The 141,995-nt window shown below is 38.0% G+C and overlaps 6 protein-coding genes across 11 annotated transcripts; 5 read left to right on the top strand and 1 right to left on the bottom strand.

The window, feature by feature from the left end:
- The first annotated feature begins 46,826 nt into the window (after positions 1-46,826).
- Positions 46,827-49,033, top strand: LOC141366206 (uncharacterized). 3 transcript variants are annotated; one of them, XM_073871691.1, is made up of 6 exons: positions 46,827-46,915; positions 47,018-47,569; positions 47,660-47,812; positions 47,918-48,249; positions 48,338-48,475; positions 48,575-49,033. In XM_073871691.1, exons 2-5 carry the CDS (start codon positions 47,462-47,464, stop codon positions 48,444-48,446), a joined length of 702 nt encoding a protein of 233 aa, XP_073727792.1. In that variant the 5' UTR covers positions 46,827-46,915; positions 47,018-47,461; the 3' UTR covers positions 48,447-48,475; positions 48,575-49,033. The 3 variants fall into 3 exon arrangements, with proteins under 3 accessions (XP_073727792.1, XP_073727791.1, XP_073727793.1); XM_073871690.1 differs by having other exon boundaries at positions 46,833-47,569; XM_073871692.1 differs by lacking the exon at positions 48,338-48,475 and having other exon boundaries at positions 46,833-47,569; positions 48,627-49,033.
- A 24,885-nt stretch (positions 49,034-73,918) lies between these two features.
- irs4a (insulin receptor substrate 4a) lies at positions 73,919-82,449 on the top strand. Its single transcript, XM_073871068.1, has one exon. It carries the CDS (start codon positions 74,220-74,222, stop codon positions 77,442-77,444), a length of 3,225 nt encoding a protein of 1,074 aa, XP_073727169.1. The 5' UTR covers positions 73,919-74,219; the 3' UTR covers positions 77,445-82,449.
- A 1,456-nt stretch (positions 82,450-83,905) lies between these two features.
- On the bottom strand, positions 83,906-93,242 carry atg4a (autophagy related 4A, cysteine peptidase). 2 transcript variants are annotated; one of them, XM_055181183.2, is made up of 13 exons: positions 93,090-93,242; positions 92,254-92,358; positions 91,939-92,010; positions 91,760-91,858; positions 91,497-91,598; positions 90,050-90,122; positions 89,310-89,389; positions 88,986-89,197; positions 88,744-88,822; positions 87,509-87,654; positions 87,172-87,228; positions 85,313-85,424; positions 83,906-84,834 (listed from the first exon to the last, which is right to left on the bottom strand). In XM_055181183.2, the coding sequence occupies exons 1-13, from the start codon at positions 93,097-93,099 to the stop codon at positions 84,770-84,772; spliced, it is 1,212 nt and encodes a 403-aa protein (XP_055037158.1). In that variant the 5' UTR covers positions 93,100-93,242; the 3' UTR covers positions 83,906-84,769. The 2 variants fall into 2 exon arrangements, with proteins under 2 accessions (XP_055037158.1, XP_055037157.2); XM_055181182.2 differs by lacking the exon at positions 93,090-93,242 and having other exon boundaries at positions 92,254-92,383.
- ankrd46a (ankyrin repeat domain 46a) lies at positions 93,226-96,253 on the top strand. 3 transcript variants are annotated; one of them, XM_055181185.2, is made up of 4 exons: positions 93,226-93,386; positions 94,128-94,452; positions 95,111-95,269; positions 95,634-96,253. In XM_055181185.2, the coding sequence occupies exons 2-4, from the start codon at positions 94,142-94,144 to the stop codon at positions 95,848-95,850; spliced, it is 687 nt and encodes a 228-aa protein (XP_055037160.1). In that variant the 5' UTR covers positions 93,226-93,386; positions 94,128-94,141; the 3' UTR covers positions 95,851-96,253. The 3 variants fall into 3 exon arrangements, with proteins under 3 accessions (XP_055037160.1, XP_055037161.1, XP_055037162.1); XM_055181186.2 differs by having other exon boundaries at positions 93,229-93,386; positions 94,132-94,452; XM_055181187.2 differs by lacking the exon at positions 93,226-93,386 and adding an exon at positions 93,425-93,591.
- Positions 96,254-97,909: 1,656 nt separating this feature from the next.
- On the top strand, positions 97,910-103,401 carry tmem185 (transmembrane protein 185). The gene is made up of 7 exons (XM_055181184.2): positions 97,910-98,076; positions 98,504-98,680; positions 100,127-100,334; positions 100,422-100,505; positions 100,612-100,788; positions 101,686-101,809; positions 101,945-103,401. Exons 1-7 carry the CDS (start codon positions 98,039-98,041, stop codon positions 102,187-102,189), a joined length of 1,053 nt encoding a protein of 350 aa, XP_055037159.1. The 5' UTR covers positions 97,910-98,038; the 3' UTR covers positions 102,190-103,401.
- A 1,111-nt stretch (positions 103,402-104,512) lies between these two features.
- stk26 (serine/threonine protein kinase 26) lies at positions 104,513-141,326 on the top strand. Its single transcript, XM_073871067.1, has 11 exons — positions 104,513-104,975; positions 115,448-115,678; positions 123,801-123,857; positions 124,926-125,037; positions 129,168-129,322; positions 130,820-131,005; positions 131,120-131,270; positions 135,236-135,321; positions 135,417-135,479; positions 135,991-136,130; positions 139,677-141,326. The coding sequence occupies exons 1-11, from the start codon at positions 104,934-104,936 to the stop codon at positions 139,690-139,692; spliced, it is 1,239 nt and encodes a 412-aa protein (XP_073727168.1). The 5' UTR covers positions 104,513-104,933; the 3' UTR covers positions 139,693-141,326.
- Positions 141,327-141,995: the final 669 nt, after the last annotated feature.

Below are 141,995 nucleotides of genomic sequence, written 5' to 3'. Positions count from 1 at the left end.
ATAGGCCGTATATTAATATTTTGGGAGAACGCTGTTATATGTGAAATCAGATAATGTCTGTGACGATTCTACTGTGAAATTGGTAGTCGAATCAGGCTTCTCATATCGATGCAACAAATCTTTGACTAAAGGGGATCGCACACCGGCCGCGCAGCTCAGCGCCGCGCAGCGCCGCGTCGCGCCGCGTCGCGCCTAGGAGAACTCGGAGGTTTTGTAAACCGGAAGTGCACATTAAATAGCGCGAGCTTCGTCAGATAGCGTCTACTTCAAAATGTAAAATATAGGTTAGCAGCCAATGTTAATCATTAATGATGTGGGACACTTATGGTGTTATTTAATGTTAAACTATGTGAGTGGCGCTCTGTGGCGCGACAGGGATTAGAACAATTTCCTGAGTCACAGCTGGACGGCGCGGACAGGCGCCACCTGGCGGCGCCGGTGTGCGTACACTCATAGAAAACAATGTGTTAAATTTTTTTAGAACGGGGCGGCGCTGAGCTGCGCGGCCGGTGTGCGATCCCCTTAATTCAGGGTCACCCCTAGACTGCATTTAGATCCCTGCCTTGCCTGCCTCATCAATACACAAATGGACACATAAGAGTATATTCTCATCTGTGAAGCTATTACTCATCACTTATTAACTACTGAAGCCATTGCCTTTAATAGCTTTAAAGAACTTCATGAAACAGAGTTCATGTCAAGATTTAGTTTAGGCATTATTTATCCAGGCAACAAACTAAACACATAATTCACAGACCTACCTAGAACAACAAGCATGAGGGAAGTGTTTGCCTATTTGTTCACTGGTTGTCTAATCCCACTCAATTACAATCATATCTTAATTGGTAAAAAATAAATCTCAGAAAGCCAATTATTAAGGAAAAGAAACGTCACAGTACTCACCAAATCATGATTTGTTGAGTTGAAATTATCTTCACGAAAGCGAACGTACAGCAAGTGTAAACAGCTAAGGCCACACAGTTGGCAAAAATAGACAGCAGTATTAAGGCATCAAAAGGTCTGGACATGTTTAAGAAGCGGTAACTGTGATCCATGTGTCAATTTGATTATAACATGCTGCCTGTCTAATAAAAGGCGTTGTCAAAATTAACTAAACTATAAAAGCTATTAGGAAGTCAAACAGAACTTACCACAGCAATATTCAACATTAGTTTATAGACGTTTCATCAGACGCAAACAACAAATGTTTTGGTTTCCTAGGTAATCTGTGTGTTTTATGCTTGTTATATAAATAAACTACGCTCAAAGAACTTTGTTATTTATACTTTAGCGGAGTTTAACGGAAGTTACGTGGGGACCACGACAGCCGCTTATTTATGTTGTTACTGCTGAAAACGCCTATAATCAGTTGTCTTATGTTAGCAGGATCTTATATGTGATGTCTTTTTGCATCACCAAACTACAAAATCAGCAAAATTAGTGAGATGTTTCTTAAACACTTCCCTGTCTTCCATTAGTTAAACAAACAAAAAACAACAGCTTGCGGGCAATAGCTTACCAAAATCATGCTGGCAGTGGATCCAAAGGTTGTCATGGCACAAGGTCAGAGTCAATTAACATTACAAAAAACCCAATGAAGAAAGAGGCATACTGTACAATGGTTTCATACAGAACCCGCCCCCCCCAAAAAACTGTTCTGAATCTACTTACCTACAGCCCCCTAAACAACTCCCTGAAGCCCTCATTATTGTTAATAAAGCCTTTGAAGGGAACAGGGCAAAAACCCACTGAACACGCCATATGTTTATACACCGCAGGTCCACCATCCAAAAGCTAAAGCTGAGTGTGCATATGAAAAAATATTTACAAACAGCAGCTTTAAATGGATTTTCTTGCTTTTAAATAATTAATCTTCTTCCAGATCAGTAAGGTCAAAGTAAAATGTGCTCTAAGATGTTATAACACAGCTGATAAGAGAATACCTCCAACTCCACCAGGTTAATGCATGATCGGTGTACAGGGTGGGTCAGGCAGAAATGTGCTCTTGGTACTCCTCTGCTTTTTGTTTTTGGCATACTGCTGTCGTTTCCTCTGGGCCACCGAGCCAACGGGTGCGGCTCACGGTCTTGGATGTGCCCTGAAATTGTCTGGCCGCATTAATAAGGAGCATGCCAGAACAGTGCAGCGGACTAAGCTGGTGAATGATGGTTGATGATGTGGGCATCCCTAGAGGTCAGGGTCCTTGTGCCACTGTCAACATTTGACCCTGCAAATACGCACACACACACACACACACACACACACACACACACACACACACAAGAGAAAGACAAAAAGATATTATATCAGAACAAAACAGGTACAGTACTACTTTTTTAGATGAAAGGAGTAGTCCACTTTAAACATGGGATCCATTGTCTTTCATAGTAGGAAAAATATACTATGGTAAGTCAATGGTCCCCATCTATAAAGTGGACTACTCCTTTAAGTACTCACTTACTTTGTATGAGGTACCGTTGTACAGTATGGGTCACTTCAAAACAAGTTATGTATATCAAATAAAATATGCCTGGTTATTGTTTGAACACATGTAACCTTTATAAATGTCTGCTAACTCATAAATGTCAAATACTGTTAAAGACAAGTAAATGGTCAGAAATAAAAAATAATAATTATGAGCAATAGCACAAATAAATACAACAGACAAAACGTACAAATGAAATAAACAGCATTGTTCATGTTTATGCTTTCAGGCTGGTCTGTAATTCTTAGGTAGAGTACAGAAACTAAATGCAGTAATCAGATAATACTGCATAGTCTTTACTGTGTATATTGGATTAACTCTTATTAAAATTGACAAGTGTTTAGTCAAGACAAGGAAATTATGATTTTCTTTGTCTGTGGTTTGATTACTATTAAAACAGCATCAGGTTTATCCTCTAAAAATGGGTGAACTGTCACTTATATATGGATCAGGGCAAACTCCGGGTCAATGTCAAAATGTTCCGGCCAACTCGCGCGAGGACGCTTCTCGGCGGCCGGCTCGCGCGAGGACGCTTCTTGTTCAAACGTTGATGTGCATATTAACAATATCTCCCAGCCTTGCTCACTCTTCTCCCAAACGTGAAAGGGAATAATTCAGTAAACACGTTGTAAATGAAACAGTCTGATACCCGCGGAAGCGCGCGAGCCGGCCGCCGAGAAGCGTCCTCGCGCGAGCCGGCCGCCGAGAAGCGTCCTCGCTTCACCATTGTGAACTGAGTTTTCAGAAAGCTTAATAAAGTTTGACTTTATCTGACATTCCCATTAGCACAGCTCCATCTAGTGGAGGCATAACGCAAACCCAGTCAAACGTTTATCTATGCGCCTTATAACCCGGTGCGCCCTATATATTAAAAAAAATTCTAAAATAGAAGGTGCGCCTTATAATCCGGTGCGCCTTATAGTGCGGAAAATACGGTATAAAGTCTTTCACCGTCAAGCTTTATTATATTAAACATGAATTTATGTATTTGTGTGTGTATTTATATTCCTCTGTTTATCAAACCAGAGCGGTAATGATGTGGAGGGCAGACCAGAGGGATACATGGCGAGACTGTCTCCTCATGTACGGGCGGAAGATGGGCCTGCAGATGTTCTGACTGACTTTGGAGTGCCTTTTGGACTGTTTTATGGCTTCTATTTAGAGAAGACTTAATTGTATGTTCAGTCTGTATGATAAGTGAATAAAGCTTTTGTTTTTATGTGACTGAAGTTAATTATTTGTTAACAAAACCAGCATAAATTATTTGATAAATAATTTTAAAAGTTTATTAAAAATCCCCAAATAATAAATATTAATTGAAGTAACACATAAAACATTGAGTAAATACTTAAATTTTAATTGACAGAGTCTTTGCTGTAAGTTTTTAAAGATTCAACTGATTAAAACATTTTAGTTGAATGAACTATAAAGCTAATTGAGCAAACATACTTTTTTATATTTGAGTCAAGTTTGGGCCAACTAAAAAACATCAATCCAGGTAACACTTTGGAGTCAGAAATTGAGTGAACGTAAAATTTCTGTGGAACTAGTTACTAAAAAATAATTCATTGAGCCAACAATTTATTTTTTACAGTGTATGCCATTTTTGGCTTTTGTGCGTACGTAGACTTTTGTAAGGATCCTACGCACACGTTTTATAAATGAGACCCCGGGTCTGTAGAGGTTTCTTTTGATAGATTGACACTCACCAAATCAAAGTTAAGCTGAAAAAAACAGTCTGGAGCAATCTTTGATATTATAATAATTAATAAAACAAAAAACAATGACTTAAAATTATATTTCAACAGTTCAGAAATTTCTCGCGATTTAGTAAATTTGATCTTTTTTCACTTTTTCTTAAAGTTTGTATTCTGTAGACTTGTACTTCAAGTCAGTATTCGGTACGCTTGTTCACTTTTTTGCCCTCTGTATTGTGTACACTGGTTCTCTACTTGTTTGAGGTGCCTTGTGTAAAGGTAGGTGAAATATTTAATCAAAATAGTTATTAAAATATCTAAAAAATTTAAATTTATCTCCATGTTGTTATCTCAAAGGGTGTGCAAAGGTCTTGTTACAGTACAATATCTGATAGTTTCAGGTGTTCTTAATAGCTACAATGACCTAGTTTGTAAAATGAGTTTTTGTTGCTGTATTGTCTTTAGAAACTAAATACAATGTTCAATATCTTGTTTTTCTTTTGTTTGAATTATGCTTCTTCCTCTGGTGAATGAAGAGTATGACAATGAAAGTTAATAGTCATGGAGAGCACAAAGAGAGAAAGGACAAGAAAAAGGGAAAGCTCTGCCGTACTTTCAAAAAACTCTTCGGTTGTTTTTCCTTGTGTCCCCTCCTCACAAGTGTCTCTGGAGATTGAGACTGAGAAGGTCTCTGGATCTTTTGCCAGTGTGACTCCATCCAGTGACACTTATGCACTGTTTTTGTGACCTGACATCAAGACTCAGAAGGTCTTCAAGTCTCCAGCCACAGACGCTCCAAAGGTTTCCATTTAAATTTTCTGGCCTCTTATTGCTACCTGTCCCAACTTTTTTTGGAATGTGTAGCTCTCATGAAATCCAAAATGAGCCAATATTGGCATGACATTTCAAAATATCTTACTTTCAACATTTGATATGGTATCTATATTCTACTGTGAATAAAATATACGTTTATGAGATTTGTAAATTGATGTCACCTGTGACGATCTTTCCAGGGGCGGAACCGAAATTAGGAGAGTTTGGTTCCGCCCGGAAGTGTTTCCGCCCGGACGGGAAAAGACGAACACCGGAACTTCCGGTAGCGCCGTGAGACGGAAAATCAGCGAATTGAATGCACGTGTGTCTAGTTAACAGGAGCGGCTGATGATTGGAGTATCACGCTGAGCAGGGCAGTATAAAGGATCATCCAAAACCACAGTTTGTGTTCAGTTTGTGTGCAGTTGTTGGGCTCGTTTGGTGCACTTGTTGTTGGGCTGTTTTTCCTCTCAGGCTGAAGCTGGCATGGCTGTGTGGGACGTAGTAAACCTTAGTGGTTGGAAGACGATCGGAGACTACTGTAAACTGAAACGAAAACAAAAAGAGAAACGGAGTTAGCGTGAGTGTCTGCTATATTGAGGATATTGTGACAAAGTGAAATCGCTGTGCAACCCTGTTGGGGGAAGAAACGCCTCGTTCTGTGTGGCTGGAGTGATCGCCTGTGTGTAAAAAAGAGGAGAACAGTAGAAGTGATCTTACAGCGATTGTGAGTATGAAACATTGAGTTTGAAGACACACTTTACACTAACCTGTTTCGTAGCAAACGACTCCAGGAAGAGGAGGACGGCCCTACCCCTAACTAGTGTGGTGGGTGAGCCGAAGAAGGGTAAACTGGGGCTATCACAGCGACGTAAAAGCGGACTGGGCTGTGCTAAACATCGCCAAACAGACTCCGGCGAAGTGGAGGAAGACGGGCGTCCTGAGTGTTCACTTTGAGTGCGGTGGTTGAGTCTTTGTTGTTGTGGAAATTTTACTTTGACGTGGTGCTGTGTACTGCTGTGTGTGTATTGTCAGAAAAACCCCCGCCTCCGCTAACCTCGCCGTGGGAGAACGAAGAGGCTGCCGGTGTCAGTTGATATTACCTGGCATATGCTGTGAGCACGCTCTGGATGCCCGGTATTACTGTGGTGTTGCTAGCAGTCGTTCTGTGTATCCGGGTTGTTCTGAAGGGTGGTGGTGAAGAGTTGGACCGCTCAAGGCTGCGTGAGTACAACTGAGGATTAATGCTACTTGTACATTCATCTTTATAACGCATATTGTTGCAGAGTGTGGTGTAGTAGATCCCGTCTGTCCCGAGGCCTCTTCAAAGGGGCGCCCCTGTCCGGTGTTCTACCGTCTAGCAAGTGGCGAGGAGAGGGCAGCGCTCGGCTCGGTGAGACAGCGTGGCATTCTTCCCTCTGCAACTGCAGCAACCGTCGAGAGGGTTTGTCCCAGACGTTTCATCACTAACAGTCTCGAAACATCTGGTAAATTGAAAGAACCCGGTCACTGTAAGTCCACCACATTTAATCTAAAGACTGTGTCTATATGGATTGACTGCCATTTGTTTTGGAGTGTCACCGTGTGAAGTAGAACAGGAGAAAGAGAGCGAGAAACCTACCTGCACCGTACTTACTGTCAGCGTTCCAAGTGGAAAGGTGAAGAGAAACCAGCAGTCTGAATAACCGATCTTTGTGTCCCAGCCCGCAGCCTGTAGAGAGAGAGAGAACGAGAAACCTACCTGTACCTTACTTACTGTACATCGTCCCAAGTGGAGAGGTGAGAGAAACCAGCAGTCTGAATAACCGATCTTTGTGTTCCAGCCCGCAGCCAACAAGGTGCTGAAAGCATTCTTTAGCAATGTTCTTTAGCCCATATTGATAGGAAAGCATCTTGCAGTTGATAGAGATTTGTGGGATGCACTTTCAGGGCACGAAGCTCCCGTTCCACCGCATCCCAAAGATGCTCTATTGGGTTGAGATCTGGTGACTGTGGGGTCCAGTACAGTGAACTCATTATCATGTTCAAGAAACCAATTTGAAATGATTCAAGCTTTGTGCCATGGTGCATTATCCTGCTGGAAGTAGCCATCAGAGGATGGGTATATGGTGGTCATAAAGGGATGGACATTGTCAGAAACAATGCTCAGGTACGCCGTGGCATTTAAATGATGCCCAGTTGGCACTAAGGGGCCTAAAATGTGCCAAGAAAACATCCCCCACATCATTACACCACCAGCCTGCACAGTGGTAACAAGGCATGATGGATCCATGTTCTCATTTTGTTAACGCCAAATTCTGGCTCTACCATCTGAATGACTCAACAGAAATCGAGACTCATCAGACCAGGCAACATTTTTTCCAGTCTTCAACGGTCCAATTTTGGTGAGCTTGTGCAAATTGTAGCCTCTTTTTCCTATTTGTAGTGGAGATAAGTGGTACCCAGTAGGTTCTTCTGCTGTTGTAGCCCATCCGCCTCAAGGTTGTGCGTGTTGTGGCTTCACAAATGCTTTGCTGCATACCTCGGTTGTAACGAGTGGTTATTTCAGTTAAAGTTGCTCTTCCATCAGCTTGAATCAGTCGGCCCATTCTCCTCTGACCGCTAGCATCAACGAGGCATTTTCGCCCACAGGACTGCCGCATACTGGATGTTTTTCCCTTTTCACACCATTCTTTGTAAACCCTAGAAATGGTTGTGCGTGAAAATCCCAATAACTAAGCAGATTGTGAAATACTCAGACCGGCCCGTCTGACACCAACAACCATGCCACGCTCAAAATTGCTTAAATCACCTTTCTTTCCAATTCTAACATTCAGTTTGGAGTTCAGGAGATTGTCTTGACCAGGACCACACCCCTAAATGCATTGAAGCAACTGCCATGTGATTGGTTGAATAGATAATTGCTTTAATGAGAAATTAAACAGGTGTTTCTAATAAACCTTTAGGTGAGTATAATTTTTATTAAACATGTAATGTGTTAGAATGTGCTGCCCTACAACATCTAAGTGCAGTAACTACGCAAACACTAAAACTCAGAAAAATGGCTTTAAAGTTTTTACACCGGCCAGTCAAACGTTGTGGGTAGATTAGTGGTAATGCATTCATGTAATGCCACCTTAGGAAGAATTTTTTTATAGAACATGACCATGCAAATACTGCACTCGGATGACCTTAAACAACGGAAACACTATTGCAGAAGCAAAGTGCAGTATCTACAAACTAAATGTGTTCATCCAACTTTTTTCATGCCTCTTAATACATGTTTATTGTTTTCAATAACTGTAATAGTTTTATTGATGTTTGCATGTTATGAATGCTAAAAATGCTCCTTTTACCACAGAGTATTTTTTTTCTAATTTTAAATGTACTTTAAAAATTACATTAGACCAAGTTTGCTTTAAAAACAGTAGTTAAAATTGAACACAATTTAAAAATAGAAAAACATGTTTTCCCCAAACCAACCAAGTTTCTGAATCTCTCCTTGAGATTTAAAATTTTTCCGTTCCGAGTTCGACAACAAAGACCGAACCATATCAACCACAAGTTCTGTGTTTCTAGCCTGTGCGTCAAAAGACTAAGCGGATCACACCACGTTCTGAGCTTCTTGTCCAGAAAGGCAATAACCTACGTCTGCAACAAGGAGAAGCTCAAGAGAGCAAACCTTCACTTCAAGGGACCTTCATCTGCGTGTTCCAGATTTGTTAAAGACCTTCAACATCGACTTCCAGATCACTAGAATCCTCTCGGTGCTTCTCGGAGATCAGCTTTTTCACAGCACTTCGTCTTCAAGACTGTTGAACTAAACCTGCTCATTCATTTTTCATCAATGTTAGTTAATACATTTATATGATAAACAAATTTTAAATGATGCATTTGTTGGGGAGAATAATCCTGTTTTTTTTTAATCGTCTGTTCTGTTAAAACGAGTTGACTATAAAGTAGTGAGTAAACACGATGCAGTCACACCTTGAGTTTAATCCAACCAGCTGTTCCTTTAACTCTGCTGAAATCCTGATATGTAAACTCGATTTATAATTGTCTGACAAAATAACCATACATTTACATTGAAGCCTTACTGCTGTTTTCTCATCATGTCTTCTTGTGTTATGAGCTTTTTTATTTCAAATGTGAGTTTTATTGTATGTTGCGTACAGGGCTTGACAATAACTTTTTTGCTCACCAGCCAAAGTGGCTAGTTGTTTTCCAAAGTTACTACCCACTCAGCATTTTCACTGGCCACAATTTTGTTGCTGGTAAATACATTTTGTATGATTAAACTTGACTATGGCTTCCTAAAATGACTTTGAGTAATTGTACTCGATTTAGCTAGATTAGATGCAGATTGACTTTCAAATGCAGATCACCCAAGTTAAGACTACATTATTTAGCTGTTAATATCAGTATAGATCATTTCATATATTTAGGTGCATGAAAAACATGCTAGAAAGGCATAAATAGATTAACTTTAAATTAATATAATTAACAGTGGAGCGCGGTGTAGAAGATTAACTAAAAAGATAAACACAAAAACTCTAGACAAACACTTGAAATATTTATTACAGCAGTAAAATGTATATGCTTTATCATGGTTTCTGTTAAAAGTTATTTAAGACTTTAAATGGCAAAGGTCAAGAGGGTATTATTTTTGCACAAAGTAGCCTACATTAAAATGATGCGCGAACCTCTCCTCTTGTGGGTTTCCTTTGATTTCGGACAAAACTGGGACGTGTGCATTCAGGTATGCGCTGAATTTCTCTCCGCTCTTGCCCAGAGAGTGTGCACGCACTTGAAATCTCTTCAGTCACTTCCATGCAATTGTTTTATCCTTCCCAAAGTGTGCGTGTATGCGCTCAGACTGCGTCCCGTGCATTCGCAAATCCATCAGCTTTTGCGCTCTCTCTGGTAAAACGTCGGCGCTTGGAAGGCGAGCCTCCGCTGCATCGTGCGCGCGTCTCAGTACGTTGCGCTGGGTGCAGGGAGTGCTCATGGGAGTTGTAGTTTCCCAGTGTCATTGCGCATTGTTTATAATTTCGCATAACTTTTAAGAAAACTACAATTAAAAAAAATATTCAACCAGCCAAAGTGGCTAAGGGGTTTGGCTGTCTTACCCGCCACAGCCGAAATCTACCTGCATTTGGCGGGTGTTAAATTCAGAAATATGACAGCATACACTGTTACTGTTACACAGAGTTATAGCATATAGCTACTGTACAGCATGATAGAGAGGGAGAGAACGCGCGCGTGTGTTTGGGAAAACACACGTCACCTTTTCAGTTATGAGGCGTGCGCTGCACGCAACATAACAGAGCGCGCATTCAGTGAATTAAGCCGAACAGTAAAATATAAATGTGCGCACTCAATTGGATAATTTTAAACGCGCAAACACAGACAAAAAGACATGCCATCGTAGAAATAAGATAAATAACATATTACTTGAGGGCTATTTAGTTTGTTTAATAAAATAACAAATTGTTATCTGGCGCTATAAAGAAAATACAATAAAATATACTTGACCTTCAAGGGGGGCGCGTCAAGCTGTTAGGAGGGCGGGGCGCCCCCCTTATATAATGGTAGGGGAAACACTGGAACAGATGACACAAACCTCATTTCAAGAACTCAATTTCGACAAAATATGTAGTTACTGCACTTTGCCTTTGGACGGCAGTGTGGGTATCAAAGCTATTCTATAACTGAGCACTGTCTGGTTCTCTGACAGTTTTTCGAACATCGGGAAGACATGTTTCATGTACTCCAGTGCCTCCTTAACATGTCACCGATAGTGCAGGACATAGCCTTCCAGCAGAAACACTGGAAGAACGAGCCTGGATCGGAATTGTTTACTTTAATTATTATAATATAAAACATTTCCTCATGTAAACTGATGAGTAAGGGCTCGATCACACCAAAAGCGTTTATGGCAGTTGCAGGCACCTTTTTTGAATGATATTCTATGGGTAGTGAGCGTCACGTGCGACGAACGACTTGTATTTTTTGCCGCCAAAAAAAGCAGTTCGATGTGCCTTGCGTTTCCAAGCGTTTATAGCGCATTTGGTGTGATTAGCCCCTTAGATGCTAGTTTCATACAAATTGAATATATTTATTTCACTCTAGGGCGTTATATGACCTGCATAACGTCAGAATGGACAAGACGACCGCCAAGCAGAAAGCTCAGCTTCTGGCAACCATCAAACGTTGCATTGTCAAAAGGAATTCAGATTTTAGTGCCGATGATGAGCAGGTAGGGGAGCCTCAGTCCTGTCAACATATTACATTGAAAATCTGTGATACCCACAAATCAACAGGGAACTACACTGCGACCATTTTGGTCGCATATGCAACCTTTTGAAATGCCATTGCGACCCTAATTTTTAATGGGTCGCAAATGTATCACTGATTATTTTTGTACCTACTTTATGTTTTAGGCAATATGCTATGATTTACTATGAGCATTTATTAAAACAGAAATGTGTATTTTAAGAATACGTTTTATAACATGCTCTGAGCCTTCAACGCGGTGAGCGTTCGCATGCTTTCTGTTTCTCAATGAATTGGGTCGGTGCGACGCGAAGCATGTGTCACATTGTATCCTTCCATGTTTCTGAACTTTAGCAGAGGTTTACCATTAGAGGTCTTTGCGAAATACTCGAGACCCGTGCGGTTCCGGGTTTATATTCTAAATGATCAGTCGCGTCGGGGTTGGTCCTAGTTTAATTACTTCGAGTCCCAAGTCTGATTAATAATTTTTTTTGTGTAAAACCCGAGTCGATCGGAGAACGGCCGTGAGCGCTACAGCGCTAAAGCTCGAGTGAAGTTTCAGCGTGCCTCCGGTTTCTATGGCGATAACAACTAGCTCTGTTACGACCACGTGCTGCATTTTCTTTCTCCCATTTTTTAATAATCTTATTATTAATAAACCATATATTTTCTAAAAAGTTTGCACAGATATGGTAGAAAAAAGCAATTGCTAATGTCAAGCATTGCACTGAACGAGCAAAGCTCAAGCTGAATCAGAATATAAAAACGCAAAGCTGTAATGTAAAGTCACTCGCCACCGTGACAGCAAGTGGACTTTTAAATCGGAAATAATGAGTGGATTAAGCTTTTTTAATCAGCAAGAGAGAAATAGAGAGTTGACCACTTTTACTGCTTCTGCTTTATCTAATAGAAAGTATAACCATTATAACATCAGTCACATGTATAATCTATAGACCTGCACTGTCTATTAATATAGGTATACATAGTCTTGTATTGAGTTTATTTATAAAGAGGTCATCTAATTGCTTCATATATTAGTGCAAATACAGTAGTGTTTTTGTGGTGCTTTGAGAAACAGTGTCAGCTTTGTTCAAAGAAAGTTTGGGGTGGTTGGATTAACAAACTATAATGTGAAATTAATATTAATGTTCAATAAATCAAACTATTGTGTTGTGTCACACATTATTAGTTATTTGTCACATGTATAGTAGACCATTTTTTTGTCGGTAGGTAATGATTGCCCTTTTCACAGCTACCACCACAAGTAAATTTCACATCTGTGGGAAACACTGCAACGTTAAAAAAAAAAACAAGGCGGCATGTGGTTTAAAAAATGGCAAGTAAAATTAAAAGCACATCTGTATGCAATACAGTTTCATTATTGTTTGTTATTATCCATAATATAATATAACTAATTTGTGCGACCAAATCATGTTTTGCGCCAGTAACTGAAAAAGTTAGTAGCGCAAGCGCCACCAGTGGAAAAGGTTAGTGTAGTTCCCTGTTTAAATACAATTTTAGTTGTTTTAAGATCACTTGCTCTCTTCTCTTTTCTTCTCTAAAATGCTTATGAATTCCTTATGACCTGCTTGGCTTAACTAAAAGAGTAGGCTGAGATGTGGAGTACATGAACGATTTCCATAACCCTGCAGCGCACATGGAATTTAAGATTGTCTGCCTGCGCACATGCAAGGCGTAATGACATCACTCAAACTCACCTGCTCACATTCATTTAAATAATAAATAATACTTTCCTTGAAATATACTTTTTGTATATCTAACATTAGAAACTATTATTTTCATTCTGTTGTTTGTGTGTTAGCTGTGGTAATCAAAGGCGCTCTCTGGAGGAACTAAATTGCCAGTTTTTGGCTATTGGTCCTCAGGGCTCATTAATGAAGAGCCTACAGCTTTACTTTGCAGTAAGTGTCACTTCTGGAATAATTATTATAAGTATTATTAAATATTATAATGTTATTGATAGCCAGTGATTTGATTGATATTATTTGCATCTTTATTTGATTGCTGCTGTAGTGAGTGTGGAGGTGATCAAGCCTTGGAAACTGTGCAAGTTCAGACCCTACCAAGGTACCCTGTCCATCAGAGTGCATCAATAATTACTCTATACACAACTTCTGTTCATTTTTATTTCTCTACAGGATTCTGGTTCTTCTTGTTACGAGGTTTGACATGTACACACTCAAAAAAATCAAGGGGTGTCTAGCAGTTCACATGTACAGTTTATTAAAGTCTTACAAAACACTAGAGTGTTTTTATAGACAATGAGTAAACAGCCAAATCTTACATGCTTTATATTATTAGAAGTCTAGAGAGTTAACACAAAAATAGGGATGTCAATAAATTGTCTTTTTGTCTGGGATCTCATAACTCTTGGTTGAAACAATAGAAGTTGACCAATTGAAATTGAAAATGATTACTTAGACGGAGTGTGCCCTTTTTGACGTAGACGTCAGACAGCATTAAGCAGGTTTCAGATTTGTACAGCGAGCAACCTAAGGACAACCAGCAGGCAAAAAACAGCAAAGCAAATATAGGGAGAGACAATGACCAGCAACAGGTTTCAAAATTAGATAATGACATTATCCAACTGCTCACCTGCATGTATTATACGTTCATCAAATACTTTCGTGTCTTATCTGCTTCATCCCAGCCTCAGGCCATTCAGAAATGCCGGGTTTGTTGGCAGAATTTGAGTCTGATAAAAAAAATGCTCCTTTGCAAAAATATGTCAGACAGTTTTGCATATGAGCTCTTTAATTATTATTTTAGAAACATTTCTTAAAACATGTCTGCATTGAATTATAATATCTTTGTTTCTTTAACAGTGGCAAATCGCAATGGGGAACGCAGCCTACAGTATAAGCTCACTTGTGTTGTGTCTCATTTGGGGTTAAGTATGCAGTGTGACCTTACGGAACATACCTGAGAGGCTGAATAGGCTAAATTAACACGACAAGCCAAATCAAGTTCAAAAAGGTCCCGCAGACATTCCACATCACTGAATCCATTGAATTACATAAATACAGGAGCAGCATAGAGTGGACTCTCGCGGCTGTAGACGGTAATGGTTTCTCTTGGTTCATATGAATTAATTTTGACGTACAAGTCGCACCTGAAAAAGTGTGACTTATAGTCTGGAAAGTATGGTACATAAATGTGCATCGATTTGTACAAACGGAGACAAATCTACAAAACATTATTTGTCATTTGATCAGTAATTTGTATTAGAACCAGTAATTTGATCTAGGAGCTTAATTAAAATGTTTTCCTTGTCATTGAGTTATCTTTTCAATTTAAGATAAAGGAAGTCCGGAGCGGAAGCAGAGCAATGACAGAAAATCACATGATTTGCATGACAACTGACAGTGGGGGCTAATGTTATCAGTCCACTGCAAAGAAATTAACTACTGGAAGAGGCTCCCCTGTTTTGGACACAGGCTTCATTGCCATTGGTAAGCAATTTTAGTGTTTCTATTATAAGTAAACTAGACCTTGTGTTTGTTGAGATGTTTAAAAATCCAAAACAGAACAATGACATTAAGAAAAGCTGTTATCTATATAGTGTAATTAAATACCGTATTTTTCGGTCTATAAACCGCGCTTTTTTTCAGAACTTGGCTGGTGCTGTGTCAGTATGAATTAATTTTTACATTTATGAGGCAAGAGACAACATTACCGTGTACAGCCGTGAGAGTCCGCTATATGCTATATGCGTACTTAATGCTGGTTGGCTTGTTCGGTTAATTTAGCCTATTCAACCTTCCAGGTAAGTTCTGTATGCTATGGTTTATCGTTTAAATAACTGATAATATTTACAGACATCTATTTAGCCTGCTGTTCTTTCTGCTTTTGTGTAGTTGAATAACTTGCCTTTCCAGATTAAATGTTTGTTCTTCGGCTTGGATTTTGTGAAATAATTTTCTAAATAAGCGCGACGTATAGTCCACTGTGACTTATATATGTTATTTTGTCTTAATGACGCATTTTTTAATGATGCGGCTTATACTCCGGTGCGACTTATAGTCCGGAAAGTACAGTGATAGTAATATCATAAATGTTACATCAATAGTAAATTTAAATGTAATATATTCACATTCAATTATAATATACAATACATTTTTAAACATGATAATGGCCTGGTTTCACAGACAAGGCTTAGCTAAAACCAGGATTAGGCCTTGGTTACATAAAGGGGCGGTTTCCCGGACAGGGATTAAACTAGTCCTAGACTAAAATAAAATGTAAGGGCTGTCCAAACTGAAAACAACATCCATTGACATTTTAAGATCTGTCAGTGCAAGGACATGTGTCCTAGTCTAAAACTGGCCTAACGCCTTGTCTGTGAAACTAGGGTTATATATCATAATGTCATACTTGCACACTTTAAAAAACATCTTCAGTCAATTTAAACATTTAATGTTTGTGTATTTTAAAGGTGTAATGTGTAACTTTTAGAAAGATTTCTTGACAGAAATGCAGTATAATCTACATAACTATATTGTTAGTGGTGTATAAGACCTTACACTAAAAAAATGATTCATTGAATTTAATCAATTTTTTAAGGTAAGTGGTTGCAATCAATTTATTTAAGCTACATTTAAACAAAAAAAGATTAGTAAAGTAAAAAAAAATAAAACTTGTGTTTAAATGTAGCTTAAATAAATTGATTGCAACCACTTACCTTAAAAAAATTGATTAAATTCAATGAATCATTTTTTTCAGTGTACATTATAACCTGTATTGTTTTTATGATATCAGAAGGAGCCGTTTTTATCTACATACACCATGGGTCCTCTTACATTGAAGTCGCTTTTATGTTTCTACAGTTGCCCTTAATGTACAAACTGATCTACAGAGCGCGTTTCGTCCCTACGTTGTCTCAGACGGCAGAGGTGGGGACAAGTCACACATGGTCAAGTCCGAGTCAAGTCTCAAGTCACAGTTCAGATAAATCAAGCAAGTCAAGTCAAGGGTTCACCCTAAGCAAGTCAAGTCGAGTCCTGATAAGTTTCATGTCAAGTCACAGTACTAAAATAAACAGGGTTAAATTTTTTCGATTGGTCTAAAATTTGCATTAGGTACAGAAATCGAATCAAATGAATAATAACACTGTCTTTATTGTATGAATTTAATATATATATTTTTAGAGCTACAGAATTGATTTGATTTTGTTTGATTAACATTAATGACACAGACTTGAGTAGGTTAATTGAGGTTACTGTCTCTTTAGCACAGACTGGTTTCTGCCTCTAATCTATATATATCCCAGATAGCACAGGTACGTCTGTAAGATGTCTGGTGAAGATCTGGAATACATCTGGTGTGTAAAAACATCTTATAAAGGTCTTAGAAAGAGCTGCTTTACATACATTCTAAATCAAAAACGTCTTGCAGATGTCTTCAATATGTCTATATGACATCTTTTAGGAAACGTCTCAAAGACGTATTGTAGAAGAGCAAACAATCTAAATAATACATCTTGCAGATGTAAATGCAGACATTAAATAGACGTCTTTGAGATGTATGTGTGCTATCAGGGTACATTTAAAAAATAAACAAATGTTTTTATTAGAAAAAGTAGATTTTTCTAATAAGAAACAAGTAGAATACTGTAGATATCATTTTGTCATTTTTGCCCTGTCAAGAATAGAAAGATTTTATATTCGCTTGTTTTTTTAAACATGTGTCTCTTGTGTGTGCACTAGAGGGCACTTAAACGTGCATGCACACACAAATGGAGGACGAATTGCAAATGGCGCAGCATAACAGTCGCTCCACATAAAAACTTTGTTTTTCAGTGCTCTGTTCGCCATATGTATTTTAATGGACTACAGTGTGAAAGACAGTAGCACAACTCTCTCTATAGTCTACATATCAAGAGTTCTGATCTAGGGATGATCACGAGCTGGACCAGACACATTCAACCCCACGTGCGTCTGCGCTTAGTTACAGAAAGCTACTCACTTTAGCGCCTTTTTGCGGTTAAAATCGCTTGAATGTTAACATTTGCAAGGCTTTAAAACATGTGCAATGATAAACTTTTCCTGTTTAAATTTGCAAATCAATCTGCGAATCGAATTACATGCGAGCCGAACCGTGGGTCGTGACAACTGCAAGCGCATTTTCCACACGCAATCCACAGAAACATTTAATACAGACATTATCCTACATGTAATATAGAGCTACTGTTATAGCCACATTCCCCAATACATATTTACAAGACGTAATGATAATGGTCACATTTCTAATAAGAAAAGTCATTATATTCAACCAAGGCCAAATTATGACAAACAGGAAAGATTAACGTTAATTTATTGCCTTAGTAATCGTTATAGAGTAAAATTGACTATAAAGAGATGACTTTCTTACCTTATGGTTCTTGACGTTTTGGTTGTCCGGTCAGATATTCTTGCGTTGCATATTTTGCATCTGGCAAATCTTTTTTTATTGGTACAGTCCAGTTCAAAGTCTTTATAGCCAAACGAGACTATTTGTGGAGCTCGACTAACTGCTATGTTTGGCGTGGTTTGATTTGTGCAGCGTTAAAGGCACAGCCGCTGATTAGTTGTGCTGACGTCACAATAATTTTTTTTATTTTAATGAATTTTATTGCTGTTTGTATATTATTTATCAGTTCAAGCCATTGTCAAGTCTTCCTCTTCAAGTCAAGTCTCAAGTAGGCATGCACCGATCCGGTATCGGGGCCAATCCGGCCTTTTTTGCTTGATCGGATATCGGACTAACAGGACCGATCCAATTCCGATACTGCGCGTTACCCATGGTTGTTACTGACAAGCAATTAAAATGACAAAGTATTTTAAAAGCACCATAAACGTTTTTATGCATTATAATCAAAGTCATCTTACACTCAATAGCTTCATGTGAAGGAACAAACGCACATTTAAAGATATTTAAGTTCACAGAAACACTGCAACTTACTTGCAAACTGGGTTAATTCACTATGATTTAGGCACACTCAATATGATTTAGTCGCATCAATTCTGCACCCGGAATGTTTTTGCGCAATTAAGGAAAATATATTTAGCATACTTGTTTGATCAAACGTGCCTATTTTATTTTTTCCTAAACATTGCCATGGTTAATAATTACTAATGTTCTTGTAACTTGTAAATCATTTTAAATTATTGTTTTTTACATTTAAAATTATACTAGATGTAGCAGAAAGCACTATACACATTTAACTAGAGCCAGACACTACTTGAGTACTTTGAGTAAATTTTCCAAGCATCTGTGCTTTATCAAAGTGTTTACCTTGGGAAAAAATTTACTTTACTTTAATAAAAATGTTTCACTACATTCTAAAGCAAAGACTCATACTGTGTATACCTTTTATATTGCATATTAAAATTGAAAAAAATAGTAGATGTTTAATATACTTAAATATTAAATATAAACCAAAAACTTAATATTATGAAATTTAGTGGAGTAAAAATTATGATATTATGCTTTGGAATGTATGTTTTCCAGAGAAAAACACTGATAAAATACAAATACTTAAAAATGTACTTTTATGTAGAAAGTAAAAATACTTAAGTAGTGTCCGCCTCTGCATTTAATTGTGTGCGTGATTTTAAATTGTTCAAGTATCGGATCGGCAGGTATTGATATCGGCCGATACTCAGAATTCCTGTATCGGAACCGTATCAGAGATGGAAAAAAGTTGTCTTAATTTGGCCACAATTTTCTTTCACAACTTTTTTTCAGCAAATTGAAGGATTTTTGGTGACAAATCTTACATTGACACACATTTTGAGAAAATGCTTTGAAATTTTTAAAAACTCAATACACTGTGGGCAAATTTACTACGGTTTCATGTTGTTCGTGGATGAAAACATCCACTAAATTAAACGATTGTAAAAATATCAGATGAATATATTTTTTTGCATAAATCTGTTGATCAACCTCTGTACTGATCAAAACTAACAACTGTTTACAGGATTTTAACTCTTTAATTATCAAGTTAATTAGTGATGTCACAGATTTGGGAAAAACACAAAATGACAGATTTTCAATATAAAAATTGATTGTGGACCGGATTTCTTTTTACCTTTTTCACAGTCTTGGGCATGTCATAGATTAGTAACAACATTGGCTTTGATGGATTTTTAGTTTTTGTGCAACATCAGATTTTCCCCCCTCATTTGCTGTTCGTGGCTGTTTTTGTCCCGTTGACTTCCATTATAACAACATTTTTTTAATCGCAAAGCCATGACACCATATAATCATGCATTCTTAATTGTTGTTGATTTTTCCTTTTGCAAAGAGGTAAAATGTGTCATTTTTACTGTTCATCACTATGTGCACAGCAAAATCAGCAGTGTTAAATCAACACTGCTGGTGTTTATGTTTAACACCAGTCCTGGTGGTCCCCACATATACACCACCAGCAGTGTTGATTTAACACTAGTGATTTTGCTGTGTGGCACCATTAACCCTTTAGTAGGCCTGTGCAAAAAATAAAGTTTAATTTCTGGCTTGTACATTGAGTTATATGGAGTATAACAGCATATTAGAGTGTATGTGTTTAGTCTTTCCAGCAGGGCTTACAGCATATCACTTGGTGCTCTCTGCAAGTGCTGAATGTTCTTCTTTTTTTGTTCTGTGCACCACTTTCTTGTTCCCCTTTTCACTTCTTAGCTGTTGGTGTTTGTGGATTTGTGCCTGGAGGGACAGCTACAGGAGACTGATTTTCTCTCACCAGTGTAGCAGCAACTGGTGCATGAGGGATGTGCTGTCTCTTTAATACTAACACTAACCCTACACACACACACACACACACACACACACACACACACACACACACACACACAGACACACACACACACACACACACACACACACACACACACACACATACACACGCACAAACACACAATAATATGCTGTTATACTCCATATAACTCAATATACAAACCAGAAATTAAGCTCTGTTTTTGCACAGGCCTACTAAAGGGTTAATGGTGTCATATGGTGATCAAGAGTGAAAATTACAAATGTTACCTTTTTGCAAAAGGAAAAACCACCAACAATGAAGACTGCATGATTATATGGTGTCATGGCTCTGCAGTCCAAAAATGTGGTTATAATATAAGTCAATGGGGCAAAAACAGTAAATGAAAGAGAAAATCTAATGCTACACATAAACTAAAAATGCATCAAAGACAATGTTTTTAATAATCTGCCCAAGATTGTAAAAAAAGTTTTTAAATTAAAAAAAAAAATACAGTCCACAATCACTGTTATATTGAAAATGAGTGGTTTTGTGTTTTTTCCCCCAAATCAGTGACATCACTTATAAACTTGGCAATAAAGAGTTAAAATTATGGAATTTTTGTAAACATTTGTTAGTTTTGATCAGTATAAAGGTTGATTAACAGATTTATGCAAAAATGTGAAAAAAATATTCGAAAAATTTGAAAAAATTTGTCTGATATATTTTTACAGCCGTTTAACTTAGTGGATGTTTTCATCGACGCACAACACCAAAGGGTAGTGAATTTGAACAACGCACAAGAGTTTAGACATTTGACAGGTTAGGTGTGCATTTTACAGAAAAATATCCAACACCCATGAAACATTTCTCAATCAGAATAAAGCATTCAACAGCCCTGTAGTATAAGCAATATTAGTTAGTGCTATTAAAGGTAAATGATTTGCATGAGAAATAGAATAAAGTAATCGTTATCGTCCGCTGTTGTGGACGCAAATAAAGTTATTGTTACAGTCAGGTCCATAAATATTGGGACAGAGGCACATTTTGTGTTCTTTTAGCTGTTTACCAAAATGTATTCCAGTTACAGTCATATAATAAATATTGGCTTAAAGTGCACACTCTCAGCTTTATTTTGAGGGTGTTCACATCCAAATTGGCTGAAGGATTTAGGAATTACAGCCGTTTAATATGGAGCTCCCCCTTTTTAAAGGGGTCAAAAGTAATGGGAGAGTTGACTTAAAACCTGTTTTATGGACATGTATTGTTTATTTGTTTATACCACTTTTATCCTATATAGACATACAGGATTTTTATGTTGCTGAACTCACCAGTGTGTTGTTTTTTTTAATCAGGATGCACCAAATTGTTGATCTGGTCACTCTTAATGTTCCTGCTAAATCTCTCTGATGGATTTGTTGTGTTTTTGAAACCTAAATATGGTCTGTATCACTTGCATGGAGATGTCCCTGAATCAAATGATTTGGGTTCACAGCCACAGCTTTCAAATGCAAATACCACACTTAAAATCAACTCCAGACCTTTAACATCTGTCATTCATTAAGAAATTATTTAACAAATAGACAATACCTGTCCATAAAACAGCTTTAAAGTCAACTGTTCCATTACTTTTGACCCCTTTAAAAAGGGGGAGCTACAGTATTGTTCAAAATAATATCAGTACAATGTGACTAACCAGAATAATCAAGGTTTTTAGTATATTTTTTATTGCTACGTGGCAAACAAGCCACCAGCAGGTTCAGCAGATTCCCAGAACACCAACACGACCCAGCACCCCTGACATGCACGCTCCCAAGGCTGCGCAAGTGGGCAACCAGTTGAAAGGGGTGTGTTCAAAAAAATACCAGTGTCTACCATTGACTGTACAAACTCAAAACTATTTTGTACAAACATTTTTTTTCTGGGATTTAGCAATCCTGTGAATCACTAAACTAATATTTAGTTGTATGACCACAGTTTTTTAAAACTGCTTGACATCTGTGTGGCATGGAGTCAACCAACTTGTGGCACCTCTCAGCTGTTATTCCACTCCATGATTCTTTAACAACATTCCACAATTCATTCACATTTCTTGGTTTTGCTTCAGAAACAGCATTTTTGATATCACCCCACAAGTTCTCAATTGGATTAAGGTCTGGAGATTGGGCTGGCCACTCCATAACATTAATTTTGTTGGTTTGGAACCAAGACTTTGCCCGTTTACTAGTGTGTTTTGTGTCATTGTCTTGTTGAAACAACCATTTCAAGGGCATGTCCTCTTCAGCATAGGGACATGCTCGGGGCGGCAGTGGTTGAGTGGTTCATGTAGGTTGTCTACAAATCGAAAGGTTGTCGGTTCAATCCCCGGCTCCACCTGGCCAAGTGTCAAGGTGTCCTTGAGCAAGACACCTAACTCCAGCTGCTCCGGACGAGCTGGATGGCACCTTGCATGGCTGACACCGCTGTCTGTCTATGAAGGAGTGACTGAATGGGTGAATATGAGGCAAATTGTAAAGCGCTTTGGATGGCCATTGGTCTATGAAAGCGCTATATAAATGCAGTCCATTTTTACCATAGGGCAACATGACCTCTTCAAGTATTTTAACATATGCAAACTGATCCATGATCCCTGGTATGCGATAAATAGGCCCAACACCATAGTAGGAGAAACATGCCCATATCATGATGCTTGCACCTCCATGCTTCACTGTCTTCACTGTGTACTGTGGTTTGAATTCAGCGTTTGGGGGTCGTCTCACAAACTGCCTGTGGCCCTTGGACCCAAAAAGAACAATTTTACTCTCATCAGTCCACAAAATGTTCCTCCATTTCTCTTTAGGCCAGTTGATGTGTTCTTTGGCAAATTGTAACCTCTTCTGCACATGCCTTTTTTTTAACAGAGGGACTTTTGCGGGGGATTCTTGAAAATAGATTAGCTTGACACAGACGTCTTCTAACTGTCAGAGTACTTACAGGGAACTTCAGACTGTCTTTGATCATCCTGGAGGTGATCATTGGCTGAGCCTTTGCCATTCTGGTTATTCTTCTATCCATTTTGATGGTTGTCTTCCATTTTCTTCCACGTCTCTCTGGTTTTGCTCTCCATTTTAAGGCATTGGAGATCATTTTAGCGGAACAGCCTATCATTTTTTGCACCTCTTTATAGGTTTTCCCCTCTCCAATCAACTTTTTAATCAAAGTACGCTGTTCTTCTGAACAATGTCTTGAACGACCCATTTTCCTCAGCTTTCAAATGCATGTTCAACAAGTGTTGGCTTCATCCTTAAATAGGGGCCACCTGATTCACACCTGTTTCTTCACAAAATTGATGACCTCAGTCATTGAATGCCATACTGCTATTTTTTTTAACACACCCCTTTCAACTAATTCAACTAATTGCCCAATTGCACAGCCTTAAGAGCGTGCATATCATGAATGCTGGGTCTTGTTTGTTTTCTGAGAATCTACTGAACCTACTGGTAACTTGTTTGCCACGTAGCAATAAAAAAATATACTAAAACCTTGATTATTCTGGTTAGTCACATTGTACTGCTATTATTTTGAACAAGACTGTACATATAAAACAGCTGTAATTCCTAAATCCTTCAGGCAATTTGGATGTGAATACCTTCAAAATAAAGCTGAGAGTGTGCACTTTAAGCCAATATTTATTATAGACCAGTTCAACGGCTATTCGTACATGTAAGGAAGTGACGTCATTGGTCCTTGGACGTTTCCGGTTAGTTATCCACTCATTCAAAACAACGGCGGGAGGTGCTTTTATACACAGTGATATTGAGCTAATTTATGTGTTTGAACGATTGAAAATGTCCAAACTAAAATTTGGACCATGTTGTTCGGTGGTTGGGTGCTCTCTTAGGCCCGGAACCAACTTACTTTCAGAAATTCGCGTGTTTAGGTTTCCAAAAAACAAGTGTCAACGTGACGCCTGGATCGCAGCCGTGAAGCGAGAATGTTGGATGCCAACTTCCAACTCAAGGATATGTAGCACACATTTTATTTCTGGTAAGTAAATTATATTTACATCACTGAATTATGTGTATTTCTATACGTTTACGTTACGTAGTTAAGTGTAATTAATCATACTTTGCGCTAGCCTTGTGGCTCATTGTTTTCATTTGTAGATAGCTTGCGTTTTACTTGCGTTTAATTTCTAAATCTTCTATGGGATCTAATTAGGAAAGTAGCAGTTTACATTAGCTGTCTAGCCATCTTTTCAGCTGACAGACGCAATAAGTAACTTAACACTTTGCAATAGTGTTTTTATTATTTTACATTAGCTAACTGCATTTGATCTCAAACGTAAAATCACTTAATAAGCTTGATTAATGGTCATTCCAACATTAAATAATGCATTAAACAATAACAGTATTTAGTTTTGAACATTGCTCCGTAAACTAGTTCATTTTAATATTAATACAATAAATACAGTTAAATTCTTTATAATATTCTTGAATTACTGTGTGGTTTAATGTTTAACCTGATTTTGCCATAAGGTGGAATGTTGGTAAAGCACAAACAAGCAGCACTGTGCTTTATGAAGTTGTGAACCATTGTATATTTATAAATTAACATTAATAAACATTCTAAAGTGTTATTTGTTTGTTTATGATACCTAAAATATTGACACTTTCTACTTTTGTCTTTAGGCAAGCCATCAGATGATCCCCTCAGTCCAGACTACATCCCATCAAAGCTTCCTCACAGACCTGACTCCTCCAAAAATATGGACAGATATCAGAGGCCTCTGAGACAAGCATCTGAGGTCTCTGAGATGAGCATTAGTTTTCAGGAACCAGAGGACATTGACATGGATGTACTAGAAGTTAAGTCCTACAATGATATGTGTGTTGGAACAGATCTCACTATGGGGGATATTGAAGACATGCATAAACTTAACACCATTTACAAAGAGCAAGTGAGAAGCCTACAGTCGAATGTACAAACACTCACCTGTCAGAGAGAACAACTTAAATCTGATGTGGATTTAAAGGATGATAAAATCATTCACTTCTACACTGGCCTTCGCTCATCCAAGGTGTTCTTTGCACTTCTGACGTATCTCACCACTGCGTGGCGTCCAAGAGTACAGAGTTTTCCACCAGCTCTCCAGTTTTACTTGGTCTTAATGAAACTCAGACTAGGCCTCACTCATAAAGATCTTGCTTTTAGGTTTCATTGCAGTTCTGCAACAATTTCTACAGTATTTCATGACTGGTTAAATGTAATGGCACAACGTTTCAGCTCTCTAATTCATTGGCCTTCAGGGGAAGAGATTAAAGAGAATCTTCCTGCCCTGTTTAGAACCCCCCCATTCAATTCAGTGAGGTGTATCATAGACTGCAGCGAGGTTTTTATTGACAGACCATCATCACTCAGTGCAAGAGCAATGACCTACTCCAACTACAAGTCCCACAACACCATCAAATTCCTGGTTGGCATCAGTCCAACAGGGTCAATCACATTCATTTCCAAATCTTGGGGTGGGAGAGCCAGTGATAAAACAATAACCAAATCATCTGGTTTAATTGATCTTTTGGAAGCGGGAGACATTGTCATGGCAGACAGAGGGTTCAACTTTCATGGCAGACAGAGAGTATTTTGCTGCTAAAGGTGTTCAGTTACTTATACCAGCTTCAACCCGTGGAAAAACACAGCTTTCAGGTCGGGAAGTTTCTATGTCACGTCACATGTCAAGGCTGAGGATTCACGTGGAAAGAGCTATAGGTCGCATTAAAAATTACAGCATTTTGCGACAGACCCTTCCCATAAACTTAGTGAAACGAAGTCCCAAAGACACAGTGGCAACTGTTGATAAAATATTACTGGTATGTGCTGCATTATCTAATTTGGACAAGTCATTAATTCAATAGAAAAACTTATAGTGGACACTGACAAGTGTTTAGAAACATTTTATTTTGTTATTTTGTTTGTGTTTGCTATTCGTATTGGTGGTATATTTAGCACAGGAAATGTTGCCTTGTACATATTCTTTGTGTTTAGTTTTTTCTTGACTGTTTGATCTGTAATTTATTTTATATTCAAACTATCTACAATTGTAAACATGTCTTTGCTAATATGAACAATTCCTGTCCTTCAATTTATTGAATGTATTTCACAATGAACATAAAATTTTAACAGATTACTTAGAAGGCTGAGTATGATTTCGCATTTCTTTGGATTATTGTGAACACACTGAACATAACCATTCCTCACCAGGATGTCTTTTCAAGCCTACACATTTCAGATGAAACACCTTGTGACAATCAGAACACTGTGTGACAGATGTTTTAGACATACTTTTATGTCACGGCCAGGGGCTGGCTGTTCTAGGCTAAAGCCACGCCCCTTCTCAACTTCCACCTCGAGGAGGTCCCCAAAGCCAACCCAATGACCAAACAACACGAGAACAGGTAAGTATAAAACAATCTTTATTGAATTTAAATATTTAAAATGTCTTGGGGAATGGGGGATTAAAACTAAATCTAGCTCTGCCCCCCAGGTGGGCCTCAGCCGGGGGATAACGGGAAGCAAGGGGCCAACGGGGGTCCGGGACGTGGGACTCAGGCTCCGGCCTGGCCTTAGTAATCCGTGGCGCGCTCCTTCTTCCTCCTGGAGGCAGAATCAGAACCAGTATGAGTGTGGGGGATTATTATCTTGGTCGCGTACCTGAATCTTCCTCGTGGAGGCTCTCCCTTGTAGTTACACAATTTTGGTCAGGTGACTCACTACTCCTCTCCTATCTCTCCCTAGGTATCGACTTGGACACAGCAGCACCGTTAGTTTGCTTTAAGATAGCTCTCACCTTTCGACTGGACTAGCATACCGTAAGTACAGGTTTGGCTCGGCTTCTCCTCTGAATATTCACTCTCTCTCCTCTTCTCTCCACAGGTATCGGCTTGGACACAGAAGCACAGTTAGTTTGCTTTAAGATGGCTCTCACCTCTCGACTGGACTCAGCGTACCGTAAGTACAGGTTGTTTGCTCGGTTTCTCCTCAGAATATTCACTCTCTCTCCTCTTCTCTCCACAGGTATCGACTTGGACACAGAAGCACAGTTAGTTTGCTTTAAGATGGCTCTCACCTCTCGACTGGACTCAGCGTACCGTAAGTACAGGTTTTTGCTCGGTTTTTCCTCGGAATATTCACTCTCTCTCCTCTTCTCTCCACAGGTATCGGCTTGGACACAGAAGCACAGTTAGTTTGCTTTAAGATGGCTCTCACCTTTCGACTGGACTCAGCGTACCGTAAGTACAGGTTTTGCTCGGTTTCTCCTCAGGTTCTTCCCCACAAGTCTACCGGATACAGTGCATGCTCCGTCTCTATGGATCGACAGCTTAAGAGATTTAATAGGCACACAGGCAGCAGTGGCGGACTTGCAGCAGTCGGCGCGGCGTGCGATGGGGTAGGTAGTTCCTAGGTGGCGTCGGGGGCGAACCCTCACGACTAGGGATGGGCATAATTAATCGACGATCGATAATTGATTGTTAAGAATTTCGTCGATAACGTTAATTTGTTATTAATTAATCGAATGCATTTTTTTTATCTAACTCCTGTTTCACAAATACTCAGTATGCAGTGCGTTTGCGTATGTGTGCGGCGAATCCGTCAAGCACCCGTTGCAGTGCGCTGCTGACCGCTTATTCTGCATATAAAACGTGCATGTGATTGACACTTTCTGTGAACACTTTTCCGCATAAACAATAGAACAAAGCATCATCTTTTTTCACAAAACAATATATTTTAGATATTATTTGACAGACTAGTAAGTGTGGATTAAGGATGTTTAAAATCTCTAGCCTGGTGGTCAGGATCTGAATGGATCAAATCAGCAGTTTTGCAATGCTTTATTTATCTCCACATATATCATAAATAAAAATAAGCAGAGTAACTTTGCAAGTCTACCCTTCCACATTATATATTTCGTACTATGTATGTATATGATTTCCAAATAATAAACGAGAGTATTCAACGACAAAAAGCGTCTCATATGGAAATAAATCCTCACAATATTATTATTTCTCAAAACTTTGACAAAAATAAGCAACTGTATTCCTACAGTTATTCAAAGATGCAGACATTATTCCGAATATAATTTGAATATTATATAAAAGTATTCATTTAACGGCACGTTTCATATGGCAAATAAATATCCTCACATTAACATAACAGCATAATGAAATGAATAAACAGACAATAAAACACGATTGAAATATAAATTGTATTATTATTACCGGAAAAAAGCAATATTGCTAAAATAATCTCTGAGGTAAATGCGTCAAAAACGCTGTTACCCGCACAATAAGTCTAAATGAGCAATAACAGTGAAAAAAGCATTATTAGGCCATGTCTCAAAACTTTATATGACAAAATATATTTAAAAGAAATGTATACTTACAGTTATTCAAAGATGCACACATTATTCCATATTACTCCCGTTTATGAGCACGTTTGTCTCTGGCCTCGCTCTGTTATGTAATAGATTGACAGGTGCGCATCTCCGTCTTTCAAACATATATAATTTTGTATTTACTACCTTAGGAAAATTAGCCATGATTTTATCATTGTGAAATTGTTTTTTTTTTTTGCAGATAAAAAACGATTTGTATTTCCGCAATTTTACTACAAATAACATGGTTATGGTAGGCTATATTGTGGAGTTGGAGACCATAGTAAATTTGTGTCTACTGTTGTTTTACAACAAATAAAAACTAAAAGACTATGTTATAATTAAACAATGGTGAAAGGGGCTCACAAAACGCACGCTGTTTCACACATACTCTGTATGCGGAATAAGCCAAGTTAGCGCTGAGGTACCTGTGCATCCCGGTCAGTCTAATTCGGAGCAGCTGTTTTCGGCGGCGGCTGGACTGACGGTCACCATGGGTTGCGGTCGCGTCTGACCCCAAAACATGCTTTTATTTCTCAAAAAAAAAATCAGTAGACTGGTGCAGAAGTTTTATGCGAGTTACTAAAGTTAGTTATTTTTCACAAGGCTTTAATGCCTAATTTGTTATAGCCTAATGTTAGGAAGGCTAATATCTTGCACTTTCTTCTGGCTTGAATAATTTTGAGTTACATTTTGACAAAACCTTTCAGATCTAAGTATTATGTTTTTTGTTTAATTTAATGTTAAACATGAATCTGTTTTTTTTTTTTTTGGAACTAATGAGGTCTCTTTTTAAGAACGCTGGCTCGCAGCTGCAGGTTCCGCTGCTTTAGAGCACCGCACATGCACGCACATATATGTTTCAAACATAGTTTAACTGTCTGCCAAAGGTTGATCTTGTAATAAAGGTCTCATCGAGGAAAAACACGCTGTATATTTGTATTCATTGCATTTTTTAAGTATAAAAGTTAAATAACAAATTTTATTATAAAAATATTAATGATTAATCGATAGTCGATCGTTAATTCTCCCGACGATCGACAAAGAAAACTTAATCGAATGCCCATCCCTACTCACGACCGCTAGATAGTGGCAGAGGGGTGGAATATCCCAACGTCTCACCGGGCCGAGCGCTGCCCTTTCCTCGTTACCGTCAGGCGTTCGAACTCTGGACAGGGGCGCCCCTTTGTAGAGGCCACGGGACGATGGAATTACGTCAACTCTCTCTCTGCAACAACAATGTTTATGCAATCGAAAACGTCAATAATAATAGCCCCAAATCGTACTCGCACCTCTGCTGTTTCCTCGGCTCTTCACCGCCACTCTTCACATACGCCCGAGGTCTAGACGGGGGAAAAATCGTTTCTGGGCACCGTACTATTTCTGGAGGCCCGAAGCACGCTCACAACGTATGCTGTTCTGAACTGCGCTAAAGCCAGCAGCCTCTTTGTCTTCTCTCGACGAAGTGCGTGAAGGGGGGGGGTTAATCTGGCAAGACACACAGCAATACACCGCAACCCACAGCAATATACAGCACCACGTCAAAAATAAAGGTTTCCGCAGCACAAAGACTCACCCACCACTCCAAGTGTACGAAAAGACGCCCGTCTTCCTTCACTTCGCTTAGTTCAGATTTGGCGATGGAAATATGCGGCCCAGCTAGTGGTGTCGTTGTTGTGTCTGCTTCGGTAAGTATTTCCTCGGCTCACCCACCATGCTCTGTTAGGGGTAGGGCCGTCCTCCTTCTCCTGGAGGGAGTTAACATAAGCCAGGTCAATACACAAGATACTTTCAGCTAGATCTAGGTACTCACAGCGATGCCGTTTTAAATCCCCTATTTCACTTCGTCTCAATCCGTCATGTGTTCGTTCTCCTCACAACCTTTAAGGTTCGCGATGACTTCCCAATCAACAGTTCCAGCCTGAGAGAGAGAGAGAGAGTTAGACAGCCAAAAACAGCGCACCTGCGGCCAAAACACAGGGCTTCCACACACACCCAAAAGGTCTCCAGACTGTGAATAAACTTGGCCTTAAGTACTGCCTTGTTCAGCGTATCTTCCAATCACTAACCGCTGTTCCCAACTAGGCACAGGTGCATTGAATTCGCCGATTTTCCCGCTCGCGGCGCTTACCGGAAGTCCGGTGTTCGTCTTTTCCGGTCCGGGCGGAAACACTTCCGGGCGGAACCAAACTTCCATAATTTTGGTTCCGCCCCAAAGAAAAAAAGATCGTCACCTTGTGACATTTACAAAAACAGGAAGTCTCTGCGATTAAAACTTGTTTCCTTAGTTTGTGTGTGCAGATTTCTGCCAGAATGTGCTGTCTGTAGAAGAGTTCCAGTTTTGGTCTGATCTGAGCCCAGTACTCTTCAGAAAACTCAACTTTCTGCGTGTGACAGTCCTCCATTGTCCAAACTACAAAGTATGATGTTTTGAGTTGACACACTGCCATTTGGCCCTGAACCTGTGCATAGTATCCATGGTTCTTTTTAAGCTCAAAGTTTTTCCCAAGACAGAAATCCTTGCTCTTGACAGCATCACTAATAGACATACTTGCATACTTTAAGGGGCATTTTATTTCAAGTGTAGCAGGTGGGCAGCACTTGCAATGGACTACTCCATCTGGGCTGGCTCCTAAATGAGGAAACTTTGGATTTACTACCAGCCCAACTTCTTCCACTGTAAAGCTGTCATGACAAGTCATCTGGTTTGAAGTAAAAGCTTCTCTAGCTATTTTTTCATTGTTCTTACCCCAAGCTAAGGCTGGTACAGTTCTACTGGATGTGTATCCCATGACTTTAGATGTCACGCTAGTTTGACTTGTCTTGCATCTTAACACTTCGTTAAAGTGACTTGCAGTGATTCGGCCCCGTCTTTGCTCAAACCACTGTTCACAAGAGGATTGACCCAGTGTACTCGCTTGGAGGTGGTTACAGTTTATTTCACTAAAGTAAGCAGGGATGGTTTCCATGATTTTGTCCAGCTCATTTTGTAGTTCATCTTGTGACAATAAACTGTATTTCTCATCAAACAGATGTGTTAGGGGTTTTGGCAAGAATGTTGACACTGCAGTGCTGTCAGTACAATGTGTGTCACAAATAACTACTTGTGATTCCTTATTGTAATCTGCCTCAGCTGTAGTCATAATATCAACCCTGTCTGTGCTGTCCTGCTTTCCCTCAGATGCAGTGTCTGTGTCACTACCAAAGGTTGTAGTGGTAAACAGTGCACAGTCTGGGATCTCATTCTGAAAGTATAATCACATTTAAGTTAAATTTATTGTGTAGCACGTCACACAATACAGATCATTTCTAGAAACCTTTGCATGCGTGAATGTGCATATGCTTATAAAAACAGATATTAACAATATAAAATCAACTACTACCTGTCTTTATCCTGCTCCTCCCTTACAAAGTTCTTATTCACAATTCAAGCCATACTTACAAACACACGTGTACATTTGTGTATGTATGTATATATTACAATATATACAAAACGCATGAAGTATGTGACTATATGGTTGGCATGGATATATTCACACACAACAATACAGTCACACATATGCGTGTGATTATATGCATGCATGTATGTGACTATATCCATGAAATTAATCTAGGAACATATTTCATGTGTTATGCATATATGGTCATATAAACCTTATATTTTCTTTCTTACCTTCAAGGACCTAAAAAGCTTGCTGGGTGACACTGGTGTGACTACAGTGGATGTGATAGTATGCTCCCTACTCTGAACTGCTCTTTGCCTGACTGGCTCTTTTGCTAGACTTAAAAAATACGTGCTAGTCATTTTGTTTTGACAGCTTTGTTATTTAAAAATGGCGCTACCGGAAATGCTTTAGGACCAGACATGCACAGTAGCACTTCAGCGCGTTTGTTATTGTTTACTTCCTTGAACTGGTCTATATGACTGTAACTGGAATACATTTTGGTAAACAGCTAAAATAACACAAAATGTGCCTCTGTTCCAATACTTATGAAGGGCACTGTATTTAAGAGACGTATCAGTAATGACAATGGTCACATTTAAAGCATAATATGCCAAATTATGACAAACAGGAAAGATTAACGTTAATTTCGTTATATCGTTATAGAGTAAAACTGACTATAAAGAGATGACTTTCTTACCTTATGGTTCTTGACGTTGTGGTTGCCCTGTCGGATATTCTTGCGTTGCATCCAGAGGTGGAAAGTAACGAATTACATTTACTCACGTTACTGTAATTGAGTAGGTTTTTTGTGTATTTTTACTTTTTTGAGTAGTTTTCAAAATCTGTACTTTTACTTTTACTCAAGTATGTTTTATTTAAAGTATTGTACTTCGCTACATTTTAAATCATATGCGTTACTGAGTAAAAAATATTTTAAAAAGCAAGGTGATAAAGACGCGCAACGGATGTAAATGGGCGCGGCCCGGGGGAACGCGCAAAAAGAACCATGGAGACGGACGAGACAGGCGCGCGCTAATGCAGACCCGCCTCAGTTCAAATCTTATGAAAGAAACCCATGGTCATATTTAAGCGACCACTTTCCACTGACGCAAAGCGAGTGTTTTATTTCTATGAAAGGTAGGATTCATGCTCTTAAGTACGAAATTGCACGACACGTTTTTAATACCATGCGCATTATTTTCCGAGGTCTAGCAGCTTCGCGTCAAGTCAAACACAACTTCAAAACGTCCTTGAGAATGCGCAGGTCATTAGACATTGCAGAGAGAGAGAGAGAGAGAGAGAGAGAGAGAGAGAGAGTGAGAGAGAGAGAGAAGAATAAAGGTCATCAGGTACCCAGGTCAGGGAAGTAGGAAGATAATAAACGTGTCAAATGTATATAGACATGGCACTCATCTCATTATATGCTCATTTAAACTATATTTAATAAAACAATGTATGTTACCAGCAATACATCAATTACAACCTTACTATAGTGATTGTATTTACAAGCTGCTGACCACCTTCAAAAGTGCATAACTTACATGTAAAAATTATTAAACAATTCCATAAATGTTTCTTACTTTAAAAAAAACTTTTTATTTTATTAACTTTTTGTTATTGCACTTTCATTGTAAAGATGTTCCTACAATTAAAAACAACTAGTTTGAGATGTATATTCCCTTGTCGTTTTTGAACTATACTAGAATCCTCCACCTCTTCCCGCTGTAAAAAAAGTAACTTTTACTCTGAGTAAAGTTAAAATGACTTACTTTTTACTTTTACTTGAGTAGATTTTTAGACAAGTAACTTTACTTTTACTTAAGTAAAATATTATTAAAGTAACTTTACTTTTACTTGAGTACAATATTTTATTACTTTTTCCACCTCTGATTTTGCATCTGGCAAATCTATTTTATTGGCACGGTCCAGTTGAAGGTCTTTATAGCCAAACGAGACTATTTGTGGAGCTCGACTAACGTTACTGTCTACCATGTTTGGCGCGGTTTGATTTGTGCAACGTTAAAGGCACAGACGCTGATTAGTGGTGCTGACGTCACAGTAATATTTTTTATTTTAATGAATTTTATTGCTGTTTCTTTATTATTTATAAGTTCAAGTCATTGTCGAGTCTTCCTCTTCAAGTCAAGTCTCAAGTAACTTGTTCTCAAGTCAAAGTCCAGTTAAGTCATTTTCATACTTTAATCAAGCAAGTCGCAAGTTCTGAAAATTGTGACTCAAGTCAGAAGACTCGTGAACAGTTTCATGGCTCATTACAAACCAGAAGCCTTTAAACAAATCTACAAAACATAGAAACCATCGTTGATTGTACAGGTGATATCAATCAGTATTTAAAAATCAGGTATGAAAACTTTTGAACTGACTTGTACACACACACACACACACACACACACACACGACAAATGAAAAGCTTGTCAGGTAAAAAAGTAGCCTATGTAATAGAATTCAGAACCCCTCCACACAAAAAATGGCTCAAAAAACACTGTTACACAAAAATGAATGGATTTAAATCCCTCAATAAAATAGAATAGGGGCTTAAATGCCACACATTCACAGGTTTTAGGATTTAGGTCAAAAATATAAATATTTTAAGAAAACTTACACAAAAGTCAATTTTCACACAAAAGTCAATGTATTTTTCTTCATTTCCTCACATAACAAATAACAAAAACATTTCATGAAAACAAACAGGGAGATTGCTGGTTTAGTTTAGTTTAAGTTTTCACCCAACAAAAACGTCAAGGGAGTCCTTAATTCACAAATTTTTATAGTTCGTTTTCCAACTTAGTTTTCGTAATCAATTTCAACAAAGTGAAAGAAACATAAAAACAACAACAAACAAAAATAAATAATCAAAACAATGGTTTGGTGTCTGGGTGTGTGTGTGCGTATTGAGCAATGAGCTTGTATGAGTGTGTGTTGACTGCATGAAGCAGTCTGTGTAGCGGAAAGAGTTTTGAGTCTTGGCGTGAGTTTAAAAGATGATGAACATCAAGACTAGTATCTGAGTCAGGTGAACCAGGCTGGATTGTAGAACGCTCTGTTTTTAAATGCAAAGTCTCCCTTTCTCCCTGTGTTCTTGTCCTTACTCTTTCAGCCAGCTTGTCTTTATAATCCTCTGAGAGGAAAAACGGATTCAAACTTCTCCCACGTGGTTACAGAGGATCGTGCAACTTCCCACCAGTCCCTGGCAGTCCCATAAAGGACAGTGGCCAGGATGTCAGCATCAGCAAGAAATCCTGAAACTGGGTTAGATAGAGCAATGGGTCCACATCATCTGACTCTCTCCCAAAAGTATGAAATGTAAGTTTAAGATGATTGCTCCTTACACGGGGGAGCAGGAAGTAATGGAGCCAGTGTCGGCGCCAGAGAATACAGAATGAGGGGGCCTCCTATTTTACTGGTGGGGCACCTGGTTCATCTTATTATTTTATTATTATTATTATTACTACATGGCACTGTAAAATGCTTGGTACTGATTGGCCAGTCGCAACATTCAAAGGTATTTTATTCCTTGAACAACCGCCTGAAACACAGCCTCACCCGGGTACTGCGAGTGCGAGCGAGTCACGTTAACAGGGACAGTTTAATACCTACGAATTAATACAGAATAAATATGCATAATTAATAACGTATATGAGATTGTATTTACAATGATTAAACCGAATGTTCCTCTTTTGACTTTTAACTTGTTTTAACGCGTCTGGAAACGTTTTGCCAGAAGGTTTGCATTTCTTAAAAATAAGCTAATAAAAGACATCAAATCAAAATGTTATGTTTATTTACTCATATAGCAACTAGCCGTGAAATTAGCAGGATTGATACAGCCAGCCAAGTTGTTGTCGCCAATAAATCCCTCACTATAGTAAAACCATAACTTATAATGACGTTAAAGTGCAAGACTGGATAACTCACGCAAATAATAAAGACCAGTACATAACCAAATAACAGCAAAAGAAAACAATGTTACTGACATATCTAAACACCAGAATGAACTATGCGTTTACCTTCAGAAGAGCTGCAGGCGACGAGAAGACTTTTTAAAACTTTTTAAGAAGGTCCTTTTATTTGTCGCGAAATTTCTTCGTCTTGCTCAAATGCCAAGACTTACAAGTATACATTATTTAGACAGAAAATGAGTTGGCGATTGAGCCCCCGAACGTGACAGTAACTTTCAGTGCAGACAAAACACTGGGGATACCTTTAAGAATTTGTGTTGTTCAAATGTAGTGGCTGCCTGTATGTAACTGGCTGACTATGTGAGCATTTGTTACCTTTTTATCATCCGCCTCGGCTATCGTGACGGTAGTTGTAAAAGTTCACTCGGGTTTGTTTACACGCAGTGATGAGCAGACAATGTGGTTCCGAAGCACATTTTTTTATTTCCAACGAAACAGTCTCCATCGCTTTCTTATCAGGTTTACATCATCTGAACACCCGGGGGGCAGGGCAAAACTTGCAAATAAACTTGAGATAAACATGAAAACAGCTCGTATTTCCTTCTGTTTATCACTATTAACAACGCACATGCGAACACAGCGCTCCTCGACTACATTACCCAGAGTTCAGCACGGTCTGCACTACAAGCCCCACATTCTTAAACATTGTGGGTTAGTATTTTAATTATTATTTTTTATTAATTATACTCCGAATTTTATTCAGTATTCATTGTATAACCAAATGTATTTGCAGCACATTTTTTTAAATTATTAAGTTCATTGTTATTTTGAGAAGTAAGGGGGCACAGTGACTCAAGTGGCCGGGCCATGCCCCCTAGGGCCCGCTCGTGGCGCCGACACTGAATGGAGCAGTCACTGGTGTGCTCGAGTTTACCAGCAAGGTTAGAAATCAGGCTCACATGATGTGTAGACATGGTTTTAAGTTCTTTGGCGAGATCACCAATAGTTTTCTCATGGGTTTGCATATGTTTCCTTTTCCCAGTTTCCTTTAACTTGAGTGAGTTAATGCATTTCCTTTCCAGGAGTTGATAGGATGTCAGGCAAGTCCTGCTGTGCCACTGAAGATAGAGATGAAGGCTCGGTGATGTACATATCTGCATGACGTCGCCATTCGGTTCCTGTTCCCAGGTGAAGGGTTGATCTAGCGTGCTGCCAGTTAATGATGAAGTTGCAAACCGCACATGTGTTCCTGGAAGTCAGTGGTGCTGGTTTGAGTGGAAGAGAAGTGCAGAGGAGCACAGAGAGGTCCAGGTGAAGAAAGTGGAGAACGGAGTGCTGGAGGCCAGACTGGGGTAGCAACGTCTGGTGCCAGTGGTTCAATTTCCACAAAAAGGATTGAGAGAGGGGAGTGGGCGCTATGTTTGATTTGTCAGTGTATGTTGTAGCCATTGTAAAAATGTAGTGAAAGGTAAGTTGAAAAGCAATGTATAAATGATTGAAAAATAAATTACAACAGAATATAGTAACAGTACAATGTGAAATGTCTGTCCCACAAATTTACACTACAATTCACTTAATTTCACAAATCAATAATCAGATTACAATAACACAAATGATTGTTTCAACATCAGTTTGGCAGCATTTAAACTAAGGGGTATCACAACTATAAATATTTAACAACATACAAGTTCACAAAAAAAATCCACAAAACCTTTCAAGTAAAAAAAATATTTCAGTATATATGCCAAAATTTCACAAAGACAAAAATAGGCAGTTTAATGTGACAATGACCAACTTCCAATAATCATTTAGAGAAACTAAAATTCAAGGTTTAAGTGTTTTTAAGTCAGTTCAAGTCCCTGTTCGGACGCCACTTATTAACGGTGTCTGTGCCAAATCAAATGGAATTATAGACCCCTTCACGGTTCACGTCACAGGCGGTTCCCACTGCGCATGTCGGGGTCAGAAAAGTAATTACAGCAGATTGAGTTGCATATTATTTGGTATCGTCAAAAATGCCTACTTAACGTCGTGGGCTGTGAAAATCGCACCAGGTCTTCCGTTAAGTTTTCGCGATTCATGCAGAATCTCAAAAACAAAAAAATACAACATCTGCGTCTGCAAGCAATTAACGTACAGACTGGGACAATGCAAATATCAAAGAGGCTTGTGTTTGTAGTGCTCACTTCATTTGAGGTAAGTCATCATTTTTTAGCCCTGTTAGATTAAATTATAAAGCCTAAATGGTATAAACAGTTCAACCCCATGCTGCGCACGCACCTGATAGTCATTCAAAGTTTACAAACCTTGAAGGGGTCTATAGGCCTGCCATAAGCAATGTTTTCAAAACTGTGTTTTGTAGTGTGATTGCACTGCATATGAAGTACATCAGTAAAGTTAAGTGTTACAAGTACACTGTGGTATGTTAATGTAAATTTATTTAGTGGTATGTATACCAATAATATGCATTAACATATTAATATAGATGGTACATGTACGTCTTTAAGATGCCTAAAAATCTAGACATCTGGAAAACATCTGGTATGTAAAACAACTGATAAAGGTCTTAGAAAAAGCTGTTTTGTTTTATATACATTCTAAATCAAAGACATCTTGCAGAAGTAAATGCAGGCAACAAATAGCTGTCTCCGAAATGTATGTGTGCTATTAATATTTGAAGATTGTGTGCTGCTTTCATCATGACCAACAACTCATTTATATGGGTTATAGATGGCAGATTGTTCTATTTTTGCTACAAAGGCACCCAAAGAGAAGTCAAAACCAAAGTTGTGACTGGGACAGAAGAAGCCAGCAATATTTTTGATTAGTTTCATACCAGTAGCATTGGAGCCCATACAGGACAAAAAGGAGATGCAATTTCAAGATGCTTTTATTGGCCAGGCATGGGTAATGGGTAATAAAACATTTTTGTTAACATATTTTTTAATTAGATTTGTTTTGTGCATTTACCTCTGCTGTAAAAGTAATATTTTTATTTATAATTATTTACAAAAGCTTAAAATGTGTATATGTTTTTAGTTGGACAGTGTGCCCAATGCCAAGCCAATAGATCCTCTTTAAAACAGGGGACAAACTACAAGCCTATTGTGGTATGTATACATTTCTGTTTTCTCTCTCTCTCTCTCTCTCTCTCTCTCACATACACACACACACGTTCGAATATGTGTAGACTATTTCCATAGATGCAATGTATTTTATACAGTACAAACTATATATTCTATTCCCCTAACCTACCCCAGTCCCTAACCCCAACCGTCACAAAAACCAGTCGGCAGTCTTTATGAAAAGATTATGAAAAATTAGCATTTGGTATGTTTTTTAAGCTGTTCAGTTTATGGGGACACTTCCATTATACACTATTCATGTCCCCGTAAACCATATATACCCCCCCACACACACACTTAATATTATTTTAGTACAGATTAGGTGACATCATATGTCTTATCTAATTTGTTTTAAATTTACTCTAGGTTAAAAAACAGCCCTTTGTTTGAACTGTTAGGAATGGACCTCTTTGGGAAACTTACCTTAACTGATGACGGAAACCAATACATTTGTGTCATCATTGATTACCTCACAAAGTTGCCACAAGCCTATCCTTTTTAAAAACAAAGTCTGCCAAAGAAGTTATAGACTGTTTGTGCATCAGTTTGAAGCAACCAAAGGAGTACTAACTGACCAGGGAAAAGAGTTTGTGAATAAGGCAAGTTTTAATGTAAACATGACATGGCCATACAATATGTTAGCTTTTTCTGGTTAATATTGATTAAGCATAATTACAAAGCGCATCTCCCTATTAATGTCAAAACATACTTTTCTAGCTGAACCGACATGTGTGCAAACTCCTCAACATCAAGCGTTCTTTATGTGCACCCTATCACCCACAAACAAATGGATTTGTGGAAAGGATGAATTTTACTATACAGAGGTATCACTGAACGTTTAAATTAATTTATTTATTTATGCATGATGACTAAGACAATGCGATTCTCATGCGTGTTCTAATCAAGGAACCGGCTTTACTGATGAAACACGCATGAGAATCGTAGGCGTTTTCTTTGCACAGCCCTAATGATGACTACTAAACAAGTTTAAAGGTATGTTGTTGCTGTTGTTGTTGGTATGGCTTTTGCCTATTAGCAAATTACCAAGATTTTTTTTACATTTATATTTAATTCATCAATTCCCTGTGAATTGTTGCTAGTAGCATGCCCTGCTATCAGAACTACAATGACACAATTAACTATAGGGCTGTCAAAATGGCTGAACAAGTACATTCGAAATTCGTCCTTGAAAAATAATAAAATTCGAATTATATTCGAATTATAAAGAGCTACTTTATCTTGGAGAAAATACTCCTAAAAGCCCACAAGAGGGCGCAGCACAAAGCCCCAATAATATAAACAAATCATGCACAGCATATTTTTGGTTAAAACGAATGTTATAAACACTAATAAATTAAAGATAATTTCTTAAATTCATATGCAAAGGAACAAAAGTGCACATAGATATCTGGAAGTGCAAAATGCCTCAACAGCCAGCGTGTGTAGGCTATTAAAGGAACACGCCCACATTTTGGGAATTTAGCTTATTCACCGTATCCCCCAGAGTTAGATAAGTCCATACATACCTCTCTCATCTCCGTGCGTGCTGTAACTCTGTCTGACGCAGCCCCCGCTAGCTTAGCTTAGCACAAAGACTGGAAATGCATGGCTCCAGCTAGTATACTGCTCCCAATAAGTGACAAAATAACGCGATCATTTTCCTATTTATGTGTTGTGATTTGTATAGTCAAACCGTGTACAAATAACAAGGTGATATGAGACACAGCGATCTTTTAACAGTATACATACTGAGAACTATATTCTCTGAAGACGAAGCACTGCCGCATGGGCGGAGTGATCTGCTCGCAGCACACGAGAAGCCCCTGGTGAGGAGCAAAGAGTTCGGTCAGAGTTGTGCAAATCACTCCGCCCATGCGGCAGTGCTTCGTCTTCAGAGAATATAGTTCTCAGTATGTATACTGTTAAAAGATCGCTGTGTCTCATATCACCTTGTTATTTGTACACGGTTTGACTATACAAATCACAACACATAAATAGGAAAATGATCGCGTTATTTTGTCACTTATTGGGAGCAGTATACTAGCTGGAGCCATGCATTTCCAGTCTTTGTGCTAAGCTAAGCTAGCGGGGGCTGCGTCAGACAGAGTTACAGCACGCACGGAGATGAGAGAGGTATGTATGGACTTATCTAACTCTGGGGGATACGGTGAATAAGCTAAATTCCCAAAATGTGGGCGTGTTCCTTTAACACAAACATAGTCAAGAAACTATCCATGTATACATTTACAAATTATTTTATGTACCGTACATTAATTAAATTAAAAAAAAAAATTACAGAGCCTCTGTTAATACAGAACACAACAGTGTCTTAATGAAATCAAAATTAACCAGTATATTTGTGCACCTGTAAATGTACAAAACGAATGCCATACATAGACAATGCATATATATTATATAAAATGCCCTATATTAATAAGTAGATAAATGTACGTGTTTCTAATAAAGTATGAAAACGAATGAATCTTTATTTAAGCCAAAATAAGTGGGAAAGATCATTAGTCATTTAAATTTTGTCAAGCTTAAACGCGATTCACAGCAACTTATATTATATTTTGTGTGTTCCTTGGTTGAAAATATGTAGAAATATAAGCGAGTAATAAAGTACAGAACAGAAATGTTTAACTTACGTGCAGAGCGAAGCCGTTAATAAAGCAGACTCTCCGTAATTAATAGAAACGTACTGAAACAGTCGAGTTGGCGGATGATCATCACGTTTATATTTCACGCAGATAATGTTGATGAAAAACTTGCATATCAAATGTCCAGGTGAAAGTCAAGTTTCCAGTCAGTCATAAAAATAAAGCCACCGCGGCGCTACATTGCAACTCTCTCATATGCGTTGTGGACTCTGTAGATGCACACATGGTTTTAATGTTGCTAAACAAGCAGCTGTATTAATGGCACTTTCGTGTTGATCAGTTATTTTAAACTTTAAAACTGCATTTAGAACCAGACGACACGAATTCTGTCATCTCAGCTAGTTTCACTTTGCGGTTGAATTCCAGTTGATGCTCCAGAAACCAAAGAAGCATCACACAGCCCTTTTAATACGTATTCTGTCCGACTCGTAATCCCCACTGTCTTTTCTTGCTATTTTTCAAATGAATAACGCTGGCTTGCTCCGCATAGTTGGCTGAGCCGCTAACGCTCTGTATAACAATCCGCGTCAGTTACGTCATCATAACGTTGCGTGAGCTTCCTGACACAGGTAAAATTCGAATGCAAAGTTTTACGTTCGAATATGCATATTTTTTTTACATTCGACGAATATTCGAAATTCGAATAAAAATTTGACAGCCCTACAATTAACTATTGTTATTGGTTGCGAAGACAGTATATTGTACCATGTTCAATGTTTTGTTTTTAGAGCTCTTTGTAAGCTTGTCAAAGACAAGGCAAAGGACTGGGATAAGCATCTTGATGCTGTCATGTTTGGTATACGTACAAAAGACAAATGACAACAAAGTTCTCCCCTTACTTTTTAATGGGAGTGAGACCCGTTATCCTTGTGAGATTCCAGAGGATTACAGGGTAAAGTAAATTCAAAACTAATTAAATTATTTTTATTAAGGTAATAATGTCAATGTTAAATATCTCATTACTATATAGCCTGTTTTAATATATGCGCCAACAACTTTTTTATATCAACCAAAGCGGGGAAGAAATGGTGTCTGTGGAGCAAGTAACAGAATCTGCAGTAAGACTCAGTGAAGCTTTGCTTGAGGTTGAGGAAAACATTAAAACCTCCTAAAGAAAATTTTTAAAATGTAAAATCATCCACCAAACATTTTAAAGAGTGAGACAAAGTGTGGAGACTGAATGTGACAAGCCAACAGCGGAAAGGCAGAAAACTTGAGGCAAACTACCTTGGTCCATTCACAATATCTGCATTGGATGGAAAGAGTGCTGAACTGGAGAATGTGAGGGTTGTCAAAAAAACTAAAAATAAACATTGACCATTTAAAGCCTTATTTTGAAGACATTCCTAAAGTCAAGAAATTATATCAAAAAATGCAATTGCCTGTACTCCGGCCCATATTCCTGCCTCTTCAGTCAGCTCTACGCCACAGGGTACTGGTCAAATCCCTCCTGCATCTCCGGTCAGCTCTGCACAACAGACTTCAATTCATATACAAACTTCCACACCAGACTCCAGTACAAAGTCCTCCTGCCTTACCAGTCAGCTCCTCTCCACAGGCTCCAGAACCAATTCCTCCAGCCCGCCAGTCAGCTCCTCTCCACGTACTCCAATGCAAATTCCTCCTGCCTCGCCAGTTAGCTCCTTTCCACACACCCCAGTGCAAATTCCTCCTGTCCCGCTAGTCTGCTCCTCTCCATATACTCCAGTACAAATTCCTTCTGTCTCGCCAGTCAACTCCTCTCCTCTATGAGGAGATGATTAATTCCAAAAGAGAGAGCAGATATATCAATGTTCTTAATGTTTCAAAATGAAATGGAGCGAGGTGTATTTGTTTAGATGGTGGTAAATTAAAAGAAATTAACTTATGGTCAGAGATGGGCAAATCAGATGTAGTAATCTTGTAACCAGAAAACTGGCTGAATGTATTAAAAGTCTACAAAATGTATTGAATATACTTAGTTTTGTCACTAACATATAGCAGGAAATCAGCATACAGTGAGATCCCATGGGAGCTATTTTTAAAAGTAATAGGGCTGATCAAAGAATGTTGGCAGATTTTCTGAGCAAGAGGTTCAAGAGAGAGAGCAAACAAAAGTGGTGAGAGCGGGCATCCTTGAAGGGGGGCCACGTGGGTACAGAAAACTTCAGAGACATAATGCCCCAGGTTTTAACCATGGCGGAAGGTTTGGAATATAAAACTTCAACTCTTTCACCGCCAGCGTTTTTAAAAAAAAAGTTGCCAGCGCCAGCCCTTTACAATGATTTTCACAAAAGTTTAATGTCTTCCAGAAAATGTTTTTCTTTAAATATATAAAAACATCCCATACAGTATACCAAATGAAAGAAAAGACCCTCTGCTTTAAAAAAAAACTTTCATCCTACCTTCAGTAGTTCTTTTGTAATCAGCTTTTGAATATGGGTAGGTTTCTGCAAAAACACCACATTTTGAGCAAAAGGCAGAGATAATTAAATTTTTGTGACAGACTTTTCATAGAGATCCAATTCAGAGCGATCTTTAAAACAGACACGGACATGCAGCCGCTTGCCATAGGGCAATACTTCTGGGTTTAAAAAGTTGTGGAAGGTGGATAATAGCGGTATTGCAGAAAGCCGGAAATACTCGTCATTAACAGGGAAGCGTTTTCTATTGATTGACGAGATATCTGGCGGCGAAAGAGTTAATCATATTAAAAGCAGGGTCCATGATCTCTGAAAGCCAATGTTGACATTTGAAATCTCCTAAACAAACACGCCCCCCTACCCCAATAAAATCTGGACCTTCTGCTGATAGACTCGCCCCACACATACGCAACCCAGGCAATGATGTCGTTTAATAGACACACCCCTTACTGCTGATTGGCTACAAGTGTGTTTTGATAGTCTGCCCAACTCTTTATTCCAAAGCGTTTTTCAGATATCATACACTGATCTAATGTAATCATAGTCTAAACCAAAACCGTCCAATTCTAACCAGAGATACTGCCACTCAAGCCTATTAAAGGCTTTCTCCGCGTCTAACGATAAAGTAGCGCATGGTATATCTATTCCAGTAGCCCAGAGCTCTAGAGTGCGACCTAATTTTTCAATGGTGCAACCGGAAAAAATTCTGGGTTGCACCGGTGCGACCAGCCATTGGAGGGAAAACAGCCCCCGACTGAAAGTATCTGTGGATTAATAACAGATGCAGATTAGGTCCATGTCGTAGTCTAAACCAATCAGAGATTGTGAAGGGCGGACCCCCTTCCTTTGAATGGCCGTGGTCCAGATATTCCTGTACATGAGTGTATATTTGAAATGCGTGTTCTGCGGTCAGACAGAGAGAGGTGAGTAGCTTAGGCACGTCAGATAAACATAGTGGAAATCCGCGATTGATGAGAGATGAAAAGAACAATTGACCACTTTTTCATTAAGGATGTTAAATTAAGGCCTGATCCATCGGAAAACCATAGCCAATGTTCTGACACGGAGCTGTCCACCTCCGAGGTTACGTCAAGCTCTGGTCCGGAGACAGCATTTGATAATGAGCCACACACGATCGAGTCCGAGACAGAGCCCACTGAAATTAAAAGACGGAAAGTATATTCGTTTCGAAGAGAGTGGCTTGAGCAGTTTCCCTGTCTAAGATACAGTTAAGACGATAATATAATGCACTGCATTTACTGTAAAGAGTGTGGGAAGATCATGGCCGGAAATAGTGCATTTGTGACTGGTTCTAATACATTTAGAATCGAAACGCTGAAAAAGCACAATGCATCTTTAAAACGTATTACATGTCGCGATAAATGCACTGCCCAAGTGTCCCCTCTCCCCGCTGCCTTTGAGCGGCAGGCAGCAGCAAACAGATCATCAGACGAGGCCGAAATGATAATTAAGTTTAACGTTGCCTACAGTATTGCAAAAGAGGAACTTCCCTTTACTAAGTTCAAGTCAGAAATAATTCTCATGAAGAAAAATGGCTTGAGCGTAAACCCGACGTACATTAATGATGTCGCGTGCGCCCAATTTATAGGAGTAATCACAGATACATTGAAAGAAAAGACGTCTGTGCAAATTGCGAACAGTGCGTACATGGCATTTCTGATCGACGGAGACACACATATCTCCACAAAGGAATGCGTTATTGTGTACGGTCGTATCTTGCGGAGAGGAAGACCGGTGAATGTACTGATTGGACACATTGAGGTCGAGCATGCCCATGCCCAAGGTAAGCCATGTTATGTACTGTAAATAATATGGTTACTGTCTTGTTACTTCATTAACCATATGTAATATTCTTATCATTAAAAAAATAAAAAGATTTAGGGCTGTCGCAGTAACCACAATGCATATTACCACGCTATTGACAAGCCTTATTATACAAGCCTGATAGTTTTGTTAACTGACTGAACACTTTCACCTGTCCTGGGCATTTATGCAAGTTTTTAATCAACAAAATCTGTGTGAAACATTATAAACATAATGATCATCTGCCGACTCAACTATTTCAGCACGTCCTCTGTTATTACGAAGAGTGCTGCTTTATTAACGGCTTTTCGTTCGCTCCGCGTAAGCTAAACTTTTCATTCTGTACTTTTATTTCTTCATATTTTTAACCAAGGAACAAAAATTATATAATGTAAGTTCTTATGGATAGCAGTTAAGCTTGTTCTAAAATGATGACAAAATCTAAATGACTAAAATTATCTGTCCATTTAGCTTAAATAATGATTCATTTGTTTTTATAGATCCACATTAATTTATCTACTATTTTATTGAAAATGCCCTATATTAATATGCATTGCCTTTTGTATTGCAAAATCTGTACTGGCTAATTTTAATTTCAATGAGACACTGTGTTCTGTATTGGCCGAGGCTCTGTAATTTGCACTTACAAGCCTAAACGATTTCATACGATTATATATATATATAGCTGTAGTAGACTATAGCTTGTGTTAATCTTTTTCTCATAATGGGAAAGACATAGCACCCTGCATTACACTTCTGTGCACCTCGTTGTTCTAGATTTAAACAATCACTTTATTTTTATTTTAATAAATAAAGGAGGTAAAACAGCATACCGTGTTAGTAAGCCAGGCAAAATTACAGCAAGGGAAATTCCTTCACTGCGACAGCCCTATCATATTGCATTATAAACTCTTGATCTGGGAAGTAAATGGTATTATCATTTTTAATTGTTTAATTAGGAATTTATGCTGCCTCAAAGAAAGCATTTGCTGCTCTTGGGGACCAGTGCAGTAACTGGCTGGAGAAAATCATTGCTCTGGGTTAATTTGGGAAGCAAAGGGGGTGTCATAGCCCTTCTGAAGCAAGAGGCAGGTGACCACATGGTGCCTTTTCACTGTATGCCTCACAGGTAAGACTAGAAGATAAGGCATGCCTGACACATTAAAGTCACTGTGTTATTTGCTTTTATAGAGCAGATGTATCTACATTTAAAATTTGACTATCTTTTCAGATTGGAATTGGCAATGTTGTCAGTGCAGAGGGACAATCCAATGATGGGGCAATTGTAGGACCTTCTAAATTTAATTTGGAAGACATACCATTTCAGCCCAAAATCAATGAGAGAACTCAGGGTCATTGGGTCTGACTTGGGGGTAAATGTGCTGATGCCCAGTGGGGTGAATGGGACAAGGTGGCTCCCACATGTTTCAAGGGCCCTAGAGACCTTTCTTAAACCAGGACAGTTCATTGCTGTGTACTATCATATGGACCATTTGGCAGGCTCCTCTGCCAATGCAGACATTGCAGGCCGAGCTACAAAGGCCAGTGCACTCTTTCAAAATAATCCTTTAATTAGAGACACTTATGCCATTGTTATTGATTTTTTATGAATTTAGTTCATCAGTGTTCTATGTGACTAATTTCTACTGTTGTATGATACAGGTTAAAAAAATCAATGGAAGATGCCACTTTCGTGGCCTTTTGCCATTTTATTGCAGATGTGTTCAGTGACATTAGTAAGTTTAGCCTCCTACTTCAGAGGAATGAGATCATCCTACCACAGGTAAGGAAGATGAAATGGGATGTCTTAATTTGAGTTGTTTGTGGTCATCCTCAGCTGTGTTAATAATACTCCACTGTTATATCCAAACAGGCAGTTTGCGGCCTTGAAAAACTGCTGTTGACCATAGAGGCCATTTTTGTGAGACCCAAGCCTAATTTAAGACTGTCAGAGTTCCTGGCTGACATGAGGTTGCAGAGAAGGCAGCAGCAGGAAGAGGGTGAAATGGCAATCTACAAATTCCAGGTATATGTATGGTTCTGTCTCCCATTTAAACAGGGAACAGTTTATTTTAACAAATATTTCTAATATCTAACTCACAATCTCTATTAATGGTTATGTAACACGCAGACAATAACACTTAAAGGAGAGGCATCAAAGCTGGCAGGAGATGGTGTTGCTGCCACTAAACCTAAAAAAGTAATGGATGCAACAATCAAATCCACTGTAAAACATCTGAAAGCAAGATTCAGTAGCCTCCTAGGCAAGTGTAGTATAACCTGTCTTATAAACACGTGTACTGTAGATGAGAAATATTGTTACTTTCTTACTAAAATGTATTTGTTCTTACAACAGGGGAGAGTGCTAGCTGATAGCTGGCCAGAGAACCAAGATGACTTGGTGGACCATGGTGCTGATGACCTTGGATTTCTCTTGGATCACTTCTCCACAGTCCTTAAGAGGTAGCTGGTGGATTTCTACAATATTATGTGTGCTTGTGGTATATATTTTCTTTATGTGAACACTGACTTGCTGTGTAATAATTTTCAGAAATGGTGTAAACACTGAGCTTGCTAAACAAGAGTTTGTAGACTTAAAGCTGTTAATTGGTAGGATGTTCAAAGACAAGACCTACATCAGCCTTTGGAGCTCATGTTGACCAGAGAGCCCTACTGCTCAGAGTACAAGGTCAGTTTTTGTTCATGCTATTTCTTAAGATAGTGTCGGTTTTGCTACCTACTGTAACACACATTGCTTAAATAAATATCTTAAATGTATTTTCCACAGAACATTCTGCACCTTGTACACATTATGCTGGTCCTCCCTGTCTCCTCTGCAGTTTGTGAGAGAGGGTTCTCTGCACAGAAGAGGATCAAATCAGACACTAGAGCATCCCTTTATTCAGACACAGTGGAAGATCTGAAAAGAATTAGTGTAGAGGGGACAAGTCTGGAAGATTTGGATGCTAAAGAAAATGTGGGCAAGTGGTTTAGCCAAGGCCAAAGATCTAGAAGGCCAAACTTCAAGAGTTGGCCATCTGAGGGGCATGTGACTGCAATGGAGGATAGGCCATAAGACATGGAGCCATGAGATGTTCAGTTTAATTTATTGTTTTATTTCATGTATCTTGAGATGTTATAAGTTTATCTTTCAGCTCAATGAAGCACTTTAAGCACCAACACTTTTTCTGTAGGTTACCTATATTTAGAAATGTGCTTTAAATAAAGAACTTGTTGTTTACCAGATTGTTAGTTAATCATTTACTAGTCAATATTGCCTATAAAAAAAGTGAACTTGTAAAACTGCGGCGTTAAATGCGATGCGATCAAAAATTTGGGTGCACATAACTTTTGTGCTGGTGCACCTAAGAAAAAAGTTAGTTTAGAGCCCTGCAGTAGCCGCCTGAATGATATGCAGCATTTGGGGCACACTGTCAGTCGCGAGGCAAGATTTTATAAAAACCATTCTGGTCATTATGCACTAATTTAGTCATAAATATCTCTTAAACGGGAGGCCAAAACTTTAACATACGTTTTTACATCACTGTTAAAGAGTGATAAGGGCCTATAATTTCCCTACTGAGTCAAGTCTATGTTAGGTTTAGGTAGTACAGTGATAATGGCCATATTAACACTATTATTGAATGAACCCTCCTGTACCGAATAATGAATCATATTCAACAAGGGCTGCCATAACTGATCCCAGAAAGCGAAATATAGCTCAGGGGGATGCCGTCACACACAGGATTCTTACCTTTTTTCATGATCATAAGCGTATCCCTTAGCTCCTCCAATGTAATTGCAGGATTTAGGGATGTGGCCTCTGCCTCGGACAGACGTGTCAGGTCTTTAGTAAAGTAATCATATAAAGTCTTACTACAGACCATGTCCGACCTATATAAATTCTGGTAAGTGTTTAAATTCTGTATTTATTACTTTGGGTTCACTTGTCAAGCCCTGAGAAAATTTAATTTTTTAATATTTTCATCATTCTTTAAGCTGAGGGCAAGGAGGTGGCTGGGTTTAGCACTATTACAATAGTATGTTCTTTTGGCTTTATACATTAAAAATTCAGCTCTGTGCCGTAACAGCGAGTTTAGATCTGAAAACATAGCGTTCATTTCTTTCTGAGCATCCTCTGAATATAATGATTGTTGTTGAGACTCTAATCCAGGGGTGCCCAGACTTTTTTGTGTGGTGATCTACTTTTAAAATGATAAAACCGACCAGATCTACTTGCTAAAAACACAGTTTTATTTTAAATAACACTTTAAGGGGCGGTTTCCCGGACAGGGATTAGCTTAATCCAGGATTAGGCTTCAGTTTAATTAGGAAATACTACTAGTTTTAACAAACATGGCTTACTAAAAACATTACCTGTGTGCGCATTTTGAGGCAAAACAAAGGGCACTGGTGTGAAGATATGTCAGTTTCAGTTTGGACAGCTCTTAAAAATGTTTTAGTCTAGGAGTAGCCTAATCCCTGTCCGGGAAACCGCCCCTTAATGCATGTTAGGACTATACTGCATATACAGTATCTCTAAATTGAATTTAGAGCTGTCACCATTACTCTATTCTTTTTGAGGAGTTTAAAAAAATCCTTGAGTAGGGGAGAACAGGGGCGAAAGTACCATTTTTCAAAAAAAACAATTTTAAAAGATAATATTTGAGACAGAGATATATTATTGCTGTGGTCAGTAACTCACAAGTGTGGTCTATCAATACCAGGTGGAATTTTGAACAAATGTAAATGGGCTTCAGTATAATTTCACTTTGAACATAGGGAGCACATTGTTACTTTTGACACTGTCAGCTGGGACGAAAGTAGCACACACGTGGGTAAAAAATAACACCATTTAAATCGCCATTTAATGTTGATGATAACGTTATTTTTATTTAAAATATGCAAATGATTACATATGATACCTTATTTCTGCTTCTTTCCCTGTGTTTTGGTCAGGAGATTCTGTACTCTTAGTTTCAGCCAGTTCTTAGTGTCTGTTCCCGAATTGCTCTCGTGGTACTGTGACATACTTCCTGTTGCACCACTACGATTGCCACTCAATATAATATGGTGAATATGAATATGACAGCTGCTTTGTTTTCTCCCAAACATGAATTTACTGTCCATTTAGGTGTTATTTGGAATTTGGTTATGACTGAATGATGTTACAAATAATTTTTTAGCATTTTTTATCATCAAAATATATCATATGTTAGACAGCTGGAAATTTTAAATAAAATAACGAGACATACAGTATTGTTCAAAATAATAGCAGTACAATGTGACTAACCAGAATAATCAAGGTTTTTAGTATATTTTTTTATTGCTACGTGGCAAACAAGTTACCAGTAGGTTCAGTAGATTCTCAGAAAACAAATGAGACCCAGCATTCATGATATGCACGCTCTTAAGGCTGTGCAATTGGGCAATTAGTTGAATTAGTTGAAAGGGGTGTGTTCAAAAAAATAGCAGTGTGGCATTCAATAAATGAGGTCATCAATTTTGTGAAGAAACAGGTGTGAATCAGGTGGCCCCTATTTAAGGATGAAGCCAACACTTGTTGAACATGCATTTGAAAGCTGAGGAAAATGGGTCGTTCAAGACATTGTTCAGAAGAACAGCGTACTTTGATTAAAAAGTTGATTGGAGAGGGGAAAACCTATAAAGAGGTGCAAAAAATGATAGTCTGTTCAGCTAAAATGATCTCCAATGCCTTAAAATGGAGAGCAAAACCAGAGAGATGTGGAAGAAAACGGAAGACAACCATCAAAATGGATAGAAGAATAACCAGAATGGCAAAGGCTCAGCCAATGATCACCTCCAGGATGATCAAAGACAGTCTGGAGTTACCTGTAAGTACTGTGACAGTTAGAAGACGTCTGTGTGAAGCTAATCTATTTTCAAGAATCCCCCGCAAAGTCCCTCTGTTAAAAAAAAGGCATGTGCAGAAGAGGTTACAATTTGCCAAAGAACACATCAACTGGCCTAAAGAGAAATGGAGGAACATTTTGTGGACTGATGAGAGTAAAATTGTTCTTTTTGGGTCCAAGGGCCACAGGCAGTTTGTGAGACGACCCCCAAACTCTGAATTCAAGCCACAGTACACAGTGAAGACAGTGAAGCATGGAGGTGCAAGCATCATGATATGGGCATGTTTCTCCTACTATGGTGTTGGGCCTATTTATCGCATACCAGGGATCATGTATCAGTTTGCATATGTTAAAAAACTTGAAGAGGTCATGTTGCCCTATGCTGAAGAGGACATGCCCTTGAAATGGTTGTTTCAACAAGACAATGACCCAAAACACACTAGTAAACAGGCAAAGTCTTGGTTCCAAACCAACAAAATTAATGTTATGGAGTGGCCAGCCCAATCTCCAGACCTTAATCCAATTGAGAACTTGTGGGGTGATATCAAAAATGCTGTTTCTGAAGCAAAACCAAGAAATGTGAATGAATTGTGGAATGTTGTTAAAGAATCATGGAGTGGAATAACAGCTGAGAGGTGCCACAAGTTGGTTGACTCCATGCCACACAGATGTCAAGCAGTTTTAAAAAACTGTGGTCATACAACTAAATATTAGTTTAGTGATTCACAGGATTGCTAAATCCCCCCCAAAAAATGTTTGTACAAAATAGTTTTGAGTTTGTACAGTCAAAGGTAGACACTGCTGTTTTTTTGAACACACCCCTTTCAGCTAGTTGCCCAATTGCACAGCCTTAAGAGCGTGCATATCATGAATGCTGGGTCTTGTTTGTTTTCTGAGAATCTACTGAACCTACTGGTAACTTGTTTGCCACGTAGCAATAAAAAATATACTAAAAACCTTGATTATTCTGGTTAGTCACATTGTACTGCTATTATTTTGAACAATACTGTACCTATTCACGTCTGCTCCCGTTTATTGTAATGACGGGGGTCCCAGTCCAAAGTGTGCACACCTGGAGAAATACTTACACATTTTACTTCTTATTTTCTGAGACAGAGTAATTATTTCTTTTTAATTCCAAAGTATGCGACCTGATCTAATCGTGGTGTGTGTGTTATTCCTTGTTTGCTGGCATGCATTGCTTTGCTTGCTTGTTGCGTTTAAATGCACATTCGATTTCTTTACCAGCATTGGATTTACATTATTCAAAGAGAAGAGTAAACAGCGTTTATTATGAATGATAAGCACTTAACGGAGAATGAAGTCTGCATACATTAATAGCCTTGTCTTATTTTATCGTGTGCCTTCCAAAATTTATGCAAAGCAACTTAAATCGCAAAATATGAATGGTAACGAGAAGTGCATGTTGTGTACAGACAGTATATTATTTGTAAACTGTTGCTAAATAAAAATGGTTTATTTCTGTCTTATTTTTTTACCTGGGTAGATTCGCAGGCGGAACATTTTTAATCCATAGTGTATGAAGTTATTTGGTAAAAAATTACATGCTGTTTTTTAGGTAGAATGTTGTGTGAACTAAAAGTAATGCCAAGACTTTTATATATTTCACAGCTATATACTTAATTATAATAATGCACTTTTTGTTTATAGACATATTGAAATGTATTAACACAGAACAATGCAGCCGGGAGATTTAACGGTGTCTGTAGTGCAAGTTGAGCACAAACAAATCAAATGTGCATTTAAATGCAGCAAAGCAAGCAATTAAAGCAATGCATGCAAGCAAACAAGGAATAAAACACACACCGCGATTAGATCATCAGATCGCATACTTTGTAATTGAAAATAAATAATTATTTAGTCTAAAGAAATAAGAAGTAAAATGTTTAAGTATTCCTCCAAATGTGCTTTGGACTTAGACCCCCGTCATCACAACAAACGGGAACAGACGCGAATAGGTATGTCTCGTTATTTTATTTAAAATTTCCAGCCATCTAACATATATTTTGATAAATGCTAAAAAATAATTTAACATTATTCCATTCAAGTGTTCCAAATAACACATTAATGGCCAATATCTGCTATTGTTATTTTTGACAAGCTTGTATTCATGTTTGGGAGAAAACAAAGCAGTTGTCAGCCCATATTATATTGAGTGGCGATCACAGTGTTGCATAAGAAAGCATGTTTTTCCTACTTCAGGTCAAAGCTGCCATATTGTGAAATAGGCTTATGAAATTAAATATCAAACTGTCATTTTGTGTGCTTTTGGGGGCCCCTGGTGGCTATGGGGCCCTAAGCAATTGCTTAGTTCGCTTATCATCTGTATCATCTCTTGCAACCTGCAATATCCAAGAATTTGTCCGTCATTGTGAATTAATGAGTGTTGCTGTGTACTTTCTGTTTGCATTCTGAATGATGCTGCAGGGGACAGAGTCATGCAACGGGTCGGGTACCCGCATAAGTGTCTAAAACGGGTGGATTGTGACATTCCAAAAATTCTCAGGCGGGGATGCGGGCGGATAATTAACTCCGTGCAGGCAGGTAGTAGCACGAATGAAAATATGTGCAATATTTATATGCCAAATTACCATTACACGCGCAACATATGACATTTGACTCATCATGTCACCACCACTGCGACAGTGCAACCTTTGTTGATGCTTCTCAAAGCATAGTTGGAGCGAGCATTGCAGGAGTTGCATAAAGTTTTGCCGTTGATAGCCGGAAGCTGGGAACGTCTTTTCTTAGAAAGCATTTCAAGACTTCTATGAGCACAGCAGGGGTTGTGTAGGTAAGTTGTATTTTTTCTTGTTTTTTTTTTCATTAATAAATTTGTGTATAGCTATCAGGTTCCATAGCCTTTTACATGCTTTTATTACCGTCAGACGAGATTGTGAGACTATACCCCAATAAGTCATGTTTAAATGCTGTTTTCATAACTCTTAAAGTCGCCACGAAACAGAAGTAGCGATTGCCTTATTTTCCCCGTGGTGACATATCCGAATGAAACGGCTTCTGAAATGAAATAAGGCAGGGCTGGATTTTAATTTGTCCATCGAGATCTGATTGGATCATTTGAAGTTGGGTTGTGTTGGTAATTGCTAATAGCTGCGATCTTCTCCCGGACCCCGCCCACCTGCCATAACATATGACCGGAAGTGAAGAGAGATCGTTTTGAGAAGGGGAGGAGATTTGCATTTTTGATTAAAGATTATGAGAACACCCAAATTTTGTCATTTGTTAATAATACCACAATATTAAAAAAATATATATGCAGTTTTTCATTTCAATTTCATTGCAACTTTAAGCAACTGAAATAAGCCGGTAGGCGCTTGCTGTTTTTTGTTTCGCATGTAAATAGCAGCTCGTGTGGTGGCTCCTGCATTGGCCATGCTATCTTTAACTGGCTGTAACTAGCGAAGTTAGAGGAGGTTGACTCACAGCACTCAACATGTGTTTTTTTTCTGCATGGCAAGCAGACCGGACGTGACATGGGGGCGTGTGGAAGCATCAACATCTATTTTTTAATTCAAAGTTCGAGGTTGTGACTTAATTTCAATCGATTTAAAATCGAAATCGTGACACCCTTAATGCCAAGACAAGCAGGAGGTGGAGTACTAATTAATCTGTTCAGATGGATTTAATGTTAGATTATTGATGTAAATAATGTACATTTGCATCTAAAGACTGCTTTTGTTTTAGTTCTCTGTTGTTTAATTTCAAGTTATTTCTTTCTTTAGCAAGTTTCCTTCTACGTCACTCATCCTAGGGATTCCCCAGGTCAAAAACATCACTTTAATTCGGTTTACAAACTATTTAAAATATTTAGATTGACTGATATAGAATGCATTGCATGTTGCTTGTTTATTTTTTGTAAAAACTTCATACCAACTATGGGGTATTGTGAAGAGGAAGATGTGATATGCCAGACCCAACAATGCAGAAGAGCTGAAGGCCACTATCAGAGCAACCTGGGCTCTCATAACACCTGAGCAGTGTCACAGACTGATCCGAGTCCACGCCACGCCACATTGCTGCAGTAATTCAGGCAAAAGGAGCACCAACTAAGTATTGATTGCTGTACATGCTCATACTTTTCATGTTCATACTTTTCAATTGGCCAAATTTTCTAAAAATCCTTTTTTGTATTGGTCTTAAAGGATTAGTCGATTATCCAGATAATTTTCTCACCACCATGTCATCCCAAATGTTGATATCTTTCTTTGTTCAGTCGAGAAGAAATTTTAATTGACAGTGCAACACATATGATACAGGTATTTTGAAATAATGCATTTGCTTTGTTCTGTGTATCAATGTAATTTCAGGACAGATCAAACTTGAGCATTGCTGACTCTGTTCAGACACTTTGAATGCGTGTGAGCATCACGTGGGGAGCTGACTATCAAAATGGTCAAGTTAAAAAAAGTTTGTATTTAAAGTCAAACAGCAACACAACTGCCTTTACCTAAAGTAAACTGTCTGCATCTTGTAAGTCCTCTACACTTTTTTTTAGTTTTCAAATCATTAAACATGAGGCATATTTATTGAAAAAAAAAAAATGTTTATTATTCTGCTTAGTAGTTTGTCTGTTTGTGATTTGTATTGATATTTAAGGTAGCCTCTAAAAAGGTATTGCAGTACATATGAATATATCTAGATAACTTTTGTACTGTATATTGGTTCAGTAAAAGGGGAATTTCTCTTAATACAGCTAAAATAAAAAACAATAGATAACAGATGAACACCTCTTAGAATTGTTTGCTATTTATGGTTAGGGTTTTTGGAGTGTGTTGTCTTTTTAATTTTACTCGTTGGAGAAAGCAAAACTGTTATATTGTGTTATCCCAAAAAGGTGGTGCTTTAAATAAGTTACCACATCCACAACAACAACAAATTTGGCCTGCCTTAAAATGTTTAACACATGTGATTTTTGCATAATTTCTAATCAAATTTTAACATAAATTTAATTAATTTGTTAACTTGATAAAAAGAAAAGTAATGGGGAAAACATGTTTAATAACTGTAGTGCTTAAATGATTTCTAACAGGGTAGAAAAAACACCTTCTCACATTATTGATAATTAGAGGGGTGTGAGGGGCCTCCAAATATCTAGAACTGGCCCTGATTCCACATACAACAACGGCAAAACGGTCCTCTTTCTCCACACTTGTAAACACTGGGGCGTAGTTTCGATACATAATCCGTGACCTCTTGACGTGATGACGTATTACGTGAGGACGAGAAGTTGTGGTTTAAAAGTGCATATTTTTTATTTTTCTTGCCAAAAATGACAATTGTTTCGCTAGATAAGACCCTTATGCCTTGTTTGAGATTTACAGCCCTTTGAAACTGCAATTTTAAACTGCATTAAAACTATTAAGTGTTGGGGTCCATTAAAGTCCATTTAAATGAGAAAAACCATGTAATGTTTTTATCAAAAAACATAATTTCTTCTCTACTGAACAAAGAAAGATGTAAATGATTCTTTAAGCCCTTTTATATTTAAAAGAAACCCGCAAGTTAAAAGGAAATGACGCAATTTACAGGTATATTTATAGCTGGTCTATTCGCACTGGATTAGTATTACCTAAGGTAATTTCTCCGGACCTTTTTACAGAAGGTGAAAGTCACCGTAATCTTTACTGACATTGTCCGTAATGATTACTGACATGCAGCATTCGGACAGGACTAAAATCACTGAGAAGCTCTGATAAAAATTGCTTTACCTCGCCTCCCTTTGTAAAACGAATATGTCCGAATAGTACTAAAGTTGCACAGCAAAATTCAGCAATGACTTCTGTAAAAACTCGGCATCTAAGAAAGAAACCTTTCTACACAACAGTGGTTCAATAAACATGCTGAAATATTTTCCCACAGTACACATTAGCAGAGCTTTTATGATATTTCAAAGCATGCTGAGCTCTGAACATTGTCCTGTAACATTATTTACATCAGCAAAGCCATCCAGTATCCTTATCTTGTTTGTTAGCTATATTGTTTTTCTCGTTTTCAGCTGATGTGTCCAAAGAGCTCCTTCATCAGCTGGGCAAACCAATTTGTGTAAGTCCAAACTTCTTAGTAGACAGGGATCTAGACTAAAATTTGAGAGGGGTGGCACTGGGGCTTTCAACTACATCCAAACGTGTTTAATGCATAAATATAATTATTACAAATGAATGCAGATAACTTCTTATTTCATCTCTTTCAGCATCTTTACAGTACTCCTAGTAATTACATGTCTCTCTGTTTTAAACAGTAAAACTTACTGTATGCTTCTTTTTAGTCATTATTTTCCTTTTTACATCCATTAAGTTAACATTTTATTCTCATTATGTCAAGTACAATAACATGTTATTATATACACTAATGTCTTTGTTTTAAGAAGTTGAGTTGAGTGCTGCTAGACCTCAGTATCCCAAATTAACATGCAAAGATAATGTGGCACTCCTTCATTGTCTTTATCGATCATTAAAGCAATTTAAAGGAACAGTATGTATGATTGTGGCCAAAACTGGTATTGCAATAACAACAACTTGTGGCTAAAACTGGTACTGCAATCACACAACTGGTGGCCAATACGCAAAATGACAACATAAACATAAGTTGAGGGCTGTAACTCCACTTTTTAAATGACAATATCCTGGCCAGACCACTATTGTCAGTGATATAAGTATTTGAAATGAAAATTATTTCTTAATGTCAAGTGACATATCAGGGCCATTTTATGATTAATTGATATATATTTCTTACATACTGTTCCTTTAAATATTGTGCTGCAGATGTTTGACCTGCTTATCTTTTGCATGTTAACATGCACATTTCAGGCAGTACTGAACTGAAGAAACTGTAGCGAACCATGTTTGTTAGGGTGGACAAACTGGAGCAAAAACTGTCAGCCATTGAAACTCTTAAGAAGTGTTATCCAACCAAGCGACACTTTTTGTGAGTTTCTGGTGAATCCTTGCCAGAGCTCTCAAGAATTGGATGATTTGTGTCTAAAGCTGCAAGACAATGACTTCTGGAAAAAAACTAAGTAAATTTCATCTTCTGTATTTTCCGAAATACAAGTTGGTGATTTTTCATCATCTGAATTGTGCTGTGATGTATATAATGCAGTTATCTTCAAGCAAGCAAAGCATGCTCAAAGCACACAATTCACATGTATTGCTTTTAGTGGAATGTCCACTAAAGGCATTTCGTTTCCGTTCATTTTGACAGGGATTTGTAAAAGTTACAAAGCAGACAGAAATGAACATCCGCTCGTCTTTGTTAAGTAGATTTGTGCTGTTTGGTACCCGTTTATAATCATATGCATGCAAATACAATAGATGCATTGCAACTTATGCTGTCATTGCAGTTTAATTTTAATGAAACACAGCTGACTAAAACATACACATGCATTTAAAACATTCAATACTATGATCCTGTACGCCTCTATTGGACATTGAAAAGAAAGCTTCAATGATTTGTACCAGGAGTTATGTATTTCAGGTTAGAGTTCTCAACGGGTCGGGTCGGCCCGACCGGACCCGTGGGTTCGGGTCAAAAATATAAGCAAATGTCTCAGACCTTAGGCTTAATCTTTTAGCTCATTAAAAGAAAACATTAATCATCACTGCTGTTCAAGAAAGTCCGGCTGCTGCGTGCACTGTGCATCATGGAGAGGGGTGGGGCAAACCTGACGCCACTGCATGCACACCTTTAGCCTGGAGAAGATGGAGTTGGTCAAAAGTAAACTTGCCGCAGGTGAATTCACCGTCGCTACTGCAGGAGTGGGAAAATCAGAGGTTTATCTATTTAAAGTTTATTGTTTCAGTTGTTTGTATTGTTAAAAGGTCTGAACATTAAAGGTTGATTTAAATTCCTGTCTGCTGGTCATGATAATACGTGTATGAGAGGGAAAAAAAGGAAGGGGGGCTGCGGCATCAGGACGGGTTCGGGCAGATAATTCATGTTGATATGCTGGGTTACATTGGGTCGGGGCTTTAAAAGCCATGGGCCGGGTCGGGTTGTAATTTTCAGGCCCATTGAGAACTCTATTTCAGGTTATGCATAAATGTGGTACGTATCACGAGTGAGCCTGGGTTGCACTAAGCATCACCTATTCTGCATTTCATTGCCCTGTTCATTACATGTGCATGCAATCACAATAAAGTTGAATCTAATCTATTCTTTTAAAGAATGTTTTTTTTAAAGGGGTCAACATAATTTTTGCCCGAAAATTTTAGTTTCCACTAGTTTTCACAAAATAATGAGATTGTAAAGAAATGCTAGGTTTTTTATGCTTGTTACTTAAACGTTAATTATCTTATGCAAAACTTTTTAGAAGCCTGCCAAAAGATCCAACTAAAAGTGCCAGTTAAGGTGTTAGAGGACTGCATTGCATACACCTTAAAGTACGCTCCCCTCCAGAATTATGACAGATAAAAAATAGTTCTACACAAAATGTTTTGCATAATAACTGAGGGGCAACCTTCCGATCTCTCTGATGAAGCCAATACAGAAGTGACTCAAACTGCAATTAATCGACTGGCCGCTAGAGGCTGAATCCAAAAGGGAGTCAATTCTCATAGACCTCCATGTTAAAATGCCCAAATTTACAGTAGGAAATATGTTTACAGTCTGGTACAAAAAGTGTTTTTGGTCTATTTAACTAGTTTTGCCCTTCATGACAACTGTGAGGAGGTGAATTTTTTTTATAATTCATCCATTTATTTTGACAAGACGCATGATGCACATGGTTCACATGACGCACATGTTTTAAAACGACAAACCACACACAACGGGCTAAATACATGTTGTGACGCATCGTGCACCCTCGAAAAATAAGTCACCGCCCGCGACTGATTTTAAGTAGTCTCTGCTGTTATAACGTCAGAATCTGTGAACGCATCGAAAAAATAATATCAGTTATAGTGTTGACAATACCAGAGGCGCGGGAAGATATTTTCGGTAGGGGGTGCTGGGGTGCGGATGCGCAGACTAAGCACAAACGTGGTTGTGTACAAGAGGCAAAAACAAAATAAATAGTGTTCGTTTTCTCACACAAACCGCTCGTTTCGTGTCTTAGGCCATCAATGTGTACTTACGATGGACAGTTGTTTAATTTGGACTTCTCTGTGCATGCTCTTTGAGGTAATGTTTAGTAAGTGACCATAGACCTGCATTATATGACTGACAGACAACAACGGTTTGACATAAAAACATCAAAAGTGAAACTACCGCGTAAACCAAGACACCTGCATCTTGGATGCCCCTGAGGTAGGCTAAAACATGTAAAAATTTGATTTCAAAGTGAACTATCCTTTTAAATGTTTACTTTAAATGTTCTGTTACATTAACATGTGCGTTAAACACCGCGAAACAATTTGGCTATATTTTTAAATAGTTTTTGAAAAGATTACCTTTTTCTGATATGCAGGATAAGGAGTCATTTGGAGAAATAACGCTAGTCCTCGGGACTTTTGGGCTGTGTGATTGAAAAATACAAAAATGCTCTTCTGAGACATGAGACATTGCGAAGCTGATAGATAGGCTACAGATAGTAATTCGTTCTATGTGGCTGTGAGTGTGCGTGCTTGTGTGTTATGCTTATACGTAGCTTATCAGCTGAATCGCAATCACGTCGTTAAAACAAATCTAATTGGCTAATACACACTGAATTAATTTAAATCATTTTAAAATGACTAAATTAATAATTCTCTCTTCGTCACACAGCCCAAACATGACATACAAAATGTCTTGGAACAGTAACAAACAACAATCAGAGATATTTATAAGCTATTATACAACAGTTCTTTCTGGTTCTCGAATCTGATTGGCTAAGAGCTATGCGATATTGCGCTGATATCGGCACTGTAACCGCTTCACCTTTCGTATCATTCCGCCACCTAGTGAATGGAGGTCCTAAGCAGGCTCATCTCTGAATGGAAAAACACAGACGCCCTGTTTTGAATCACTCTCCGTGTATCTCATTAGTTTACTAGCTCATAAATCAGTCTGTGAATCCCCAATCGGAAGTTATTATTCCGTCAAAGATCAGCGCTCTTTGATGTTACGTTAAAGTTAATGGGAGAAATGTCTTGTCACATCGTGTGGACGATTAACACTTGAAAAGAGGAATATAAACACTTTTTTTCTGGAGCTATATTTCTTATCAGAACGCGAAAACACAGTGGAACTGCAGGTAAGCACAGCAGCTTTTAAATGTGGACATTGATCATTTACTTTATCGTGACCTGACTATTAAAACATGTTATGAGATATCGCCACTGGTATATTTATAAGCAGCATGCAAAAACATATCTCTGACACTTATAAAAAACAGTTTTATATAGTACTGACAAGAACAAAGTTTAATAATAATAATCGAGTGCTCGTATCGCGTTAAGAATAAATGAGAAAGCAATAGTAACGTTATACAAGTAGTTTTATTAACTTTTACCTCGCGCCAAAACAATAACAACACAAAAGACACTAAATATGAATTAAAAAACAAGTAATAGTTTGATCATGACACCAACTACTACTGATTTGATCTCATTTTGACGATCATAAACAAACAAGGCCAACATGAGAGCCAGGGAATCCCTGTCAGAGATGTAGCCCAGAGAGGGCGGTGGTCAGCGGGGCGAGTGAACACTGACGTCCGCTCATGCTTTGGTTCTCATTCGTACCGAATCTCACTAAGCAAACATTCAAACAGGCGCTATCTTTACTAATCAACTGCAGATTTAAATATAATACATATACATTCTCGACTGAACTAATCTTAAAACTACACTTTGTGACCAAGAAACGGTAATTTAAAGTAACGGTTTTTCCGTCCATTGTGTTGTTATGAGCTTCAAAGCAGCCGAAAGTTTTACCTGTCATTCTGGCCGCCCTCAAATCCGTGGCGGAAGAAGTAGTTCTCAAACAAAGAGGCTTTTAAAATAACTCCGTTGTTGTTTTCTAGTTTTCGTTTTTCAAACGTGTGCCTTCGAACTGTTGTATAAAAGCCTCTTGCCTAATCACAGCCGTGATGATATAGAGCTATATCACACTCCTACTCGAGCGATATTGCTTAATCATTTTATGGTCATTGCAGTTTTAAATCTTTGCCAGCAGCTTTGCCTGCAGCACCCCCACTTCCCGCGCCCATGGACAATACAGTTTATTAATCATTAGGGCTGAAACGATTCCTCGAGTTACTCGATTTACTCGATTCAAAAAATTCCTCGAGGCAAAAATTCTGCCTCGAAGCCTCGTTAAATTCCTATGACGCGCACTACACGCGCCGAGATCTGATTCACACGGACCGTTGTTCATTGTTCAGGAAGCACGTCATAGCGCTTGATACATTTTGAATTTAGTTGGCGCGATGGCGGAGCGAATATGTCCATAAACGGCAGAGAGAGACTGTCTAAAGTTTGCGATCATTACATTCAGCATCTGAACTGAAACCATCCACTGTTGTTTCACCAAGCGTCGATGAAACAAGGTAACTTAGCTTCCGCTGATTTTAATCCCATACTGTATTTGTAGCGATGTCGTTATGCGGTTTGACTAGATATGATGTTTAACTTTGATGTTTTTAAGTAGTAAACGTATTCACGTTCAATTGCAGGACAGTATAGTTTAAAAAAGAACCCCTTGACACACACGCATGCACTACAGGTGTGTGTACCAAAAAACGGCACCACAGTGCAATCATATATGGGCAACTTGTAATCTGACATTTTGTTCAATAATAATAATCTCTGTCTTATTGGAGTTTAGCATTAGGAAGTTATTCTCTCTCACGCGAGTCAGACCGATCGCGCAATGCATCACATATGCTTAAACTTTTATGTAGCCACGCAACAATAATTTCAGCATGCATTCACTGTATACAGCGGGACGTGATGTTGTGATTTTTCGAACGGATTCTTAACCTAAAATGCACCGCAATGCAAGTGATGCAAACCAAATGCAGCGTTCTATTGAAAAGATATGTATGTATTTCTGCAGTACCAAAATGCAATGAAGCAACTGAACGTCTGACTGGGGTGTCACTCTTCCTCACGCCCAGAACGCGTGCACACACACAAACACAAGTGCACGTGCGCGCATACAAACAGGTTGTTACCATAGCAAATAGGCTCACCCCAGAAATGATATATTATATGTTAAAAGCCTAATGGTAAATGCTGCAGGTGTAGAAATGTACATAAACCAGATATTGACTTTGATGTCAGGGCTAGATTACAGCATGAAACCTGTTGTGCATATTAATAAATTAAAGTGTTTAATTGTTGGCACTAGCACTTATAAACACTAAATGGGTAAAAAATTGAAATAAATAGGCTTATTTCTTGGAGCCAAATACCTCAGTTTTTTTTAGAAATAAAAGCCAAATGCTTGAACATTTTACAGCCAAGTCATTTTCGTTATGCATTATTTATTTTGGTTGTTTAAAAACACACAAAAAAATTATCCGATTACTCGATTAATCGATCGATTCAGTGCTAGATTAATCGATTACAAAAAGAATCGATAGCTGCAGCCCTATTAATCATAAAACGCATTGCAGTCACACACATTTAACGATCAGTTGTAAATTTTGTGTTGGTTAAGGGCTCGTATTAACAAACATGAACTAACCGTTAGCAGTAGGCTACATTTGTTACTTTGTTAATCTTTGTTAACGTTAGTTAATAAAAATACAGCTGTTCATGGTTCATTCATGTTAGTTCACAGTGCATTAACTAATGTTAACAAGATTTAAATAATGTATTATTAACATTAAAAAAAATTTTTTTAAATGCCTTATAAGTGCAGTTCATTATTAGTTTGTTAACTAATCTAGTAAACTAATGTTAACTAATGAACCTTATTGTAAAGTGTTACTCAATTATTATAAATATGTAAATCACTTTTACCTACATATTAAACTTTGTTATATTATATATAATCTTATATGTTAATGAGTTAAGTTGTAACTGTTATTTGTTGTACCAGAATGTTATATTTAATAAAAAATGATATGTTGCATCACTGCTAAGGTCAAAATAACATTTTATTAATCTAAACAAACTTTGTCATGTTCTAAATAAATGTTCTCAGAACGTGTTTTTTTATAAAATGTTGGTGGCAAGAACGTTGTGGGAACCAGGCCTCATGCCCATTCAAACTGAGGGGGGAACTTGCCCCCTAGGTTTTTTGAGCCAAATGGTATTTGCATGCAACCTCAAAATCAAAGAAGCATCCATTAATATGTAACTGGTCTTTTAATCTGTTTAATATGCAAAATATTATTAATTGGCCAGCAGCCATATCACCCTGTAGCCCAAGACAGCTTGCTCACTGAAGCTAAGCAGGGCTGAGCCTGGTCAGTACTTGGATGGGAGACCACCTGCTGCTGGTAGAGGTTTTAGGGGCGTGCACACCAACGCTCTTACGCCCGCGGCCGGCGCATGTTTTCAATTGATTCCAGTGGAAACTCTGCGTTTTTCAAATAAGCCAGCAGCTAGCGGATTTCTTCCGCGCTGAAAACCGGCGCCCGGCGTTTTTTCAGCGCTGAGCGCAGAGAGTTGAAAAATTTTCAACTTCGTATGAAAAGCTCCGCTCGTCAATGTCAGTTCTCACGCGGCCGTCCAATCACAGTGGAGGAGGGGCGGGACAAGTATCACAGCAACCAACTGTCTCACAGCTGACGTATCAGAGCTACCAAAGCGCTTAGCTGAAGAAAGCTGGACCTCAGCTGAAAAACAGCTGGGATTCAGCGTTGTCTAGGCGTTTTCAGCTGCGTTTAAAAGTTTTGGTGTGCACAAACCCTTAGTGAGACCAGCAGGGGGTGCTCACCCTGTGGTCTGTGTGGGTCCTAACACCCCAGTATAGTGATGGGGACACTATACTGTCAAAAAAGCACCGTCCTTTGGATGAGACGTTAAACCGAGGTCCTGACTCTCTGTGGTCATTAAAAATCCCAGGATGTCCTTCGAAAAAGAGTAGGGGTGTGCCCCGGCATCCTGGCCAAACTTGCCCATTGGCCTACTAATCATCCCTCATACTAATTGGCTATATCACTCTATCTCTTCTCCACTAATAAGCTGGTGTGTGGTGGGTGTTCTGGCGCAATATGGCTGCTGTCGCATCATCCAGGTGGATGGTTGAGGAGATTCCCCCATTCATATGTAAAGCGCTTTGAGTACTGAGAAAAGCGCTATATAAATGCAAGGTATTATTATTATTAATTCTGTGCTGCATCCTTTTTAGATATTTTTGGCATTTTGATAGTGTTTTGATCTTGTTACATTACTTAAGTCTGGCGGCAGGCGCTGCGGTCAGCGCAGTCGCAGACGTCATCAGCGTTTGAGCGCGCTCACAAGCTCTTTGCTGTTGCTGCTGCATTTTGCTTAAAACGTGTAAGAAACGCTCACAACATTTCCAAAACGCTGTATGGTAATGTGCAGTTAACCTTCTCTGTGAAGAAAATGTATGGTTTAAAATGTGACAGTCTCGACGTTATATTAGTAGAGATTTCTAGAGTCATCTTGGTACAACGCCAAAGTTCGCCAGAGTTCACGGGGGCGCAGAATCACACGTGAGGTAAAATTGAATGCAAAAATCCGTTTCTCTAATAATTGTATCTAAACATATTTTTTGAATCATATCGAACATTAAACTCAATCACGTGGCTATAGCTTATGCAATTTTCGTTGTTTATATACTTTATGGATTTAAAAGTACATTAATTTTATGGGATAATGCAGTTGCCGTGCAAAATGCATTAATGACACAATTAAACAAGTCATTAAACAAAACATGCCGTTTCAGAAGTAAATATGATGTAATTATTCCGACTGAATAGTATTTGATATGAAAGTTAGTCAACACTTTTATATTGGAGGTTTTTGCATGAAGGCAGGGGCGCTCAATGTAAGTGCCATGAAAAAGAACGCTGCATAATATTTTTTTTGATGTCTGTGTATGCATACATTTCTGAGAGCTGTCCACACTGTGCCCCCTTAAAAAAATTGGTGCGTGACGCCCTGGGAACGGTATGCTAACCATAAAATAACATTCTAGCGATTATTTTTACGTTTTTGGAACATTCAAAATAACGTTCCCACAACCAAATAAAAACGTTAGGAAAACGTTTTCGGAACATACATTTTTAGCCGGGCAGCCACGTGTCTCTGGCCTACTCTATAACACAGTTCTCCTCGAGCGATATTGCTTAAAAATACTTAAACTTTACTGAAGTATTCCTAATAAAATAAGTTTTATGTACAACGAATGCTTTATTATTAAAACGTGTACTGAAATTATTTTTGATATTTTTAATATCACTGCCTTCATTAAGCCCACAGGCCAACGTTGCATCTACTAGGGCAGTGCTTTTCAAACTGGGGGCCGCAAGATGGTGTCAGGGGGCCCCCAGTTTTATGACATTTTAAGAAATACATTAATTTATCATGAATTCTGTGTAATTAAACCTAAAAAAATAAGGCTACTAACCAAAAGCACTACTTTTTTTGTATAATTTAATGTTTTTTTTTTTTATTAAAATAGAACAGTTTTTATCACAACTTTTCCTTTGGGGGGGCCACGAAGGAATGCACCGTACACAAGGGGGGCCGCACACTGAAAAAGTTTGGGAACCACTGTACTAGGGTGATAGGTTTTCGGTTTCTAGAATCTATGCCAAAATATTGCATCAGATGAGCATTAAAACTGTGATCAGATAAAATCTGAATCGCCAAATATAACGTGAGATTAGATTAAAAGTGAGAAAAAGAAACAAGTGATTCTTAACTCACCTGTAATTATCTGCTCTTCTTTTCATGACAAATCTGTCACCCTTTGTTGCTGACGCTGGATATTCATTTCTTGAAATGAAATCCGTTAATTATGGATGTGCTCCCCCTAGAGGCTGCCCTGGCATCTATATTAAGTGACGGCTGGTCAATAGAGGGCGATAGGGTGCTGCCCTCCCTTGGCCACACAAACACACACAATTTAAAAAAATCTCATAAAGGTAATTATTAAGTTGTAAGCTGTTGTTACTGTCAGAAAGTTTGTATGACCCTGCTGTATGTGTGCTACTGTTAACATCAGGTCAAAATGCATTGCTAAACAGCGACCTCTAGTCACAGAATTCGGCACAACACCTGCCACAGACTCATCCGTCCTCCCGTGCACCCTCATTTACATCCTAGGAGGGTGGAGCTAAGATGCCAGGAAAGGAAACGAAGATGCATAAATAATAATAGAAACCCCAAGTGTCCAATAAGATGTGTCTTATTGACTATAAGCATCAGTCATTTGTTAACTATTGTCAGACTTAACTAAATTAGGCCAAACACATTTTTTTTTTCAAAAGAAAAGCTAATGAAGTAAATCTGTTCTAAAATAATCATACTTATAATATCACAGAGAGGAGCCCTGTATAGATCCTCGTGTGTCAAGGTCAGTAAGGTTCTTTTAAATATCTATCTTTATTATATAGTTTAGCTTGTTAAACATGTTTACTTGCATGCTTTTAATAGCCTATCATTTGATAAAAAGTACTGTAAATGTTTTACAAAAACATCTATTTCTGTGAACATTTATATTTTTATAATTTTTGACAACTTTTTGTATTATATTCAAATGTTTTCATGAAACAAAATGCTTCTGTAGAATGCCCACATCTCAGTTAAAGTATTTTTACCTTCATCTAATAGTTTTTCTCTTTTTCTATTATATACTGTTATACTGGTATTAACGTCACATGCTAGATCGTCGGCTAAAAGTGGGGCTTTGACCACAAACATTTAGGACCATAATAAATTAAAAATAACCAACATTATTCATCTGTTTTTGCTTTGCTGCAGGCCAGAGGTGTCCAGTGGTGAGGAAGCTTTCAGCCCTATGCTACTTACATAGCCCAGCTGATCCGTCATTATAATACAACGTGAAAAATGTCATGATCCACCATTACTGATGACTTCTGATGGGATAAAATGATGAATGCGTGTCTATACCCTTCAGTGTATGTCTTCCTTTCCAAAGATCATAAGTCACTTTTTTAAGACATGTTGGGTACAAATGAATGATAAGGACAAATTATAGACCTGTGAGGCCTCAGGGATCTATTCATTGACACACAGGGTTAACCAACCTAACCCTAACAGTTTTTTTTTTTAAATACAGATCATAGGATAAGTCATCATGGCTGATGGGTGTTGTTGGATACGACGCAAAGTGGAGTCATGCAAGCCCCTTCAACCGTAACTTATTCAAGTTACAGCACTAGCATTGAGTACCTTATAGCTGTATTGCTCAATGGTAGAGCAATGCATTAGCAATTTAAAAGGTTGTGGGTTTGATCCCAGGGAACCCATAGACTGATAAAAATGTATACCATGTAATGCATTGTAAGTTGATTTGGACCAAAATTTCTATCAAATATATGAATGTGAAATAATTTTAATAAATGGTTACCACACAATACAAATATTAAAGCAAAAAAAAATTACATACAGTAAAATCACAATGTTTCCCGGACATGTCTTCAATGTGGTTTGTGTAAATTTAGCGGCATCTAGTGGTAAGATTGACATGATGGCGACTTCCAAAACGGCTCGTTCTAAGGTAATAAAATAGTTTATTTTGTAAGGTAGTTATTGTATATTATATTGTATTTCTGTCAAGAGATCCTGTTTGTTTGAGCTGCCTTAGCTATAAACAGCTTGCACTTATTTTTTTTTATTATTTTTTTATTCACATTTCTTTACAAATACAATTTACAACAGCTTGCACTTATACAGTTGTGGACAAAAATATTAGCCCCCTTACTAAATATGAACAAAGACAGCTGTGAAAATAAATCACAATGTTTATCATTTTGAGCTTTAAATGTAAGAAATCACAAAAATATGAAAAGTAAAACAACTGAAAGTGTTTGTGGGGGTTACATTATGAAATAAATGTTTTCTCTAATACATACTGGACACAATTTTTACCCCCCCCCCCCCCCCCAAGAATTTTTTTCTCTGAAGTATATACCCATTGATATTAGCATTTTCTTATCACACAAGGTGACTATAAACATGATGTTGTCCGGTCATAACTTCCAGTTTCACAGGAGAATAATAAAGTACACACAAGTTCTTTGTGACACAGTTTTTAAAAAAATCATCTGCTCTCATGAAAAAATAAACTCCAGTATATTCATTTGCCATACTGGCACTTTAAACAGGACTGGGTTCTGCAGCAAGAACACAAGATGGTTTTGGTGCACACATGGATTAAAAAGTGTTCCATGTCTACAGTTAAATATACCTCCAGACCTTTATTGTTTTATATCAGAGGTCCTAGACAGCTTATTCAGATACATGGATTATATAAAATACCAACAGATCTGTTTCTGTTTTCCAACAGAAAAGTCAAAACACGACTTGTTCGGCTAGAAATTTTATAATGGATCATCTGTAAATCTTTCCTCAAGAAGAAAGATCAAAATATGCACATCCAAAAAAGTCTTGACCAGGTGCAAGATCAAAGGATGAATAAAAAAAATAGAAGCAAGATCTGCACATTGTTATGTTCCCTTTATTTCAAGAAGTTTAAAAACAGCAACGTTTCAGTCAGAGAAGAGGAGAGAGCACCAACATTTTTAAAGAAATGCTCTATGGGCGAATAATCTAAGATACCTTTACATGAACTTTTCAACCTCATTAGACATTATAATACCAGACTCTAAGCTTGCAAATAGAGGTGGCAAAGAGGATTAATTGTGTGTGTGGGGGGGACATTTTTTATGATGTGACCCCCCCCCCCCCCACACACACACACTCTGTTAAATATTTTTCAATGAAACATTTGATTTTTGTGAATATCTAAAATGAAGGTTATAAAGGAGAAACAATGCAGATTTATTATCCTAGCTTTCAACATTTTTGTCCACAACTGTTGATCTTAAAATATATCAGTGACATTGTTTCGTCTCAAAATGCACACCAGTAATGTGTTTTGTTTCTTTCAAAACAACTACTTGTCATAATATAACTAAAGACTAGTTCTAGTTTAATCTACATAAAAACACAGCTATTGACCAATCAGAATAAAGGACTGTTACAGTTTTATAAAATTACATATTGCAATGTTCTGGTGTTTTAATGTTTGTCACAGTGTTTAGTTGCACTGCATTGATGTCAAACATGCAGATGTTGCCGATTCTTTTGTTTGTAAATTATTGTCAATGGTAAGTCATTATTTACAATTTCCTGAAATTGTACATACCAAATATTTCATTTAGTTACAGTCAATAAATTCCAATCAAACATTTTGATGTTTCTATTTTTATGTCTTAATGACAGTGAGAACTTATGGTCCAGCTAAAGAAAAGTTGCAACTAACATTTAAATAAGAAAATATTTATAAAATATAATATATAAGTCTACAGTGTTAGCAGTGATTATTGCATTTTTTTTTAACAAAAGAATCACTCCAGTTATGATTATAATCAGTGTTCAAATATGAGGGGGGCTGGGGGATCCTGGACCCCAATAAATAGTACAAAAATAGCTTCAGATGTGTCCCTCAGAGTCAAATAATAATATAATAAAATAATAATGACAAATCTGATTAAATGCATGCAGTGGATGCTGTACATTTAGTGAATTCATTCTTTACAATAATTTATATTAAGGTTGTTTAGTTGCCATGCATCTTTAAAATGTTAAGCCCTGCCCCACAAGATAAAGTTTTTTACTGACTTTTTAGGGGTAATTTTCTCTCTCTATATTTTTTTTCTCTGGCTTTTGTATTCCTTGCATCAATTCGAAACATTTAGGCTTAAGTTACTAATTTTTCATTATTAATTGTCCTGGTTCTACAGGAGTGCTAAAGATCTCAATGAAGATGAGCAACAGCTTTTTAGTAATTATAAAGGTAGCACTTATTGTGCAATTTATGCTTTCTAATATCCATTCAGAATTTGTATAAAACTTGTTTTTTATACTGTAAGGACCAATGGTCACCCACGTACATGCTGCAAAGTTTTGAGAATTACATCAGCCTTTGTGCGGGATTCATTCTTGAAATTGCAATGATTGACATTAATAGCCATATCATATGCACGGTTTGTTCCCAAATAAAGCAGCATTTTCACTGAAATGGTTAAATGGTCTGCTGGCTGACTGACTTACTCATTCACTCATAACAGTGCTTTCCTGCCATCTACTGGACGTAACTATGTAAATCGTTGAAAAATCCCTACCAACACACAGACTGACAGCCTCTTTTTGTCACAATTTATATGTTTAATATCTAATAAACTATACTGCCCTACAAAGGCAAAAGGCAGTAACTTCGTTTTTCGTCGAAAATTAGTTATTGATATTTTTGGGACATTCAAGACCTTCTTTATCATGTGGATAAGTATCCTGAATCAATTTTGTTGTTGTTTTTTCCGAGAAAATAAAAATCAAGAAGAAAATAACTGATAACTAAAGTCACTAAAAAGTTTAAACTTTAAAGTCATTTTTCTCAGTTCTACGAGTTAAGGTCTTTTGCCTTTGTAGGGCAGTATCACAACAATCCAGTTGTTTTTAGGTTAAATACCACATTGGTAAATAAAGCTAGAATCACTACTGTTCAAAAGTATCTTCTGCTCACCAAGCCTGCATTGATTTGATCCAAAAAACAGTAAAACTGTAATATTATAAAATATTATTACAATTTAAAATAATAAGTCAATGAAATATAATGTATTTCTATGTGATTAAAACCGAATTTTCCCCATCACTTCGATCTTCATCACATGATCCTTCAGAAATCATTCAAAAATGATGATTCGATGCTTAACAAACATTTATAATTATTATCAAAACAATTGTGTACATTTTTATTTTATTATTTTACTTTGATAAATAGAAAGTTCAAAAGAACTGCATTTATCGGAAATACAAACGTTTGTAGCATTATATACAACCATTTAAAAGCTTGTGATTAGTAAGAATTTTTTTTTAAAAAAAATGTTGAGAAAGAAATTAATACTCTTATTCAGTGAGGTTGCATTAAATTGATCAAGAGTGAATTTTTATAAAGACATTTATAATGAAAAGATTCTATTTCAAATAAATGCTGTTCTTTTGAACTTACGATTCATCAAAGAAATGGTTTGCACAAAAATATGAACTATTGATTTATTATAATCAATAATAAATGTTTGTTGATCATCAAATCATCATATTATACTGATTTCTGAAGGATCATGTGTGTGTGTGTACCTGGTAATTATCATGTTGAATACCAGTATTTTTCTGACCTTGTGGGGTCATACAGAATGATGTTTCTTGAAAATCTAAGCAGAAAGTTTTCTGTGATGGTTGGGGTTAGGGAATAGATTATACAGTTTGTACAGTATAAGCATGGAAACCAGAATGTGTGTGTGTGTGTGTGTGTGTGTGCGTGCGTGTGCGCGTGCGTGTGTATATATATACATATGTTATTCTTTATCAACAGTTTTTAATAAATAGTATATATTTATGCATATTATGATCAAATGTACTGTATATTTTTGTATAATTTTCTTTATGGTGAAAATTTGTTTATGGTGGGAACCCCTCATAAGACTAAATTTAATTTGAGCACTGGTTAATCCTAAGTTATCCAGTGCATCTTTACACATTTTAAACAGCCATACTTAAACATTTTTTACACGACCACTGAAAAGGTTTTCATGTGTCATTTTCATAAAATGAGTCCAGACTTTAACCCCTGTGGACGTCTTTATAATGTCCTGGAGTGAACTTGGTGACCTCATCTGTAAAAAAAAAAAGAATGCAATTCTGTGTGGAAATAAATGTTTGTTTTATTTTTTATTAACATAATGACAAATGAATGTGTAAAATAAATAATGTGTAAAATAAATAAATAAACACTTGCATTTGCTAGTGAGAGATGTGCCTGTCAGTGTTTAAAATGCATTCTGTATCATCGCAGTACTGTTGATTTCATCTAACACTGCATAAAACACACCATGACGACTACGTTGTCACTTCATTCTCCCTTCTCTGCCTTCTGGCTTTTCATCCTTATTCTCATTACAAAGATATTTATTTTAGCAACACTGTCTGCACACGGAGGCAGACGACGGTTTTCCCCTCCAATCAGCAGACCGCGGCTGCTGTATCGACGGCTCGCATTGGTTCAGAGTCTTATCAATCACAGGCTTTTCCGCGTTTGGGCCAATCAGAGGTGCCGACCGTTCCCGTTCACCCCGCGCCGTGCACTGACGTGCGTATCACGTGATGTTTTCGCTGGGCTGTAGTGATGTGTAGCCACCATGAGTGAAGCGGGGAAATAAAGATTTATAATGGCAGCGAGTGATGATGGAGGCTTTGCGAAGACGCAACGTTTCGTCGCGCTCGTCGTGCTGAATAATCACCGGGGCGATACATCGCAAGGCCGCGCGGATTACACGAGCCAGTGATTCTATCGGAGGTACGAACCCGCAGCCAAAAAAATGGGCCGTGCATCGGTGTAAAGCGGCGGTAAAGTGACCTTTCATCGCATTGTCCCATGGAAGAACGGCCACATTTACCGAATCACGGCGTAATGTTGACACTGGAGGCGCAACCGCGTCGCACTGTCACCAAAACGACCGCGACCAACGGCGACATCTCTTGTGCTGCTGGGGAGCCTCCGTCCTCCTCCTCCTCCTCCTCAATCAATAACAGCGGCTCCCGTTTGCCCGTGCACTTAACGGCCTCCTCTCATTCTCAGCCACAGAGGAGGTACCATCCGCCTTACCACTTTAAAGTGCATCACCTGTTCCCGGATGAGAGCCCCCAGGATGCTGTATTAAGAAAAAACCTGCCCCCCCTCCAGTATAAAGTGCACGACTCTGCCTTCTGTCGTGTGCTTAGCTCTGATACCACTGCTGCTGCCCTGGCCGCCGCTGCCGTCTGCACCGGTGGCATAGACAGGGACATATGGAAGTGCGGATATCTTCGAAAACAGAAGCACGGCCACAAGAGGTTCTTCGTCCTGAGGGGCCCGAGCAACCTGGGGCCCAGTCGGTTGGAATACTATGACAGCGAGAAAAAATTTCGTAATGCGCTCAAAGCCGCCACCACCGGAGTGACTTGTCCCGCGAAGAGGGTCATTTACCTTTCCCAGTGTTTTACGGTTAATAAGAGGGCTGATGCTAAGAACAAATACCTCATTGCCCTTTATACTAAAGATGAATATTTTGCAGTGGTGGCAGAAAACGAGCAGGAGCAGGAGGATTGGTACTTGGCCCTCACTGAACTTATGACGGAGGGCAAAAAGGGGCAGCTGGACACTGATGAACTTGACGATGGTTACGGGACAATTTCACCAGGTACTATTTTTAAGGAGGTGTGGCAGGTCAACGTCAAGCCCAAAGGGTTGGGTCAGACCAGGAATCTAATGGGGGTGTACCGTCTGTGCCTTTCCGCCAAGACTATTCACCTGGTGAAGCTGAACTCGGAGACGCCGGCTGTGAACCTGCCGTTAATGAACATTCGCCGCTGCGGCCACTCTGAGAGCTTTTTCTTCATTGAAGTCGGACGCTCCTCTTCCATTGGCCCTGGTGAAATCTGGGTGCAAGTCGAGGACTCTGTGGTGGCACAGAACATGCATGAGACAATTCTGGACACTATGAAAGCTCTGAAGGCCTTTCCTGACTTCAGGCCGCGAAGCAAAAGCCAGTCCTCCGGGTCGAACCCCATACCGTTCATCACCACTCGCCGGCATCTCGGAAACCTTCCTCCCAGCCAGACTGGGCTGCAGCGTCCCTCCAGGACGGATTCTGTGACAGGCACACCGCCGACAGGGAAAACTAAAGGAGGGAGGGGCAAGCGTTATCGGACATCCAGTGAGGGTGAAGGCACCCACGACCGCCCGCTCAGCTCTGGGACGGGCAGCCTAGTGCACCTAAACACCCCCATTCTCAACGTGGGCCGGGAAGAAAGTGGCAGCTGCTGCGCTCACGCCTCGCCCGGTTCGATCCAGCACACCCGCTCCGCTTCACTTCCTGTGTCTCACTTCCTGTCTGCCACCAGCCCCATCAGTGTGTCCAGCAGCAGTGGACACGGCTCCGCCTCTGACACGCACACCCGCCCCTCAAGCTCCTCCATTTGCGGCTCCCCTAGCGACGGGGGCTTCAACTCCTCGGATGAGTTTTGCCCCAGCCCGTGTGACTTCAGGTACTTTCATGCGAGCTGCACCACCCCCGAATCCCACGGCAACACCCCACCTATTAGGGAAGATTACCGGCTGGCAGAATACATGGCTATGGATTGGCATAAAGATGGGGCCAGAACCTTTGAAGAGGAGAGCAGTTACATGGAAAGAACTTTTCTCAAGCTAGCACATTCCTCCAAGCCAAAGCTGGGCGGCGGTTTAGGTGTCATGCAGCAAAAAGCAACGCAAACCTCATCTTCTTTAGATGAACCAAGCCCTGTAGAGTCAAAACGACACCAGGTTTGCTCGTGCTTGCTGAAGTCAGCCTATAAGTCTTACTCTGAATTACATCACCCAAACAAGCCTCCCTTGCTCAGCTCGGAGTGTCAGAAAAAACTGCCTAAAGACGATGGCTACACGCCTATGATGTACAGCATTGCTCCCTCTCTTAATACAGATTACATCCCTATGCAACCCAGAGCGAACCACCCTGCCACCCTGGACTTTCACGCTTGTTCCTCACAGCAAGCAGACAGATACGGCTATATGATGATGCTCCCTGGTGACAGCCCCTCCAGCAGAGAACAGGCAGAGTATGATGACTACATGGACATGACTGCGCAAATGACCATGGCGGAGGGCTTTTCCCAAGCCTCACCAGAAAGTCAGAAATCCCACAGCTCTTATTTCTCCCTGCCACGTTCCTACAAAGCTCCTTCCCGAGAGAAGCGCGAAAAGACTGAATACGTTCCCATGTCCCCTGTTGAGCCCCCAAGCCCACCAAGTCCAGGAGAGTACATCCACATGAATTTTGGTGCCTCTCACACTGCAATCTCCCCACTCTCTGTGAATTCCCCCTCCACCCCACCACCCTCTCAGCCCTGCTACCAGATGTGCTGCTCCTCACCAGACCATGACTATTTAGGCCTAAACATAGACAGCCTTTTGAAAGACCGCCCTCCACGACACTCGCTCGTAGCTCCATGGAACCCCCCTAACTACGCCCGACCCTTAGGATGCTCTTACGGCCAGACGTCGACTAATTTCGATCCCGAAAAAATTCACAGCGGCTGTGGAGATGCCGGCAGTCCCTCCAGAGCGATGCAGCACCTCCGTATCTCAGAACGGCTGCCTGTCAGTCAAACTGAGCCCAAGATCATCAGAGCCGATCCGCAGGGCAGGAGACGACACAGTTCTGAGACTTTCATCCCCTCACCTGGTTCCTCTGCTAGCGGTTGCGGTGTCAGGCTCTCGGCCAATCAGAATCACCCCGAAGCGAGCAGGTGGCAAAACTCCACCTCGTTCGATAGCATGTGGTCGCATTCAGACGCCTCTCCCGACTTTGCAAACTCTGCCACCGGAGGAACACGCCAGAACACCTCATCCAGCTACCTCAACTACATCGCTCTGGACTTGAGAGAAGTGCCCAGGGTCACACACGACACGCCCCCTTCACACCCAGCTCATAGTAACCTCCAGGAGAGCGAAGCCTATGCTGGTATAGACTTCTCCATGTCAGGAGGACATGCCACTGCCTCAAAAGATTGGTTGTATTTATGTCTCCCATTATGCTACAAGATAAATGACAGCAACTAACCCCTTAAAAGCATCTGCATGTTACATTGACAAATTTGTCTTTGTCTGAATGAGACTGGAGACAGTTTAGTGTTGAGTAACTTAAACAGACTGCAATATGTAACATAAAGCAAACAGTATTTTGTGTCGCATCATGGTCATTTTACAGAGACTTCAGCTGAGAACTGTCCGTTCCACATGACAGTTTAAAAATATACATTTTCTTTTGTTTTCAAAAACATTATATTTTCTTTTTCTGAGTTGAATATGATTTATAAAGTTTGTTTTGCACTGGGTAAATGAGCACTTCCTGTGCACAGAGCAACTGTGTAGACAGTAGAGAGTTGTCACGTGCAAGTATGATATTAAAGAAACTCACATGCATGCTGCAAAAATTACTCTTGTCTTCTCACCAAATTGCCTTTATGAGGCAGAGCTTACATGGTCTTACAGTCAAGTAAAACTATACTTGAAAATTGTAGCCTTCCAAGATGTAAAAAGTAAAAACTAAGTTGCTCTAGCTCTTCTTTGAGGATTGACTTCATAGTCTGTTAAATGTGCATTGTTTTTTGCTTTTGGTATCCTATAAATGTTTTACACCTGAACACCTGTCCACATTTAACAACAGACGTACTGCACATGCTGCAATATTTTAAGGGGATACTTACTTCACCCAAAAATGACAATTCTTTCATCATTTACTTACTCTCATGTTGTTACAAACCTGTATGGATTTCTTTGTTCTGATGAACAGGAAGGAAGATGTTTTGAGCAATGTTTGTAACCAAAACCATCATAAGCCCCATTTACTTCCATAGTATTTTTATCGTACTATAGAAGTGAATGGGGCTCATGATCGGTTTGTGAGTAAATGACTGAATTTTCATTTTGGGGTGAACTATCCCTTTAAACTCTTTTTGTTGTTAAGGGGTTTACTCAACCTCATCTTGTTTTAAACCTGTATGAGGTTTTGTTTATTCTGTTGTTCACAAAATAAGATGTTTTGATAAATGATGGTAAGCACACAGTTGATGGTATTCCAGAGTACCGTATATACCCCAATATAAGACAAGGTTTTTGTCCTAAAAATAGGCTAAAAATGGGGGGTCGTTTTATATTCGCGATATAGACAAAATCATGGGGAAAGGGAGAAAGCACGGGTAAACAGTTGAGGGCGCCAACACGATAGATGTGTTATTTTCTATCTATCTTCACAGTTATACATACATGGGCCTACATGATTATTGCATTTTTGTGGAAAGTTATTCATTTTTGTCACCCACTCATTCATTAATTTCTGAACTCATTAATGGACAAAGTGCACTTTATTTTGTGACAAATTTATCCAAATATTTAATGAATGGTGTAAAAATGTTTTTCCAATGAATTATCACTAGAATTTTTAAATAAAATTATTTTCTGTTGAAAAACAGATTTTTTCCACAAAATCTCTTTTTTCCCCAAAAATAAGTCTGGAAAATGGGGGGTCGTCTTATATTCAGGGTCGTCCTATATTTGGGTATATACAGTATTTGTTTTTCCTACTATGGAAGTCAATACTGTCTACTGTGTGTTAACCATTATTTATCAGAATGTGTTGTTTTGTGTTCAACAGGATAAAAAAATCATCCAGAGTTAGGGTTAGTATGATGACACTTTTTTTTGGGTGGGGGGGAACTATCCTTTTAAAAGGGTAAAGCACACACATAACCTGACTTTATAACAGCTGGTGACATTAGCACAATTTTTCTGTTGGTAATAAACAAATACAAAACAATACTCATCATGATCATCACCAGTCCTGTCTTGTCTGCATGAACATGAATGGTTGATATACATCAAAGTCAGTATTTGTCTCAGTAGACTTTGCATATAAATTTCAGCCCAAGTCATGTTTATATATGTGATCTAAAAGGAAAAGGAAGCCATGCAGCTGCTTTTTTCAAATGATTATAAATTACAATCTTCCAACATCCTCCTTATGATAAAATATATCATTTCTTTTTTTTTTAAATGACAGATAAATATATATAATATTTTTTTAAACAACAAAACTAGATGAGATGATTTATCTAGCTCAGGGGTCTCCAACCTTTTAGTAAGAAGAGCTACCACAATGGATAAAACAATCTGGATGGCTTCTTTTTTATAGGCTACTCAAAACCTTTTTGTTTTACTTGTTGATTTAATTTTATTGTTGGTTTAATCATTGTTTAAATTTAATAAATATTAAAATTGAGGCTTTTAATAGAATGTGCTTTGGTGGGCAACACACAGACTCCTTGCCGGCAACCTGGTGCCCGCGGGCACCATGTTAAAGACCACTGAGAACAAGAATCATAATAGGCAGGAATAGATCTAGATATGGAGTATAATAGCAAACAATGTATCATAACCATGATGGGATACTAAACCCCTTGGTCCTTATTAAGCTCCGCCCAACAAGTGTTTTGATTGGACGGTTATAATTCAATACTACATATGACCCTGTGAAAACTCAGCTAACGTCTTTTATTTGTGATTTACTGTTTTCTTCATAAAATCATCCAGTTTAATACTGCAGAGTGATCATGTCAAAGAAATCAATGAGTGAAATCAAATTTGATGTCATTAGATAGTGACATTTTTACACACACCTTTATTTTTTAAACACTTTGTTGGATTACACAATGATTGTATGCGATTGTTAAGCATTTCAGATGGTATGGATGGTTTTTAGTTTGTTAGGACAATTACAAAGTTAGGAAATTTGCATTAGTGTTAAACCAAGTGCTGAGAAATGTTATATACATATATCCACACCAATCATAATATGCGTTATCTGTTTCCTCACCCTTGCAGATTGAGTGAGTCATATGCCGATGCCCAGGGGGAGTCGAGACATTGAGAATCCGATGAACTCTGGAATGCTGAAGAGGAAGTCGCCACCTTCTCCTCAGACCTCCAACAACAAAAACTGAGAAACTGCACAACCTCTTATGCTCTGGATTTCCCACATAACTGCCTCAACAACCGGTTCATTTGTCCGTTTTGAAAGGAACGTTAATGTTTTTTGGTCTTGTTTACTAGAGCGGGTTCGCTAAATCCGAACTGTGAGCTCCAGACGTCTGGCACTTAATTTCACGTGTGTGTGTGTACGGTATTTTTAATGCTCATCATAGCTCTTACGTTACAGGTTTATGTTTCTCCACACAAAATCTAAAAGATTTGTGTAAATAGGAGGAGCTTGTATATTGAATATCATTTTGTATAATGAGCCAGATACTAAGTGGTACCTTCCCATAATCCCTCACTCCTCGAGACACTTGCCACACATCGCACTTAGTTGTGTTGATTTTTCTTATTTATATAAAAGAAAATTCATATTTTTTCAGGGAGCATTGAGTTGCCTACACTTGCAGTGCACATACTGTAAAAGGGTTTCGTTTTGCCACACGGACCACTTCTGTGAAGACCACTTTGTTATATATTTTTTTGTGTACAGCTACAAAATCATCTCGGTTGGGTTTTATATCACACGAAAAATCATCTAACGATACCGTTTGTGAATCTGAATTAGATCAATTCAAAAGTCCGAGCATTTTGACCAATGCGAAGCTTAAAAAGAAGTAAAGACACTTTTTTAAGAGCACTTTTTAGATGACGCAGTGTTTCTAAGTTACCTGGATGCTACCTCCTGTTCATGCCATTGAGAAAATACTCACGAAATCCTTGCCTGTATTAGTGTGCTATCAAGTATTGCCGACTTCGAGGTCAATTGAGATGCAAACTATTATTTCCATCACCACTTATGGTTTCTCTGTCCTTGTTTAAAATGCAACCCAGCATTGTTTACATAGATTTGGAGTATCTTTAGGCCTTGATGTAGCCACTGGACAGACAAAAAAAAGATGTTTACTATTTCTTAACTTATTTGCATTTCACTACTACTAGTCTTATAAACTGCCACATTACAGCAGGAAGCCGGTACTGTACGAACTTCATGCTACTTTGCATTCCCCACACGGTACATCCTGTTGTTTTGTTTGTTAATTTATTGATTATTTATTGTTTATTTATTTAACTTTCGCAGTGACGTTCACTGTTCGCGGGACAGTTTGTATAGTGCATCGCTGGTGATCGCAATCGTATGAATATAGTACTTACTGTGAGGGGGAGTTCAATGTGTATATATCCAACTTCAAACCACCTGTTTTACCCTCAACTCTTGGGCGTTTTTTTACCAAGAATTATTAGTCCCTTTTTTGCTTGTACCTGAAAGCTTTATATGAAGAGATGTCGGGTCGAGGTCGTGATTGAAAGCTGTGTAGTAAGATGTGTACGCTTTACAGTAGTAGTCCAGATGATGTTGGGACACGTCAGTGAATTTTTCCATTCGTTTCGGTAGCGGTCGCGTGGCCGCTCTCTTTCTTTGACTAGCTTTTGTGTCATGCTATCGTGTCATGATATATTGCGTTGCTTTAATGTAAGTAAAATGTGAAATGGAGAAAAAACAGTAGTATACCGTTTCTTGGGAGTTTTTCTACACAATAACTACAGTGACAGCCTAGAAAAATAATCAAGCTTGTGTTTTTTGTACTAGGGGCTCTACTGAGGTTATAGTTTGGGGATACTGATTTTGTTTGGAATTGTGCCGAGTTGTTTGCCTTCTTTCGATGACTGAAAAGGAAGCGTTGGGAAAAAATTTCAGACGTGCAGAGTCTGTGTTGACAATTTGCATTTCATTTGGTCAGTACACACTTTTGCTAAAAGTTTGTAATTGGGCTGAAATATGTTATTGACCACGACTGAAGTAAACCATTATCAGCGCCGTCTTCCTTTGTAAATATTGTAATTTTTGATATCCCATCTCTTGTCAACACGCTACACGGCAACTCCTTGGATTATTTTAAGGATGAGGCTGTTTGAGATTTTTTTGGGGGGGTCAGTTCTACATTTTTATATTTTATTTTTGGTGTATATTTATCAGATTGGGTTTTGCTTGTAATAGAGCTATTGCAATAAAAAAGTGCCAAGGTATCCCTGACTGAGTTGTGTGCTTGTGGTTTATCATTTTCAGTGTGATGCAACATTGCTGTGGGCCTGCTATCAGGGCTGGGGTCCTCCTATAAAGCCCAAAACTATACATTTGGGGGGACCCTTGGTTTTTAATAAAATAAATAAACTATGGAAGGTATTTTTGGTCTTTTTTAAATTAATTAATTAAATGATAAAATAAAAAAACATATCGCAAAATATGTCCCAAATTTGAAAATTAAATGCTAAAATAAAATTAAAACGTTAAATTAAATGATTTAATTTTCAACGGCCTCTACCATACTATAGATGAACTGCTTCTGTAGATTTATTACCATTTCTATAAAGATTGTAATGTGCACAGTAAAGATATTACCAATATTAGCGTTAAAACGAAATTAATGCTGCCCATACTTTGTCCCCAGATATTTTATTTGAAAGTCAAAAACAGTTGCTAGGTTTGTCTAAATGGGTCTAAAAGTTGCTAGATGTAGCAATAAATGTCAAATCATCAAATTAATTTTATTTTTCAATTTGGCCGTAATGATGCTTCATCACGTTGAAAATTAAAATCAAATAATTAAATTTAATGTTTTAATTTTTATTTTAGCATTTAATTTTCAAAATTGGGACATATTTTGCAATTTAATTTTTTATTTTATCATTTAATTAATTTATTTTAAAAAAAAGACCAAAAATACCTTCTATAAAAAACTACATTAATTTAATAAGAGAAATTAGAAATTCTCATGTTGCGCTGCCACAAAGCAATACGGTCAATTATTTGTCCCAATTTTGCAATAAACTAATCCAAACGTTTTCTGAAGTGCGCTTCATGCTGAATTGGTTTAGGGGCTTTACAAAAATTCTCTAACTATGATTTCACACTAATTTGAGGGGTAAAATGATTAGGGTTTGAGTTAAGGGTAATTTGGGGTTTCGTTAATTAACTAGCTAGCTCCCCCATAATCTTTGACATAATTCGAACACTGCCTGTTAAGACCATAGATATGTATAAAGGTCTCGCCAATTGAGTGGAACGTCCGCATTTGGCGGCCATCCCACCACAGGCAGCCCGCTCACTCGTAGCATTGAGTTTTAATGGTGCAGGTACTTTTTTTCATGAAACATGTTAAAGCATCCAGAATTATAGCCACGTTAATAACGTTTGCAAGAAACCAAACTGTTTGTAAATTGGTAGAAAATTGAGCAAGTTATGGTCATTTAAAAGTACCTGCGCCATTAAACACAATGCCACGAGTGAGCGAGCCGCCCGCGGCAAGATGGCCGCCAGGTGATGACGTTAGAGACTAGGCCTTAAGACATCTAGGCTTTATACAAATCTATAGTTAAGACTACATTTCGATATTTTCTTAAAGCCTTGCATTTGAGTTGAGAGCTGCTGTCCTCTACTGGATTTACAATGTATACAAAATTGTATTGATATAATAGTAATAATGAATATCTAATAATAAAACATCCATTTTTAATTACATGATACAATCCAAAACCAAAAACTATTAGTAACAATGACTTTGTATGCGACTGTCACATTTCCCAATACTAACAAACATTAAATAACTTTTATAATTTCATACATTTTTAGACAGTGATGAATTAACCCGATACAAAGATATCATTATTATAAAGGGACGGTAGCTTTACAGTTTATCGTTTTAAAAAGTGATAGGACAAATCCAAGTCTTGCTAAACGTATTTAAATATCTAAATATGAAGCCATATTTACACAAGTGTGCAGGGGTGGGTAAAATCATTAACCCATCTTAATAAGGAAAGGAAACATCACCTTTACCAGTCAGAAAAAAACATAAATATGTCAAAGAGATAGGCACTTATATAACCAATAAGGTTATTTCTTTCCTTGAATAACACTGAATAAAAGATGTCTGCATATTTGCCGTCTCCTGCAGTCAGGAGGTAGAGTGTGTTGAGGTTGTAAAGATATCATCCTCATGCACCGTTCTTTAAAACATTACAATAAAGTTCATGCAAATTGACAGTCCTGATAGCTTTTTTTAAATTAAAAACAAGTCTGAGCCTCCAAATGAGGCTATATGTCACACAGGGTTGCTACAAGGATCCTTGGCTTGGTTGTCCTGCTAACCGCAGATCAAATTAAAACGGCACAGGCTCATTTATAATGTCAGTACTGGTACTGTCCTGGCTGTTGTTTGCTTTGTTTACTTGTACAGTAATCGTGTTGTGCTTGGTGTTGATCTGAGGCACTTGTGCAATGTAACGCAGAAGAACATCTCTGATGCCTCCTCAGCCAGGACTCTCATTGGTTGATTAGCTGAGTGGGATGGAGATCACACGTTTAGGATCTCAAACTCCTCCTCTGACTCGAAAAGCTTGTCTGGAGACTCAATGAACTCTAATGGAAACACAGGTAGGGACAATCATTATACATCATACCACAAGCCTGTTGAATGCTTTATTCTGATTGGTTGAGAAATGTTCCATGGGTGTTGATTATATTTCAATAACCGCACACCTAACCCTTAAAATGTCTTAAAATAGGCACCAAAGCAATATTTTTGGTAACCGTGGTATAAGCAGAATAATTGACTCTGGTCCTTTGAATTGTTCGAAAATAATGCACACCTGCATCGTGCCGCATAAACACATTGGGTGTGCATTCGGGTTAAAAAAACAATGCCACTGGTTTGGGTCGGACTCGGGTCTAATTTTCTTGGGTTTGTCTCAGGTCAGGTCTGGTCTTTCTTTAAAAAAACGTCGAGCTCGGGTAAAAAGTGATTTGAGTTATTTCGGTCGGGTACATACAGCAAGTTTACAGTGGAAAAAAATACTGTATAAAACACTCTAGGTTATTATTTAGTATGTTGCAGTACCTGCTCCTGTGGTCTGCACCTCTGGTTTGGCGGGGGGAACAAACGGAGGCCAATGAGATGGATGTTTCTCTACCAGCTCAAACATACGCAAGTTTCTCTTCTTGAGGAACTCCTTAAATCACAGAAAAAAATCAGAGCGAGCACAAATATATTTAGCTTAATAGTAAACATGAAGCCTGCTTTTAGGGCTAGTAAGATTTTTGCATTGTTACCATTTTTATATATCATACACATAAAGCCCAATTTATACTTTTGCGTCAAATGTACGGCCTAGCCTACACATAGGCGCATGCCCTATGTCATAGCTTGACGCATACAAAAATGTAACAATCGCTGCATCTGAAACTGCCTACTTCCCTACACTGCAAAAAATATTTTCAAGAAAAAATGTTCTTCATTTTTGTTTTGGTTGCAGTAAAAATATCTAAAAATTCGTAAATTAAGATGCTTTTTCTTGATAAGCAAAACAACCCAAGAAAATAAGTCTAGATTTTAGACCAAAAATATCAAGTGTAAGTGATTTTGTGCATAAAACAAGCAAAAAATAATAATCTGCCAATGGGGTAAGCAAAAAAAATCTTAAACATTTTTCTTAAACACTAAATTCAAGAACATTACCCCATTGGCAGATTTTTTTGGTTTGTTTTATGCACAAGGTCACTTAAAGGCGGAGTCCACAATGTTTGAAAAACGCTTTGGAAAAGGAGACGGGCCGACTACCAAAACACACTTATAGCCAATCAGCATTAAGGAGCGTGTCTACTAACCGACATCCTTGTCGGGTTGCGTATGTGTGGGGCGGGTCTATCAACAGAAGGTCCAGATTCTATTGGAGTAGGGGCGTGTTTGTTTAGCCGATTTCAAATATCAACATTGGCTTTCAAACATCGTGGACTCCGCCTTTAAATTTGACTTATTTTCTTGGGTTGTTCCGCTCATCAAGAAAAAGCATCCCAACTTCTTTTCTCATTTAGTATTTTTGTCTTGCTTTCAGTAAAAAAAAAAACTTAAATCAAGATTAATTTTCTTGATAAGCAAAATTATCTAAGACAATAAGTCTAGTTTTTAGACAAAAAAATAAATAAAATTTAAAAAAGTAAAAAAAGTCAATTTGGCAAAAAGTCGACCTACATGACACGTGATGTATCAACATGGCAGATGCAGTATGTCCAAAATTTCATTCACGCTACCGATATTCATAGTATATAGAACGTACTGTTTTAACGGTCAATGAGTAGGTAGTGTCACAGTATGTGGTTTCTGATGTTTCAAATCTACACAGCCCATAAGTGCTGTGATTGGTCTCCCTCAGGTCAAAACATTTGCATCGCATTTCCTCATACGCATTTCCGCTTGCGACGGTAAATACAAAAAACGACCAAGTTGAATTAAGGAGCGATATTTAACAACACAAGCCTCAACAAATCGCTGTCTTTTTACCTTCATCACTGATGATGCTTCTGCAACAATGTACACAACAAGCGGCTGCTTCTTCGGCTTTTGCCTTGATACTGTAGTAGGTTACACACGTGCCATGCCCACTGCCTACTAGCATGTCGACGCAAACATTGACACAGAAATATAAAAAAAAATGGAAAAAAAAAATGGCGTAGAGCATCTGTCCTGCAACCTCCAACCCCACTCCAACACTCCTGTCTCTAATTTTTAGGTAGCTGAGAACTGAAGTCTGCAGGACAGGTGCCCTCCCAAACAGGGTTGGAGACCCACGGCATAGAGGCTATGGTGTAAGTCTGACGCAGAAGTATAAATCAGCCTTAATAATCACATCTAGCCCAATCCCTCACTCCTTGACAATGTAAGTGTGTACAACTAACAGGAACAATAAGTGACAGTCCTACCTGCTGAACCAGCTTACACCAGCTGTCAAAGTCCGCCTCAGTCCTGCAGAAAAACCCCTAGTGGCGAAAAAAACCAAAGTTACTGTCATTTCCATTTCAACAAATAAAAACCTAAACTACACGTATTCAAACGCCTGCTATTGAAAACATTTGGCTTAATCTCTCATTTATCAGGTGTGAAGTTATTTATCTTCACTCTTTACATACGGTACTAGAAATTGAAAAGAGGAGAAATTGAACTGAGCAGCATCTATACAGAACTTTTGTTACAAATATTTAATTTCAGCTAATTTTAGTGACCCTTGAAAGTGCCTTTTGACATTGTTTGAGCTCTCACCAGTGCAACAGAAGGGTCCAGGTTTGTGATTTTCATGCGGTGTGGAGTCCTCTGACAGTGATAGCTCAGATCATCCACAACAATGTCTGATTCAGACTCCACAGCCTGCTGGGTGGTGTGAGGGTCCAGATAGATCAACTCATCATCTGTTCAGGACAAAGACACGTATGATGAGCGAGCATAAGACAATCCGTCAAAACTAAATTAGTCACTATTCCAGAACAACCAAACAGTTAATTTTTTGTGCCACCATGTGGGCTAACTGCAAAACCACAGCTTTGACATAAGTTGAATCATTATTGAAATTTCATTACCAAGAATTCTGTAACTACAATGTCAAGATGTACATAAAGACTGGATTTACACTGCAAATCTTGATACCCAATTCCGATTTGTTTCCTGTATCCGATTTATTTTTTAAACAACCTGCTTGCATCATCTTTTAAAAGCGAATCGTATCTGATATAACCATAAACACTTGGCAAAACAATTCAAGGCTGACAGCTTAAACCTCACGATGTCACGATATGCAATGGACACAGACAAAATGATTATACAAGATTATAAAGATTTATTTCTGTAACAAGACATAAAACGTTTAACATTACTCCATTAAGCTGAGCCGTCTTCCTCCATTACCACGCTATAGAGTGTCATGTGATCGCCGGTGGTGTTCACCTGAGTTGATGTTCATTTTCAATGACGCATAACACGTCTTGACGGGAATATCCAATCTGTCTGCTTACATTGCGAATATCGGAATCTATGCACTTTTCCTGCATATCAAATTTGTGCCACATGAGGAAAAAAATCGGACTTGAGTCACTTCAAACATACAGTGTAAATGCGGCCTTAGACATTTGGCAGATGCTTTTATTCAAAATGGCTTGGGTTGAATTTAAGTATGCGTGTTCCCTGGAAATTGAACCCACAACCTTTGCATTAGTAACAGAATGCTCTACTGATCAAGATACAATACAGGGACATCTAGGGGTGGTTTCCCAGACAGGGATTAGTATAATCCAGGACTAGGCTTTAGTTAAATTAGGAAAAATAACTAATTTTAACAAACAAAAGGCATTGATGTATTTTAAGATATGTCAGTGCAAGTTGTATTATTCAGTTTGGACAACTCTTACATTTATTTTAGTCTAGGACTAGTCTAATCCCTGTCAAGGAAACTGCCCCCTAAGATATATGAATGGATTCAAAAACAAATTAAAAAACCCACTCACCAATAAATCCGATAAAATAATAGGCCAGGTTGGGCTTTCCTCCTAAAACACCACATGATTGTGGCATTTTAAAACACTCCTAATAAAAAAATACAAAACAAGAAATACTTAAAGCAAATAAAAAACAAAGTGTCTTATTAATATGCTGTTTGGACACAAAGTGGAATACTGATATCTTTAAAGAAGTGTTTCTTCAACCTAAATCATAATCCATCAAAAACAACTCTAAGGCTGTGTCAAACCTTGAGAGCCTGAATATAAACAGGGTTGATGTTGTTGATACCCATCCGGAGAGGAATCAACAGCAGCAGGGGCCTCCAGTCCAGGGGCCTTTTTGGCTGAATGGCTCTTCCCTGGCCCTCTGAACAGCTCTGGCCGGACATCGAGACCTCACCCTGGCTACAGGCACCGGCCCTGGATCTGCTCTCATAGCGTGGCTGATGACACTGTTTCTCTAGGTTTGGAAATACAGTAGGGGTGAGGCCACAAATATAAATGATACAAAATAAATGAGCTCAAATACAATTTAGACTTTGTAATCTCTAATATAAAGATAAAACACTTACTGATGTCCTCAATAACAACCGTGTTGTCCATTGACACGTACACAGCCAAAGAATTCCAATCATCAAACAAAGCAAGTTTCCTGCCGACAAAAAAATATAAAAATGTTCATGTATCTGTTATGATTACAAACCCATTTGACATTTTTAAGTAAATAAGACAGAACAGAAAAGTCTTTACTCTGCCCTAATGAATAGCATGAGAGTAAATAGAGACTAGGACTGTCAAGTTGAATGAATGACAAAACTACACTCTCAGAAAAAAAGATACAAAAGATGTCACTGGGACAGGTCCTAATATGTATTATTTTGGCACAGATATGTACCTTTAAGGTACCAGTATATACATCTAAAGTACGAATATGCGCATTTTAGGTACAAAAGTAAAAAGTAAAGTGACAACTTTTGTACCTTCTTTAACCTCTTTTATCTGAGAGTGTACAATACAAGTATAATATAAAAGTATCATAAAATGATTTATGAAGCAATATAATAGTTTTGTGTCCAACAGAACAAAATCTGAAATTTTATTATTGATGGTAAAAAATCCAATTGTATGGCATAGCTCTCAATTCTCAGTTGTAATAGTTGTAGTTGTAAGTTATTTAAACCTGGTGCATAAAAACCACACGAGGATAAGTGAATGATTACAGAAATGATATGTTTTAGGTGAACTAAGTCTTTACAACAAGGACATCTGATGATTATACAACAATTAAACAACACAGTAAAATTCCACTTACTTGAGCACTTGTGCCACGGTATTTGGACCGTACCATTCTCCAACAGACTTACCCTCTCCAACACCCATCTGAGCTATACAAACAAAATACATCATTTAATTTCACTGTTGATCTAATGTGATGTACCAAGCACAACGTTGTTACATCGGACCTGACTTTTAACGCAAACACACAATGTTCAGCACAATCTTTAGGCTTTTATAGACCAGTTCAAATGATGTAAACAACACTGGTCCAGAAACACTTCCTGTTACAGTTTGTGACAGTTATTTTTTTATTTCACATATATTATTATCTTTAAGATGTTTGATGTAAACAACACTGGTCCAGAAACACTTCCTGTTACAGTTTGTGACAGTTATTTTTTTATTTCACATATATTATTATCTTTAAGATGTTTGTTTAACTTCAGTTAATTCAGGTTTATATGTTCTGTTGGTTTATTTTATCCCAACGTTTATCTAGTGTTAAAAAACGTAAACGGGAGGTGCTTCTGGACCGGTGTTGTTTACATCTTTTGAACTGGTCTATAGATCAAACTAAATCAGCCGCTCTCCGCCTCTTTCATTTTTGTTTCATTTTGCGAAAGTGTGAAAGTTGCACAAGCTTATTACAATAATTGCTTTGAAATATTAGAGAAAGCTCGTACTTATACATGTACAAAATGGTGTGCAGTACGTTTACTAACAACACAAGTAGACGCAAACTAGGCAGAACCGCGCCGTGCTAAACGCCTCATTCGTGCCTTTACATTGACTTAACATTGAAATCACTCACGCCTGACGCCTCTACTGCGGCTGGTGTAAACGCAGCATTACCGTGGGTTCACACCAGCAGCATTTTAGGCGTTAAATTCGCTTCTACCGCATCTAGTTTGCCGCTTGAACATTTTGAGTTTATTTGCTTCATTCGCTCGTGAAACCCGCACGTGAAATTCTAGTCTTCGAGAGATTCACGTGGAAATTTGCGTCATGGGAGGGGCTTCTGCGACTCCGCTCGCTTTCTGTAATCACGTCACTACTAGAGCAAGCTCCTGATTAAACTACACGCACGAATGAGGCGGAATCGCGTCTACCATGCCGCACTAAACACCTCATTCGTGCTGTGAGACCTTCAGATGCGTGTCAACACGTCTTCACATTGACTTAAACATTGAAATCACTCATGTTTATGCTATGTACACACCAAACGCGGGGCATCGCATTACTCGCAGGATTTAACTTCGTGTCATGCAAATTTTTCGCTTAAGTTGAATATTTTGGGCGAAGACGCAATTGAGGCATGTTTTCACAGCAAACACGGCGCCCATGTCGCGTCATTCGCATCACCCCAAAAGAGGACGCGTCTGTGCATTGACTTTGTATGTAATCTACTCGCGCAAATCGTTGAACTCGCATCTGGTGTGAACCCACAGTTAGACTTTTGAACTCCAGTGTATTCGTCTCACCCATCTGGTGGATGGAGTAGCAGCTATCCTTCTTGTCAAGAAAACAGTGCAAGATACGGTGATACTCTTTAGGCTGAGGCTTTTCTGGATCCCATCGCCAATCTAGAAAAGAGAGTAAAGTAAAGCACTTTAACCAAACATGCACGATGAAGACTTTGCACCAAGACTTTGGAATGATTTAACTTAAACACTAATTGCTTTGGACCTTGGTTACTAAAAATGAATGTTTCAAAATAATTTTAATCTGGTAGATGTTCAATTACCACGTTCAAGGTGCCTACAGAGCAAAGCCTGTGCAAGAATCATCTGTCCACATCGTAGCATGCAGCCCCAGCCTGTGTCTGATGAAGGACCTGTTCCTCCTGTAAACATCAAATAAAGTGCACTTCATAGCACACTAACATTTAGATTCACCCCACTCTTAGGTAAAAACTAGACTTACCTATGGGCGAAAACTTTTTTCTGTATGTAAACCACAGTCTTGATCGCACATCTGAGAGCAGCTCTGCTTTCTCTGGGAAATTATGAAGGGAAACACTCATGAAATTTCATGTCTTTTATCTATTTAATCTCAATTTTCCCTAAATTGCTCAGTTTGTCAAACAATAAAGTGACATTTTAAAATGTTATCATTTTTTATACTAACAAGATAATTTTCTGAAAGTATAACTACATATTACTTTATCAAAATGACAATGTAGGTAGCTTACTCGGTTGACTCATCTCTTGACAAAATTGAAGATAAATAAATCCTTACTTGTTTTAGTATTGTAACACACTCCCAAAATCCACACCGGCTCGTCTGATTCTGGCAAGTCTTCTAAATACTCGAACACGATATTATTCTCATACTTGGCTAAAACTGAAATCATATGTGACGACATCAACACCAAATGCATTAAATGCAGCTTTGTCACCATCCTGAAACATTAACATCATCATCACCACATAAGAAACAACCACAAGTAGTAGGTTGGTCGACAGTGGTACAAATACACTGACTGAAATCTCTTATAAAAATACTATGGTGATACCATGGTATCAGGTGGTAGTGATGGTAATGTGGTACACTGATACATAACATGGTAGAGTCTGAGTACCATATTCATGACCATGACATGGTATGATCCCCAGTAACATGATAATATCACTGGTACATATTCAAGAAATTGCCCAATACATATTATGACCGTGGTACATGCCCTGTAATACCATGGTACGTATCCAAGACACCATGGTTTAACCACAAAAACATAGTATAACCATGGTACATTTTGGTAGTTTTTGTCAGAGGTGTAACCAGAACACAGTAATAACTGTTGTGATCAGAAATAAACAACAGTAAATAAAACTGCTCTGGGCAGACCAGTGAACCCAGCTGATATAAAATGAAAGTAAGAGATTCATAGGCCACTAGAGAACAATGAGAAAACTTAAAACTCAGTTACAAATGTTTCAGTTTAAGAGACACAAACAGATCTTATTGAACCGCTGTCGGCGCTGTTATAACTTAAAACATCGCCTGAATATGATCGGCTTAATAAATCGTCAAACTGCTGATGATATTTCTATATTTGTCTTTAAATTCCCTACCTGCCTCCATCCTGGACTGTCATCGGCGTTTAAAGTCAGCGATACAAATACAGCGCATTGCATTGTGGGTAATGATGTCCTCATCGCATTCGTCCCGGTACTGAAAATCAGCATGAAAACTACATTTACCAGCGTTGACGTTGAAACGCGGAAGTTGGACTTCATCAAAATATTGCACAGCATGATGGTCCCGTAGTCTTTTATCTTTTTGCGTCGTACATTTGTTTTTCTCGAAGCTGACAGAAAAGGGGTCGGAAACGAAGTGTTTTTAGCACAAGTTTGATCTGTCACGCTGAGGTATTGATAAACCCTCGTCTGTCTCAGAAAGGATGGGATTAAATGGGATTATTGATTGCAGTTGTAATGTGTTTTTGTTGTTGGTTTATTCTAGCTTGGCTAACCGTTAGCTAGTATGACCACAAACAAAACTCTTAAATTTTAGCTTTTTGAAAGTAGCCACTTATTGATGACGATAAAATAGGTCTGCAGTGATTTACTTCAGGTATAACATTTATGTGACGTAGTAAACTATTTCATAATCTAATCGGAAATGTAGTTTGGTCCTATGTTTAGAAACAGTGACGTTATTCTGTTGTTTTCTACATTCAAATCGTGATCAATAGTTGATAGTATATCAAAGATTTGTTAAAATGTATGTATTTGTTAAAATGTTTTTATTGCAGAATAAAAAACAAGAGCAGATATTAACAGGGCAGACATTCATATCTCATCTATGATGCAATTTAATATAATATTAAAAAGTACAAATAATAAAACCAAAAAATGTCAAATAAGCATCTAAAAGAAAAACATAGTATTAAAATGATTTCAAATCTTTAAATGAGCTTTATGTATAACTAAAAGGGTACTTTTTTTTTACAAATAATTCTTGTAATTTGCAATATTTAATTGAATATAGGCAGGCCTTAACTATATATGATTAAAAAAAAGCTACATTTTAGGTCAAATTCTGCATTTTTGGACTGTTATTGTGTCACATTTACTACCAGATTTGTAAATTTTATTTCTAAATTTCAGATAGCCCGTCCAGAATGTCCTACATCTTCATCAACGACTCTCTGCAGACCACCGTTCCTCTCCTGCAGGCCTGTATTGATGGTGATGTAGCTCACGCTAAACGTCTGCTCGAGTCGGGCTTTGACCCCAACACACGGGACTGCCGCGGACGGACCGGTCTGCACCTGGCCGCTGCTCGGGGAAACGTTGAGATTTGCCGTCTGCTGCATAAGTTTGGTGCTGATCTGCTTGCCACCGACTCCCAGGGCAACACCGCACTGCACATGTGTGGACATGTTGATACCATCCAGTTTTTGGTGTCCAACGGCCTCAAGATTGACATCTGGTCAGTGTCTTTTTGCCCTTAAAGGTGCAGTGTGTAAATTTTAGCGGCATCTAGTGGTGAGGTTGTGAATTGCAATCAACGGCTCAGTCCACTGCTCACCTCTTGCTTAAAGATGTCATAGTTGGAGACAACTTAGTGAAAAAGTTTGTCCGTTAAGGGCTTCTGTAGAAACATGGCTGCACAAAATGGCGGCTTCCATGTAAGGGGACCCTCTGTTTATGTAGTTAAAACGTCTCATTCTAAGGCAATAAACACATAACGGTTCATTATGAAAGATCTTTATACACCCCTGATAATTTAGTTTTGTATATTATTTTGCATTTCTGTCAAGAGATCCTTCTTAAAATTACACACAGCACCTTTAAGGAAAAAGTAATGTTAGTGAGGGCATCATGGTCCTTCGATATTAATTGCAGTATTGAGATACAACAGAATTTATGTTGCATATCATTTAAAGTATAGAGTAATTGTGAAGTCATCAAAACGGATACATTTTGTATAATTCTAATGTAAATTTTATAAAGAATTGTTTTACTGGCACATAATTTTTTCTTCTGGAGATAAAGATGTCTTGCATAAAGACACAATGATGCATAGATCAATCTTTTGTTGTATTTTTCTGCTTTAAATTCAAGCATTTTGTTTAAAATATAAACAGTAATCATAACGGAGCAACTCCACTGGTGTTGGCCAAGAGACGTGGGGTAAATAAGGATGCGCTCCATCTGCTGGAGGGACTGGAGGAGCAGGAAGTGAAGGGCTTCAATCGTAGCTTACATTCCAGTCTGGAGAAGATGCACATGGCTGAGAATGAAAGGTAATATTTGGGCAATTGCCAACATTTTAAAACAACTTCAAAATCATATTGCAAACACCAAGAACAACATGTATATGAAGAGGAAACTCTTACCTTTCTCACTGGCTATGTTTGTAAAACTTACTACTGTACTGATCTTATTATGTTGCAGTGTATGTTGCAATGCTCTTTGTATTGTTTAATAAGCCATGCATTATGCTAGTGTTTCATTATCCCACCCTTGAGACAGCCAGTGTTTCTAATCTAACTGTAAGATTTCAATCATCTCAACGTAAGAGCTTGATGCTGTAAAACTGTCTTTGAAAGACACTTTGATTTGATCCTCTAATATCCTCACTTATTTCGGCTGTTGTATCTCATGCAGTGCCATGGAAAATCACTCTCTTCTCAACCCACACTTACATCACAGCGATGGCATGCTTTCCAGCTTCCGAACCACATGGCAGGAGTTTGTGGAGGATCTCGGTTTCTGGAGAGTTCTCTTACTTCTCCTTGTTATCTGTCTGCTGTCACTTGGCATTGCGTATTATGTTAGTGGGGTCTTACCGTTCACATCGAATCAGCTGGAGCTTGTGCATTAAGTTAACATTTTAACTCATTTGAAACAAGATAATAAACTTGGTCTTTCCATAGCTAATGATTGTTCATACCGTTACTGATAGTGTATAACCACACTTCTACAAATTGTCTACATGCGTTCTGTGATTCAACTGAAAAACCAATTGTGTATATTATTGTAAATAATCCTTTTAATGTGCTACAAAAATGTAATTTCTTTATACATTTCACTTGTTTTAAACGATTCTTGTATTGTGTTCTGCATACTCATGGTTTTGTTTTCAAAGCAGCTCATTTCACCACCTTTTCAAATAATTCCTCTCTTGTTATGCCCCATTTTGTAATGATCTAAAAACACTAAGTAATGTAATTTATTGAACTTTCGCATTAAAAGTTATGTCTGTAAAAAGTGTAATGCAAATTTTATATGGTGTTTGTGTGCAGTTTTCTTCTTATTCTTTTCTTATTATTATTATTATTTGGGCCATTCTACGGAAATGTCAAATTTTCTGTCCCTAGCCTTTACAGAAATATTACACTTGAAAAACACTTTAGGGTTACAAATTTTTTATATTTTAAAATTAAACAATGTTATTTGAACAATGACACCTTCTTGAGCTATCAATGTAGCAATATTTGATTTTTATTAATTAATTAGAATTCCAAGCAGGACAGAAGTGCTCGTCCCCACAGTCATGTACAGAGGGAAAATGCTTTATTTTGAGATCAAAAACAGTGTTTTCTTCCATTTAAAATACAATAATGTGTATCTCAACACATCAATGTGTAACTATCAAATATATGTAGTAAATTACATGCTAAATAAATATTATAAAATATATAATAAAAGTAGTGGTCCCCTGGAGTTGTGTCACTGGTGTTACCGTTTAACAAAAAAGCTCTTATTTTTAAAATCACACTGATAACATCACTTGACTTTCTTCTTTCACTTTCCGGGAGATCTATGAAGAGAAGCCCATGGTAAGTCCACTGTCTCTTTTCAGTTATCAGAAATCATCTCATTTATCTCATGATTTCATATGATGCTTTTAGTTTAAGTCACTGGTATGACCTCCTTTATTGTTTGGGAATTGCAAAAAACTAGATTAAATGGATTAAACTACTTAATTTAGTGAGTATACAATGATTGACAATATGTGGTTTGATACTTTGCAGCAGCAATTTTGTAAAATGCTGTTTTCATGAAAATTGAATGTCACTGGTGTTACTGTCACTGGTTACCTTCCTTATGGGTAACACCAGGGACTGGTAATTTGTTGTGTCACTGGTGTTACTGTTTTTTTCTTTCACATTAAATCAAATCTTTCACGTGTGATATAATGATAATTTTAAATGCATTGAATTCTGCTACACTTAAGAATGAAGCTTTAAAGCTGAAAAAAATGATAAATAATACTTAATAAACACCTTTAATATTGCTAAAGAAGTAAGGTAACACCAGTGACAAAAAACATGGTGTATGCAGTCTTTAAGTACATGCACACAAAAAATAAAAATCATTAAGCTGACATTTATGTGTAAATCATTAAGCTGTCATTTATGTGTACTCATATGTCAAAGAGTAATCGAATAATGTGGTCTAAGTTTAAATGTTAGAAAAAGAAATAAATTGTAAGACATCTTGACATACCAAAAGTGGACGTTTCTGTAGAATGACCCATTAAAAAACATTTAATAAATGTATGTCAGTTGGTCAAGGAAGACCTTATTATACCAATGTGGAAATGGTCTCTCTTTACACGTGCGTTGGTTCATTTATAACAACAAAGATATTTAAAGGTGGGGTGCATAATTTTTGAAAAACACTGGAAAAGTAGTCGGGCCGACTAGCAAAACACTTGTAGCCTATCAGCAGACATACACAAAAGAAGCTAAGCTTCTTAATAAAGTCAACAAATAAAACAAATGGTTTTAAGTAGACTATATTTAAAATGTAACCCTCCAAATTGTTTTATCCATTGTTGTTGCACTTGCTCACAAAAAGGTGGGAGACCCCTGATTAAAGATTATTATTTTCATAAGCATACTATTGTTTTTCTAAGATACTGTGCGCACAGCGCCATTCGGCGGAAGTTGAGGGATGAGAGTGTGACGTCACTGTGTTTGGTTGCGTCTGTCTGTACTGATGTGAGAGACAGTCAGTTAGCATGCCTTTCAATTTCGCTTTAACTATGGTCTGAAGAGGAAATCATGAATCTCCGCGGTGTTTTTCAAGATTTCAACCCCAGGTAAGCTTCGACGCGTGAGGTGAACAATAAAACTCACATGCTTTGTTTTGATAAGCTGAACATTCACTTTGTTAGCTTAGCTGCTAATGTTCACTCTCCAGGCCTGTTTGATTTGTTTTAGCGTGATGTGACATTAAGCAGGAAATAAAACGGCATTAATAATAAACCTTTAACACGAGCATTATACATTTAACACTTTATACCCTACAGTACTGGGACTTAATCAAACACTGCACTGACTGCAGATACAAACATTTGCTGCTAAGATTCTCATACAAGCATTAGCAATGCCACTTTTATTTAAGTCAAATTGTATTTAAAGCCTCGTGGTTTTGGCAAAAGCAATTTAAGATTGATAAATCTGGCCATGTTTGAAAACTGCACATGTCTTTGATTACGGTTTAACTGTGTGTGTGTTATTTTGCAGTAAGTTCCTGATCTATGCATGCCTGCTGCTCTTCTCTGTGCTGCTGTCATTGAAGTTGGATGGCATCATCCAGTGGAGCTACTGGGCGGTGTTTGCACCCATCTGGCTCTGGAAACTCATGGTCATCATTGGGGCTTCAGTGGGCACTGGGGTGTGGGCTCATAACCCACAATACAGGTCAGTCAGTGTGACGTCAGTCAGAATCATGTAGACGTCAACATGAAATCAGATTGAAATCTATTGCTAATCCATGCCATGTACCACATTAATCTAAATGGAGCCCTACTGAAAAAAAACAACAACAGCTGAAACAGCATAAACTGGTGAGCTTGGTATTAGCTAGTTTTGTTGGTGTAGCAAGCTGTGTTGTGGTCACTTTTTAAGATGGTCTAGCTGGACTTAGCTGGTCAGGCTGGGAGTATAAACGTACACCAGCTACTGCCACCTTAAACCATTTTATGCTGGTTTTAGCTGGATTTTTCAGTTGGGAGTAGATAGGGCTGTCACAATTATGAAATTTGGCTGACGGTTATTGTCTAATAAATTGTGACGATTATGATGATGATTAATTGCCTGTTTTGGGGCTTTGACGATTAAGACGATTATTGACTGATTTATTGCTTTGACATTTAATTCACATAATTTTTTTTTGTTTGTTCATGAAATAATTTTCACACATTTTTGTGATTATTTAAATGAAATCTTTTGCCAGGTTTACCTGGCAGTAAATATTAATACTTAATAATAATAATTCATTAACATAACACACATTTAAGTAATTACTTGAATATATATATTATTTCATAAGAAATAAACACAATAAATGTACTGAATGAAAATAACTGAAAATAAAAATGCAATCAAAATAAACTATACCAGAACAGGCCTTAAATAGTAGCTAATCCTGCTAAGATTATATTAGTACTGGACCACATGCCTGTAGTGGCTGAAAAAAAATCCTGCAGCTCCCCCTTGTGTTTTTAGAGAGATGTGCAATCATTGCGGTGATCTGAAATCATCACGATGAGGTCAAACGATCGCGATAATACGATTATTTAATCATTGTGACAGCCCTAGGAGTAGACTAATTATGAGATTATCATGTAGATTATATAAATAGATTTTATGAGATAAGACGTATAATAACTTGTACAGATTTAGATTCATGCATTTGGCAGATGCGTTTATCTAAAAAAAAATCATCATTAACTCAATAAAGGTCATGGGAAAAGCAGATGATAAATGATAAGTATTACCATTGGGTTACAAGAAGAAAGTCTCAAGAGTGAACTTGACCTCCACATCCTGTTCAGAAAGTCTTCCCTAAAAATGTGTCCTGGCTGTGTTTTAGGAGGGATGATCATGTGAGTCCTCCGCAATCCACTTCAGACACATTTTAAGATCTGAATGTTTCTCATACAAAATGTCCACATTTAATCTTTTGTACAATTTCTCCCAAATTAAAAATTGCTCGAACATGTTTTTTATTTGTTACATAATGCAAATAGTCATATTGCAAAATTAAAATGCACATTTCTGTGGGTCAGAGGGAGTTTGTATTATATCACTCTCAATGTCCTGTGATCAAGCGTATTGTATGATCCAGTATGTTGTGGTCTTCAGGGCTGAAGGAGAGACCTGCGTGGAGTTCAAGGCCATGCTGATCGCTGTGGGCATCCACCTCCTCCTGCTCACCTTTGAGGTTCTGGTGTGTGCCCGCGTAGAACGGGGTTCGCACTTTTGGCTTTTAGTCTTCATGCCGCTCTTTTTCGTCTCGCCAGTTTCCGTTGCGGCTTGCGTGTGGGGATTCAGACACGACCGCTCACTGGAGGTATTCGCTGCAGAGATTTTTCCGCTCAAATAATTCCATAATTTGATGTATTAATCTTTTCATCCTCCTGATTTTTGTATTCATCAGCTGGAGGTTCTCTGCTCGGTCAATATTCTTCAGTTCATCTTTATTGCATTGCGACTGGATGAAATCATCAGATGGCCGTGGTTGGTAAGGACATCGGTTAAACTTTTTTTGCACTGGTGACTTAGTCACCTGCAGTTGATTTGTTTGTAATTCAAGCTCTGCACATTTAACAACATCATGTCTTTGCTAGGTGGTGTGCGTGCCGTTGTGGATTCTTATGTCCTTCTTGTGTCTGGTCGTGCTCTATTACATCGTCTGGTCTGTGCTCTTCCTGCGCTCCGTGGATGTTATTCCCGAGCAACGGCGTACTCACATCACCATGGCGATCAGCTGGATGACCATTGTTGTTCCCCTGCTTACCTTTGAGGTTCGATTCCGACAACATTCGTTTTGATGATGTCATTTATGCAAAAATGTGACAGTGTGACTAAAACCACTTGTAGCATGTCTTGTGAGTGTTATTGTGTGATGTATATGTTATGATTTACTGACCCTTTTGTTGTCCCTAAAGGCCGAAGTATGGTGCACATACAGTGGATTTTTGAAACCCTTCGTACATTGTACGCATAGGTCGCGCATGCACGTACAAGAGAATGTAGTATGTAGCCCAGGAGATGGATTGCATTTTGTCGCAATGCTCATGCGTCGAACATCTGTGTACACATAAAAAAACTATACTTTACAAGGCTGTGCCTTCGACTGTGCGCATACGTTCGCGTATATGTAATAAATTAGATTATAGACGGTTTCATTGGTCGCACGTGCGGTGACGCGATTAAGCGTCTGGTCCGAACTTTACTTCCGGTTTCTGTTTGTTTAATGGTCTGACTAGTTGCTCACACTGAACTTTTAAACAAATACCTCGTCGAAAATAACAAATATTTTGGTTTTCTAGGTAATCTACGTGTTGTTTATTTTGCTTGTTATATAAATAAACTACTTTAAAAGGACTTTGTTGTTATTTTTTCTTAGTGGAGTTTACCGGAAGTTACGTGTTGACCACGAAAGACTCTGGTTTATGTTGTTACTGCTGAAACCGTCTATACTCCCGACTTATATAAATATCCTAGCTGTTCTTTTAAATATAATGAAAATGAATTGCAACTTCAGTTAAATTACTCCTTCATGCTAATCTCTTTTGCGTTGATTCATAAATGCCACATCAAGACAATCGAATAGGTTTGAAATGAGATGAAGATGAGTCAATGATGACAGCAATTTTATTCACAAATGAAACCTTCATCATTATTTGTGTTGTTTTCAGATTCTTCTTGTGCATAAGCTGGATGGTCATTATAGTTCCAACTATGTTCCAGTGTTTGTGCCTCTCTGGGTGTCTTTGGTTACTCTAATGGTGACCACGTTCGGTCAGAAAGGAGGCAATCATTGTACGTAACATTTAACCTATATTATTGCTGGGTCATTTAGTTACCCACTCTTCATAACTTAATGAAACCATATTTAAAAAGTTTTCCTTATTGTTTATTTTTAAACTGTCACATCTGATTTCTCTGTTTTTTCAGGGTGGTTTGGAATTCGCAAGGACTTCTGCCAGTTCCTCCTTGAACTTTTCCCATTCCTGAGGGAATACGGCAACATATCATACGATTTGCACCATGAAGATTCCGACGTGTCCGAGGAAATGCCCATCCACGAAGCACCAAAAATCGCTCCAATGTTTCGTAAGAAGACGGGTGTGGTGATCACTCAAAGTCCTGGCAAATACTTTGTGCCACCGCCCAAACTGTGCATCGACATGCCAGACTAATGCTCAGATTTTGTCATCGTTTGACTGTTTTCGAACAGTGAGAAAAACCATAGCACTATGCACTGGGGTCCACATTAGGACGTACCCGTTGAGAAAGAAAAATTCAGTCCTGCTACAAAGATGTTTCTTTTGAGCTCCAGTTTGGTAAAGACTCTTCAGAAGACGAGCTAAGCTCAAATTAAGCAGATCCTAGCCATTTTATATTTGTAAACCATAGCTTCTTCAGTCAAATACAACTGCAGATATGGGACCTATTGCCCTCAGGACTGGTTAAACTTTCAAGACAACTCGGTAAATGATATTGTAAAGGCAGTCTAACCTGTGGATAAAAGAGGGTTTTTACTGGCAGGTGGATTTCTTTTTTGTTTAATTTTAAATTCATATATAACGTATCTGTCAGTCCTAACTATGATGTTTGCTCTTCCACTGCAGTATTTTTCTCTGTGTAATCCCAGCAGTTATGGCAGCCCCCTTATGATTGCTGCGTTTAGGGTTACAGAAAGTTGTTAATATAAAAATCTTGTTTTAAATGCATTTGAAATTGATTTATTAATTTGAAAAGGTTTTATAAGACAAGGCCTTCCGAAACTGGACGTCTAACAGGAGTACAATACAACAATTTTCTACAGTTTAATTAAACTGACTCCATATTGTTCAGTTTGTACGTAATTATACAGCTGTCTTTGTGTGAGATTATAACCACTTGACAGAACCTGTTATTACTGTATATTCCCTGTAATTTTAGAAAAGCAGAACCTTTGAGTTGGCCTTTCACAGTAAACAGTAAGCACTGATTTGGACCAACTCATTTGAACACATTTATAGTAAAATTACAATTTAACACCCCCCCCTTTTTTTTTAAAGATCTTTAATTGTTAATTTAAGTATTGAGCAGTTACAGTACATTTCCCATCCTACACCAAAAATAATACATCCAAAAGTTTTGTTAAACTGTTATGTCAGGAAATTAGATGTTTCCTTGTGTTGGATTGTTTCTCTTTAGTAGTCAGATACTTTGGTCGCTTTCTCAGCTGGTCTGATGAAACAGCCATAGAAATGTATCATTGTAGATATGGACCAATATCACAGTTTTACGTTCTCCAATGTACTACACATTTAACACTCGTCGTCGTCATTGTGTCCATTCCTTTGTAAAGGCAACGTAGCTTTCAACAGTGCCTGACATTAAAATCTCATTGTTTACCGTGTAAATGTTGTGTGAATTTGTCTATGTTTTACTTTATTTTTGGTATTAATTAAAAATGAGCACATTTATAGTTTCTAACGTATTGCAATGTTATTTATTCTAACATTTAGCGTCACAAGGTTTCTTCTGTAATAACAGGAACTGTACTTTTGGATTGCTGTTGAAAAGGAATTTTGGCCTTACGTCATTTATTTTGCATTATAGGTCATTTATTAACCAATACAGGCACGGCTTAACATTAGTTCATGGTACTGTTAACTTTACCTTTGCATTGGTTCAATAAAATGTACTACAGTAACAGGAAGCTTACAAAATTCTAGATGCGGGCAGCAGGGTACAGCTAAAAAGAGATACCTCGGTGGTGTAAAAACTCTAAATAGTTAAATTATTCAGTAATTTAAATGGGCAAAACGGTTAGAAATACATAAAAAATAATTTTCATGTTTATTTCACATTGAAGTCTGTAAAAAAGACCTTTTTAATATGATGAACAGATTGCTTGCTGGTGGTCTGGACCAGATGTGTGAGAGTAATTTTAAAGAGTGATTTAAATATGCCACAAAGATAACTCATAATCGTGCCACCTAGAAAGGCTATAGTGGTTTTGTTGGCTGAATGAGTTTTATATCAAGGGCTGTAACTGATAAACCGCTGATTATTTGCATCTTTTGCCATGGCTGTCCATTTATGAATATATATTTTTTTTTTGCTGATGCAGATTTTGAAAGAAGCATCTGTCCGATTTCGATATTTGTCACTTGCTCGTGTTGGGTCATTAAAATAGTCCACCGTTTCTGCAAAGTCCAAATACACATGCATTAACAGTGTTGGATGTAACTAGTTACTAAGTAATTAGTAATAATTTAATTGTTTTTAATTGTTTAAGTATTTTTTTTATTTAAACAATTATATTAAAATAGTTTAGAAGTTTTTGTGAGACCGGTGAAATGTAGTCCGGGAATGTTGAAACTTTACCAGCACCCTCTGTCACCCAAAGCCTTCTCAGGATGTATGTACCATCAATTAAATGTTTAGGAAAGGTACGCCGTAGCTGAGTTAAGTTAGTGTAAATGTAATTAGATCTCTGATGGTGGCAGCAGCGGCATTGGTGACGCAATGTCTGTGTGCTCGCGGTCAGAGCGCGCGACTCCACCCAACGGCAGAAGCACAAAACAAGTTGACGAGCGCCGCGCGAGTCATGACGTTTGAGAGGATCTCGTGAAGAACAAACTCTAGGCAAACTCTTAACAAAAAGCATGTAACGAGCTCTCGACGAGCGATTAAACCATCTGGAATTAATAAAAGTAACTGAAAAGTCGATTTTAGGAAGGAGTCATGGTCGCGGAGTGTCGAGTGTGACGGAGTTTAAAGCTAACTGAGCGCAGCTAGCCCGGGAGTTTGGCGTCGCGAGCAGTTTCACGAACAGTGAAAATATAGTGATAAAGAGAGTTTTAGTACAAAGTAGTGAAAGTTAAAGCTATTTAGGTGTCTATCTGAAAGTTTATTTGCTGTGTAGTTGGTCTGTGGACGGTTGGAGATGGCTCAGTCGCCGGTAGCTGTTCAAGTTCCTGGAATGCAGGTGGGTTTGTGTGGAAAGGTAAAGCCAGGCCATCATCAGTATGAATATTATCCCGCATTTATCAGAGTATACTCGTATCACATCTATATATTCATTAGTGTGAGTTCTTAACAGTTTACATTAAGTTTATAAATAGTTTTAAACACTAAAGTTGTCACGACATTATTGTTTTTTGGACATGAACCATAGCATTTGTTTTGATCATATTCTTTGATAATACCTTGGATTGCCATGTAAATTTGGTTGCACATAAATATGGCAAGCAGCCAGTTCAGTTGTATTACAGCGTGATATATCACTACAGTACATTAATTGAACATTTTTATCATTGATAAGGTCAGGTCGTTTACCATGCCTGGCTTTAACCTCCTCAGTCATTATGTGCATACACTGTTTATGAATGAAACTCATATCAATGCATATTAAAAAACAATGCACCACGATCATTAGAATTTTGCACATGCAATCTGATACCATTTTGAATGTTTGTTTTAATCAGTCTCCATATAAAATAACAACAATCTCTGCCTGCTTCGTGTATTAAGAAATTATAATAGTGTATATAAATAGTTTATTAAAATGCAATATTTATCTTAAAAATGTATTAATGAGTTGACAGGGCTCAACGCAAATAATTTTTTATACTGGCCCGGTCGGGCCAGTGGTTCAGGTTTTCACTTGCCCTGCCAAAATTTTCACTGGCCCCAATAAAAAAATGTCAGTGTCACATATTTAAAAATAATAATTCAAAAGTCAAATTTAATTGTATAGATATACAACAGACATGTTTCAACAAAAAAAGGCTCCCAACTTTTCTGCTTTACCTGTAAACTGACAAATTGTGCAAAATATGGCATTGCTTCTTTCATCGTGTTTTACCTAACTAAATGTCTGCTTCCAAGAAGTTAAATAATATACATTGATGAAAATATATTTTAGTGACTGAGGGTGAAGCACTGGCCCAATCGGGCAAGTGACAATACTTTGTACTGGCCCGAACGTCTCTCACGCTTGCCCCGGGCCACCGGGCAGTCCTTTATGTTGAGCTCTGGTTGATTTTAGAAAACAAAATTTAAAAAAATGTATCAAAGTCTGGCATGGGCTTAATTGTTACTTTGGCACCATTTAAGCCCATATATGTTCCAAATAAGACCACAATAAGGGTGTTTTCAGACCTGAGCCTTTGTTTCGGAACCTGTTGCGTTTTCTCCTTTGGTTCAGTTTGTTAAGGCATATGTGAACACTGCAATCGTGTTGGGTCCACTTCGAGACCGCTTGAATGAGGTGGTCTCGTCCCGATTGCAAACGAACTCTAGAACGGTATAAGTGTGAAAGCAATTCGACCCAACAGACCAATAAACATCTTATATCTTTATTAACTATGAACTATTGTTGGGTGATATGCCCCATTGTGCGATCATCCTATCTATCGTCAACCTGTTACACAATACACTATAGTATCGGGGGGCAGGACGATAGTTTACTCATTTATTTATTTGTTCACTTTATACATTTATGACAGGCCACTTGATTGGTGTACAAAAAAGAAGCTTATTTACGCTAAGGGCAACACTGTCATGACTGCAACCTTCTTAAAACTGATGGCAATAATCCAAGCGCATTATTAAAGCACAGCCGCTCTGAAATTTCTTGGTGCTAGGGCTTGCTGGTTTTAAAATCCCTGCGCACTTAGGGGTTGTGCACACCAAAACTTTTAAACGCGGCTGAAAACGCCTGGACAACGCCGAATGCCAGCTGTTTTTCAGCTGAGTGCCAGCTTTCCTTAGCTAAGCGCTTTGGTCGCTCTGATACGTCAGCTGTGAGACGGTTGGTTGCTGTGATACTTGTTCCTCCCCTCCTCCACTGTGATTGGACGATCGCGTGAGAACTGACTTTGACGAGCGGAGCTTTTCATCGAAAGATGAACATTTTTTAACTCTTGCCGGCTGGCGAAGAAAACCGCTAGCTGCTGGCTTATTTGAAAAACGCTGAGCTTCCATTGGAAACAATTGAAAACATGCGCCGGCTGCGGGCGTAAAAGCTTTGGTGTGGACACCCTCTTAACCTCTCTAGTGCAAGGAAATGTCAGAGCCGCACGAATTACAAGCTCATGTGCGAAGAATAGTCCAAGACATGCGCATTAACAAGTTCAGGTGCATGTGAGAAGAAATCTGCGGATCTTTCAAGCTCTCTCGCGCAAAGTAAAGCCCACAAACCCTTTAATACAAGGAAAATTACGCATTGCACATGTTAATGTGAAACTGTGATGATAATAATAATTACCAACTTGCGTCATGAAATCTTGCTATTGGACATATGTCTTACTATTGTATTTGTTCATGATAGGGTTGTGCCATTAGACTCTGTTGGCACAACCTTACCATGAACATACCTGATTGCTCTTTGGTGAAGGATTCTGGTGAGCACTTCAATGCCATTTAAAACCATAGTGCACTTGTTCCTTATAAAATGTCTTCTAATTGCTCTTCTTCGCAATAGGTACATGGTAAGAATGTAAGTTTTGATTCATGCTCAAAATAATAGTAAGTAATATAACAGCAGTTACCAAAAAAGCCACACTAATCCCGTAAAGATACTGTCTGTCCATCCTGATAGACAATTTGAGAGGAATCCTGGAAAATAAACAGATGACCACGTAAATTAGTGCTTCTTCGCATGGTGCTTGTATTAACAAAGTCTGGTTCGTTTGGAAATATTGCCTTGTGAACGCGAACCGAACCAAGATTAAATTGCAACATTGTAGCCATGTGTTTTGTTTCGAAACAAAGCAATCAATCTACAGCTATGAAAACACAGATGTTAATATTAACCGAAGTAAAACATCAATATATTTATTCAATGACAGGGAAATATTAAAAAAAAATCCTTTTAGTAATGTTTGCGAGATCTCATCACCTGTACCAGTAACATTTTATCAGGTCTTTCATCCCTGATGAGAATCAACTCTTGGCCTTTACTCAAAGACTGGCTATTTCAAACTGTTTTGCTAGCAAAGACAATTTTTTTCTGTACACCTATGGTAAAGGTGACATGCCTGTATGATGCTTGGACATGTGCTGTGGTATTTTCTCTCTGTTTTTAATTTCTTGCTGAGAACAAATGATTAAACTACATCTGTTATATAGTGATGCTACAAAATGTGTCATTGGTAGGCTATATCTAAATATAGTTGTGAAATGTAAAATAAGGTAGTACGTGAGGTAAGGTAAAAGATTGGTAATGTGGAAGCAGACAAAATTGCGTTTGATTCATGGTTTAGTCGGTAGTAAATCTTTGAAATATGAAAACATATAGACTGTGTGTTGTAGTCTAAGAAAAGAAATTTAAGTTGGAGAAGATAACTCGCGTCATTATTTACTTTGGGATTTATATCTTTGCATATCGTTAACATGTACTAAAACACACTTACACACCAGAGGAAATGTAAAATCGTGAATCGTATAATAGGTGCTCTTTAAATGGTTCCGCAGTAAATAATTGTGAAAGACAATTTTCTTTTAAAAATATAAGATTTGTTTATACAGACATGCGATATACTGTGGATTAAGCTTCATAGTCATTTTCATTGTGCCCACATTAGATTTCATTGTGCCCCAATTGTGGTACTGTACCACATCTTTAAAAAGGTTAATTTATGAAAATGATCTGCTCTACAAAACAATTTGGGATGTATTATTTCTAAGTTATAGTAAGATGAAAAAACATTGAGTATTTGTAGTAAACATGCATAATTGTAAATCCTTTATATATTCAAGAGCAGCTTTCTGTACAGTATGCTGAATGTTTGGGATTATCAGATTAATGAGGGGTATATGTTTATGTTTACTGACCTGTATACACATGGCAAAGTTTGTGCAAACTGTAGTCTGGATCAATCTACACTGACAGGTCTATATTTGGATATGTCTGTGCACCTGGTCGAATGATGGTGCAGATATTTATCTATGAGGCGGCACCTGCTCCCTAAAGGTGTGCCAGCATTCACTCCTGTTAGCTCTTTATAAAACATAATGAGTCTGCTCTTTGCTGCCAATGACCTAGGACAGTGATGTAATCCATCTCTACTGTATTAGTGTGATGGCAAGAAATAGCCTAAACTGCAGCACAGGAAGTGTGACTGCTGCGGTTCTGTCTTATTGTGGCCACTGTCTCAGTTTTAGACTGGTAGATGTTCAGATACAGAGCCAAAACCATGACTTTTTTTCAAAGTAGACTGAGGTTTGAAAGGTCACCTGAACTCTAGGTGAGCATGTTGTCCTCTCTTTAATTTCTTTCCTATGACAACTGAGTTGAAAACTGTGTTGCTGAGCTGTATTGTTAATCATTATGCATGACAATGTCTCAACGCTGGGATCCTTCACTTATTAACATACCATTTGGAACATTTTTAATGTTTATTTTGTAAATTCAGCCAGGTTCAAAGTCCAAACTCCTCATTGAATAGGCCATACAGTTGTTCATTCATAGAGGTGATGCTTTAAAAGCATTAGGAATGTTGGGCTGAAGTGTCTGGGTGTGGCCTGTGAAGAAGTGTTTCGTACACTAGTTTCCCATAGTTAACTCCTGAGTCAGCTAGACACAGGTACAGTAAAAGCTTAAAGGGATTGTGAAAATTCTGTCATCATGTCATCTCATGTTGTTACAAACCTGTATTTTTTTTTGTTCTGATGAACACATAGGAAGATATTCTGAAATATGTTTGTAACCAAATTGTTTGTGGACCCCATTTACTTTCATAATATTATTTTTTCCTATTTTGAAGTGAATGGGATCCGCGAACGTTTGGTTACAAACATTTCTCAAAATATCTTCCTTTGTGTATATCAGAACAAAGACATTTATACAGGTTTGTAACAACATGAGAGTGAGTAAATGATTACAGAATTTTCATTTTTGGGTGAACTATCCCTAGGATAATTTTTTTGCTAAAGAAACAATGTTGTGTTTTTGGTATAATGCAATGTGTTTGCATGGCTTATGGTTAAAAATACACATTATTTTCCACATACTGTACATTATTGATGCTCTTTTTTGCCCTGCCTCCCTGAAACGCCTGTATAGCTCTGACGTCAGCCAGAAATGTGGCGCTCTTTACCATGTTTGAAGATTAGCTCCCAATGCAATACTGACAGGAGTTAATGTCGTCTTTACTACCTTATTAATACGAGCCAAATCTGAGCCAGAAAATGCAGATGACCAAGTTAATCGATCAACTTTACCAGCGTGACTTTAGCAGGATTTAACACATTTGTTAGGTAAGGAAGGATACTAAAACATTAAACCATGTCTGCATTTGTGATCGTAGAAACCGCAAACAACCAGTGCTACTCTGCATTGCACAAAATTCGTGTTTGAGTCATGGTTTACTTCATAGTAAATTCTTTAAATATGAAAACATCGACTACTTACAGGCTCTTTCCCTGCCAGCGTTAAAAAAAAAAGTTGCCAGCCAAAAGTTTAATGCCTTCCAGAAAATGTTCTTCTTTAAATATATAAACATACAATATATCAAATAGGGGTGGCACGTTTCACAAAACCCTCGGTTCGGTTCGTATCACGGTTTTATGGTCACGGTTCTCGGTTCTGTACGTTTCTTGTTGTTATTTTTTCTTTTAATTTAACACTCCAGAAATGTATTATCTTGATGATTTCAACATGGTTTTCATTTATTTGGCAAAAAAAGAGAATGTGTATTGCCATCTACATGAACTTATGTGCCTTTTTAGCACACAAATTATTATCATCAAGTGTTATTTTTCTAGTTGTTCACCTTGCTTTCTGAGTCGTTGATACATCGCTTGTTGTAATTATATCCAAGAAGCACACAAAGGGCACTTTTCCTGCGTCACCTCAGCTTTAGACCTGCGGCGTACTTTCAGCAAAGATGCTTTTATTATGAAGATTTCAACCTTCCATTAGAAAATCTGTTTAGCGTGTAGCGCCTCAGCCAGTAATGATGATGATCAATGATATATGTTGTGGGCATTCAGAGTGTAACGACAGTCAGTTACAGTTTACATTTAACAGTTTCATGCCAGAATGTAAGTTTTACATTTTAATCTGTTTATTAAAAACGGCTTCTGGTCTCCTTCCCTGTGTAAAGCAGCGTTAGCAGCGCTGCTATGCTAATCTTGCAGGCTTCCCTGAAGAGGGTCTTTGCTTTCAGTATCCTAACTGTGTTTAGATTTTCGGCATCGGAACCTCTCAGATCCACTGCGGATGCCATTTAGTTGCGTTAGCAGCCAGCCTCGTCTCGAATGAGGTTATAAAGCCCAAGTGAGTGTTTGGCATCAAGCATCGTTGTGATCATGGCTAGTTTAACTTCTTCGCGTTTGTTTAATTTTTTCACCAGCTGTGTATGTGCTTTGCGCAGGCGCCGGACACACGTGCTTGCTTTGTCGACAATTGTTAATTTTTATTGATTTAATTCTTATCGACAATTAATCGAAGACCGATTAATTGTTAACATCCCTAGTTTACACCTGTAATATTTAAATCTGTCTCTTTTGTCCACTTTTGACCACTTCTGTCCTGATTACTTTTGAGGGGCAATTTATGAAATAAGATCGCGGAACTTTCACACACTAGCAAAATTAAACTACGCGGAAATCAGCTGCTTTCATTTTATCAATGAAAGGCTAAAAATAGCGCTGTTCACCGTATGTTCGCGGCAGAAGTCAGAAAAGACGTACATTTTGTTCAGTACCTCAGATTAGATAAAGGGGTGGAGAGAAGGCAGTCTCCTGTGGCTGTTCGAACACATTCAACCCATAGACTGCAGTTCTATCTATTGTTTTATTTCCGCTGTCATTATAGGTAACATGTTTAAAAAATGTTTCCACACACCAGTCACCTCTTTCACGCAATTGCGCATGCCATGAACCATCTAACCATGCGACGCACACACACTCCGAACCAAGGGATTCAGATTTTTTTCATGAACCGTGCCACCCCTAATATCAAATGAAAGAACAGACCCTCTGCTTTCAAACAAAAAAGGTTTCATCCTATCTTTATTCGTTTTCTTTTTATCACTTTTCAAACATGCGTAGGTTTCTTCAAAAATTTTGAGGAAAAGGCTGAGATAATTGTGTGTTTGTGAAGGACTTTTGATAGAGATAAAATTTAGAGCAATGATTAAAACATACACAGAGTTTAAACGGTTTGGCCTAAGTGGATACTTCCGGATTTTATAAGTTGAGTAATAGCGGAAATACAGATTGCCGGAAAAACTTGTCATTGGCAGGGGTAGTGTTTTCTCTTAACTGATGAGTTAACTTGTCAATGGCGGAAAAAAAAAAAGAGTAAACACGTACTAATACACACTTAGCCTGGTTCTACCAGACTCTCGTACATTTCATTTTTACAGGGAGTCTGGCCTCTCTCCATTAAGAAACGTTTACTTCCTTGTAGGCGTGTTCTCTGTTCAACACTATTGGATCTGCCATAGCCAATCGCTAACGTGTGGTCGTGACGATATCACGTATATCAGAAACAACAACTCCGAATTATCAGAGGATTGTTTAGAAAAAGGTGTCTGTCAACGAGAGATGCAGGTTTTGTTCATCGAGTTTAACAATTGTAAATTCTAAATGTATATTTGACACTAAGGACAATCATGTATTCAGTCAACTGTCGAAGCTGGGTCTAATCATTAACAAAATGCTGCTCCAGTCGTTGACGCACAACGACACACAACATCAACATCATCGTTCTCAGCCACTCACTCTGTTTGCTGATTGGTCCTACAAAAATTTGATTTCTCGAAACGCTAGAATAAACCGAAATCCAAGACGTAGTACTGAAGGAAAATGAAATTGAGCGGAAATGCGTAGGAGGGTGCAGCCAGGCTAATACACACCAACAAAAATGTAGAATTGTAAATCGGATGATTGGAGCCCTTTAAAGACCCTGCTGTAGTAATGTAATGCAAGGTGCTTGTGTCGTGTGGATTGTACCCATGTTGTCCTTTAATAGTGCGGCTTTGTTGTTAGTTTATGGGTTTGAATAGCACATCAGGAGGAAATTCACCCAGCTGATAAATCTTGAGTGGGTACATGGACGCCTCCCTTGTGATCTTGTTAACAAACAGCCTAGTCATTAATGCACCGATGCATGTGTACCGTTTTTATCAGGATGAGACAGACCCACATGCTGTGAGGCATGATATAGCTTGTCACTGCTGCTCCAGCCAATCTGAATAAAGTGTATTTGAGATGCCCACTTGCTGTATTGCTGCCTTGTTGGCTGCAAAATATATTTTTTTCTTTTTCATTGTTTTTTTTTAGGGTGCTCCCATTACCTTTTAAATGTGGCCTATATTAGATGCTGTTCTGAACAGGCAACACACATACAGATTTGAATCCGTGTGACGTGTGAATAAAGATGTGGAAAAGATTAAATTAGTTTTGTTATTGAATATTGTTTGTTGCTGATAACTTGAATTTAACCATCTGATGTATATACCTTACAATAAGAATGCCTTGATTTTAAAAGTAAAATCCATATGCAAAGTCAGCAGCAAAAACGTATTTAATTAATAAATACAGCAAAACTAATTATGGCATTCTTGTGCATTTTGATGCAGAAATATGAAAAGTGTGTTTACTTTACAGGTGAGATTTCCCTGTTTATGCTGTCAATTAAGGAACAGATATGCGTTATATATAAGGAAAATCTGATTTAAATGTTTGTACTGTGATGGCTTCAGAAATGCTTGATGTTGTGCCCTACAACACTCTTTAAGTTCCTTGTCAATTTGTTTTGGATGTGTCCTCCCACTATATACATTATTTTACTACAATTGCTTTTGCGTGTAAATTAAACAAAATTGTCCCAATCCAAATTAGTCTATAACAACATAAGCAGTTCTTTGGTAAATCTTTGCTGCTTTGTTTGATTTGATATATTACGCCAGTGGTTATGTCTATGGCGCATCCAGTCACTGTCCCCTGACGCCTTTCATCCCCTGTGTGCTTCCCTTCTTTTATGTTGATCTTGTGAGACGAGCACCTTACAGAAAGCTTGCAGAATGATTTGCAGGTTCAGGGTAAAGACACAACACTTCTCGACGCAGACAAGATGTTGCAGGTCGAAGGTAGCTTATCATATTGCAGCTGCCATTCAAGTTGAAGTCCGAGATACTTCAGAATGACTTTTCTAGTACCAGCGTAAGCAAATGACACCACATGCCCTAAATTTATTGGGGTTATTGTGGATACAACGAAAAGCAAATGCACCAGACTTCAATCTTTTATGATTGATGGAGACTAAGATGCGTCTTTGTAGCAGTGCCACTTTATTTTTGGGCAGCTATTTTGTCATATTGTCATCAGCACAACTGCTCTGGTAGTGACGATTCTCTCAGACCAATCAGTGATCTACAGTGTTTTCGCTTTACGTATTGGTATCAGCTCGGGTCGCTTGGAACCCAGACCAAGGTGGTACTAAAAAAGTATTGGGTACTACGTACTGCACCCAGTGGAAAAGCTCACAAATGTAAGCTTACCCAAACTGTGGGGTCCCGTTCTTCCTGTGATTTTGAAGCTTTGATTGTTATATTTTGTTAAACAAAATATATCCCTTGGCGTTGAACTTTGAGCTTAATTTTACAGGTATTATTTATGCTATAACAGCAGCGTTACACATTAACTGAAGTTTGAAAAATGGGATCAGGAAGAACGTGACCTTTAAGATACATGTGAAATAAAGAAAACTGTTACTAACTGAAACAGGAAGTGTTTCTGGACCAGTGTTTATGTTTTGCAAAATGGTCTATACAATGAAAAATATGTATGAACCTGCCACGGGTAACTGCCCAGCTGTGTTAATGGTTTTATAGATCCCCTCTATCAAAGTATTAAGGCTACATTTGCACGACAACAATGTAGAAAACAGAAAAGCTTTTCCTTTGCATTTTTAACTCCTGCATGCTTGTAGACTGAACACTTAATACATATTCGAAAGATGTTACGTTTTTTTTTTACAGATTTTTTATTTTGTCATTTACACAAAAACAATAGTGCTGTCATTTCCAAAAACCTGAACACTTACACTTTGAAACATGATTTTCAAAATTTTGCATTTTCTGAGTCATAAAATTTTGTTTTTGTGTAAACAAACAGCCAAAAGAAATAAAAAATTTAGTTGTTTTTTTTTTTTGTTTTTTCTTATCAGGTTTTTAAAATGTGAGAGACCACAAACATGATGAAAAAAATCCATGACTTGCCACTATGTGGTCATGACAGCACACCACACATCTTTAAATTCTGGTGGTTTTCTCATAGAAGTTTAGTGATTTAAACATTTACCTTGGCTGTTCAGCTGTTTCAAGACTGCAAGCATTGAAGTCATTCAGTACACCTGCAAACACATTTAATTAATGTGTTGTCATAGTTTTTACCTCAAACATATTCAATAAAAACTTATCAAGTGAAACTTTTTAATTTCAGAACAGTCAAGTGGACCCTGAGGAGCTGTTCACTAAACTAGAGCGCATCGGGAAGGGCTCATTTGGTGAGGTGTTTAAAGGTATCGACCGCCGCACTCAGAACGTAGTGGCCATCAAGACCATCGATCTTGAGGAGGCAGAAGATGAAATCGAAGACATCCAACAGGAGATCACCGTTCTCAGCCAGTGCGACAGTCCACATGTTACCAAATACTACGGCTCATACCTGAAGGTACAGATTGACATTTTGTTTCACTGTACACACTGTTGCCTTTGAATGGAAGTTAATACAAAGGAGTTTAATGGTAAATTCAGTCGTGAGATTTCTTCCTTGTAAAGATTTAATTCCATTGTGATGACTTGCGACCAAACCCTTTGTGCTATGTCACAATACCTGTATTTCTGGAAGGCTGCCATACAGAACATATGCTCATAGATTTTGTCTGGCCTTTTTCATTGTGTGTGTGTGTGTATATATGTATATTGATGGTCAGTGTTTATTTGGGTTTGTTTTATCACTCAGGTGAGAGATGATTTCAATGGGTCACTGTGTTGCAGAATAAATTGCAAGTTGTTGTTTTTAGTTGAAGGACGAGCGGAGATTCATTAGCTTTTACGTGCGTGTAGATGTCTTGCTTTACTAGTATATTCTTAAAGGGTTATGTAATAAACATGGCAAGTACAAGGGTTATGCTTTTAGACACATATTTTTGTACAGCAGTTCTTAGAAAAGTTCCCTGCTTGTGGGGCTGCAACTTTCGGATAAAAACCTATTCAATTAGATTTTTAACTTATTACTGCTACCGTATTTTCCGGACTATAAGTTGCTCCAGAGTATATGTTGCATCATTCAAAAATGCATCATTGCATTAACATGCGTTTTCGTCGATCGGATCAGAAGTGGACGACGTTAATGCCAGGTGTATACAGTGTTCAAAACGTTTTGAACGCGTCTACTTTCAACCACTTTCAACCACATTCAGAGGTAGTCAAAACTAGGGATGGGCATAATTAATCGATGATCGATAATTGATTGTTAAGAATTTTGTCGATTTCGTAATTTGTTATCAATTAATCAAATGCATTTTTTTTATCTAACTCCTGTTTCACAAATACTCCGTATGCAGTGCGTTTGCGTATGTGTGCGGCGAATCCGTCAAGCACCCGTTGCAGTGCGCCGCTGACCGCTTATTCTGCATATGAAACGTTCATGTGATTGACACTTTCTGTGAACACTTTTCCGCATAAACAATAGAACAAAGCATCATTTTTTTTTACAAAACAATATATTTTAGATATTATTTGACAGACTAGTAAGTGTGGATTAAGGATGTTAAAAATCTCTAGCCTGGTGGTCAGGATCTGAATGGATCAAATCAGCAGTTTTGCAATGCTTTATTTATCTCCACATATATCATAAATAAAAATAAGCAGAGTAACTTTGCAAGTCTACCCTTCCACATTATATATTTCCTACTATGTATGTATATGATTTCCAAATAATAAACGAGAGTATTCAACGACAAAAAGCGTCTCATATGGAAATAAATCCTCACAATATTATTATTTCTCAAAACTTTATGACAAAAATAAGCAACTGTATTCCTACAGTTATTCAAAGATGCACACATTATTCCGCATATAATTTGAATATTATACAAAAGTATTTATATAACGGCACGTTTCATATGGCAAATAAATATCATCACATTAACATAACAGCATAATGAAATGAATAAACAGACAATGAAACAGGATTGAAATATAAATTGTAGTATTACCGGAAAAAAGCAATATTGCTAAAATAATCTCTGAGGTAAATGCGTCAAAAACGCTGTTACCCGCACAATAAGCCTAGATGAGCAATAAATGTGAAAAAAAGCATTATTAGGCCATGTCTCAAAACTTTATATGACAAAAATATATTTGAAATAAATGTATACTTACAGTTATTCAAAGATGCACACATTATTCCATATTACTCCCGTTTATGAGCACGTTTGTCTCTGGCCTCGCTCTGTTATGTAATAGATTGACAGGTGCGCATCTCCGTCTTTCAAACATATATAATTTTGTAATTACTACCTTAGGAAAATAAGCCATGATTTTATCATTGTGAAAATGTTTTTTTTTTTGCAGATTTAAAACGATTTGTATTTCCGCAATTTTACTACAAATACCATGGTTATGGTATATTGTGGAGTTGGAGACCATAGTAAATTTGTGTCTACTGTTGTTTTACAACAAATAAAAACTAAAAGACTATGTTAGTATAATTATACAATGGTAAATGGGGCTCACAAAACGCACGCTGTTTCACACGGAATAAGTTAGCGCTGAGGTACCTGTGCATCTCGGTCAGTCTCCTCGGAGCGGCTGTTTTCGGCGGCAGCTGGACTGACGGTCACCATGGGTTGCGGTCGCGTCTGACCCCAAAACATGCTTTTATTTATTTTTTTAAATCAGTAGACTGGTGCAGAAGTTTTATGCGAGTTACTAAAGTTAGTTATTTTTCACGAGGCTTTAAGTAGCCTAATTTGTTATAGCCTTATGTTAGGAAGGCTAATATCTTGCACTTTCTTCTGGCTTGAATAATTTTGAGTTACATTTTGACAAAACCTTTCAGATCTAAGTATTATGTTTTTTTGTTTAATTTAATGTTAAACATGAATCTGTTTTTTTATTTATTTTGGAACTAATGAGGTCTCTGTTTAAGAACGCTGGCTCGCAGCTGCAGGTTCCGCTGCTTTAGAGCCCCGCACATGCACGCACATATATGTTTGAAACATATTTTAACTGTCTGCCACAAGTTGATCTTGTAATAAAGGTCTCATCGAGGAAAAACACGCTGTATATTTGTATTCATTGCATTTTTTAAGTATAAAAGTCAAATAACAAATTTTATTATAAAAATATTAATGATTAATCGATAGTCGATCGTTAATTCTCCCGACGATCGACAAAGAAAACTTAATCGAATGCCCATCCCTAGTCAAAACCCCTTTCGATCGGATTGCTTTTGTAGTGTAAACGCACATGTGGTTGAATGTGTTCGAACAGCCACACGCGACCGTTTTCTCTCCACCCATTTATCTAATCTGAGGTACTAAACACAAGTTTTACGTCTTGTTTCTTGACAAGACATAAAACAGCGCTATTTTTAGTAGGGATGGGCACGGATATTCGAATATTCGAATATTCGATCTGCAATAATAATTCGAATTTAAAAAATGCTATTCGAATGTTTGTTTGTTTTTAATGTGCCACCAAATGGCAGAGATGGGACCAAGTCACACATGTGCAAGTCTCAAGTAAGTCTCAAGTCTGAACCTTCAAGTCTCAAGTAAGTCCCAAGTATTTTTTGTCTTGGGCAAGTCAAGTCAAGTCAAGTCACAGGCTATATCAAGTCAAGTCAAGTCAAGTCCTGTAGTAGGTCAAGTCAAGTCCAAGTCAAGTCACCTTATTATTGTAATTTTACCTGCAGAATCTGATCTTAATAAAGTGAAAAGACAAGATATACAGTAAGTAACTATCAGCAAATTACAATAATTTGGATTTGCATTGTAAATACTCATATTCAGTAAAATACATCATGGAATCAAACAAAATTGTAACTTCATAAATTATTTATTTTTCACTTCTGCCAACCTTGTTTGAAATGTTTGAAATTTTCAACATTGAGTCCATAAAACAAATAACAGCTTAATACCCAACAGACTCCTCTCTGAACACCTCCCTCTCTCTCTCTTTCTCTCTCTCTCTCTCAAACATAGTTCACGCACACACACACACGCACACACACACACACACACACACACACTCTCTCTCTCTCTCTCTCTCTTTCTCTCTCTCTCTCTCTCACACACACACACACACACAAACACACAAGCTCTCTCTCTCACTCACACACACTCTCTCTCTCTCTCTCTCTCTCTCTCACACACACTTGTGTAATGCTCTGAATGCTCAAGGCTGCGCCCAGAAAAATGAGCGTGTCGCACCGCGTGCGCGTCTCTTCCGTTCGTGCGCCTACATATGAAATAACTAACTTGAGCGCGCAAAAGACGCTTACAAACTTACAAAAAGTAGCCAAGTCTCATACCGCTCAGATCAAGGGAAGTATTTAAAAAAAATCTAAATTATTTTGCCCACATTTGTCCCCAACACGTTATAATGACTCATCATTGATGAGGGTTAATGGCTACTTTAGCTATTATTACATTAGCTATCTACCAACTAACCAGACATTAAAAAAATGACAAGCACTTACTATGGCTCTTCAAATGACGGACAAAATTGGAGGTTGTCACGTGGCTGCCCGTGATTTTAATGTTGCATGTCTTGCAATGCACTGTTCGTCTTTTGACATCTTGTTGAAGCCGAAAGCGATGACCCTCGGTACCCCTCCGGCTGACATGTTGATATCTGATCTAAGTGGGCGTGGCGTGCGTAAGGTACGAGAGCTGCATAGTGTCGTGATTCAGTCATGATAACGCCATTCTTAGCCTGCGCTCCAGCTGCGTCAACTTTATTTTTTTAAATTATTTATATATTTTATATTCAAACTGAAAACATGATGTGATTAACACTCAAGTCATTCAAGTCATCGTGTCTCAAGTCAAGTCAAGTCCCGAGTCTTTAACTTCCAAGTCCGAGTCAAGTCTCAAGTATTTTATTTTTTGTCAAGTCAAGTCACAAGTCACAAAAATAGCGACTCGAGTCGACTCGAGTCCAAGTCACCAAGTCACAAGTCCCCATGTCTGCCAAATGGTTACGACTTATTTAATGCTTTTTCACTTCATCTATACTGTCTTTTACAGACTTAAATGTAAGATATACATGAACATTAATTCGTATGTATTTCTTATTGTTTGGCAATGCAGGTTGCAGACGAATTTAAGTTTTTCCTTTAATCTCCGGTTTTGTGCGCCGCGCCGTATTTGGCCACTGGCTGGTTTAGTGAGGGCTCACGTGTTATTAAACGTGCTTCTCCGCCGCCCGCATCAACACATCATGAGAGATTTGTAAGCTTTCTGTTATAAAGTCTACTTTAGTTTGTTAATAACGAGACAGACACGGAGAACGAAATGAAACGGAGAACATTTATTATATGCGGTGCTCTTTCGAAAATGAACCGGATAACTGCACATGGCAGTTTAAAGCAAAGCTCCGTCTTTGTAAAATGTTGTAAAATTAAGCTAACGTTAGCAAGGTTGCACAGTCAACAATAATGTATCGAGCCAGCTTACGTTATTTGTAAAATAATGTTAAACACAGATATTCAATCTTGTTCAATCCGTCTGTTGTTTTTATCGGATAAACATCATCACGAGGAAGAGTTTTCTCCGCAGCACCCGCATTATTGTATCTAGTCAGAACGGGCTTTCACCGAAGCAGGTAGGATAAATACGGTTTTCTTTATTCACAAATACATGTCAAACTAAACTGAGAAGATATTTAAATGGCGACTGAGCAGTTGGTTATGTAGATGTGTTTTTTCGTTTGCTCCGGTCTCTTATTTGGAGTCTGTTTAAGGGTTTAAATGATGATAGCCTACTTTGTCAAGTCCTCAAACTTTAAACTTCGCAAGTCCTCAAACTTCGCTTAGATTTCGGGTTAGTGTATAATATTTGGTATAATATAATGTATGTAAGATCAAACAGTAATGAATTCATACTAACGACCGACTTGAAACTAATGGTTTGACTGACTCAGACTTCGCTCCGCATGGGGTTTTAACGCCTTTTTTTCTGTAGGATATTTTTTTAAAAGAATGTAAAAAAAATACATATTTTTTACAATGTTTTCAACTTAAAAATACATACATACACATTATAACTTTAGCTTGTTGTGGATATTTCCTAATTATAAGCCTTCTGTGAAATTATGACAAAATGAAAAATACAAAAGACGCATGTCTTAATTAACATAATTAAAATAAACGAATATTCGAATATTCGTTCTTTATGAGCTTAAATATTCGAATAGTAAATTACTGGAAAATGCCCATCCCTAATTTTTAGCCTTTCATTGATACAACTAAAGCGGCTGATCTCCGTAGTTTCGTATTGCAAGTAGGGGTGACCTCGACTAAGGATTTACATATTCGAATCAGAATTGTCGAATCTTTTCATAGTCGACCGATAGTCGAATCATCTATGTTTGTGTGCATGGGTTGGGAGGGGGTCAGACCAGGTACAAATTGGTAACTTTTATTTTCTTTTACAAGCAGCACACATAAACAACTTTCTGACCAAAACAAGTGACCAAAACTGTATTTCAATTGATGATTGAAGACAAAACTGACAATGCATTTATATATTTTTAAGGTAAAATGTAATGCAACATTTGTTTAATTATTCATAACATTTTATTCATAACACGATCTACAGAACATCACACAAAAAACTTTTTGATAAGTAAACCTAAAAATATACCGCAAAGGTGATCCTGCCTTGGAAACCCCGGCTACACTTCAGTGTTTTTATTTAATTTGGAGATTTAGCGCGTCAAAGCAGTCATGACCCAAAAAAACGACAAATGAGAAATGACAAATAATTTGTGATTGTTACTGCAAATGATAAAAACGAAGCTTTATATACAATTCATTAAACGTTAATTTATAACAAGAAAAACACTGCTTATAGACACTACGCGTATTTAACACAGAAATACCTGCTTGCTTGCTTTGACTTTGATCATCTCTGTATTCACTTTAGATACAAAAAAGACCTGATGATATTATTTATTTCAGGAATCTCTTTGCTAACATTTGAAAGTGAACACCGACCGTAATATTAAATCACCAGAAAGACAGTCGTGTCAGGCATAAATATAGGTTTGGTGCAGATATTTTCCGTTTCATCACGGAAATTTAAAGAAACGGCTTACCTGTTTTGTAGTTCAACTTTTGACAAGATAACCAAAATGTATGATAAATACATTTTAAAAACTTATACCCGTCGAAAAACATCAGTTTTTTAATGTTTAGTTTGATGAACTCCTAAATATGAGATGCAGATCACCTAGCGCGTTTGCCTAAATTGCATGCGCAAGCATGGCCAGCACGCAATAGCGCAACATCGATACAACGAAAAGCAATCCAAAATGTACAGACTTAAATGAGATCAGAATTTACGTTTTTAATAAATAATTTTTTTTTATAAAATAAGGTCAGAAGTAACAAAGTGCAGAACAAATGTGCAAAATGCCTCAAGTGCACGGAAACAAAACACAAGCCAAATAGATAAATCAGATAACCCAGAGTGATTTATAAATAAAATAAAGAAATTATTAAAAGAACGAAAGTATAGCCAGAATTACCAGCTTTGTCTTTTAAATGTAGAAACAAAAGGCAATGGTTTATTAACACAGGAACCTCTTTTTGGACGTGTAGCCCTGTCACAGGGATTGTTGGATTTATTAACGCATTTTAAAAATATTTATCGAAAGCTGCTACTTCACATATTATTTGCAGGATTATAATAATATGCTGTATATTAATATATTGGGAGAAAGCTGTTATATGTGAAATCAGATAATGTGGGCACCCATATGGCCAAATTTGAAGGATCCTCATTTCATAACACATCTGCGACGATTCGACTGTGAGATTGGTAGTCGAATCAGGCTTCTCCTATCGATGCATTGAATCTATTCGGGGTCACCCCTAATTGCAAGCATGTGAAAGTTGCGCGATCCTATTTCAACAATGAAACATATTTCAACATACACACGTACAAAACTCTGTGCAGCATGTTTACTTGCTAAACAAGCAGTGTACTCCGCCATAATATTAGTTTGCGTCCATATAAACTCATCATTACTCCCGCTCGCATTTGAATGACAGCAGAGGGACTCGCCCACCATCTCACAGACCACCCCCTCACAGTATTCAGGACAGAAGCGGTCGAAAGTGGACAAAAGAGACGGATTTAAATACCAGGTGTAAACGTGATGTGATTCTCTCGTCCACTTGTGATCCGATCGATGAAAACACATCTTAATACCAAGTGTAAACAGCCATTAAGATTTTACAAACAACCTTTACAAAAACATTATTGGTGTGCATCTTGAGACAAAACAATGACACTGATATGTGTTAAGATATGTCAGTACAAGTTGTTTTTAAATTAAATGCATTTTAGTCTGGGACTTGGATAAGCCTTGATTGGGAAACCACCCCTATTGAGTTTTACGTATATAATCTGTAATTTTATATTTTAAGCCTTGAAAAATATCAGTTTTTAAACCATAAAATGGTTATGGATTTGTGTGTCAATGCAAATTCTGTTGCACATAGTCTTGTCTTGACATAGCCATGAATTATCTCATTTTCCGTTGTTTTTCTGTAGGGCAGTAAACTATGGATCATAATGGAATATTTGGGAGGAGGTTCAGCTCTGGATCTGGTAAGTACTTCATCAGTGAGTCTCCACAGCTTTAGATTGCAGTAGGGCTGGGCGATAAATCGATTTTATTGATTAACTTGAATGTGTAGTTTACGTCGACTTGTTTGAAACTAAGGCAATCGATTTTCTTATTAACACTGGCCTACCAGTACACCATCAGAACGCGTTTTCAGTGCTGCTGGAAATATTATAACCCCAAAAAGAGTTCTCACTTGAAACCGAGTGTTGTTTTACAGATGGAAGTGCTACATCACGCACATATTGGCGCCAATCCCGTGCGTGCTCCGGGGCTCGGCTCGAGCACCCACCAAAATGACCAAGCACATATGCTCTATTGCTTCATATTTTGCGTCTAAAACCACGTTCCTCTTTCTTTTTAAAGCGCGTGGGCGCTCCTGATCGCCTGTCGTATTTTAAGCATTGCTTGACGTTGTGACTGGCACCTATGAACACGCACGTTTGTTAAAGAACCATATTTGATCCTCGGTTAAATTTTTATATTTCAAAATATATGTATGCATTTTATATAAGCCTATAAGCATCAATGCGCATGCACATACACACAAACACACATTCTATAACAACCGTATTTGTGTAATGAATTAGTGCATTAACACTGCAGTGGTAAAATACTGCCACCATCACGGCCCTAGTAGCAGTATGACCAATTCACTGCAGCAGAGACATGCACACCTCCCTAAAACAACCTACCATCTTAGATTGCAGTGTATCTTATACCCCTTAAAATAGTTCACTTATAGTTCATGTTATAGACCTATATAGTGGCTTTGCAGAAAACGTGAACTGAACAATCTTCAAAGCTTCCAGTAATGAAAGTGAATGTGTCAAAACAAAAGCACTATTAAAGTTATACCTGCATCTTGTCTGCCCTATAATTCAAATCTTTACAATAGTTTAATGCGAGTGTCTTAATGAATACTGACTTAAAATTCACTCGTTTGACCTCAAAGGTATATTTGTGTCAACGGTGAAAAAATGAGAGTGATAAATGACAAATGTAAATATTTTGTGAACTCTTTACCTAACTTGTTGTAAATTTGTTTGTAGCTGCGAGCTGGACCCTTTGATGAATGCCAGATAGCCACTATGCTAAAAGAAATACTGAAAGGTTTGGACTACCTGCATTCTGAGAAGAAAATCCACAGGGACATAAAAGCTGTGTGCGCAGTGTATTTGCCTCTGTGCAATGAATATTTGTGTCTGCGCAGGACAAGCGGGTGTGACTGTTTTGTTTTTCCACTGCCGTTTGTTTTTACACTTGTTTAAAATGGGAAGGGGGAGGTGGGTTTTCTACAAAGACCTGCACTGATTTTTTGTATGTCTTTAATTTATTTTAAGTGGGTTTACTTAGCCTTGTATTTTACAATTAGAAATTATATTGAAATACAAACAAAATATGAGAGTTTATAAAGTTTCTTTGACATGTTTTTATGCAATCAAATCAAAGCTAAGGCTTCTACTAATACACTGTTTCAGTATTACAGTTTTGTCATTCATTCGAGTACAACGTAGTGTTTAAAGGTCAGCAATAGATAAAGCAATGTTTATAGTTTTTAAGTAGGCAAATTACTCAACCATTATAAGTAAATAAATTTTTTTTTAATTAAACCTTACATTTCTTCAAAATCCCATCTCAAAAGCGAAAACAAAGTTATTTTACAATTTTACATGAGGATTAATGTGAAATAATTTTGCAATGAATTGTTAATCATTAAAGAGCAACAGCAGGGCTCGACATTAAGGCTTGTCTGGGACAAGTGGATTTTTTGTAGGACAAGTGTAAGAGAAAATTAGTTGTCCGACTGGACAAGTTAAATTTCAATCAATGTTACTTCACGTTATGTGCCGTTAACGAAAGAGCAGAACGCGCAGCGCAAACACCGAGTGGAATATTGAACAGAGAGCGCGGCACGCCGACACACACGTTTACATGTACTGTTATTGTTACTAAACAAGCTGTGCGCGCATTAAACCTGATCGACGAACAAGGAGAGGCGGGAGTCGCGGGACGGCGTGGAGTGGAGAGTGATGTTTCTTCAGGCTCCGGCGTGAATATAAATGACGTTACTGTGTGTCAAAAAAGCCGATTTAAGTCCGTATTTTTTCTCTTCTACCGTTCGGTAAAAACACATAATGGGCTTAAAATCTTGTTTAAGAATCTGTTTTATAACGAGAATCTCTCTTTCAGCGCGCCTATGATTGTGTGCGCTGCGCGACAGCTGATTTGAATCTGACAGTGTGTCACTGTACATTAAAAATCCCACACGAACATTACAGCGTAAATGCTGGTTTAAGATTGATTTTATATATATATAACAGATAATCTAGATACATTTATTCTAATACGTTTTTTAAAACATGGTAATGTTTTAATGTTTTGCTTTAGTGTTTTAATGTCAGACAATCATTGAAAAATCTTCTATTATTTTGCTTTAATTGTTGTCTGGTTAGAACAAGTATGTCTCACTCAAAATATTCAAATCGTTGACTTTATTAAATGTGCATAGATGTGTGGTTAGTATAATGCATGCACAGTCCACAAAACCTCCTTTGATTTGAATCAATCCTGCTTATTTAAACTATAACTATTTACACTATTCAGCCGATCTCCTTTCCCGTTATCATTCACCTGCTCTATTCTCCGACACTGCGCAGAGTCTAGCGGAAAGTTTTGGAACAGTCCATTTCGCACTTAATAACAGGGGTGACCGGATTAGACCATTTATTAAAGGTGACACTTTTCTACAATCATTGAAATGTGGCAAAAATGAAGAGAAAGGCAGCAGATATAGCATCATTCTTCAGAAAGAGCAAGAAACAGCCAAATTAATCTTAGTAAATTTATTCAAAGTAAATTTCAAAAGTTTTATTTGATTAAATAGTTTAAAAGAACATGAGGTTGAATTATAACTATAAATTTTATGTTAATCTCAATTCATTTTAATTAAAATGAAAGTATTGTAGCAATTGTATGTTACACATTATTCTGATTAACACACCTATATTACTTAAAAGTATTTTAAGGATGGATGATAGAGATTTTATGTGCCACCAGAGTAACTGCTGGCCCCTGCCTGGCCACCCCTATGAAATATCCCTTGCTCCGCCACTGATTAGCAAAACACAAAAAATACATTATATTATAAATCTTTACCCAGACAACTGACTTTTGTGCATGGACAAGTGAAACACAAATTTACTTGTCCGAAGGACAAGTTGCTCAAAAAGTTAATGTCAAGCCCTGAACAGCTAGTGGGGGTAAGCTGTATTTGAAAAACTTTTTTTGGTCATTTTAAAATTAAATTTTATTTAAATAGTGCTTTTCACAATTGTTTATTTGTTTCAAAGCAGCTTTTCATTAATAGATGCAGGAAAAAAACATAGAAAAATCATAAAACATAAGCAGCAGAATACAACGGATAAGATTAACCATTCTAGCAAGTGTAGTAAAAATGTAACGTATTTAAGAGGGTGCCAAGTTAAGCCAGTGTCTGCAGACTCCCCAGGGGTTGAAAAAACCCTGTGGGCAAAAAGTCCTAGGAGGGGAAAAACCCTTGGGAGAGAGCCAGACATAGCTGATTCTATAGAGGATATATTATATAATAGATAAGATTTTTTACAATTTTATAGGGATTAAAATGTATTATATACAGTGAGGAAAATAAGTATTTGAACACCCTGCTATTTTGCAAGTTCTCCCACTTAGAAATCATGGAGGGGTCTAAAATTGTCATCGTAGGTGCATGTCTACTGTGAGAGACATAATCTAAAAAAAATCCAGAAATCACAATGATTTTTTTTAACTATTTATTTGTATGATACAGCTGCAAATAAGTATTTGGACACCTGAGAAAATCAATGTTAGTATTTGGTACAGTAGCCTTTATTTGCAATTACAGAGGTCAAACGTTTCCTGTAGTTTTTCACCAGGTTTGCGCAGAGATTTTGGCACAACCCTCCACACAGATCTTCTCTAGGTCAGTCAGGTTTCTGGCCTTTCGCTGAGAAACACAGAGTTTGAGCTCCCTCCAAAGATTCTCTATTGGGTTTAGGTCTGGAGACTGGCTAGGCCACGCCAGAACCTTGATACAGAGCCACTCCTTGGTTATCCTGGCTGGGTGCTTCGGGTCATTGTCATGTTGGAAGGCCCATCCTCGACCCATCTTCAATGCTCTAACTGAGGGAAGGAGGTAGTTTCCCAAAATCTTGCAATACATGGCCCCGGTCATCCTCTCCTTAATACAGTGCAGTCGCCCTGTCCCATGTGCAGAAAAACACCCCCAAAGCATGATGCTATCACCCCCATGCTTTACAGTAGGGATGGTGTTCTTGGGATGGTACTCATCATTCTTCTTCCTCCAAACACGTTTGGTGGAATTATGACCAAAAAGTTCTATTTTGGTCTCATCTGACCACATGACTTTCTCCCATGACTCTTCTGGATCATCCAAATGGTCATTGGCAAACTTAAGACGGGCCTGAACATGTGCTGGTTTAAGCAGGGGAACCTTCCGTGCCATGCATGATTTCAAACCGTGACGTCTTAGTGTATTACCAACAGTAACCTTGGAAACGATGGTCCCAGCTCTTTTCAGGTCATTCACCAGCTTTTCCCATGTAGTTCTGGGCTGATTTCTCACCTTTCTTAGGATCATTGAGACCCCACAAGGTGAGATCTTGCACGGAGCCCCAGTCCGAGGGAGATTGACAGTCATGTTTAGCTTCTTCCATTTTCTAATGATCGCTCCAACAGTGGACCTTTTTTACCAAGCTGTTTGGCAATTTTCTCTTAGCCCTTTCCAGCTTTGTGGAGGTGTACAATTTTGTCTGTAGTGTCTTTGGACAGCTCTTTGGTCTTGGGCATATTAGTAGTTGGATTCTTACTGATTGTATGGGGTGGACAGTTGTCTTTATGCAGCTAATGACCTCAAACAGGTGCATCTAATTTAGGATAATAAATGGAGGGGAGGTGGACATTGTAAAGACAGACTAACAGGTCTTTGAGGGTCAGATTTCTAGCTGATAGACAGGTGTTCAAATACTTATTTGCAGCTGTATCATACAAATAAATAGTTAAAAAAAAGCACCTACGATTACACTTTCAGACCCCTCCATGATTTCTAAGTGTGAGAACTTGGAAAATAGCAGGGTGTTTAAATAATAAACTATTATTCAGCAACGTTTTCGAACGTTTAACGCTTACCCCACCTGTAAAAGTTGAAATTCATACATTCTTCTATTATTATCATTTAAATCCTCCTCTCATACACTTTTACATGGATACAGCTGCCAATGTGCTGTTGTCGGAGTCCGGTGAGGTGAAGCTAGCAGACTTCGGTGTTGCGGGGCAGCTGACAGACACGCAGATCAAAAGGGAGACATTTGTGGGTACACCGTTCTGGATGGCCCCAGAAGTCATCCAACAGTCCGCTTATGACTCAAAGGTAAGTCAGTCTGTGCTAAATCTAAAGTCTTTCACATGGGTGAAAAACAATAACCAGGCATATTTTATTTTATGTACATCATCTTCTACCATGTTTAAACCAAGTAGATATGGCGAAAAGAGTAGTCAGGAGATTAGTGATGATAACATCCTACATGCTGTCAGTGCCATGAATGGTGTGAGTACAAGGCAGCATCTCCAGGTGCTCCTTTGAGAACCAGGACAAAAAAGTTATGTGACACCCCTGCATATATCCATCATAAAAATAATCTGAAAGACTCCAGTGGGTTTTTAAATGGCTCTTAAAGTAAAACGATGGTGCTGTGTAAAAAGTCATTTTTAAACTACAAACATTGACTCTCTGGTAATGCTTGCATGCATGTTCATGTGTGGTACGGCCCATAACCCTTTCAAGGCTCGTGAATTCAAAAGGACACAGGCCGAACAAGGGTTTAACCTCTCGTATTGTAAAGCTCTCGCAAGATTTGATGAACATGGAAGTGCAGAGGATAGTCCACAAACAAAATGGTCATAAACTATTATTTTTCCTCCTTTTTTGTAAAAGAAAAAATAATTCTGAGATTCTTGGAATACATGCTTTTTATTAGAGGCGTCAGTTATTTGAAAGTTTTATTATACCTTTACTTTATGAGAGAGGTCAAAGGGGTCACACTTGCTTCACATCTTGACTTATTTTAATGCGCTAATAGCCATTACCTGAATGTTTACAGTTTACAGTACATAATAAATGTTTTACATAAACCTATTGTTTCACTTTAAAAGACATTAACACAAAAACACAAATACATGTAAATTGAGCAATACACTTTTTTAATAAATTGGAATATCAGTTTAATATATAACAACAGCAGTGTCATTCTGTATACATCAATGCAAATTTAGTTAGTTACTGCTGCATGTGTGTGTTTGCTGGGGTCATAATGAGCATTGGTAAATAATATTATAATACAATATTAGTACAAACAATATTACAATATTAGTGCAGCATTAGTTTAACGGCCTCTGGTCAGAAAGCGTCTGGTGTTAATTAATAACCCCCTTATGTTCTCCTGTATATTTTATGTTAGTAAAAGCCATGAAAGCATTAAATGGTTAATAAGGACCCTTCACTGTATTAGCATTAGTCATGATAATGCCAACCATTGCGTACATTTAACAAGGAAGTTTTTTTTTTTAAATACGACTTTGTGCCAAAGTACCAGTAGAGATATATGTGCTTTTTGAAAATGTAAAAATTGGAGACGATTCAATTGCATTACAAATGCAAGGAGAGACTTGTATGATATTTAAAATAAATGTGATCAACTGATAGAAAGTCGCATATCCCTGGAATAGCATGAAGGCGAGTAAATAATGTAGAAGTCCGGTGTATAATAATGGCTTAACTCTTCCTCACTTTTTCTTGCTGTATTCACATACTGATCATGCTGATCTCAGCACGGGTTTGGTCTTATGAAGATGTTTATTTTGCTTTTAGGCTGATATTTGGTCTCTTGGGATTACTGCGATTGAGCTGGCCAAGGGTGAACCCCCCAACTCCGACATGCACCCCATGAAAGTTCTCTTCCATATCCCAAAGAATACACCACCCACCCTCAACGGAGACTTCTCAAAGATCTTTAAAGAGTTTGTGGACTCCTGTCTTAACAAGGACCCTACATTTGTAAGCACACACAAACTCTTATTTTCTCTCATTCTCTAGCAGAGAAACGGCAAAAAAACATAATCGAATATGTTTGTAAAGTTATCAAAATGTTATATCATCTACCTTTCTCAGAGGCCAACGGCAAAAGAACTCTTGAAGCACAAGTTCATCGGTAAACATGCCAAGAAGACATCCTACCTCACCGAGTTGATTGACAGGTTAAAGCGCTGGAAAGCTGAAGGCCACAGTGATGAAGAATCCGACTCTGACTCTGACTCGGAGTATTTATTATCATTTACCCCTATGCCTTTCTATGTTCTTCAGAACCAGAATGGAGAATTTTTGGAAATATCCTGCTAGTTCTTGTCCTTAAATTTCCAACTTACTGTGCCTTTTTTTTCAAGCTTCGGTAAGACGTAGACGCTTTATAAAATAGAATCCATTATTTTATGAAAATCCTGACCTTGATGGAGAGTTGTAAGACAAGAACGTTTTCCTAAAAAATAATTTTTTGGTTCTGAGGTAAACAATCTTAAATGTACAGGTGGTATACTTTTAGGAAAAAAACTGTCCAATGCAGCACTTTTTATAAAAAAGAAAAAATAATAAAATGCTTTGAATAGGACTACTTGATTTGGTCAAAAACAAAGGCATACAATCATTGAAACGGCAGATAAAAAACAGATTGTGATTTCAAGGAATAATTCATCAAAATATGAAAATTCTCAAATAATTTACACTTGAACTAAATTCTTTATAAAAAAGCTGTCATCTTATAGTGAGGCTTCAAAATGCACTAACTTCCATCATCATGAAAGTAATCTAAATAACTCTTGTGGGTTAATGCATTTTGAGAGAAGGGGTTTCATTTTTTTTAACAAAGAGATCAGCATGGTTTGCATAAAAATGGTGGCACTTCTAAATTGTTTCTCATGTGTCTAGATGTTATATGCGTGTTTCATTACAAGGCACGCAGGAAACACAGAGATGCGTTGTTTAAATAGAGCAAATGTTGCTTTGGTGATCTGTATGTTGCCATAGATAAGTGCTGTATCGTTTGCTAAATAAACTCAAAATATGAATGGTTTCCTCTCACAAGCATAGAACATGAATATCTTGTCTTTTTGGAGGTATGCATGTTGACCCCTGTATAAGAAAATAACACAACAGCATTTTAATATAAAATTGTTTGACCGAAGGTAGAAAGTCATATGTCTCAAATATTGTGAGGGTGAATAAATTATGAGTTTTCATATTTGGGTGAACTTTATGCTAAACTTGATTCGTTGTTCAGCCCTATGTTCTAATAATATAAAATACCCAGAATCGTTTACAACACCGCGCCACATAATATCAGTTTACAGTCTAGGACTTTATTATTTAGTTATCAGTTTTGAGCTCTTTAGACATCTAAACATCAAAGTTTCATGTTTGGTAAATGGCTGTTAATATTTAATGACTGAAATGTTTAGTCTTTCAGAGCAGTCATTTAAATTGCTTTTATTGCCTGTTGTAAAATTTAATGTCTCTTCACGGAGTATCGTCATAGTTCAAAGAAAATGTGTTGCTCAACCAAAACTGTTTCGCATTTGTTATTGGCCTCTTACACACAGAAATTTTGGTAAATTCCCATGAATTACTTTACCAGTAAATACTAGGACTGCTCGATTATGGGCAAAACATAATTCATTAACACAATTACTAAAACATTAATTTTTTAACCTTTGTATTAAAGGATTAGTCCATTTTCTAAAAAAAAATCCAGATAGTTTGCTCGCCACCATGTCATCCGGGGTGTTGATGTCATTCTTTGTTCAGTCGAGAATAAATTATGTATTTTTTTTTTTGAGGAAAACATTCCAGGATTTTTCTCATTTTAATGGAGTTTAATAGAGCCCAACATGTAATACTTAACTCAACACTTAACAGTTTATTTCGACGGACTCTAAACGATCCCAAACGAGGCATAAGGGTCTTATCTAGCGAAACGATTGTCATTTACTTTTATACCACAACTTCTCTTCTTCTGGTCATGTGACGCGCCAGCGCGACCTCGCGTAATTGCATATAGACGTCAAAAGGTCACGTGTTACATATATGAAACGCACATTTCCGGACCATTTTAATTAGTATCATTCCATATACAACAACATCTGAACGGTCCTCTTTCTCCACACTTGTAAACACTGGGGCGTAGTTTTGCATACGTCATCTGTGACCTCACGTAATACGTCATCACGTCAAGAGGTCACGCATGACGTATTCAAAACTACGCCCCAGTGTTTAAGAAGTGTGGAGAAAGAGGACCGTTCAGATGTTGTTGTATGTGGAATGATACTAATTAATGTATTTGTGTCAGTTTATTGTTTAAAATGGTGCATCACAGGACCAGAGATTGACAAGAAGTTTTGGTTTAAAAGTGCATATTTTTATTTCGTTTCGCTAGATAAGACCCTTATGCCTCATTTGGGATCGCTTATAGTTTTTTAAAACTCTGTTTAAAAAAATGTTAAGTGTTGGGGAATGTTTCTGGAATGAAATCCTGGAATGTTTTCTTCAGAAAAAAAATTCTTCTTGACTGAAAAAAGATATCAACATTTTGGATTACAAGGTGGTGAGTAAATTATCTGGATTTTTTTTATTCACTAATACTTTAAAGGTATAGCGGAAGATTTTCCCGAATTATTTAAAAGAACCGCCCCTCGATATTTTTTTTAAAATGCACACACAACACTCTCCCTCCTCCCGAGAGAGAGCATGCAGGAGCCTATTCTTCTCTCCACTCTGTTTACAAGTTGCTGTCGGCATGTTTACCGTGTCTGTGCGGTTCGTGACTCGTGCCAAGGCTAGCATCGCTAATCATAGCTTACATCAACTTTTACTAGCAGTGATTTTAAATGGATTTCTTCAAATAGCATGACAAAATGTACCTTTCCAGTAGAAACTTCACGTGGGAAGCCCAACCTGTCCTTTTAGCTCACGCCAGCGGCCAGCATGTGAAATAGTCTCCCATAAACACTCTGGTCTTGTTTCTTTCTTCATAGTCCTTTCTCTTCTTGTCATACAATTCGTAGACACTTTTTCTCTTGCGACCCTCAGACATTTTGAAAAAAAAACACAGCGAAAACGCAAGCTTCAATGAATGGTTGAAATCGTAGCACAACACACATACACGTGAAAGTGCAGAAAGCAAACCTAGAGGCAAGCACGTACGACGGTTATACGTCAACATATAATCAGAATGATTGACATCTGGGATGACCAATAACAGAGGTGATCCACCCGGAAAACGAAAATCTTCCGCTATACCTTTAAGTAAGTGTTGCAATAGGCTACATGTGTCAAAACAATGGTGCCTTATAGTGCCTTACAAACACATCGGCCCAGCAGCACGCAATATGTAAGGAATAATTGACGACGGGCCGTTGAGTTGTGAGAAAGTAGTGCACACCAAGGTGGTAATGCGGCACGACGCGAAGCGGAGTGCCGTTACACCGCAGGTGTGCATTGTTTTCAAATAGTTCAGGGGACCGGAGTCAATTATTCCGCTTATACCACGGTTACCACAAACATTGCTCTGGTGCCTATTTTTAAGACAGTTGAAAAGTTAGGTGTGCGGTTTACAGAAAAATAATCAACACCCATAGAACATTTCTCAGCCAATCAGAATGCAGCATTCAACAGACCCGTGGTATAAATATATTTTAATCACACAATAATTGTTTCACCTCAATTATCTTGTTTTTTCTAATTGTTCAAATCAAAAACGATTAATTGCACAGCCCTAGTAAATACAAAAATGTCGCAGTGACATCAAATGGAACTGAACGGAGTCGCAACCTGCGTCTTGAACAGCCATAATGTCTACACATAGGCTGCACAGAGAGTTTGCAAAAGACTTGGGCATTTGGCAAATAGTAATCTTTACCAGTACTTTTTTTCTCAATCCATGATGTAAAACTTTGGTCATACAGTATGAAACTTCCAAACTTCCCTATGGAAGTTTTTCTCTCACACTTAAAGGCTAATTCACAATGATCCAACAAACGGAAAAAAAGAGTTTGTTGGGTCAGTTTAAAACCCCTGTAAATGAGAATTTTGGGGTTTGTTGGTGTTTGTTGTTGTTGGATCAGCGTGAATTGGCCTTACTGTCTCCTGTTCGATCAAGTAATTGTAAATAATAAAGACTTTGTCTCTATCCAGTGTCTAATAAATGACATGTTTATGGTTTTATGTATGATAGGGAGTCCAGCAGTAAGGACAGTGACTCATCTCCTCCATGGTCCTTCACCACCGTTCGTAAGAAGCCAAACAAAGGGCAGTCCAATGGAATTGTGAGTTTTGTTTGACATTGTTTGTACAAACAAAGATTTATTGGTGATGCGTAAGCCCTAATCGGTTCCTGTGTATCTTACATATCTTCCTTCAGGATCAAGATGTTACGAAGAAATCAGCCAGTTTAACCACAGTGATGGCTCCTGTGTTTTCTGAGGTAGGGCTTGGGTTTTTATGTCCAGATACAATGTTACAGATATAACAACATCTTTTTAAAGGGTTCAAATGATGAATTGATTTTCCTTGATCTTCTGAGAATAAAGTGATTGATGTACTAGAAAAACATGATGCTACTGTACTATGTGTAAAATTGACAGCGTGGTAAAATGTCATTTAATTTAGTTTATTTTATTTAAGGATGGGCCATTTAAAAAACGATGTCCTTTCACATGGCACAGTGGGCATTTGTTAAAGGCACAGTAGTTTATTACTTTGGGATAAAACAAAGTTATGATTTTGTTGAATCTTAACACAATTATGATTATGGCACATAAAAAATGCTATTTTAAGTCAATCCTGGGGAAAATATTTTACGCTGCCATGTAATTTTGCTAAATATAAAGTTAATGTAATATTTCTAGTGTTTCGGTGTACTATATATGTGTTTATTTTATAGTAAGTGGACTATCAATATCAATATTTCATGTGTATGCATTGATTTATTGTAGCTGAAAGCAGAACACAGGGATGCAGACCGCCTGATAAAAGGAGTCATCGAGGAGCTAGAGAAGAGCCTGCATATGGCTGAAGACCTCTGCCCGGGAGTCACTGACAAAATGATCGGCCACATCCTGGAAAGAGTGCAGAGGTCAGACACACAGGGCACTTTACACACATCATAGATATATACACTAGATGTCGCCTTGGCTACGGCAGTTCATTGGAACAAATGCGTGAACCAATAGAGCGGCCATCTTGAAACAGGGGAGCCCTGGATCAGCGTCATTGTAGGCAATGGTGTAATGGAAATAAAATCACCATAAATTGTTATAAATGCGATTTTCTACTTATTATGATAATCTACTTTTTCTAACTATAATGCGTAGTGCTAGTAGGCCTAATATCAATAAGCAGCGCAAAAGTTTGGCATCATCCATGAATTCGAAGTACAGGCGGAGATAGCAGCGTTACCTAGCTACTTCTTAAGACCCCTGTTCCAAGATGGCGGTGGGTTTTGATGGATGCTTTGAACCCCAAGGCGACATCTAGTGTATATATCTATGTACACACACAAGCTATACTTCAGTGTCCCATACCTTTTTTAAACCATAAGTGTTGTTATGAGAACTATTAGTTGTTAGATAAACGATCATATACACTGCACGATTTCTGGCTGTCCCAGACGTAAGAAACAATTGTAGCGATTTCTGTGATCGTGGCTCTTCAACGGTGGTCCTATGTCGTACAGTGAGAGAGTTTCAAAGATGCCCATTTTCCCGGCGTTACATCCAAAGATATCCTATGATAGTTTTCTGACAGTGTCAGAAATTCAGCATGATCAACGCACAGTGTGTTTGTTGCTACGACATGCATACTGGTATTTGTTTAACACTAGTGCATGCTGGTGACGCTGGTAACAAACTTTGCTGTCCACATTACTTAAGAGTTGTCGACCTTTGAAAATGGAGATGTTTGTGAATGCTCCTGTTTTTGTTTTAAAACCCTGGGGTTGGCCTGCAGTGTAGACAGACCCAAATGGACATGATTTTATTTGTGATATACACAGTTATATGCATATACAATCTGTAGTGAAATGTAAATAAGTAATTTCCCATGTTTAGAAGTGTTCTGCTGTCGTATGCGTTTGTGCAAATGTCTTGTGGGCAAAGACAGTGTGTGTATTAGTAAGAAAAAACGAAATTCTTTAATGTCACAGATGGAGTGACCAGAACGGCGTCTGAAAGCAGCGGCGCCGTCTTTAATGTCACAGAGGTGTGGCCGCCCACATTTGTTCCCTAATTGGGAATCATTGTGTGTTTTTCCCTGATTCATCAAGCCCCTATCATAAGACTATTACTCTACCAAAAGATGACAATGGCCAGCTGCGATGACTGAATTGCAATGTTGTTTTCCTTTTTAAAGTTATAGTTCGGCCAAAGATGATATTGATCCCATGATTTGCTCGCCCGGGGGCCGTCCGAGATGCAGATATGTCCATCATTTTTCAGACAAACACCTGAAAATGTCTTATATTTCAGCTGCTAAACAGTAAAGTTATGGGGTCCATGTCCTTCAAGTCCAAAAAATTTGCATATATTCTTCCCCAGAATCCAAACGGCTCCAGGATGATAAACAAAGGTCTTCTGAGGGTAATCCGTGCGGTGTTGTTGTAGAAATATCCATATTTATAACGTTATAAACGAAAATAACTAGCTTCCGGTAGGGCCGCCATCTTAGACTCCTCTGTATTCAGGAGTATCAGCGTAGTGTACGCACTTTTCTTAGTGACGTATGAGCAGCAGCAGAGAAACCTTTGTAAACTACGTATGCTCTCATCTTGAATGTGGACGCGACTAAGATGGTGGCGTTACCGGAAGCTAGTTATTTTCATTTATAAGGTTTTAAATGTGGATATTTCTACAACAAAATGGCATATTATCCTCGGAGGGCCTTTGTTTGTCGTCGTGGAGCCATTTGGATTTCTTTTGTGAAGGATAGATGTACGTTTTTTGGACTTGAAGGAAGTGGACCCCCTAACTTTACATTTGATTAACTCAAAGATCTAAAACATTTTCTAAAATAACTGAAAACGTGTTTGTCTGAAAAATGATGGACATGTGCATCTCGGACGGCTTCGGGGTGGGCGGATCGTGGGTTTAATATCATTTTTGGCCGAACTATCCCTTTAACAGTTAAACTGTGCATTTTATAAAACTGCAGCATCCTACATGCACAAGAGGTTAGCAGTTGACTCTTTTACACTTCTACGCTCATGCCCAGTATGCATGAATGTGACATGCATTTTTGGTTGTGTAAAATGTGGACTGAGATCTTTTTGGTAGGGCTGCACGATAAATCACATGCGACTGTCACGCGCATCTCGTCAGTAAAGCCGGTGCCTTGTTTCAATTCAATTTTATTTATATAGCGCTTTTCACAATTGATAATTGTTTCAAAGCGGATTTACATTAATAGAAGCAGTGGAAAACACAGAAAATTGACAGACAACATAAGTAGCAAAATACAGCGGCTATGAATAAACTTTACAAGCGGGCATATTAATAATGTAACGTATAGAAGAGGGTGCTAAATTAATCCAATGTCGGCTGAATCCCCGGGGTTGAGAAACCCCCTAGGTGAAAAACCTCCTGACTTTTTTAGCCAGGAGGGGAAAAAGTCCTAGAAGGAAAAAACCGCCTTGGGAGATGGAGATGTTGGCCTATATTGATAGGATAGCATCTTGCAGTTGATGGAGATTTGTGGGATGCACATCCAGGGCACGAAGCTCCCGTTCCACCACATCCTAAAGATGCTCTATTGGGTTGAGATCTGGTGACTGTGGGGCCATTTTAGTACAGTGAACTCATTGTCATGTTCAAGAATTTGAAATGATTCAAGCTTTGTGACATGATGCATTATCCTGCTGGAAGTAGCCATCAGAGGATGGGTACATGGTGGTCATAAAGAGATGGACATGGTCAGAAACAATGCTCCGGTAGGCTGTGGCCTTTAAGCGATACCCAATTGGCACTAAGGGGCCTTAAGTGTGCCAAGAAAACATCCCCCACACCGTTACACCATTGCATAAATGAGAAATTGAACAGGTGTTCCTAATAATCCTTTAGGTGAGTGTATATATGTAAATGGATAAGGAGATTAAACAGGTTTCACTGGTGGTCGTTGGTCAGGCATCGGCTGGGCATCACAGTGAAGGATGGCCAGTAGATCAGTGGTGTGTTAACCTTCACGGCAGCTGGGACTGGATCTGTTTGTCTCATTGTCCTCAGGATCGAGGACGAGATGGGGAGAGAGAAACAAAATCCTATTAGTGTGGGGGGGATTAGTAGAAATTCTCCATCACCGGCTTTCAGATGGAGCGGCATTTACTACACAAAGCCGTAGTTCACTTACAACCATTTCACATTCATTATCGTAGGCGCTACGTCCGCCCCAATTGTCAGTGAGCTACGGCATTGTGGGGTTAGTGCCGCTCCATCTGAAAGCAGGATGGCATACATCAATATTTTTGTGTCTCGAGTTAAATAGGCAATGAAATGCTGATATAAACACACAAACTCGATGTATTTTTTGCTGTTGGGAGTCATTTTAAAATGGCTTAATGTCAGATGCGTCGACTTGTACAGATGTTTCTACCTCACGTTCACCTCTGATCTTATGGTTTCTCTCTTCATAGGTTCTCTGTGAGTTAGTGCAGTGCCGCACGGGGTCACTCATAAGACGACACCCAGGAGGAAGGACATTACAGGGCATCAGGTTTCCTAATGTCAGGCCCTCCTCATCACTGCACCTTATCACACTTAAACACACTCAAACACATGTACAGAGGAAGGAGGGCCTTGGAGTTGCACACTATCTTATAACCAAAAGGTTTATGTCTCCCAAAGAATGACTATGCATAGTGTGCTTAAATGTATTTATATAATTTTGCCATGTGCTTTTAAATTTCTTCAGCTGGTGCCCAAGGATGTGCGTGTGTGTGTGTGTTACTGTTATTTTACTTCATATTTTATTTTGAAAGACACAATGTTGTTACTGAATAAGTAGATCTGCGCACAGCATTAGGCAAATCTATCTCACACACACGTATATATATATCTCAATCCATCACTTTTATTTTACCATTTAAACTTCAATCAGTAATATTTATGTGTGGGAGATTTAGCAAAGTCATTTTGTTTGTCTTGGTTTGGGATTTCTTTATAATGCTCTACACACTGTTACCTGTAGCATCACATAACTGCTGTATTGGAATGACAAGCATATCATATCGGTCAAAAACCAAATAGAAATACCTCAGTTTAGATAAAGCAATCATTTACAAGAAAACACAGCTTGTGCTTAGTTTAGATCAAGTTAAGTTTTATTTTAAACTGCTGGGAAATAAGAGGAGTTTTGCTGTGCAAAAGCTGCCTCCGCATCGGATTCGTAACAATGGGAATTATTTTTAATTGGCATGGTCATTTGTTTAGTTATTTCTGGATCTTTTATAAATATACATATATGATACATTGCTGTTAGGAAAAATTATCAGCCTTTGTCGTTAAATATTTTGCCCTTCATGCCCACTTTTACAGTTTTTGAGCTAATATTTTTATATACATGAATAGAGTTACTGTACTTTTGAAGGAAATATGCACTTGCACACACTTATCAAATGTTTTTTTTTTTTACATACAGAGCTGTTTTTCTTTACAGACATTCCATTTTCTTTGAGTAGATCTCAAGGGAGCTCATGGTACCCCGGGGGCAAAATATCTACACACAAAAGCAACTGAGCTGCCCAAAATACCAGCAAGTGATTTCAAGGTCACCGTAATATAGACACAGAATTCAGGCACTATAAAAATGTTTTCTATGTTTCCTATAATAAGGGATTTTTTTGCCAAGCTGTAATGAAACATGTAAGTGTGCCATCACTGGTATGGTGGTGATTTCATACATGCTCCTGTTGGCTGGGAGAGATGATGCCAACGTTACATAAACATCCCATTGTGCCTAAACTTCACTTCTATATGTATATGTGATGTCCTGGTCTTCTCAAACAGCTTTAAAACAAATGTTTCACACGCGTTGCCAGACTGCTGGAAGATTTTAGACCAATAAAGGTGTTTAGTAGAAGATTTTTATATTTCTTTATAGGTATGTAGATGCAGAAGCTAGTTTTGTAAATTTCTTCATCAGAGCTTTTGTAAAGTAACGTTGCCGCACAGAATCTTTCAAGGCTGTATCATATATATATATATATGCTGTTTTTCTTTCTTGTTTGACTTAACTGTTACAGATTAGTTTTGTTTGGTGTGGCAAATAAAGATGTAAATTATGACCTCTGATTGCGACTCTACTTTTCCACCAATATCAAGTTTTAAATGCACATTATTTTTTTTAAATGTAGTTTATTAAAGTATGGGAGGAGTTGGTCATGTACAGTAATCCAACCAATAAGCGTGAAGATGGCTCACTGCTATATGACCATCCTGTGACAGTTTTGTCTCCCCATCGCCTTACTCGCCACCAGTATCCCAGTTAAAGATAGGGAAGTACTCTGGGCTCAGGCTAATATTTCGAGCTCACAGCCCTCCCTTTTGACAGCACGCCAAATATGCTTTCTCATTATTACCCTATTGATTACTTTTTAATGCGAACTCGTGAAAGATAGACTTTGCACACTGGTTTATTTATAATTTCTACAATTTCACTCAAAATTACTCAAGGATATAAAATATAGTTCACCAGTTAACTGCACCCATGTTAAAAGATGGTCCTTAACCCAGCCAGAAATCCTAAACGAATATACCAAGTTGCTGATGGAATTTCTTAGATAATTTGCAGCCAACAATCCTAAAGGATCAATAAACAAAAGTATTTATTATCCAGTAGGATGTAATGTAATATTTTAATTTAACACAACGTCTCATTCATTAAAGTGATAGTTCACCCAGAAATTAAAATTCTGTCATTTTCTTGCTCTCATGTTGTTGTGAACCTGTGTGGA

Source organism: Misgurnus anguillicaudatus, chromosome 9, assembly GCF_027580225.2.
Source record: "Misgurnus anguillicaudatus chromosome 9, ASM2758022v2, whole genome shotgun sequence".
Classification (NCBI taxonomy): Eukaryota; Metazoa; Chordata; class Actinopteri; order Cypriniformes; family Cobitidae; genus Misgurnus; species Misgurnus anguillicaudatus.
The sequence above is the reverse complement of the archived record's forward strand: the minus strand, read 5'-3'. Positions and strand labels throughout refer to the sequence as shown.

What these genes read in the sequence shown, in the direction of transcription:
- LOC141366206 (XM_073871691.1), top strand. Translation starts at nt 47,462, where the DNA reads ATGGAAGATGCCACTTTCGTGGCCTTTTGCCATTTTATTGCAGATGTG. An exon ending in TGGCAATCTACAAATTCCAG is followed by an intron (nt 47,813 to 47,917) that starts GTATATGTATGG and finishes TGTAACACGCAG; the next exon opens with ACAATAACACTTAAAGGAGA. An exon ending in TTCTCCACAGTCCTTAAGAG is followed by an intron (nt 48,250 to 48,337) that starts GTAGCTGGTGGA and finishes AATAATTTTCAG; the next exon opens with AAATGGTGTAAACACTGAGC.
- irs4a (XM_073871068.1), top strand. Translation starts at nt 74,220, where the DNA reads ATGGAAGAACGGCCACATTTACCGAATCACGGCGTAATGTTGACACTG.
- atg4a (XM_055181182.2), bottom strand. Translation starts at nt 92,380, where the DNA reads ATGTCGTCACATATGATTTCAGTTTTAGCCAAGTATGAGAATAATATC. An exon ending in ACCGTGGCACAAGTGCTCAA is followed by an intron (nt 89,390 to 90,049) that starts GTAAGTGGAATT and finishes TTTTGTCGGCAG; the next exon opens with GAAACTTGCTTTGTTTGATG. An exon ending in TTATTTTATCGGATTTATTG is followed by an intron (nt 87,655 to 88,743) that starts GTGAGTGGGTTT and finishes TGTCCTGAACAG; the next exon opens with ATGATGAGTTGATCTATCTG.
- ankrd46a (XM_055181185.2), top strand. Translation starts at nt 94,142, where the DNA reads ATGTCCTACATCTTCATCAACGACTCTCTGCAGACCACCGTTCCTCTC. An exon ending in GGCCTCAAGATTGACATCTG is followed by an intron (nt 94,453 to 95,110) that starts GTCAGTGTCTTT and finishes AAATATAAACAG; the next exon opens with TAATCATAACGGAGCAACTC. An exon ending in CACATGGCTGAGAATGAAAG is followed by an intron (nt 95,270 to 95,633) that starts GTAATATTTGGG and finishes TATCTCATGCAG; the next exon opens with TGCCATGGAAAATCACTCTC.
- tmem185 (XM_055181184.2), top strand. Translation starts at nt 98,039, where the DNA reads ATGAATCTCCGCGGTGTTTTTCAAGATTTCAACCCCAG. An exon ending in GCTCATAACCCACAATACAG is followed by an intron (nt 98,681 to 100,126) that starts GTCAGTCAGTGT and finishes TGTGGTCTTCAG; the next exon opens with GGCTGAAGGAGAGACCTGCG. An exon ending in TCATCAGATGGCCGTGGTTG is followed by an intron (nt 100,506 to 100,611) that starts GTAAGGACATCG and finishes TGTCTTTGCTAG; the next exon opens with GTGGTGTGCGTGCCGTTGTG.
- stk26 (XM_073871067.1), top strand. Translation starts at nt 104,934, where the DNA reads ATGGCTCAGTCGCCGGTAGCTGTTCAAGTTCCTGGAATGCAG. An exon ending in CTCTGACTCTGACTCGGAGT is followed by an intron (nt 131,271 to 135,235) that starts ATTTATTATCAT and finishes ATGATAGGGAGT; the next exon opens with CCAGCAGTAAGGACAGTGAC. An exon ending in AAGGGCAGTCCAATGGAATT is followed by an intron (nt 135,322 to 135,416) that starts GTGAGTTTTGTT and finishes ATCTTCCTTCAG; the next exon opens with GATCAAGATGTTACGAAGAA.